Here is a 144,179-nt window from a genome sequence, read left to right on the forward strand (position 1 = left end):
GCAGGACGATTTCTGACTGTTCTCAGCATCATTGCCACCCCACGAGGCGAAATCTTCTTTGGAGCACCGGGCCGAGGTCTGTTGATTGTCATGTTATACTCTTTAAACTTTCTGATAATTGCACCAATAGTTGTTACTTTCACATCCAACACCTTACTAATCTTTTTGTAGCCCATTCCAGCTTTGTGAAGGTCAACAATTCTGACTCTGAGGTCCTGTGACAGCTCTTTGGTTTTACCCATGTTGGAGACTTGAAATCTGTGTGATCTGTCTGATTCTGTGGACAGGTGTTTTTCACACAAGTGATTAGTGAGAACAGGTGGCTTCAGGTCAGGTAACAAGTTGATTGGGAGTGTCTAACTGGTCTGTAAAAGCCAGAACTGCTAATGAATACTAAGGGATCAAATACTTATTTCACTCCATGAAATACAAATCAATTAATATATATTCCTTAGATTTATTTTCTGGATTTTCTTTTTAATATTCTGTCTCTCCATGTAAGAATACATCTACCATTAAAAGTATAGAATGATCATGTCTTTATTAGTGGGCCAACGAAGAAAATCAGCAAGGGATCAAATACTTCTTGGACTCACTGTATATTAATGTAGTTACTGCACTGTTACATTGCACATAATTCATTCTGTATATTACATTATATTAATGTAATTACTGCACTGCAGTCACTTTTTCTAGTACTTCTTATTATATAATTGGGTTATATTATGTATATTATAGCTGTATATATTAATATAGCTGTATTTATAGTCAGGTTTACTGTTTTCTATTTGCCACTTCTTGCTACTATTTTAAGTGTATATCTATCTATCTATCTATCTATCTATCTATCTATCTATCTACTCCCACCACTCAGCAATCACAATTCTAACTTCCTCAACACACTTGACACCTACTTCAGCCGGTTTGAGGAAAATAACTTTACCACAACAACAAAGGCCCCCCTCAGTCTGGGCAATGAAGTACTTCATCTCGACCATACTGACATCTGTCGGACCCTATAAAGGGTCAATTCGCAAAAAGCTGCAGGTTCTGACAATATACCAGGTTGTGTACCTAGGGGATGTGCTGACAAACTAACACACATCCACGCTGACATCAATAACACTTACCTATGTTATTTGAAGCATGTTTCACCATGCTTCAAACTCATCCTCAATACCACTACCAACAAAGTGGTATTGTACTTACTCCCATCATGATGAAGTGGTTTAAAAGGTTGCTCAAAAAACACATCACATCTGGACTCCCTGGCACTCCAATGCTGTGGAGTCAGTGAGAAGCGCAAAGTTTCTGGTCGCGCACATCACAGACGACCTGACATGGACTACACACACAAACTTTTTTGTCAAGAGAACACAGCAGCGTCTTTATTTCCTGAGACGAATGAGGAGAGCAAACCTCCCACCTCCAATCCTCAAAACTTTCTACAAAGGCACTATTGAGAGCATCCTGACCAGCAGCCTCCCAGTGGCTGCTTCACCGCCTCTCCAGAGAGTGATGAGGACGGCAGAGAGAATCATCAGCTCCTCACTTACATCCATTCAAGATCTGTCACGCTGCCTCAGAGCCCTTAGGATAGTCAGAGACCCAACCCACCATGCCCATGGACTGACTCCTGCCCTCTGGCAAACGCTACAGCTGTTAAGACTGCTTTTGCAAAGTGCGGACCACACTTGTTGAGGCAAGGAAGAAGAACTCGATAAATTTCAGCTGGAGTTCTGGGGGGCTTAGAGCGGATGGGACCCGAAGCCAGACACCCCCCTTGGCAGGTAGAGGTTGAATATAATTGGATTATCAGGAGGAGCAGGGGCGGTAGTGGGGTGCAAGTTTTTGTCACAAGAACGAGAAAGGAGAGGAATGGTAATGGAGGGGAGGAGTTTGGGCGTGGTCCTTCTCCCAAACTTTCAGTTATCACATAACTCCATTTTGCGGAGTGCAGACTACGCTAGCTTAGGCAAGTAAGGAGAAGTTGAGAAATGTTGGCTGGAGTTCTGGGGGGCTTCCAGCGGATGGGACCCAATGCCAGACCCCAAAAGTTTCAGCTTACGGTTGCTCTAGCCTGTGGTCGTTGAGAATCACTGATTGTAAAGAATGGCCTGAGAAATGATTTGTAACTGCTAAGAGAGAGGATGTGAGGTGAATGTGTAACAATTGATGGGATATGGCGGATCCTGCTTCTGTGACAAAAGTGGGTCTGTTGGTGGGGTGTTCTGGGAAGCTTTATGAAGGGTTCGTCTGGACTGGGTTGAGATTTAAGTTTAAATGTAAATAGGGGTAGATGGTAGCTGAGTAGTCACCGGAACAGAGTCTCTGTAGGTAGTGCAATAGAATGTCTGAAGTGACGGGTGGTCGTTGAGGTGGAAGATAAAGTTCTGACTTTTGAATAAAGAATGAAGTAAACTGGTTAAGAATTTGTGAAATTGATGGCATCTAAATACTCTTTCAAGGTGGGAATCGGATTAAATGTGAGCTGGCTGATGTAATGAAGACTGTAGTTATGAAGAGGTGTCACGGTTTGTCACAAGACAGAGGTGGACATACTCGCAGGATAATATTTTAATGCAAGACAAAAAAACAAACAAAACAAGCAAAGCTTACCAAATAAACATCCCATAAACAGGCCAAATCTACAAACCGTGAACTGATGTGGACGTGAATGCAACAACAGGAATATTTTCGCATGCACACACTACACACAATACTAGACAAGGGACACCTGAAACAAAGGGGTACTTATACAGACGCTAACAAGGGAACCACAAGGAACACCTGGGACTAACAAGGGGGTGCGGCCATAGAGGAGACACAGGTGGAATCACTAATAGACAGGCTTGGCTAGGGCAGACAAGACACAAACAGAGTCATGTGCTTGGGAGCACATGGCAAAACCAAACAAAGGCAGACATGACAACAGGGGCAGGCATGACAGGGGACCAGAACAGGGACCGACATCGGTACAATAATAAAGTTAGGCCCAGGACTGGCAAAAGGCTGAGGTGCAGTCTGAGGGGCCAGCCTGGGCACAGTTCTTGATACAGGCTGTGGTGCATGATCTGAAATGAATGAGACCATAGGCACAGACTCAGGGGCATACGGCCTAGGAGCCAGCACAGAGTCAGGGGCGCACTAGAGCAGACAACCTGGGAGCTGGGAACTGGAGCAGACGCTGCGGGCATCGCTGGCACTGGAGCAGACGACCTGGGAGCCGGCACTGGAGCAGATGCGGCAGGTGCCGCTGGCACTGGAGCAGATAACCTGGGAGCTGGCACTGGAGCAGACGTGGAGGGCATCGCTGGCACTAGAGCAGACTCGGCAGGCGCCGCTGGCACTGGAGCAGACGTGGAGGGCTTTGTCATTGCAGGGACCGATGCGGAAGGCGTCGTCATCACAGGGACCGACACGGAAGGCGCTGTCATCGCAGGAACGGGGGCGGCAGGCACCGCCTTTACAGGAACAGCTGGCACTCATTCCACAGAGGGAAACCTTCATATGAGGGAGAGACCCGGGAACCCCGCCGTCACCGTCTCCTCCGGCTTCGGGTGGAGGAAGGCTCCTTCTCCTTTCATACATACCCAACGGGGAGTCCCAGAAGGGGGGTCCCTCTCAGGGCACATCTGGCCCAAGGATTATCTGCTACGTCCATCTTCTTTGGTCTGGTCTTCTGTCATGGTTTGTCACGAGACAGAGGCGGACGTACTCGCAGGATAATTTTTTAATGCAAGACAAGAAAAACTGAAACAAAACAAGCAAGCATACACGCATGCACGCACAACCACACACAATACCAGACAAGGGACGACTGGCATGGCTTAGACAGGTGTGGCAGAGTCATGTGCTTGGGAGCACATGGCAAAACCAAACAAAGGCAGACATGACAACAGGGGCAAGCATCACAGAGGTTGTTCAAGGGGAAGGCAGTGTTGCAAAGTTAGAGACAGAGGAGCTGTTTGGAATGGATAGGAGGTTGAAGGTCCCATGGTCTTTTCACTTGAGAGGGAAATCCCAAGGTGCTGGAAGCTGTGAAATTCACCAAATTTTGCAAATACCTTCATCGTCCTCAAACGTTGCTATGTTGTTGTGAAGGTGTAAAAATACATAGTTTTATCGGCCCTGGTCAAGAGTTTTAAAAATCAATGAGCATTTTGTAATAATTGTAATAATAATAATAATTATTATTATCATTACCATTATCATAATAATATCAACATAATGGCACTTTTATTAAAGATTTATGCGTCCTGTGTCAGATTATATTCATAAAGTGCCAGCGCAAAACTGTATTTCCCAGCAACACTTGTTTTAGTACAGGCATTACAACTAAAATGCCTGAAATCCAATGAGTTTGTGTATTTGCCAGTAGCTGAAAGCTGTATATTTTCCTTCATAATGCCACTTTTATTAAACATCTATGTGTCCTGATTAAGATTATATTAAAAGAGTGGCTGTACAACTGTATTTCTCGGCCACACTAGTCTGAGGGTAGACACTGTCATCATATTGTGAGAAACTCACAGCTTTTTGGTGTGCCAGTGGTGCCAGTGGTAGAATGTTATATTTTCATTCATAATGTCAAATTTCTTAAAGCTTCGCATTGTGGTTAGGATGCCAGGGGGCTTCAAGTATGCCTACGATGTTAGCCATGGCCGTGTATATATATGAGTGTAGGAGGGAGTTAAATATCTCTAAGAATCAGAAAAAGTTGTTAATAAGCATTAATACAGTACATAAACATTTATTATTTATCAAGACTACAAAATTGCCTTATTAGCCTCTATGGCCAAATCAACTCCTTTCAGTTTTAGCCTGAGTAGCAAAAGCTGCCACTGTTGGACCCTCGAGCAAGGCCCTTTTCCCTCTCTGCTCCTCAGGTGCTGCAGTAGACTGCCCACCACTCTGGATGTGTGTGTGCTCACTGCCCCTAGTTCACTAGAGTGTGTGTTTACTGCTATGGATAGGTCAAATGCAGAGGACACATTTCACTGTACATAGTACAGTGACAAATTCCTGCACCTTTACCTTTTTGTTTTTATATACCATCATATTCCAAAGTTATTCTAGTTGGAAGGGCATTTGCTCTCTCAGAAGACATATACTCCCTACTTACTACTTAATCTTCCTTTTCCTGCCTGCCTTGTATTACAGCACTACTTGCTGCTATGTTTACTGTCAGGTCTTTGGACATATGCGACCTCCCTGTTAACTCAGTCGGGTTGTTTGCTTTTATTTGCTTCTTGCTGTTTACTTGTTAATCGGCATCTGCCAGCACGGTTGGTTTGCCATTCCCTATTGTGTCATTAGCAGATGCCTTTTGGTAATAAACTGAGATATTTGAGGTTATCACAGCGGCCCTGGCTGCGAGGTTCCATCTTCTTTGGCTGCTTTTCATTTCTTTTGCCAAGTAGGACAGTTATCTCAACGTGGAGAGCTGTAGCCTCAACTCATGCTGGGTGTATCACATAAGTGTTAAACATGTCATGTACTGTGAGTTGATTTATGCAGTGCCACATATACATGCCATGAGCCGATGGTGCATATGTGTGTAAAAATAGTTTGTGAATGCCCAAATAGGTTGATATGGTACACTGATGTCTTAATGTTTATATTTTCGGAGTGCTGTTGCAGACTGAACCAAACACATATTTTGAGTAACTGTATTGACCATCGACTATTCAAATTAATAGAAATACAAAGTATGTAATTATTGTATCAATCTTTTACTTAATAGAAAAGATTATTATTTTTGATGGTTGTGATATGATTTGTGATATTACCCTTAGAGATGATTGCTTTTTTGTTCTTTTCTGGATGGGCTATTTGTCAGTGGTTGTCACCACTGCCCTCTCATAACTATTTGCCATGTTGTTCCTTTGAAAAACTGTCAATAATAGTTACATATAGGTAAAATGCAGGTAAAGTTTTTTTCTCAGTTTTTATTATACTTTCTCAGTATTATACTAGATTACCTAATATATTTTCTGTTTAGCTTAGCAGACACATATACATAACACATACAAATATGTGCATATAATTTTTCCTGGGTCAAGTTATTGTTTATCACTTGACTTGACTTAATATATGATAACCTGCCAATTAGACAATTTCCTTTTTTTCTGCATTGGACAAAATGCTCAGTGGCCAGTATGAGAATCCGAATCAGATTCAGAACACATTGATTTATGTTCACACACACAAAGAATTTGTTCCAGCTGTTAATGTCTCTCTAGTGTTAACATATACAGCTACTTTATATATAATTTACAGACAATAAACAATACACAATATACAGAGAACAATAGTACAATAGTATACACAGTATACATAGACTACACAAGGACATTTCTATACAGCGTGCTTTACAGCGTTATTCACAGAATAGCAATATTGCAACACTATACAAATTAAATTTTGTGCAAGCACAGCAGTGTACACATGAAATGAGTAATGGTGCAGTAATGCAGTAACTGTAGGAAATAATAGTTTTTCAGTAGTATCTATGGCCTATAGCTGATGATGGCGATCAGCTGTAGATGGAAGGTGATGGCCTGAGTGTAAAAACTGTTCTTGTGTCTTACAGTCTTAGTGGACTGGAGGGCAGAGAATCACAGATGATTCGCTCAGCTGTCCTCACTGTTTGCTGAAGTCTGTTCCTGTCCTGCTTTGTGGCTGCTCCAAACCAGACAGCGATGGATGTACACAGGATGGATTTGATGACTGTAGTGTAGAACTGGCTCAACAGCTCCTGAGGCAGACCCACTGTGTGTACTGAAAATGTTTGTGAATGTGGATTTTCTTTGCGTACACATACTTTGCCCCTCTGATGGCCCGAGAGAGCAGGGCCCCTGCTATTTTGAGGCCCATCTTTTCCCCTGATTTGAAAGCCCCATCACGGGTCCTCAGCAGCATGCGCACCTCTTCAGTCATCCATGGCTTCTTGTTGGGGTGTATTGTGATGTGTTTGAAGACAGTAACATCATCAATGTACTTGCTGATGTATTAATGCTAATGTAGTCAAAAGAGTAAGCTCTTGGGGGCCAGGTTTTCACTTGCTTCAGGTCCAATTTGGCATGTTTGAATTACCATAGTGCTGTAGGAGGGTGAGGCTCAGTCCTTTATACGCCAGGAATGTTTTGTAATTGGAAACTCCAGCAGGAGTGAGCAGTGACTGGAAACTAGTGCTGCATTTTTGCACCATTCTGTGTTGATGTAAACAAACAGGCCCCCACCTCAAGTCTTACCACACTGTTCAGCGTCTCTGTCCTCATGGAAGCAGAGCAGGCAAGCTGAATGTCTGGAGTGGAAATTTGGATTAGTTTTTCCGTAAACACAAAAACCTGAGTGTTGTGTCTCTGAACTTACAGTGGGTAGCCCTCTGTGTTTGGAGATTCCATATGTTCTCCAGGGAGTAAAGATTAAAAAGAAAGATTGAGTGAACCAATGGCTGTCTGAAGTTAGCCGTTAGCCTGGCATGTACTAGAGTACATGCCAGGCTAACGGCTAACTTCAGACAGCCATTGGTCGTGCTTTCGCCACCTGGACACACTGCTTCGGTGTCCCTTTTAATTATTTATAAGTAATATTGACAAGAAGAATATAGGTCCCCCTTGTGAGTCTTCATTCCTCCCAAAGTTTCTTCCTCCAGCACTGAGGGAGTTTTTCCTTGCCACTGTTGCCTTTGACTAGCTATCTGGGGGGTTTAGGTTGGTATGTTTTGTTGATCTTTTGTCCTATTGTACTGATTTCTTTAAAGCTGCTTTGTGACACCAGTTGTAAAAAATGCCATAAAATAAATTTGATTTGATACATACCTGCACACATACATTCATGCATAAGTATGTGTTGTTGACACACACACACACACACAACTGTATGTCTGTATGCCATTGTGTGTACAAATGTTAAATGTTAACGCTAACTGATAATTCAGTTCCAGAGAGTATTCAGTAGGTTAACATAAAAGGGACCTTCCAATACTTCCTTGTATGCATTTAGTGAAAATTGTTACTTATTACTCTTATTATTTGTTTGTAGAAGAATATTTGTAGTAAATATTGAGATATGCTGGACAGTGGAAAGTGGTTTCTACTTCCAGGCAGTTGCTATGTGGTTACTACAGTGAAAATGTTAAGTGGTGGTGTGGCTAGGTAGTTGCTATGGTATCCCAGGTGGTTGCACTGCTATTGGTGAATGGTTACTAGGAGGTTGCTGTGGTGTTGCTAAGTAGAACAGCAGAAACAGTGCATCAACAGAGATGTTATTACTTAAAAGTAAACAACATCAAAAAAACATTGACTTTTCCCATTTACATAATATGGACAAATTCCAAAAGATGCTGCTGTATGCATGTATTAATAAAAAACTGTTGTGGCAAACAAAAAAAGAGGAAAAGTGGTCCACAAGCCAGGCAGACAGTTGCATCCAGCCACAAAAAGACTCACACCAGCATAGAGCAGACAGCAGGGGGCAGCTCAGTACATGGGAGAGAGAAGAAAGGGGTGAAAAAAGGTGGTTTCAAATGGGTTTAAAGAAACAGTAACTTGTAATAAATGGCTAAACAGAAACTTGCATAAGAGGTAAGTTTTAATCTACATTTATTTATTTATTTATTTTCTAATTTAAGAAACTGACAGTACGCAAGCATCTTGCTGTACACAAAGTTCACCCAGATACTGCTGGGTCAAATCATTACGAGATTTAAACAGCAGAAAGAGTATTTTATATTATTTAATTGAAATATATTATTTCAATTTAACAGTTAATCAGTGTAGGGATGTGGCAATTGTGGTTGAATTTTAAAGCTCTGAAAGCACTTTGAGCCTTGATGTTATAAATGCATGCAGCAGCATCTTTTGGAGTTTGTCCATATTAAGTAAATGGGAAACGTTGTTTTTGATGTTGTTTACTTTTAGGTAATAACACCTCTCTTTTATCTAAATGAAGCAAGAACATTGTGTCATCCATCTTCCTTTTAGATGTTTACTTATTTAATAGTCATCATTTAGCTGATATATAAAGTGTCTCATCAGCATAGCCATTTTTTGTGTTGTGCTGCTAGGTGGTTGTTATAATGTTATTTGTTGGTTGCTATTCCATGTGGTGTCTATAGTGTTCTTAGGTTGGTATTGAGGTGTTTTGTGTTTGCTCATTGGTTGCTCTAATATCACAAGTGGTTACTATGGCATTACTAGGTGCAACTAAGTTGCTAGGTGGTTATTATAGTGTTGCTAGATGGTCACTGTGGTATTTCTAGGTGGTTGACATGGCATCCCAGATGGTTGTTGTGGTGTTGAATATAGGCTGATTTTTATTTTATTTGGTTAGCCAGATAAAAGTTCTGCACAAATGGGATTATTTAACCTGATTGGTACATTTCCATTGCTATCTATTTTTGCTAATAATTGTTTTAGACCTGAGGAGCCCTCTCCCGTTCCTTTTTACATTGCATTGTAGGATAATAATGTCAAAATCAGACTTTAAAAACGACTTTGACACTTTTATTTATACTACACACATTATACTCAAAAGTAGTTAGCATTAGTAATTAGTATGCAATTGGGATGTTTCAGTTTTAGTTATACAGTTATAACTGACTGTTTTAAAATATATGTTTACAAATCATATGTAGAGCGATTTCAGCACCACCTTTAAAGACACAGGTTAATAATTGTGTAATTCTAAAAAGCTATAGCTATATTTTACTCAGTCATGTCTTAGTGCTGTTTTCACTGCTGTTTCGTTCTATTTCAGCATTCACAGTTCATATACAACTGACTGTCTTAAACTATGTATCAGCGACATGCAAGGGTTATAACAAAACAATTTCGATTAAAAAGTTTGGGTAATAAGAACGTTAATCGTGAGAACTCACTCTTACAGTACACATGTATTTGTTTACAAGCGGATGTTGACCGCTCCAACATGGCGGACGCGCAGACGTATTGCCTCAGACAGTGAACAGCAGGCAACGACGCATCTAGGTATATAGCTAGCTATATCTATGTTTTATAGCTCTGCAAGACAAAAGGTAAGCCTTTAGTATCATAGACCTCCAGGTCCCGTGTTATCGCGAATAACATCAAGGCTGTGGTGATAGCACACTACTTCTCGTGTTCCATTGCTGATGCATACAATAACAAGAAGAAATGAAAGAACAGTAAGTTGTTTTTTTATAAGCCAACATAAGTAGTTGAGCTAAAACTAAACATAAAAAACGTTCTTTCTGTTTTGAATAGTTCCCCCAATTAAAACAAGAGCGTCAACTCACAATTGTTTACTCTGTAAACGTAGTTCAGCATAGTTGCTTGGTTTCTGTTGTTAATACTTATCGGGTATGGTAGTTCTGCATGTTAGTGCCTCCTTTTGTCTTATCTGATAAGCTGAGTTTCACTTACCACCCACTTACTGTACTATGACTGATGGAATGCAGAGAGAAAGGGTGGAGCTAAAATGAAACACCTGCCTTTGTTTCAGGTAAGTATGAAGTAGAGAGAGAACAGAGAGGAAGCAGATGGGAACACTCAATTTCTGCCTTTTCAGGGCTCTTTTGGAGTACTCAGAGGTAAGAGGAAAATATGTTATTTCCAGTTTTTCAGCAATTGATTTTAGCTGTTTCACTTCAAATAGATGGGTATTTGAGACTTCGGTTTCATAACTACATACCCTACAAACTTCTTTTCAGGCAGGCAATGACTAATTTAGACTACTTACTTAAATGTAAGCAAATGAATAGTCTCTATTTGAGATTGATTTAGGCTCCTTAAACAATATCTGTGCTTCTTTTTTATCATGCCTGGTGGCATGATTTGTATACTGGAACAAGTGGCATATGTTTGTGAGGCATTTGTTGCAAAGGTTGACTGTGGCAGTGTTTATTCAGTGGTGAAAAGGTTGAGCAACAGTTACATATTCAGAGATGGATTAGTGATACTGATAAAAGAGTATAAATCAGTTAATTCTTTTCTTGAATATTTTTTAACAAAGCTGAATTTAGAGCCATGTATTTTTGTAACCATATCTTTTCCTGTTAGAGTCTTTGTTCTAGCAAAGAGTTTGCAGAAATAAGTGTGTAACACTGACCTCTCCTCATACACATGCAGGCTGTTCTTTGAAAGTGGCATTTGGCCATGGAGTATCATTGTATTAGCTGTCGAGTTTCCTTGGTTGTGCTGTATGCTATAGCTATCTATCAAAGTCAAACAGGTGAGCATTTTCTTCATTCTCTATCAAAGCTTCTGTGATCAACATTCTTAGCTTTGGGCTGTGGGCCGTGTCATTTGCTGATGTTACTTTTGAAAATCTGAGTGTGATCGTGTTATGCCTAATTTAGATCTGCATAATAATAAGCTCCACTGACCACTCACATCAAATTAGACTCAGAATATACTTTGTGGATTAGTACTGTATATATTAAATAACTAAAGTTTCCATTTTGCACGGGTATATGCTTATATTTATAGAATTAATTATAACTAACAGTATTAATCACAAATGGAAATAATTTGTCAAATAAAGTGCTTTCCCATGGTTTGTTTGCTAAATGGGATGGATGTCAAAACTCTTTAACACCCTTTTTCTAAACTTTCAGTGGGCCTACAAGTGACATCCACAGGGCCACAGACTATCAAAAAAGCGCAGGGAGAGGATGTGACACTGTCATGTACATACAGTGAGAGCCCATCTGACACAGGACAATTGGATGTGGAATGGTCCATTGTCAGTCCAGACATGACCCAAAAAGACAGACTGGTGAGCAATAATGAGCTTTGGCAAGGTGGGGCATTCAGCAGATGATGACTGAAGAACTTGATTTTGTGTTATGTACCTCTGATAGATTGCCTTAGGGGTTGGTAACTCGTAAAGAGCCATCTCACTGCAGGACCCCACCCACAGCCTAGCCTTAATTTGTACTTGTTTAATGGTCACAGTGAGTGACAGGTTGGACAGCTTTTTGTCAGTGTTTACCTACACACAGAAACAAAAACAGTAGTACAATCTGCAAATCACTTCATAGATTCTCATGTTTTGTAAGTCAATTTGCATATGTGTGATTTTATATTATATTTGAATGAATCTTTAATTAATAATTAAATAATTGATTATGAAAATGTGTTCTTATGAATAATATAAAGTGTTCAAGTTTGTTGTTGTTTCTAAACCACTGAAAAAACTGTATTATGATACCCTAGTTACTATGTACAAAGTCAGACTTTTCAGGACTTAGCTGAGAATTTAGAACCCTTCTCCTTCATAGGATGTTTAGGGTACATGTCATCTATGCTGGGTAGATAAACCTGTTTTTCAGATAATACTTGTTTTTTTTGTGTTACGCCCTGAATCTATAAGCAGAATCTCTGTCCCTGTTTGTCTGTCAGATCTTGTCCTACTCTGAGGGAACAGAGTATAAGCTAGTCAGTCCAGACCTGAAGAATCGTCTGAAGTTTGTGGGTGACCCCAGCCGAGGAGATGCCACCATCTCAATAACCTCACTGCGTGTTTCTGAAATGGCAACCTACCAGTGTAAAGTAAAGAAGCCACCTGGCGTCGACTCACGAAAAGTCACCTTAGTTGTGCTCGGTAAAGACATCTCTCTCATAGTTGGTCTGGCACACGTCATTTACAGTTTCTGTTTTTCTGGTTCTCCTCTTTCATAATTCCGTCGCCTCCTGCTCGTAAACTACCTGTGACATCTTGTGTTGTATTATTAGCCTAATACAACCACGCCCATCTGGCACAGAGCATTAATAAAAGCTGTACTGAATTATTGCTGGAAAACTAATTTGTATAAGCTTTAATTGTCTAGAACAAAATTTTGTGATCTCCAGTTCCGGGCAAAATCCAACACAAGCTAGTGGTTTTCCACCTCAAACACACCTAACATTGTTACACCTTTGAGGGTTGTCATATCATTAGACAAAATAAAAAAATAAATTAACAAAACAGAATTAACCTTTGCATTTACTTTACTAAGAACATTTTTCCAATAATAAAAGACATCAAATGAACAGACTTATTCCTCATGTTTTAGCGACTAAAACATTTTTTTGTTGTTAAACAAAAGGCTATATTAGCTGGAAGCAGCAAATCAAACAAGCAGCAAGTAGCTAAGATTCGACACCACCCTCCAGGACCAGATTTTACTTCTCTAGGTGTCTCATAAATCTACCTAAACTCTTGCTCTGTTTTTCAGCACGGCCCTCTGTGCCTAAATGCTGGGTGGAGAATGGGGAAGTGATAGGCAGTTCAGTGTCACTGCGCTGCAAGTCCTCTGAGGGCTCCATTCCTCTAAACTACAAGTGGACAAGAGAAAGTGGGAGTATGCCACCCACAGCAACCCAGAGTAAGCTGTAACTATGCTCAGACAGTTTTGCAGCAGTGCCACTTTTTTTTTTTTTTAACACAAATTTGTCCTTGAACCATGCCATGTACATTCGAAGAATCATTTAGGAAGCTTTATGTTTTTGTATTGCAAGTTTAACACCCCTCTGTTATACATGAACTCTACAAGCCTGTTTCGGTTCGGCTTAAATGACACAGGTTTTGCATGTTTTGTCAATAGCAACATCTGCATTCTAATGCAAACATAATCAGTATGCTTTTAGGATTTGTTATTAGTATGTTAATATTATGAGTTTTGCATTCTAAAAAAGTTTGCAATTCTAACAAATAGTAAAGTATATTTTATTTATATAGTGGACTATGCTAAAAGTAGTAAGTAAAACATGTTTATATTTTGTATTTTTTATATTTTGAGTACTTTGTACTCTTTGACACTCTCTAAATGACTGTGTTTAAAGATTCTCAGACAGGAGAGCTACTGATCAGTAACCACTCACAGAGCTACACGGGCAGCTACATGTGTGAAGTCAGCAATGAAGTAGGCAAAGAGCAATGCAAATACACCTTGAAAGCATACAACCGTAAGTCTGGGTGGGGCAAGAAAACTATGGGAGCTTGATTGTGTGAATAAGTTGTTGTGTTTGTGTGTGTTATTATGGTAAGTGTAATCCACAATACTAATATTACACAAAATATTATACAATATATAATTGTGTGCAGTATATTTTTGCTCCATTGTTCTAATATGGTTTTGAAATACAAATACAAAATGCAATTAAAAGTATTTTTTTCTAAATTAACCCTGCATTCTTTTTAAAAAACATTTGTACTTTTCATTCCAGCAATCAATAAGGCTGGAGTAATTGCAGGTGCTGTGATTGGTGCACTGTTGCTGTTGCTTCTTCTGCTGTTGTTGATATGGCTCCTGATCTGTTGTTGTCAAAAGCGCCGCTATGAAAAGGAAACAGCCAATGAGATCAAGTAAGAAATTTCTATTTGTTTAACTATATTTGTAAAAATTGCACTGGTTTGCATGTCACTGGTCACCAACATTTTCATTTATCATCTCCCTAGAGAAGTTTGTGCTTGGCTGTAGTACCTGCCACTGTCACTAAAGATTATTAAGGCCATTGACCAGTGTCATATCTGCCACATTGGATCATCCATTCTTTCACAAGAACCAAAGGGAAATTTAGTACCTTGTTCTTGGGCATGATATCAGTCCTATTTCCATAAATCAAGCTCTGGAAAAGCGGTAGAATGTCAGCATAACCTTTTGTGTAGCATGAATACAATTTAGAAGATAATGAATTGATGTCATTTGAGGCATACTTCCTTTACCCTACTAGGAAAGCATTTATTGGTAAGAGGCTTGGTTATTTCTGATGAAAAAAAATATACATGTACAAAAATGTCTTGTCATATTTTCAAAAACTTGATAAGATGACAACCCGAAAGATCCTTCTTAGCAAAAGTAGTGTTATGGGTCATGATAAATTAACCATCTACCAAGCAGTTTGCTTGTTCAAACAAGCACCACCCTATTTTTTTTTTATTTATTGCTTTTTTGTTTATTATTGATTTCCTTCTTCAAAAAGCACCACATAGATGAAACAAACAAAATAAAATTCTTTAACAATTCCCTCATTAGCAATCTTTTTTTACAGAGAGGACACTGCAGCTCCAGAAAGCCGCCCTGGTAGTAGGCACTCAAGCTTCCGCTCTGCAATGGGCTACCGCACACATCATGGGATCATTTACAGCTCTGTGAGAAATGGTCAGCCCAACAGGACCGAGTCAGGTCACAGCAGAATCTACCCTTCCCCCAGCCAGGTGCTCCCGCAAGCCAACTCGCCTTCCAGTGACTACAAGCCCCCGCTTAACTATGACAGCAGATATGGATACCCTGTTTAAGCATGGTAGATTTTGAATGTAGAATGGCACATGGACAGAATATCTCTGTAATATTAAGAACTAGGTTAGTCCTAGACCAAATAATAAAACCCTGCCCCAAAAGGCCACATTATGACATTATTTAAGTTATTTTGTGTTTGTGTGTATATGAGATATAGAGATATATAAGGTGTTATTCATCTGTGGTTCAGTGTTTATATAACTGTACTATGTAACTATAACTATTTTTGTAAGAATATTTTGTGTTATTGTAAACATATTATACAGGGAGTATATGACTTTAAGGAATAAAGTATTTGTAGCATTTTGTCCTTATCTGAAATTTCACTTTATAAATCTGTAAGCTGGTCATATCATATAGAAGGTTTAATATACTTATTACAGAATGTAATATTTGGGCAATTATGTGGGAAAACATAAAACAGACATTTATATTTTCAGAATACATTAAGAAATTTTGAAATTGCATTAAGAATTTCAGCACAAAGACATTACTCCTCCAAATATAAGCCAAATATGAATTAAAACTAAAACGTGGCGTGGCGCATAAGGTGTGCAATAGACTTAAATCTAGTTTCAGAAATAGATCAGGTAATGGGCACAGATAATGCCAACATTACCATCAACACAGACTGCTTTACAGATGCACATGACAAATATGTTTTATGCATTAAGACAGCAGGATGTGGATTTCCTTGATTACCAGGAAAACAAAATGCACAAAGTAGAAATGTTGGACAATGATCAACTGTTTAAGCACACAATAGCAGGGTTTTTACAACTGTAAAAGAAAGAATAGGAATAGAAAAAAATTATATCTAAGGTAGATATGATCCACATCATTAATAAGACATATGTTTAAACTAAACACGTTTAAACATGTTCTAACTACTAAATATGTTTTCAGGTTACCATATTGTTCAGTGGTTATTTATCTCTTAAAATTTTAAATCAGTCCAAGGCAATAATACAGGAAATGTGTACAGTAAGTAAAGTAGTGGTTCAACCTCAGATGACTTGCATTTCATTTGGATATATGCAAACAATTCACAGGTTGTTCAATAGGGGAAAAAAAACATACATATTGAATAACATGGAATAGATAAACAACTACTTACATGAGAAACCATTTTGAAAAAGCCAGCTATATTAATTGAAATCATTACTCTGACATACATGAGTTAAGAATGTAATTTTTCTGAGTTGTCATTTCAGAGATGCAATGTTTAGTTGTAATAAAAAAAATATTGAAAAAAATATTGATTGTTCATTCTGTCTCTATAAAATAAAGATATACCCTGTTAGGAAACCGCTTGTAAAATAAATACTTAGATACAAGTACCCATATTAAATACAAGATTGCCCATATATTCCACAGTGACCAACATATTAAACTCTTGGAATTCAGCAGATATTACATTACACTACAACCTGTTACTATAGGTAGACTTACTTTTTGCATGCCCTACCCAGGTCTTTTATTGTTAAATTCTAAGCTAACCTAATAAGGTCATGCACAGACATTTAGAAGAGCAGTGGCCCAGTCCAAACATTTGTTACCAAATATTTCAAAGTCTAAGGGTCTTATCCTAGGATGTAGAGTAAGAATAAATAACATCTTTAAATCCACTGCATTTTTAATTTTTCTTTCTAAATTTGCAAGCTCAAATCTCACAATTTTTATACATAAATCATACATATAAAATTATATAAATACAGTCACAATTTACATTCTATAGAAGTTATTAAAAAATGCATGCATAAGTGTGTAGAGCCCCAAGAAAAAAAATAAAAATAAAAACATTTAAATAACAACTGAATTTCCTCTACCACAAAATCTGAATGTGGTTAAATTGGTTTACTATGCAAATTTGCCTTATGGCCACAGTTTAAATGTGAGCTGTACATGTAAGACCAGTGCTAATGCTGATTGAATGTCTAAGCTTCATCATAAGATTTATAGATATTATTTACCTCTTTATTACGCTTTATGTTCCTCGGGGTACAAATGAGTGGAAGGACATGCTCTACTGCTCATTTTTTTCTCAAATATTGAAGAACTGGATGAATTAGCTTGCTTTGAGGAAATCAAACCAAGGTAATGTGACCTTTTTTTTTTATTACAGAGGCTTTCTCAGATTCCCTCAGTATATTAACATTAGTGTGTTTAAATATATTTAAGTCCTTACAAAGTCATGTTCTTTTTACAGACACATACGGTACAACAGAATCATCAATCATGCTGAGCCCTGGGCACAAGATAGGGATCTGGCTCATTACTGGTTTTCTTGCCATCCTTACTGTATTTTTCAATGTTTACATCTTATTGGTGAATCTGCGGAACTGCAGAAAAAAACATTTACATCTGTGTCCAGGTGACACGATAATGACTGGAATATCTCTGGCTAGCATCGGTCATCAAATCCTCTCCTACTTCTGGATGACCATGATTGAGATAGATATACAATGTATGTATGACATGACGGAATCCATTCTGCTTGTGTTAGTTGTCTCTCTTAAGTTCTCAATCATGTGGGCCACTGCATTCCTTACTTTCTTCTATAGCACCAAGCTTGTGATCAAACCTATTCACTGCTACACACGCATCCAGGAGGCTATCCTCAAGCATGTTCTAACTGTGGTGATTGTTATTTTCTTTTGTGGCTTCACCAACTGTCTGCCACTGCTGAAGGTCCTGACATATCAAAACAGCAGCGCAGGAAGTACAGACTGTGGCTCAATCACAGCAGAAGGGATTGTCGGCCTAGGTTACGTCATATATCTTGTAGTCATTGCAGACATTGTTCCAGGTATACTGATGATAAAATGCAGTATCTCCATTTCATACCACTTGGCCATTCATCTTCGTCACATGAAAGAAAGCACCAACGGCACTCATGCTCCCAAACTGGGCACTCAGATGCGGGTCATCAGGATGAACCTTACCTTAGTGGCAGTTTTCCTCTGCTTTCTATTTGTGGATCTTTACACTCAATCCAGAGTAATGTTGCAAAGTGAGAACACCATGGGTTTGACTATTCTTTTCTCCACAGTTTACACCACTGTCAGTGGATTTGTGCTTATCTATGGTAAAAAGAGCTTCTGGAAGGAGTTTATTCAGTGGTATAGCCTCTTTTTGGAGAAGTACCCTTGTTTGAACTGGTTGAAAATACCAGAGAGTAAGAACACAAAGCACAGTGTTCACAAGCACTGAGTTTAAGGTATATATGCTGTCCAATAACCCCAAGATTTAAATTAACAAGTAACAATTTCTCTCCTTTTTTCTTGCTCTCTTATGTGTAAATTTGGGCACCCCAAGGTAGTAAAGATTATTGTTGCTTTTTTATTTTAAGTATATGTATACATCCTCTACAGAGAATGCACTTCTGTACATGCTAATGCACAATTACTGTGCAGTTGCTTAATGTAATGCATCATGAAACATATGAAAATGTAACATTAAATCTACCATAACCTTTTTATATAGCTATATATATTATATATATAGCTATATATATATATTTCTTTAGAAGCAGAATTACTAAATCTCCGGCCAAGAGGACGAAGCAAAGTTTCTAGCACATGCACTCCAATCTCGAACTGAACAAAGCAGCAAGAGCTCAACAAACCAATTAATTACAACTTTTAGCTGAGTGCATCTATTTATTAGAATATCAGGTATACATTTTGTGTATAGAAATCTAACTTCATGCAGACGATCACTTACAGTAAATTAATAAACCAGAACTTTACATCTGACAAATTAGACCTCATAATTTACAATCATGGTTAGATAATCTCTTGTCTTTAAAAGCCCTTGTTGTCTCTGAAATTACCTCAAGTAAAACACTATCTGTTCTCATAATTTTGTATCCATTAGAAAAATAGGTACATTGTTCAGACATACAATATGCAAAAGCACATCCATAAATAACTGTGCCAAAAAATACCAATGTAGTTTTCAATGCCTTTAAAATATTTAATTGATCTGATCAAAACTACTCCATGGAACAAAAACAGCAAAAAAACAAAAAAAAACAAAAAAAAAAAACAACCAAACCAAACCTTTGAGTGTAGTCCTAATTTCCATAGCTAATCCAGTGTGTTGCTCAATAATCAGATACTTGAACTGAGGTAATGAGGGAAGTTTGTTTTAGTGTTTAATGTCCAATGTTAAATGTACATAATTCTCAGGCTCAGAAAGAGAAGTAAACTTGGACTGTATTTTACCTCATGATGTTCTATCATGTATCATTTTTATCTTGCAGTCTTGCACTGCTATATAAGGCCACTACAATCAAAGGATGGACAGCTTCTTTTTAACTTGTGTACCACAAAATTTTAAGATATTGGAGCTGGAAGTCTGGAATTTCTTTTGCTCTATTGTGATTAATGAATTGTTACTTGTGCATGTAAATGTGAGACAAGGGAAGCAAAATGTCATTACGCCAAATGTCATAAAAATGGTAAAATGTCTGGTAATCCTCTTTTATATATGTGCAAAAGTTACCACCTCACATTAGGTGTTATTGTTACAGTAAATATGCCTTTGCATTTTATGAATCTGGCGCACGCAAGCTTTTTTTCAGGTACACCAGAAGCTAAGAGTGGCAGGAGGTCGGCTAAGATCTGGAGGAGTAAAGACTTTCTTGGACTTTATGTTGTTATTTTTGGTCTGTCAATCTGTGAACTTATGTCATGTTTACAAGTGTACGACTCCTTTTAGTGCATATTTATTTTTTCAATTAGTCTTCATTGTTCCAGGCAATAAATTGGTGTATTTTTCTTTGGGCATTGTCTTTTTTGAAACATTAAAATATTTGTCTGGTTATGTTACAGTTACAAATGCACTTACCCAGTTACATTTGTCTTGGATGTCTTATATTAAAATTACAATTTTAATTAGGATTTGAGACATTTCAAAACATGGTCCTGTTTTCATGTGCCAGTAGAGCTTTTAAATATATGTTAGCAAATTAATACATTATTCATAAGGCACTTCTTTTGGTAAATGCTAAGGCTGAATCTAAAACCTATTCTGGAGGAATTCATGACTGGAGTTCCTTGGTACTTATTTCTGACATCAACATTATAATCATCAGTACCCTCACATTTTATCACACAGAACCTATTGTTTAAACTATTATAGAACGAGAATATCATTGCAAATGTCTTATACCCTAGCCACCCTTCCACTTGTAAAACAAGTGATTACACTTCAAACTGCATTAATACAGAAGAATGTAATCAATTAATTAAATTTGATTTGTACCTAGCTACATCGGAAACACAGATACTACAACCCATATTGCATTTACATTAACCAGGATAACTGAAAGAACAAGTGAAAAAACAAAAAACAAATCAGAACAGCAGAAACTTAATTAGAAGATTAATTTTGGTACATAGGAATGTGTGTATATTTTTCAAAACAATTTAACACAAGGCCAGTGTCTCTCTCAAGTCTCTCTCTCTCCCTCACAAACAGACACACAGAGACAAAGCTTCTGCACTAGCCTTTTCACTGTACACTAGTGCTAAAGTAAATGCACTGGTCTTTTCATTGTAGATTTTGTTCCTGGGCAGGAAACATAGACTTGCGAGTTTTGGGTGGTGGAGGCGGTGGCTTGTTGTCCACGTTCATTGGAAACTACAGATTAAAAATACAGATATCAGGGGACAACTTGAAAACGGTTTAATTCTGCTATGCAGTTTTAATATTACACAAATATAAAATGATGGCACAGTGTTTGAGGGAGGATGCCAGACTGAAACTTACAGCAGCTGAAATCGCAGCATGGTCACTCTCAGGCAGATGTTTTTTAGGGGGCATAGGTGGAGGTGTATTTGATGTCTCAGCAATGTTGATGCTACTGTCACTCAGGAGAGATGAGCAACCTAAAAATATAACCATTTTAAGCTAAACTTTTGTATACATCAAACAGTAAGCACACAATTCTGTGTGTGTGTAGTTTAACTCACTAGAGCTTCGAGGTGTGTGTGGAGAGGCGGGTAGAGGGCTAAGAGGGTTGTTTAAACTTAGACCGGCTGAATCTCCATTATACAGCGACAGTGCAAGCCTTCGATCTCCAATAGTGAGACTTTTAGGTCTCTGCTGTTTTTCTGCTGGCTTCTGATTATGTAAAACAAACACAGACACATATACATTATAGGCATTTAGCAATTTGAGTTTACACTTTAAATTCCACCTTAAAACTACAAAAAAAACAACATTTGTTACTTTCCAAAAAATTGCCATCTGTGAAATTTCCCTGTAAAGCTCAGAACGGATTTACTTTACATCTGCAGTCACATTGTCTGTCCATTAGATCAGTTTTAAATAGATCAAAGTACAACAGTCATTTTTGTATGTGCATTTTTTAGCTTAAACATTTACAGATTACTGATTACCTGTTAACAACTGTATTTGTAACCTAATCCAAATGATTATTATATTAAGTACCATAATCTGATGCTGTTGTATGCAGCAGGGAAGTGTAACAGGCTGCTAATTTAAAAAAATACGTTTCATCATGTCAGCAAGGATGTGTAAGATTTTGCTTAGTTAATAAGATACAGATTTACAACAGATTCAGTTACCGGAATTCTTACCTTTAAATAGGGAGCTATTAGCACTCAACAGCAGTATTTAATACATATGCATGTCTGCGTCTGGTCACAAAAATGAAAATTAACTCTGTGTACATCCAATGCTCACTTAATAAGACAAAAAACATTACATGTATCCCAATCAGAGAAAAAAACTGCCATCCAGCAGGAAGCTTAAGTGACCCTCCTACACTGCAGTCAGTCAGTGCATATCTGAAACATTGCAGATTTTCTAGATAAGTAACATGTAAGTAAATAAATCACTGAATTTTAGGATAGGTTAAAGAACTATTCACTTTTGTCCAATTTTGAAAGACTAGAAAATGCACACATATTAATGAGGTCTTTCACACAACACTGTCAAGTGTCAACTGTGATGTCAACTGTGATGCTTTGTATATTTTACAGCTTGTGTTTTTTGTTTATTTTGTGTTTGTATGACTGCATTGAAATCAGGCAGACCATTTAGAGCTCCATTGTCATTGTTGCAGACCAAACAAGTGCCATCAAGACTGTAGCTGAGCAGCTTATCTTGTTCATAGCAGAACATAAAAGCTTAAATGATGAGTAACACGCTGACTACAAAAATGAAAATGTGGTGGAGCCTTCAGATGCTGTGTTTACAACTTAATTAAAATTCAAAGAATTCAACTCAATTAAAAATGTCAAAATGTCTTATTTTGCCAGGGGTGTTTAAACTTTTGTATAAGACTGTGTATTACCTCCTTAAAAGTCTCTATTACAAACAACATTTCTTTTTTCATGCTGTCTATTTACTGGAAAAGACTAATCCTCTAAATGAATTCATTTAAAGTGATATTGGTAAGAAAGTATTTTGTGACAAAAATTGCCAACTTAAATTTGATGTTTGCATTAAAATAAAAATACTGCCTTAAAAAGGACATAAATTGCTTACAAATGACTTGACTCATTTTTAAAAGGTTCACCTTTTCACCCCTTAATTAAAGAAACATAGGTCAGACTGTGAATCTAAAGGAAAGCTGAGAAAATGAATTACAAACAGATATTAGAGAAAACATAGACATGCATTACATAGGCAAAGCTTACAAAATAATATCTAATTGTTTGAATGTTCCAGTGCAAACTACTGAGTCAACTGCAAGGGCATAGAGATAACAAGAATAGGACATTGGAGGAAAACCACAAAGAAGTAAACAATCACTTTGAATGAGTGGCTGTGACCGTGGCTGAGAACGGGATGAAGTGTGCACAGTCAATGATCCCAAGACATGTGTATACAACTGAACTGTATGGGAGGTAACTACTAGAAAAAAGCTGCATAAAAAAACAACCTGTGGTTTGCCAGACAGCTCAGGAGTTGCAAACGGTGTAAAGTTTATGATAAAAAGTTAACCTTTTTGACCAGAAATCAAAAACCTATATGTGGAGTAAGCCCAACACTGCCTATTTCTTAAAGGCACTCTCCAAGCAGGGAGGTACAGTGGTAGCATCATGTTGAGGGAATGCTTTTCGTCGGTAGGGACTGTGCATCTTGTTAAAGCTGAAGAACAAGTGCAAAAATAGAGAGAGAAGGCAAGGCAACTTGCTTTTGTGTGCTTATAAAAACTAAAGCATGGGAGACACTTAACCTTCAGCAGGACAATGATCCCAAACACGGAACCCAGATCTCACACTATTTGAAAACTGTGGTACAACCAGACTGAATAACATGGAGCAAATCTGCCAGAAACAACCCATAAAACATTCTCTGTGAAGCAGGTAGAAATTTGCCATTTAAGCTCTTGCAGAAATAGGTGGTTGAACCAAGTACTACTCTGAAGGAGTTGAAAGGGCATTTTTCAATCCCAACGACCCCCTGCCGCCTCCAACTCTAAATCCCTCCACACCTAATATACTGTATCTTTAATTAATTGCACACAATGTAATAAGGTATACAGCAGGGACCTCATTCATGTCTGCAAGCCTTTCCAGGAGAACTTGAGATTTGCTCATGCTCCATTCTTTCCTGTTCTTTTTGCTGATTCGATTATCCTCTTCAGAGCGAGACAAAAATGACCTTCTCTTATCACTTACACGAGTTAGCAGTGAACTGTGGACAAAGGGGGGGAAAAACAGGAGATTTCTCATAAGCAACCACTAATGAAAACAACAACAATAATGCATATGTATATGTATTAATAAATATATTTGTATTTATATTGACTTGTTCTTCCATTTCTGTCTATGTATATCTAATTGTAAATATTGTAAATATTAAAACTCAAATCATTTTGAATGTGGTTTAAAATGTTTAAACATAAACTGCAGGTTGTGCTGAATGTATAATAACAGAAAAATGAATCAACTCATATGACCAGTGACTAAGTGAGTTTATCAGAACAGTGTGTCAATTTAGTGTATGTTATTCCTTATATTCCTTCATTGATAAAAAAAAAAAAAAGTTTGTAAAACCTACACAACTAAGAATGCTGCTAAATATAATGTTTTGAAAGAAAGAAAACTAAAGGTGGTCATTCAAGACTTGTAAAAACTGTAAGAGCAAAGGAGACTTGAGAAGCATACTCTTGAGAAGCAGGTCTGGAAGAGTTTCCCTCAGAGGAGTCAAAGCCACTGGACAGGCCTGAGGAGGCATTGGACTGCATAGAGATGGTGGAAATGGTAGACATACGTCTCAGTGTAGAGGACATAATATAAGGCACCACAACTGATCCGATTCGACTTTTCTTCCTCTCTTTCAGGGAACACGGCTGGTGACAAACAGAAAGATGCACATGAACAAATAAAACCACCAAATATGTTATATATTCCATTTTTATGAATGTAACATACGTTCACCAATAATTTTATTAAAAAATATCTGTACACCTACTCATGCATACAATCTAATCAACCAATGATGTGGCAGCAAGATAATGCATTAAATCATGCAGACACAGACAGGTGGCTTCATGCATTTGCACTATTCAAATGAAGAAAAGAAGCAATTTCAATGATTTTGAGTATTTCTACAACTGCTGTTCCCCTGAGTCATCTCAAACTGATTTCGTCAACAATACAATCATCAGGCATTAATTCAACAGAACAACATTTGGATGTGGTAGAACAGGAGATCCACAGCATTCACAAATTGTACCTAAAAAAGGTGGAGCAAAATCGCGAAGGAATGTTTACTTTTCTAAGATATCTAATACATTTGAGTCAGGATTTTGGCATATTAAGTACAGAGACAGCAGTATTAAAGATAAAAAGTATCTTTTATTATTATTCAACCAAGCCTGTGTTTCCTAGATGCTACACTTAAATTAAGCAAAATTAGCCGCCACTTTAGACCACACTATCTTGCTAGACAGATGAGAAAAAATCGTTGAGATCACAGGATAGCCCTGTCTTGGTTCAGACCTTACCTGACCGATTGCCATCAATTTGTAAATGTAAATGGTGTCTATGACACATCTGTACATAGAAAAGTAAAATAAGGTGCCCCACAAGGTTATGTTCTCTACTATTTACTTACATACATATGTCTAAATGTTTGTAGATGTCACTTCTAATAAATCGCAAAGATCTCATTTCCACGGTTCTGGCCAGAATAGTCTTTTTTCAGGTCTTAGGCATAGTCTTAATATTTATTTCTAGGCTGAAAACCTATTTCTTAAATCAAGATTTGGGGTAATTAGTTTCCTGTTTAACAAAAAAGTGCATCTTTGGGGGTTCATGGACACATCAAAGAGATGTTGGAGTTGTTGTCCTGCACATTTACTCAGCTGTGTTGATGGTGGGGCAGAAAGGCAATAATGTCTCAGGGAAACATCATGTCCATGCTTCCTTCTGGCTTTCCATTATTAGCTAGGTTCTTAGAGCGAGACATTCTATAGTCAGTGTACACTCTATTTTACTGAATATATTGTGTCCAGTCACCTCAAACAAAATATATGTGATTTTTTCTGTTGAACTGAACTTACTGGAGAAGCTTGCGCGTCAATCATCCACAGAACAAGTCAGAAATCTTCACCAGCATGCTCTACTCTAACAAGACTTATCCCTGCATACAGGGCCTTGCAAAAGTATCCTTGAACTTTTCAATCGTTTGCCACATTTCAGGCTTCAAACATAAAGATATGAAATTGTAATTTTTTTGTGAAGAATCAACAAGTGGGACACAATCGTGAAGTGGAACTAAATTTATTGGATATTTTAAACTTTTTTTTTTAGAAATAAAAAAACTGAAAAGTGGAGTGTGCAATATTATTCGGCCCCTTTGCTTTCAGTGCAGCAAACTCACTTCAGAAGTTCAGTGAGGATCTCTGAATGATCCAATGTTGACCTAAATGACTGATGATGATAAATAGAATCCACCTGTGTGTAATCAAGTCTCCGTATAAATGCACCTGCTCTGTGATAGTCTTAGAGTTCTGTTTAAAGCGCAGAGAGCATCATTAAGACCAAGGAACACCAGGCAGGTCCGAGATACTGTTGTGGAGAAGTTAAGCCGGATTTGGATACAAAAAGATTTCCCAAGCTTTAAACATCTCAAGGAGCACTGTGCAAGCGATCATATTGAAATGGAAGGAGCATCAGACCACTGCAAATCTACCAAGACCCGGCCGTCCCTCTAAACTTTCAACTCAAACAAGGAGAAGACTGATCAGAGATGCAGCCAAGAGGCCCATGATCACTCTGGATGAACTGCAGAGATCTACAGCTGAGGTGGGAAACTCTGTCCATAGGACAACAATCAGTCGTCCACTGCACAAATTTGGCCTTTATGGAAGAGTGGCAAGAAGAAAGCCATTTCTCAAAGATATCCATAAAAAGTCTTTGTTTAAAGTTTGCCACAAGCCACCTGGGAGACACACCAAACATGTGGAAGAAGGTGCTCTGGTCAGATGAAACCAAAATCGACCATTTTGGCCACAATGCAAAACGTTATGTTTGGCGTAAAAGCAACACAGCTCATCACCCTGAACACACCATCCCCACTGTCAAACATAGTGGTGGCAGCATCATGGTTTGGGCCTGCTTTTCTTCAGTAGGGACAGGGAAGATGGTTAAAATTGATGGGAAGATTGATGGAGCCAAACACAGGACCATTCTGGAAGAAAACCTGTTGGAGTCTGCAAAAGACCGGAGACTGGGACAGAGATTTATCTTTCAACAACACAATGTTCCAAAACATAAAGCAAAATCTACAATGGAATGGTTTACAAATAAACGTATCCAGGTGTTAGAATGGCCAAGTCAAAGTCCAGACCTGAATCCAATCGAGAATCTGTGGAAAGAGCTGAAAACTGCTGTTTACAAACGCTCTCCATCCAACCTCACTGAGCTCGAGCTGTTTTGCAAGGAAGAATGGGCAAAAAATTTCAGTCTCTCGATGTGCAAAACTGTTAGAGACATACCCCAAGAGACTTGCAGCTTGTAATCGCAGCAAAAGGTGGCGCTACAAATTATTAATGTAAGGGGGCCGAATAATATTGTATGCCCCACTTTTCAGTTTTTTATTTCTAAAAAAAGTTAAAAATATCCAATGGTGTTCAGAGGTTAAATCTAAACACTTGTGTGAAATATTAATTAATTTTTTGCTATGTGGTGTCAACAACAGAAGGAAGTTTTGCCATGCAATGGCAATGTACTGTATTGAGTTGTGTCAGCCTCTCGGTATTGTGTCCTCCCCCCGGGGCAATTCCGATTTGTTGTGTTTCCGTTCTGGTTTGGATTCAGGGATTTGGTTCATATAGGTTCATGTATGTTCGGTTCAGTGTCTTGATTCATGTTCATGTGTTCAATTCAGGTTTATAACGTCTTGTTTAGTTAATGTATTGCACCTGAGGCTGGGGGTACTTAAGAGGCTTCGAGGCTCAGTTAGACGCCGAGAATTAAATGGTTTGGAACCTTGAGGTAACCCGAGAGGTTCCCGTCTCTAACCACGGTGTGTTTAGGCCAGCTTCGGCTCGACTTCCTCGTTAAAGTACTCAGCAAAGTTCGCTCACTATCTGCTAAGTTATACCCACGACTCTCACTCTAGCTACCACGCGGCAGTTCCAGGTCGGGTCGGCCTAGCCGTTCTTGCCAAGCAGCTGGTTCCCCAGCTAAACCCCCGGTCTCAGGTCTGTTTGTTTTCACCCTCTTGTTTGCCAAGTTCTAGGTTGTGTTGTTCACTGTGTTCACGTTTATGCCCTTCAGCTGCTGCATCTTTTCTCACTAGCCCCTTTTTGTGTGTTTCGTTTTGTTTCATAAATGACTTGCATTGGACCAATCTCTGCTAGTGTTCATTCCTCTGTGTCTGGCCTAACCCGCCATGACAAGTTGTATATTTTATACTTGTTATGTTCCAGTTTTATTTGTGCCAGAAGGTACAAATGTGCTTTCAACTATTTGTAAAAATAAGGACACAAATAAATGTATATGAATAAAGGAGTGTATAATTAGTCGACTGAAATGGAAATTAACAGAATTTCATAGACAGATTCTATGTAATTAGACCTAAAAGGCATTTGACAAATTGGTAAAGCTGCAGTTCAGAAATTCTAGAAAATATTTTATATCATAACCATCATAAACATTGAGTAGCATTACTATAACACAGTGTGCCGCCAGCCTAATTAATAACTTGGTTTAGGCAGAAGCAAAATAATCAAATACCAAATGCTGTGTTTACATTTACTCTGGCCTGGTAATAGTTATTAATTGGTGTTACCTATCCACAGACTTGAACTACAAGGTTCTCCTTTTAGTTGCAGTTCATTTTGCATATACAATTTCAGTTACGAATTATTGTACAGCTTAGGATGCAATGGGTTAAAAACATAACATAAATAAACCTGAATGAACTCTTTCCAACATTTTATGTTGTCATGAATTAATATCATGAAGAACTGAAACAAAAGGAGATTAGATACAGTATTACTTGTTCTTCATAAAGTGCTTGGTGAGTATACATTCCATGCTTAAAAATACGTTATACATTTAATTGTAAATTCATATTTTGGTTCCTTGTTAACTGTCCAAATATGACAGTTAAGAAACAGAATGTTAAGATAAAATATGTATCTTTGAAACTACACAAAAGCAATGGGAAGATGGCAACAAGTTAATAAAGTGGATTTAATCAAGGCTGTATAAGAAACACTGACCAGAGTGATAACTCCATATTGTCTCCCCACTTTCTCTCTCAGTTCCTGAAAGCAGCTGACAAGGCGATTATGAAGGGGCTTTAGTTGTTCTGTTGATTTCTCCCCATGGATCTGTATCCCCTCATCCAACAGTGGAATCTGAGAGAAAATAATTCCTAACATTCTACAACGCCAACATTTTTCAATCTCTAAAACTAAGAACTAAAAGTCCAAACCAATGACTGTAGAAAGCATGGACAGCACAACGTGAAGCCACCACAGGTCTAGCGCCTCTGCATGCTGGTTGCAATATAATTTGTAGCTCCAACCATGCCACAAAATAGTCAATTCTCCAAATCAGAACGGTCTTTCCATCACCCATGCCTAATTCCAACTGTTAGTTTTCCCTGTGCTAATACTGGCACGTTTTCCCTCAGAAATTGCTTTCTGCTATATTGTAAAAAGGAAGAGTAATGTCAAACTTACATAAACTCCACTTGCAAGGGAAATAATCTGCTCTGCTTCTGCGCTCTAGCTCAATAAAGGGACACGTGTGGGACAGGTCTACCAAATGAGTAGGCAAGTTTGGCTTAGTGTCTGGCCTCTATTGCACAGCCTTTGGTTGCAAAATATGGCGTATAAGATTTTGGTTTCATTTTTAGAGAATGGAAGGGAATAAAATGGTGTTCACTTTTTCTATGGTCATTGGTTCAAACAATTATATAATAAAGTTGTATGTACAATGTGAGAATGTTTAATTAATTTACAAAAATGTATTTTGCAAAGTAGTCAAAGTGGCACCTGTAGAGCAATCAGGTGCTTGAGGACTTCAATGCGTTCTAGATCCTCTGGGTGCTGCTTCATGTAAGCTTCAGTAAAGAATGCCTAAAAGACAACAACATTTTAATCAGTATTTCATATTAAATCAGCACCAAATCAGAGGGGATGCCTCAGAACTGGAACGCTAATCTTGGGACACATTAATTACTATACCAAAAAAGCTGTCAATATGTAAGCAGTAATATAATGTAAGGAGGGAATTCAAGAAGTGCAAGCTATTAACACAGTTTAAACAAACAAATCAAAACAGAACAAAACAGGTATTTTCTAAAGAACTGACTGAATTTAAATTAAAATACTGACAGACCTTTTCATAGTTTGCGAAACCACCCATGACAGCTGGGTCTACAATGCCACTGAGCATCATGGACAAAGGATGAACAGGAAGAGAGCGGTCATATGCCTGATGTTGGACCAGGTTACTGAGCTTCTCATTGGCCAGCTCCATAGTTTCTATGGCATTTTCCAATGGGCTGATCTCATCCTGATTTGTTTTACATAGATGTCACAAACATGAACACATCAGAAAGATATTAAAAGAAAAACAAAAACATACAGTAACTGCAACTTTGAAGGCAAAATTAAAAGGCATTAAAGGCATTATTTAAGACTTTAACATAATAGGAAGAAGACAAGCAGCTGCCAATCAATGATGCACATTCAAATAAGTCATGCTCTTGGCACTCACCACGGATATGGATTTTACTTCAAACCACTTGAGGATTCCTGGAAAGCAGTAAGCTGTTAAGTAGGTGGTCCTTTCAATCCACATCGTCTGTAAAGCAAATAAAGATTTATTTAAAAGCAGTAATTGGATCAGTGTTTGTTCTTGCTTGTGATACCCTGAAATCTGACACATTATGTCTTACATTACATTATGTTATAAAAATGCTTCTTGACAATGAATCTTATACCACTGGAACTTATACACTCTTTTAAATAGTGCCACAATTGATAGGAAAATTTGTAGGATGAGCCGCAGAGCTAAGTATGTGGGTTGCATCCATAATACTCCAAATTCTCCTTTCCAATGCCAAACAGCATTTAACAAACAGGAGCCTCAGTAGCGTGTGAAAGAACCATGAACAGCCACAACAGCCTGGCATCTCCCCCTGATGCTGGTCACCAGCCTGATCACACACTGCTGTGGGATGGCATACCAGCATTTGGTGCAAGTCAGCCAACATGGTTGTGTCGGTCACTCTGGCAAGAACAGTACAGTGGTGTCAAGCGTTGTCATCTTGGAGAATAGCGTTTGCTCCCAGAGATTGGATTGCCACTGATTGAAGAATTTTATTTCGATATCTCTCAGCACATGGGGTTACCAGAAGCTTAAAACAAGTGTCTATAGCAACAGCACAAAAAAAACGGTTTGGCACTGGTAGAGAAGATTTGGCAAATTTTCCATGGGCGCAACCCTCATACTCAACACTACTGCTCATCCCACAAATACATTTTCTTTACAAATGTGGCCCCATTTAAAAGGGAAATTAACAGGCTTTTCATTGGTATTAGATTGATTGGCAAGAATCATTGTTACAACAAATAATGATAATCTACCAAACTCAAATTTCCTTTTTGTGACATGTTTATTATTTATAAGACTCATTGCATTTAGTGGACATGTACACAAATGATTTGCCAACTCACAGCAAACTCATTGTCTGGATCTTTCTCGCCTTTCCTGAATGGTCTGGAGTACTGGAATTGATCAACCTCATTTGTTCTGTAGTAACTGTGAGGGCAAATAAATACAAAGTAAACATGGAGTACAATATATTCTAGATTTTTATAAATATTGGTATGTGGCATGTCATACTTAAGGATTTGTTCTGGAACACCCTTGTCCTTGAACTGCAAAGGCAAATTAAGGACAGGCTTGACAGTGAAGCTCTGAATATCTAAGATGCTCAAGTAAAGGAGCAACAGGTCAAAGAGGTCAAATTATTGAAGACTGACACATTTGTCTTTTAACATTTGATACTTCACAAAAAATGTCAGTCATTGTTATTTCTGATTAGAAGTCAACAGCAATATTTCAATGTGAAACCTGGATCCATAACTCACATGGACACACAATTGTGTGTTAACAGCTCAATATTTAAAAATAAAAAACCTTCAGTGTTGTTGGAGGATACGCTGGCCAGAGGAGTTGCAGACACAGTCATCGGGGGGCGATGTGCTGGTCATCCTGACTGCATTAGGGAACTGAGAGAGCAACTTCAGACTGAAGTCCTCCAGCCATTCATACTCTTTACCACGGTAGATGAACACTTTATTCTTTAGTAGACAAACCAGATACAGGGTGTCAGTCACGTTAAAAAGAATAAGTCAGCAACAAGTTAGAAAATATACACATTGCTAACATGATCACAGAGTAAAAAGAATTTTAAAATAAGTTTATTCCAGGTTTATATACACACAATATAACAATGCTTTACTCAGATACACATTTTTCACAGTAAATGTTTATAATATTTACATTAGTAATAATATTTGCTTTAAACATACATAAAGTGAATAAACAAATGATTATATTTATTTTACTATATATTAAACGGCATCAGGAATTACATTTCATAATATATATATATATATATATATATATATATATATATATATATATATATATATATATATATCTCCACTGTGAGAGACATAATCTAAAAAAAAAAATCCGGAAATCACAATGTATGATTTTTTAATAATTTATTTGTGTGTTACTGCTGCAAATAAGTATTTGAACACCTGTGAAAATCAATGTTAATATTTGGTACAGTAGCCTTTGTTTGCAATTACAGAGGTCAAACGTTTCCTGTAGTTTTTCACCAGGTTTGCACACACTGCAGCAGGGATTTTGAGAAACACTGAGTTTGAGTTCCCTCCAAAGATTTTCTATAGGGTTTAGGTCTGGAGACTGGCTAGGCCACTCCAGAACCTTGATATGCTTCTTACAGAGCCACTCCATGGTTATCGTGGATGTGTGCTTTGGGTCATTGTCATGTTGAAAGACCCAGCCACGACCCATCTTCAGTGCTCTAACTGAGGGAAGGAGGTTGTTCCCCAAAATCTCGCAATACATGGCCCCGGTCATCCTCTCCTTAATACAGTGCAGTTGTCCTGTCCCATGCTTCACAGTGGGAATGGTGTTTTTGGGATGGTACTCATCATTCTTCGTCCTCCAAACACGGTGAGTGGAATTAAGACCAAAAAGTTCTATTTTGGTCTCATCTGACCACAGAACTTTCTCCCATGACTCATCTGGATCATCCAAATGGTCATGGGTAAACTTAAGACGGGCCTGGACGTGTGCTGATTTAAGCAGGAGAACCTTCCGTGCCATGCATGACTTTAAACTATGACGTCTTAGTGTATTACCCACAGTAACCTTGGAAACAGTGGTGTCAGCTCTCTTCAGGTCATTGACCAGCTCCTCCCGTGTAGTTCTGGGCTGATTCCTCACCTTTCTTAGGATCATTGAGATGCCAGGTCTACAATTTTGTCTCTGGTGTCTTTGGCAGCTCTTTGGTCTTAGCCATGTTAGTAGTTGGAGTCTTACTGATTGTGTGGGGTGGACAGGTGTCTGTATACAGCTAACGACCTCAAACAGGTGCTTCTAATTTAGAATAATAAGTGGAGTGGAGGTGGACTTTTTAGAGGTGGACTAACAGGTCTTTGAGGGCCAGAATTTTTGCTGATTGGCATGTGTTCAAATAGATATTTGCGGCAGTAACACGCAAATAAATAATTTAAAAAATCATACATTGTGATTTCCGGATTTTTTTTTTTAGATTATGTCTCTCACAGTGGACATGCACCTAAGATGAAAATTTCAGACCCCTCCATGATTTCTAAGTGGGAGAACTTGCAAAGTCGCAGGGTGTTCAAATACTTATTTTCCTCACTGTATATATATATATATATATATATATATATATATATATATATATATATATATATATATATATATATATACAGTCATGCCCGAAAGTATTCATACCCCTGGCAAAGTTTGACTTAAATTTACTTTTATTTAACCAGAAATTATATTTTTGCCTGGAAATGACACAGGCATCTCCCAGGAGATAACACGATGATGTACAAGAGGCATCATTGTGGGAAAAAATATTTCTCAGCTTTTATACACATTTGAACAAAAAGTGGCATGTCCAAAATTATTCATACCCTTCTCAATAATTAATAGAAAAGCCTTTATTGGCTATTACAGCAATCAAACGCTTCCTGTAATTGCTGACCAGCTTTTTGCATGTCTCCACTGGTATTTTTGCCCATTCATCTTTAGTGATGAGCTCCAACTCTTTGAGGTTCGAGGGTCTCCTCGCCATCACCCTGATCTTTAGCTCCCTCCACAGATTCTCAATTGGATTCAAGTCAGGACTCTGGCTGGGCCACTGCAAAACATTAATGTTTTTGTCTGCTAACCATTTCTTCACCACTTTGGCTGTGTGTTTTGGGTCGTTGTCGTGCTGAAATGTCCACCGGTTCCCAAGGCCAAGTTTCTCTGCAGACTGCCTGATGTTGTTGTTGAGAATCTTGATGTATTGCTCTTTTTTCATGGTGCCATTTACTGCGATCAAGTTCCCTGGTCCACTGGCTGAAAAACACCCCCAAAACATTAGGTTCCCACCACCATGTTTGACAGTGGGGATGGTGTTCTTAGGGTTGAAGGCTTCTCCTTTTTCACGCCAAATGGTGCACACATCATTGTGGCCAAACAATTCAATTTTTGTTTCATCTGACCATAAAACAGAACACCAGAAGTCTTCTTCTTTGTCCAGATGAGCATTTGCAAAGGTCAAGCGGGCTTTTGTGTGCCTTTTCTGGAGAAGTGGTGTCCTCCTTGGCCTGCGTCCGTGGAACCCAGCAGTGTGCAGTGTCCGCTGAACTGTCTGCCTTGAGATGTCGCCACCAGCAGAGTCCAGATTCACCAGGATGGCCTTGGTGGTGATCCTTGGATTTTTCTTCACCTCTCTCACTATTCTCCTGGCCAGCACAGGTGTCACTTTTGGCTTCCGACCACATCTTCTGAGATTTTCCACAGTGCGGAACTTCTTGTATTTCTTAATAATACTTTGCACTGTAGCCACTGGAACTTGAAAACATTTTGATATGGCTTTATAGCCCTTTCCTGACTTGTGAGCGGCCACAATGCACAGCCGCAGGTCCTTAGTGAGCTCCTTTGTCTTAGCCATGACTGTCCACAAACCAACTGCAGAGAGCTGCTGTTTTTCTCCTGTTGAGTTGATTAAAACAGCTGTTCCCAATGAATCAGGGTAATTAGGATGCTTTAAAACAGCTTGGACTATTTGGAATGGTATAGAACTTTGGATTTTCCCATATACTGTGACAGTTTTCAAAGGGTATGAATAATTTTGGACATGCCACTTTTTGTTCAAATGTGTATAAAAGCTGAGAAATACTTTTTCCCACAATGATGCCTCATGTACATCATCGTGTTATCTCCTGGGAGATGCCTGTGTCGTTTCAAGGCAAAAATATAACTTCTGGTTAAATAAAAGTAAATTTAAGTCAAACTTTGCCAGGGGTATGAATACTTTCGGGCATGACTGTATATATATATATATATATATATATATATATATATATATATATATATATAAACACATAATATAACATAAAATTACTTTTGACTTCAAAAACCAATAGTAAATAATTGCTTTGTAATTACTTAGAAGCACTGCATAATCATAATTAACTAATTAAGATTTAATTTCTTGACGCGACCCCCCCCCCCCCCCCCCCAAAAAAAAAAATAACACAGCGTAGCAAAGTCTACAATCAAGAGACACCTTGAAAGTAAAAGTAAATAAAGTGGGTTTATCTTAAGCTGCAAACCAGATGCAACCTTGATGAAATAAGGCGGTCATTGAAAGCACCAAAATTATTAGTAATTATCAGTAGCCAGTAAAAAAAAGGGACTATGTAAATGTAGATTTTGCTACTCTCCACACTCGTTAATACCATATCCTGCTGTAATATTTTGATGTTAGTTTGCTATGATGCCTCTCAATGATGGTATGTACAATGGTATGTAAAGAGTCTCTCTGTTTGCCTAATTTCAGAAGTAATAACCATATCCAGTTTTTCCTCTGTGCTTAATATGACTGAAAAATGGTGGGCTTGCTTGTTCATGGTTTGAGCCATGTTATGTCATCCCAGTATTTTAATTAGAATTTCTCAGTCTGTACTTGAGCCACTTACCCTGAGAAAAGATGGAAAGCCTTGGCCATAGTAACCCACTGCAAAGTATTCAGGCTGAGGCCTCATAGCATGCATGATGTTCTCATAAAACTGTGCTTGCTGTTTCTGTGGATACATAAACAAGACAAAAACACAGTAATATGTATTTCTATATGCAGGTTTATCCTTTTATGTTTGTAATAACAGTAATTACATTGGAACATAATTACTCTAAATTCTTAAGCTCTAAATTAAAGTCTGAATAACAATGCAAATCAGGTAACAGATCTAGGCTGTAACTGTAACTGCTATGAATCTGTGTATTAAGAACTCAATGGACACAGCTGTGGAGTTCACCACAGCTACTGTAGCCTTTATTACATGTAGTGTTACCTTCCTCTCACAGCCTGTAGACTGCCATACGCATTTCCTGAACAGAGTATTTTCTGGATAACTCCCATCAAGCAAAGTAAACGGATGATGGCTTACTGCGTTTGCTGAACACATTTCTCTCTTCTTTGTTTCAACACTCTTTGTGTTTTGTTGCATGTCTAGGCTATTCTGGTATTTATTTACTCTAAGAATATGTACATAAAAAGGATATTTTGCAGCTTATACCTTGCAAACAAAGACATAACATAATATAATTGAGGTAACATAAAAAATAAAAAAAACATTTGGTTCTTGATTTTTGAAGTGAGTAGTATTACCATGGTGAGATCCAAAGAGCTCACCAGGTCTTTAAGAAAGAAGGTTGTAGATGTATAAGCATCATGGAAGGAATTTAAAAAGATTTCCTGATTTTATGTTTGTGCTCGTCCTGCAAATCTAGCGTCATTCATGCCTGCAAACTCCATCCACATCATACCTGTCTGCAGCTGCCCACTTTGACATAGACTACACATTGTGCAGATGTGCCCACATTTAAACTGGACATTTATTTCAGCGCCTACCGTCTTTGATTTCTCTATTGTTATAATCTGTCCTGCCATATCAAAGTGAGCCACTATTGGTTGACTTGCAAATAGAAAAATATGTCATGGTGGTTCTGTCAAAAAAAATCTGTCATCTGTGAAGTGCACTTCAGTCAATTAAATTAGTTTGCATCGGTCCAATGAAATTCGGACTTGAACACCAAAACAACTAATATATTAAAAATGTGTGCCATTAATTGGACCATTGCAATGTTGATACAATATCTATAAATGCCAACTCTATTAAACAGTAGGAAAATATGTGTGTGGCAATTAAGTTTATGCAAAGGTTTATGTTGGTGTAGTTTAAGTGAAGTGCTACTTATGCACAAAATTCTGGTAAAAAGCTTAATATAATTTATAAACAAAATAAAATGTAGAAAATAATAACACGCCACATTTTTTGGATTAATAAAATTAATAAAAGTAATAAATTATTAGTGCTGGCAGGAATACATTTTATAGTACGCACAAGAACCATGCAAACGTGAATGATAAGCATTAGATTGTTTCTTTTTTTTTTTTTTTTGTGGTACACTGTCGATTGAACAACACCTATTACCATACTGCACGCATTTTATGACCAGCCAACAGGCCTGAAAAACAATAGCAGCCAGCTAAATAATAGGCCCAATACACGATGATATTTATTTATTTATTTACATTTATTATATTGATGCTGTCCTATCTTTAATCAAATATATTCTTATTTTACATTAACTCCCATTCAAAGTTAAGAACATTTTTGCCTTTTCCTATAAAGTCACAATTTTGGAGATGTTTTCCAATGGACAGCGACAATATACTATATTAAATATATAGTACAAATAACAGACTCGCTCATTTAGCAGCAGCATCATAAAAACAGTTAATAAAGAACATAAAGTAACAACAATATGCAACTGCAAAAGAAAACCAAGCTGCTATAGGATAAATGGCGGCAATTAATCAGTCAGAAATAAGACTGATGTCATGTTGAGTGAGATATATGTTTTAAATTATGTTGTAGTAACAACATAATACATACATCAATAGAAATTCAATACAATGCAAGAATTTGCTTTGCAAGCACTGCAACAACCAATGTTACATGCTTGTGTTACTTACATACGTATATATGTACAGTAACTTACCAGGAGCTGACTGAGTTCCATAAAGTCAAACATCTGGTTCTCATGCATTTTGGCAAGCTGCTTACTCATCTTAATGGCCTTTTCCCACATCTATACATAAAAATGAAAATAAATAAATCAATTAATGTACAATAAGCAATAATTGTTGGAGCAATGATGTGTCTTTTGTTGCATAATATTCATTATCTTCCAATGAGTTGATGGTTAAAGCAATTATTAAGAAGTAATAATATTAGTGCTTTATAAGGTTCACAGTGAACTGTTGTAGCAAGTGTGTGTTAAGATCTCACTTTTCCCTTGTCTAGGCAACAAATAATGTCCTGGAAAAGTCTTTCTTTCAGCTCCTGTTGGGTGCATGCAGAAGCTCCTTCACGGGGGATCAGGTGGGGAGCACAGGGCTTATCTGACCACTGAAAAAGAAAAATTTGCAAGCAGCAGGAGGAGAGGGAGAGAGAGACAGATTGAGAGAGAATTTTTAAATACATACAATAGAAGTAAGAGCTGATAGCTTTTTTCTCTATTTTATTTACATCTTATACTTATATATATATAGCAACAAAAAAAAGTAATTAAACAATAAGATACATTATGCGATTAATCATAAAGCCAATATCATATAATGTGGCACTGCAGAAAGTACACTATATATATATATATATATATATATATAATAGCAATGCATAAGGAAGGGGGGGCAGACCTCTAGCAGTTCAGCATGCAGTAGCAGTGTGTAGGCAGCTTCAGTGTAGTTTTCACTGTCTAAGTGCAGGTCACGTAATTTATACAAGTATCTGAAGAGAGACGTCATAGCATGAGAATATTTTATATACTACTACTACTACTAAGGTAATTACCACCATTTCTTTTACACTTACCGGATATAGATGTCTTCCCTTTTTTTCTCTTTGTAAAAGTTCTGGAAACAAAAAATAATAATACCAAGAATAGAAATACATATGACTTGGCCATAACATAGTTTAACCAAGGAAAATTAACTAAGGTGACTTGTGTCTCACCAGCACATTGACAGTGCAGCTCATACGCAGTTCAGGGCTCTCATCATGGGTAATAGTGCGGTATGCAAGCAGGTTCTCCAGCAGAGTGCTCAACAGCAGTGCCAGCTCCTCACCAGACTGGGACAGGTACCTGTGACGCCTGCTGTGCTCCAACAGGCTGCGCGTACAAAGACATTTTGAATTGAGTGTTCTGTTGCTTATGAGGGGCTTAATCAGTACAGCCAATGAGATTCACTGCACAACAGTGACGTTCTTACTACAGACAAGAAATTATACCTAAATATAATTTATTGAGACTGGTTAGTATTTTTGTTATTTTAAATTGAGAACTGACTCTTGTTGTATTTAATTCAAATGGCGGCGGCTTATGATCAAATGGACATCAAAATTCATACACCTATATACACATAGATTTAAACTGTACACTGTTGGCATGTGCGCTGAAATAATTAATCTGATCAAAGATTCTGTAACAATGTAAGATTTTGCATGTTTCATTTGTTTCATTCTGATATCATGCTGTTTTTCAATTGTTGAGCAAAACCGCATTATACAGAGTAAAAGAGTTTTATAGGACATTTCCATTTCACTTCATAAAATATTTAGTGGCTTGCAAATCTCGACATGTGAGTCCTGGCAGAATGTTTGGGACCCCTGATCTTTTTAATTACTTTTTACAACAAACTTTTTTTACAGTCCAGATTTCATCATATTATGGAGAACATTCTAGTACGCACCTGGTAGTATGTGTGGGTATGACAGAAGCCATTATACAGTGCCCTCCATAATTATTGGCACCCCTGGTTAAAATGTGTTCTTTAGCTTCTAATAAATTGTGTTTTTTTCTAAATAATATAGAGCCACGATGGAAAGAAAGAGTAAAATCCAACCTTTAACTCAAGTGAATTTATTCAGTAGGAAAAAAATCCCACATTAAGAAATAATTGTTTAACATCAAATCATGTGTGCCACAATTATTGGCACCCCTGATGTTAATACTTTGTACAACCCCCTTTTGCCAACAAAACAGCACCTAATCTTCTCTTATAATGTTTCACAAGATGGGAGAATACAGATAGAGGGATCTTTGACCATTCCTCTTTGCACAATCTCTCTAAATCATCCAGTGACCTGGGTCCTCTCCTCTGCACTCTTCTCTTCAGCTCACCCCACAGGTTTTCAATGGGGTTGAGGTCTGGGGACTGAGATGGCCATGGGAGGAGCTTGATTCTGTGTGTGGTGAACCATTTCTGTGTAGATTTGGCCATATGTTTTGGGTCATTATCTTGCTGAAAGACCCAGTGACGACCCATCCACCAGATTTTGTTTTAAAATGTCCTGGTATTTCAAAGCATGCATGATGTCATGCACCCTAACAAGGTTCCCAGGGCCTTTGGAAGAGAAACAGGCCCACAGCATCACTGATCCTCCCCCATATTTCACAGTGGGCATGAGGTGCTTTTCTGCATACTCAGCTCTTGTGTTATGCCAGACCCACTTAGAGCATTTGTTGCCAAAAAGCTCTATCTTAGTTTCATCTGACCAAAGCACACGGTCCCAGTTGAAGTTCCAGTACTGCTTAGCAAACTCCAAACGTTTGCGTTTATGATTGTAAGTGAGAAAAGGTTTTTTCCGTGCATGCCTCCCAAACAGCTTGTTGGCATGCAGATAGTGCCTGATGGTTGTTTTGGAATTTTGTGACCCCAAGAAGCTACCCTTTGTTGTAATTCTGTAACAGTGAGCTTTGGAAACCTTTTTATTTCTCTTATCATCCTCCTCACTGTGCGTGGTGGCAGAATAAACTTGCGTCCTCGTCCAGGCTTGTTTACCACTGTTCCAGTTGTTTTAAACTTCTTAATAATTCCTCTGACAGTAGATATGGACAGGTGGAGGTCAGTGGTCTATTTTCTTGTAGCCATTGCCTGACTTGTGGAGGTCAACACACATCTGCCTTACTTGAATGGTATGTTCCTTTGTCTTTTCCATGTTGAAAAGAAATGGCCTCTGTGTCACGTCATATTTATACCCCAGGGAAACAGGAAGTTGTGAATTACTAATTAAATGTTCCTACATACTCTGATCAACTTCGTAAACTACTGTAGAATTGACAGAAATACTTTAATTACATTTATTTCCTAAGAAATGTTAGGGGTGCCAATAATTGTGGAACAGGTGATTTTATGAAGAATAATTATTTCTTAGTCAGGGATTTTTTTTCCCCTTAAAATTCACTTGAGTTAAGGTTGGATTTTACTCTTTTTTCCATCGTGGTCCTATATTATTTAGAAAAAAACTCAATTTATTAGAAGCTAAAGAACACATCTTAACCAGGGGTGCCAATAATTATGGAGGGCACTGTATGTTGGTTTGCATGTGTGACTGTGTGGTAAGTCCTTTATTACTGTTTATTTACGCTCCTTGAGCAAGACTTCTACCACTTCATTTGCTTATCTGATTTAAAAATGTCTCTGTTTAAAAAGCAGTCTCTCTGGATAAGAGTATCAGCCAAACGCCATAAATGTTTATGCACATCTGTTATGAGAGACACCACTGCGGTAAGAGAAGCCACTTTGTTTGCCACCTATGGTCAATCAGACATGGTTTGAGGCAGATTAAAACATTAGAAGCCAGTTTTAGTTTGGCTTTTTATTTACATTGGAAAATATGTACCAGACTTATATGACACTTTATTCTATTTAAAGCTACCATTTTGTTTATTAGCCCATCTATATTAGATTACATCTTATCGGCACATTTTTTGATACACATGCAGATTTAAAGAGGTTAAAGCAGTCATTGTTATTTATTTAATTAAGCTACAGTTTAATAAAATAGGCTATATATTGTAAACAACAGAAAGCCTACTTACATTTTCTCCAGTAGTATTTTGTACTGCTTGTCACCTTGACCTCCTTCAACCTCTTGGTCGAGCTTAGTAATCAGTTCATGTTCAAACTGCAATGCAACACATACACCATCCTTCACTCTTAAACACTAAAACCTAGACATTTTCTGTGATACATGACATATATGACAATCATTTTCTGTGTTTGCTCTCTGCAAATCATTAACAGATCCAGCGACATGGTGCTGCGGTTGCCACAATGCAGGCAACAAATGAGTAGTTTTACAGTTAGCTTCAAACAATGTCTATTTGCAATAAATTGCTGACTTTATATTGGATTAAGCATTTAATTTTCTGATTTGTCTCTTAAAAAATGACAGCTTTTAATAAAGCTTGACTCCTCAGTCAAATCAATACATGTGTATGTGAGGAACAAATATAAATTTCAAATATGCTGAAACTTGGTTCGGTTATGGTCAGTTAAGCTAGTTTGATGCATTTTCTCTGTTTGATGAGGGAGATTATTGTATTGTATGCTCAGAGAAGAACATTTCTGCAGCACTGAAAGTGAAAATGGAAGAAGTTTGGAACCACAAACAGTCTTCCTAGATTTGGCCACCCAGCCAAACTGACCAACCGGATGGAAAAGTTTTGGTCAGAGAATTCCAAGAATGGAAAGGAATACACAAATTCATCATTGCACCTGATGTCTCAGTCGTACTGGGGGGGGGGGGGGGTTGATTGTCAAAAGCATGTTGTAGAGAATGGATGCCTTTATACTGCTGTAATTTGGGTCTCAAACGCGTCTCAGACCACCTCTTGAAGTGGTTTGAGCTATCGGATTTGTATTCATTTTAAATGAGTATTTACACTTGGCTTGGCTATCCTGATACTCTTAGAAAATGAGAAGAAAAATCATCTGGTTTCACAAGTAAGATCTAACTAGTTGGCCACAATTCCCAATAGGAGGAGAATTAGGCACTGAGCATCACCTTATTAATAAATGACACCTGTTTCTTGAGTGCTCAGTAACTTACACTCTAAGATGGCCCAAAGATTTACATGGCCCAACCAGAGTATACACTTAAACCCAATAAAGTTCTAAACAATGGCTGTGCATCAATGTACTCAATCCAACTGAGCTGAGCTTCAACCATTCTAGGAGAAAGGGAGAAATTTCCAAAAGAAATCTGTGCCAAGATTTGATCTTTCCAAGAACACTTTAGGCAGTCATTGCTTTAAGCAGGTTCAAATTTAATCAAATTTAGGTACCCTTGGCCACAGGACCTTTTTTTGAGTAGTACAACATACAGTCTTAGTTACCAAACATAAAACAGTTTGGCATATCTAATGCAGAGTTTTTTTTACCTTTCATTACATACAAAATAAATTATATATTAATAGATGTGCAGAAGATTGGGCACAAAGTGTTGCAAAGGCTCAGATTTTTTTGGACAAGGTCTCAGACCTGTAATTAGCTAATTGTCACTGCCATACAAAAATCTTGTATCTCCAATTTTGCTGTTTTTCCACATTAAAGTTTTTTTCTTGTCCTATGAGGTTGCCAATGTGGAGATACAAGGTTTTCTTTTGAACAGCGAAGAAATCAGGCCTGAGGCATGTACTGTAATTAGGAACCACCAGCTAAATCAAATTTCCAAGCTTTATAAATTCTTGCTTGTCAGATCTTGTGCTAGCACTCCAAACTCTCCTCCTCTATACAACTGTCTAAATAAATGCAAGTAAAAGCAACAAAACCAAATGTTTTAAGAATGCTTAGAGCTAGAGAATGCTTCTAGAGAAACCAGATAGATTTTGGAAACATGTGCTGTGAACTGATCCATTCAAAACACAATCAGCAAGTGCTCTGTACTGATGAAGTCAGAACACAATCAGAAAAGCTATGAGAAAACAGGGAACTGCATTTCATCAAAATTTGGATTTAATGAAACAATTGTGTTCGATGTTTGGTTAGTTACAGATGCCAAAAGCCTGATTTTGCTTTATTGATCTGGATTGCTGTGTGGAGACTGGTGAGATTGTGTGTAACATAAAATAAAAAAAAACTTAAAAGGGTCTGAAAGCTTTATGTATTCACAGTACATGCTACACACATTACAATGAAAAAAGCTTATTGTCATGCTTTTGTCCACTCTTGCTCAGAATGCAAAACTCAAAGGAATGTATCTATACCCATGCTAGGAGCACTCGTATCTATGTTTTTGTTGTTATAGCTGAGCTTAACTGCACAGTAAAACATTATGAGTATGCTTCACATTTAGAATGGTGGCAAACTTCGATACAGTATTCACTTTAATGAAAAAATTCTGGAACTACAGGACATGTTTGCAGATTTCTGAAGAGATCGAAAGCTTCTAAAGCAGTGTTGTGTCAATTCAGCACGTTTAAAAAAAAAGTTAGTTAGTAATAATTTCATAATATTAGTCAGCAACAACCCTCCAAAGACTCCAAATTCTCACCCCTCTCATGCTTCATGAGAAAAGTATCACTGGATCACATAGTGAAATTCTTTCCCCTGTCATGCTTCATTAGAATGACAGGGGAAAGAATTTGGAGTCTTTGGAGTGTTGTTGCTGACTTTTTTTCACTATGTGATCCAGTGCCACAAAGTGATGTAATCTCTTTAGACTTGGCATATTTTCCATTTTAATTTAGCATAACCACACTAAATTCAGGGTACAGCATAAATTGTAGCCACAAATGTCAATTTTACAAACTTCTGTCTCTCAGGGTAAACTAGTGAACAGTGTTTCCACAGCATGTAAGAACACACCTCATGTTGCTAATAAGCTAACTGCTGATTGATGGGTGGAAGATAAATGGAAGAATCCATCAGATTAAAATAATCAACCCAATTATTACGCAAGACAACAACCGGTGCACTAAAAAATTGCATTGAAAAACTTTTGCATTTAGAAAATGTCCATAAAAGAATGTTATTTTTGGTAAACACTTTAAGTACTTTGTGTAAAAGTATTCTGGCATGTGTGCATTGTGTGCATTTACCAGCATCATTGTCAAATTAAAAGAGAATTGTAATGAAAAAAAATTACTGAATTGCTGATTCGCGTGGATGCATCTTAGGGTGGCAGACAATGGTTTCATTAAAATACATTATAATAGTGTTAAATGGAACAGTGAAAATTTTAAGGTATTTGTAAGACAAAAAAAGTTTTTTCACTTCAAAGCACCCTCACCTCTAATACCTTTTACTTTACCAGCATTTACTGCTCTCACAAGACTTACCATTTGAAAGGTGTGATTGGGGCTAAGGTGATATTCACACTGCATCATGTCAAAGAAGATTGGGATGATGGCTTTCCTTAGCTCTGGCTCAGGAACTAGTGTAGCCTTCAAGATGGGCCCCACCATTGCAGGAATAAACTTCATCTTATGGGGACCTGATGGTCACAGAGTCATAAATTTACAGAAAATACACAACTGATTCAAGAGGGCTCATAGTCCCAACTGATTAACTGACAAACAGTGACTATTAGAGCATGACATGTTTGACATTGCATGTAGTTGCACAGACATTATACGTTATGCACTATTAGGGTAAATGCAATAATTTCACAAGAATGCTTGCCACTTAAAACCTTAAGATGGAAGCCGTTGGATTTGCATGGAATTGTTGGAACTTTAGTGGGATTAGAAGTATTGCTATGGTAGCGGCAGTCTTTTTGCCCCAATGCTGGTTTAGTCTTATGTCATATGTCTTTGATTTTTTTCTTTCTGAAATGTCTTGTAGGGCAAATTTAATTCAATGATACAATTTATTTTTATAGCACTTTTTACAACTGACAATGTCACAAAGCAGCTTTACAGGAATCCAGTAATAGGACAGGAGCTCAACAAATAAACAAAACAAACCCCTGGTGAGCAAGTCAAAGGCGACAGTGACAATGAAAAAAACCCTGGGAGGAACCAAGACTGACCCTTCCTCCTCTGGCAAAATACTGCAATTAAATTAAATTAATGTGCTTCTGCGATCATCCCTGCAACATCTAATATATTCATTTTAAAAACATAGTGGTCTGGTAGGTTTTTGCAGGAGTTTTCCTATCCATGTCACATCTTTACCTATTTACATCACATGCACAGTATGAGCAACTGGGCAACTGCTGCACTGCTAATGGTGCAGATTTAAACAGAATGGCAATGTTACTGAGAGCTATTGGCAAACTCTGAATTTATCTGTTCATTCCTCTACTGTCAAGGCAAAGAAACAGAATTGAAACTAAAAAGAATTGGCAAGCCAAAAGAGAGCTAAAACCAGGATAATCAGTGGCTTGGTGATAGCTCTGTGACTTTTAAAAGTGATTTCATTTTTTTACATGATGAACTTGTAAAACAGGCAGTGAAGCTATCATTGCTGTGGACACGGGGCCAAAGTTATACATACAGGGTCAAATATATGCATAAAGCACACAAGATAAAATTATTAAATGTCCCTTAACAACTTGCACCTTTACTAGTTGGTTTAGGTGGTCATCAACAAGCCTCTGGCAAACCTTCATACAGGTACCTTTCTCTTGTCAATATGGGCAGCTGCAAACATTGGTCAGTTTGAAGGTGTACATTTTTAAACAGGGGCTTTTTTCTTGAACAGCAATCTTTCAGTTTATGGTGATGTAAAACTCACTTTTCATAGACAATGAGTTCAACAGATACCAAACTGGTGTATTACTGGGAAATAGCCACTGCAGAAAAATAATTATTTCAGACCTAGACTGTTATACAGGGACTGTGCACACTCCCTAACAAGTGGTGAACCATTTTTGGGAGGAACTTGTGCTTGCAAAATTTGGTTCCGTATTACACTTATAAAACGACGCCCATACCTATAAGCTACGCATACAGTGTATACTCCATAGCACTCCAAAGAACAAATCATACACAAACAGTTTTTACCGCCTTTTCACAGTGAAACACCCAGTCACAAGGGAGAGAAATGCTGCCTAAATTAATGTTGAATACATTCTTGTTTTGTGAATTTATCAAATAAATATTCTGTCTGAAATTAATTAGTATTTGTGTTAAAACCATTGACATGTCAAACTCATAATTAAATTTAATCTAAAAGTCTAAAAATATAATTATTTAATCTAATCAAATTAGATTGATATTATTAATATATTAAGTTTTTTATTATAATTTCTTTTTTCGTTTTACCAGTTTTGTACAAGTACAAGTCATTGAAAGTATGGTCTGGAAGTACCACCAAACCATGAACTTGTCAAGTTTTACATGGAATTGGGCTGCTGTTTAAAAAAAAAAATCCTTATTATGCACATTATCACACAGGTTTGTGGATGGTGGAGCAGATGTATGCCGGTGTTTTAGGGTGTGCCTGTGGCTGTGTTACCATCAGGCTCTCTCCTTTTAATTAGGCTGTTTTAGTTAGATCTGCCACACTCTGATACTGTTCAACATGTACAACTGCTGCTCCATTAATCCAAACAGAACTAACTCCATCTGTTTAACTTCTTTGAGCTAATGACTGCCCATTTATCTGGCCTGACTTAACGGAAGACCGGCTCCCGTCAGATCAGCTGTCCACCCACCAGACTGATTGTCGGGCTCCCCTGCCACCCGCGTCAGACCAGCTGCCCACCCTTCCGTCACATCTATCTAAAGACCATGTTGGGCTCTTACTTTCATTAGTTTTACCATCTAAGCAGAAGAACAGTCAATTATTAAGTAGTTCCAACTACAGGAGAATGGGCTCCCCTTGTGAGTCTTTTGGGAGTTTTTCCTTGCCATTGTCACCTTTGGCTTCTATTATTGATTCCTGTAAAGATGCTTTGTGACAATTCCAAGCTATAAAAATAAACTGGAAATGATTTGATTAATAAATTCACAGTTTTGTTTATTTTTTACATTCTTTAAGAGAACCCAGTTCAGAAATGTTTATTTGCTTAATTTAACATATTGCAAAAAATGATTGTGGCAAAAACTCCAATATATGCAGAAAACTTGTTTCCTGTACAGGATTTGTTTACTTTTGTTTATTTGCACACAGAAACAAAGAAGTCGTGTAATATGTTTAGGGGTGCCCAAAGGTTTGCTTAAGACTGCACAGACTAAATACATGTCCTTACCAAGATTGTACCACATATCTCGTAGTTTAAATCCAATGCTTTTTCTCATGTCCTCATATCTGCAAATTAATAAACAGAAGTGAAGTCAAATGAAGTCAGCATACACAGCATTAAGGGTAAACAGGCAGTAGCAATGAATGACAATAAATAAATAAATAAACTTGTTAAACCTCTGTTCACAGATGTCCTTAAAATTCAATAGTACATTTTTATGACTGTGCTGTGTAGTGAACTCACTTGTTAAGAACTTTATTGCGTTTCTCGGGTGAAAAGGCCTCCAGTTGCAGTGATTTGTGGGTAATAAATGACACAGTGAGGTAAAAGTAATTGTTCCAAAGCTATGCGGCAATTAGAGAAAAATAAGCTTTTTTAATAAGGTTGAAAGCATTTTACAAGAGAGATACAGTATATACAGTGGCATATAAAACGTTGGTCACCCTTGGTCAAAAATTCTGTTACAGTGAATAGTTAAGTGAGCAGAACAGCAACCATGGAGGTCAACCTGAGGTCTGAGTAAAAAACTTAGGAAACGGCTCATAGAATTGCTCGAAAGGCAAATCAAGGCTCCTGAATCATGCAACTGGCTAACTGAGGTAAACTTAACTGAAATCTACTGTGACAAAACTTTACAAAATATTACTCCTGCTCTTTCAGAGGGTGGCATGATACCACGTCTGATACAGAATTGCAGATACAATAAATGATTCGGCTTCTGCGACATGGTTTGGAGGTTTATTCTCAGAAAGTTGCAGGAAAGTTTACCTATCAATCATTGCATGTCAATTCAAGCTGACTAAATTTGTTCCATGTTTGTTAATGACATTACAGAACATGTCAAATAAAAAGTGAAAAATCAACTACTACCAATCCACATCCCATATTGTATTTGTAAAACCATGAAACAAACTGTAGCCAGTGGGCTTCAATTTCAATGCAGACACTCATTCCACAAAAGTGCAAGCAGTTAAGTTCAGCTTAAGATCATGTCAGTCTACTCCTACAAGCTTGTCTAGTTTACCTAGGACACAGCAGGAGCAGCAGTTTGTCCAGTTTTAGGGCATGTAAAGTATTATTAAATTATATATAATACATATAATAATGTACATAATTATAATATAATACATAATACATAATTATATAATTACATTTCAGGATAGATTCGTTCAGAAATACAAACTTTTTTCAGCACTATAGACAGAAGTATACCAAAAAGGTTTGTGGCTCGGATGCAATAATCCTAATACAAAAAAGAAGCAGCATTTATTGCTAAATAGTTTGACAAACTGCTAAATCTAGATTTTAATAATGTATGAGCATTTTAAATGCGTTCAAATGTTAAATATGTTAAATGCATTTAAATGTTCCCAGATGGAGTTCAGCAACTGGCAGTCATTGGGAAGATAAATGGGAAAACAAATACATTAAACACTAACCTGCAAATGGAAATGAGCAGGGTCCAAGAAGTACTGGTTGAGGACATCAGAGTACAGGTTTATGGCCCGCAGAAACACTTGCATTTGCAGAAGATTGATGATCATCCAATCAGAAGGGAATACATTTCCCATCAGGTCCTTGAACATTATAAATGTCTCCATCAGAAAGTCCTGGTAAGGAAATATATGTTGTGAGACAACATGCAGATGTTCATCCTAAATTTACAACAACAGGAAATACAGGACTGACATTAAGAGCTTTAGCCATCTGTCAGACTATTTTTTACCTGAAAAATATTTATTAATCTTGAAGGTACTGCTTAAACCACAGGGGTTACAGAACTATTTAAAGAGAAACAATTTTAAAAGCAGTCATGTAAATTTGAATGTATAATTGAATGCATATATTTAGGTCACACAATATGCTTCCACCACCACCAAGAATAATAATAATTATTAAAACAGCATCTAATTTGTCCAGTCCATTACAAAGCTCTCTCACCGGTCACATACATAAAATAAAATATATCTCATCACACACACCCCTTGCAAACACACACTACACTTGTACTTAAGTTAAGTACAAGTTAATGTAAGTATATATATATATACACACACATATATATATATATATATATATATATATATATATATACACACACATATACACACACACACACACACACACAGTGGGGGAAAAAAGTATTTAGTCAGTCACCAATTGTGCAAGTTCTCCCACTTAAAAAGATGAGAGAGGCCTGTAATTGACATCATAGGTAGACCTCAACTATGAGAGACAAAATGAGAAAATTTTTTTTTAGAAAATCACATAAGTAAGAAAATAAGTATTTGGTCAATAACAAAAGTTCATCTCAATACTTTGTTATATATCCTTTGTTTGCAATGACGAGGTCAAACGTTTTCTGTAAGTCTTCACAAGGTTGGCACACACCGTTGCTGGTATGTTGGCACATTCCTCCATGCAGATCTCCTCTAGAGCAGTGATGTTTTGGGCCTGTCGGCGGGCAACATGGACTTTCAACTCCCTCCAAAGGTTTTCTATGGGGATGAGATCTGGAGACTGGCTAGGCCACTCCAGGACCTTGAAATGCTTCTTACGAAGCCACTCCTTTGTTGCCCTGGCAGTGTGCTTGGGATCATTGTCATGCTGAAAGACCCAGCCACATTTCATCTTCAATGCCCTTGCTGATGTAAGGAGGTTTGCACTCAAAATCTCACAATACATGGCCCCATTCATTCTTTCATGTACACAGACCAGTCGTCCTAGTCCCTTTGCAGAGAAACAGCCCCAAAGCATGATGTTGCCACCCCCATGATTCACAGTTGGTATGGTGTTCTTTGGATGCAACTCAGCATTCACTCTCCTCCAAACACAACGAGTTGTGCTTGTACCAAACAGTTCTACTTTGGTTTCATCTGACCATAAGACATTCTCCCAATACTCTTCCGGAACATCCAAATGCTCTCTAGCAAACTTCAGATGCGCCCGGATATGTACTGGCTTAAGCAGGGGAACACGTCTGGCACTGCAAGATCTGAGTCCCTTGCGGCAAAGTGTGTTACTGACGGTAGACTTTGTAACGTTGGTCCCAGCTTTCTTTTCTTTCACTAGGTCCCCCCGGGGGGTTCTGGGATTTTTGCTCACCGTTCTTGTGATCATTTTGACCCCACGGGCTGAGATCTTGCGTGGAGCCCCTGATCGAGGGAGATTAGCAGTGATTAGCTTCCCATTTTCTGATTATTGCTCCCACAGTAGATTTCTTCACACCAAACTGCTTGCCTACTGCAGATTCAGTCTTCCAAGCCTGGTGCAGGTCTACAATTTTGTTTCTGGTGTCCTTCGACAGCTCTTTGGTCTTCACCATAGTGGAGTTTGGAGTGTGACTGTTTGAGGTTGTGGGCAGGTGTCTTTTATACTGTTAACAAGTTCAAACAGGTGCCATTAATACAGGTACAGATTTTTTTTTCTCATTTTGTCTCTCATAGTTGAGGTCTACCTATGATGTCAATTACAGGCGTCTCTCATTTTTTTAAGTGGGAGAACTTGCACAATTGGTGACTGACTAAATACTTTTTTCCCCCCACTGTGTGTGTGTGTATATATATATATATATATATATATATATATATATATATATATATATATATATATATATATAATCTGTACATATTTGTGCTAAATCTGTTTCTAAATAGGAGAAAGGGATCAGTTTCATTAATAAGTTTGACCTAACCTCACCCCTGTTCACCCTGCTGTTCACCCCACTGACTCATTTCGCAACACAGTTCTAACAGCATCATAAAGTTTGCAGATGATACAACTGTGCTGGGTCTCATCAGCAAAGGCGACGAGTCAGCATACAGAGAGGAGGTGCAGCAGCTGACAGACTGGTGTACAGTCAACAACCTTCCCTTGAATGTAGAAAAGACCAAGGAAATGGTTGTTCACTTCAGGAAAACAAGACACGACCACTCTCCGCTTAGCATCAACGGCTCCTCTGTGGAGATCGTTAAGTGCACCAAGTTTCTTGGTGTCCACTTAGCGGAGAACCTCATCTGGTCCCTGAACACCAGCTCTACAGCCAAGAAAGCCCAGCAGCGTCTCTACTTCCTCCGGAAGCTGAGAAAGGCCCGTTTCCCTCCACCCATCCTCACCCTCTTCTATAGAGGGACCATAGAGAGCATCCTGAGCAGCTGCATCACTGCCTGGTTTGGGACCTGCACAGCCGCTGACCGCAAGACCCTCGTATTGTGAGGACGGCTGAGAGGATCATCAGAGTCTCTCTCCCCTCCGTCATGGACATTAACACTGCCCGCTGCATCCGCAAAGCAACCAGCATTGTGGATGACTCCACCCACCCTTCACCCAGAATGTTCTCCCTCCTGCCATCAGGAAGAAGGTACCGCAGCATCCGGTCCAACAATAGCTTCTTCCCCCAAGCCATCAGACTTCTCAACTCCAAAGACTGAACTGATGTTTTTTTTTTCCTCTTCCATGCACACACATCCTCTCTCTCCCTCTCCCTCTCCCTCTCCCTCCCTCTCCCTCTCCCTCTCCAACTATTTACCCCAGACAATATGGGAAGCATTTTGCACAAATAACTTTACTACCTCACTGGACTCAATATTTATTGCACACTGCATAATTTGCACACTACCCCTAATTATTTATTATTCTCTGTCTGTACTGTGTTGTGTTGTCTGTCTGCACTTGTATTGTGTTGCACTTGTGTTCTGTATGCACTGTGTCTATGTTGCACCATGGTCCTGGAGGAATGTTGTTTCGTTTCACTGTGTACTCTGTATATAGTTGAAATGACAATAAAACCCACTTGATTTGACATGGTGTGTACTCATGATAGAAGTAAAGGGTGGTTCATGTGTTAGTGCTCTTGGAATCAAATCACATGTTAAAGGTTCCTTCACTCTTCTGTGTTTACAGGAAGAAGTCGCTGGTTATTTTTCCCAAACATGCATTTTTGTGTACCAAAACAGTAATTTGCACTGTGTCCTTTCAAACCGCGAATTCCACAAGAATGAATACAATTCTATAGCTCAGGTGATCACACCCATCAAGGAGACTGTTGGTGATCATTCCCAGGGTACAGCCCAGGGGCCAGTTTCCTAAAAAGTTCAGTTTGACAGTGTTTATTTAGTTACAACACCACAGTTATCTTTTGTTTTGTGTATCTCATATTTACCTTCTATATTAATCCCAAGTGTATGTACATCTATTGGCAGAAACCACAAGTTCACTGTCAGAGTTATATTGATGAATTACCTGTATAATATATAACTGATAGCACTATTTCTTCAGAAGAGATGCAGTTTCTGGTAAATTGACTGTTTTAAAAGGCATGACCCTATAACTTTCTTTCTGATGACACAACTATCAACTGTATTTAATAATCTTTATGTAGGTCCAATCCATATTACCTGTATTAGTATCATAGTTCTAATCATAATGTAGCCAGATTGCAGAGGGAATTAATATTCTGGCATTTCTTTCCTGCCTGGTTGCAGTAGTTTTGTTTCCTTTTGGTACTATTGACACTCATCATAAATACACAGTATTGTAATTCTCCAGAACTGAGAGGGGCAGCATAATACATCTACACATGTATTGATTGTTTAAAATACTTTGTTTTAGATTTTATTTTGTTTTGTTTTAAATAACAGTTACATATTTGTATTACTTTAAGAGAGAGGGAAAAACCCCTGTGGAGGTTTTGTGTAAATGCAGACATTTATTTATTTAATTGCATTGGTTTTTTGATGTGGTATCGAAATTAGTCTCAGAGAATCTGAGAATGTCACTGGTATTGGTACAGACTACCAGATTCCTGATATTGTGACATTGCTACTGGTTACTACAATCATTTTCTGCTATATCAATTTGAACAAATTGAGTAGATAAATCTTAAAATCACAGCTGAGTGAGGTCATTGTTTGCATTGCAAACAATGCAAACCAGCTAACACAGGTACTGACCGATAAACTCATGGGAGCTCATTACAAATAAATACTGAATTGTAAATACACTTAGCTATTGTTGTAGCAGCAAATATTTGCAAGTCAAATTGTAATTGTTTATAGATTTATAATTTCACTTTCAAAAATGCAATACCACACATTCGGGTGCTAACACCACACGTCCCCCAGACAATGAAGTTAAATGCATGCTCTGGCTAAACACCACCACTAGACCAAGAAGAATTTGTAGTGTACATGTGTAGCATGATTAGTTGATGAATCTCTCTGAAAAAGAGATTTTAGGAGGTGCTGTGTTCATGGCAGAGAATGGAAGGCAGATCCAAAAGGAGGGGGAAAAATCTATGTTGTCTTCACCAGAGATCATCAATTCTTGAATCTTGACTAATGCTCCTTTAATCTAAGTAATGATACACTTTGATTGTTATTTAATCATTTTGACCACTATGCCCTTCATTTGTCAAAAGGGGTATAGAGGGCATAAAGAATAAGATAAATGAAGATTGTAACATTTCATCTTATTCTTTATTCTTCTTATTCTTTAATTTTTTAACTTTTTAAGAAAAACTTTGTCAATTATTGTGGTTGTTATTAGCCAATCAGATTGAAGCATGCATTTGACAGGATCACCAATCAGGATGTAGATTAAAATAGATATATATCTATGCCTATGCATAATCTATTACCCAGCGAAGTTTTGAAAAGATTGGTCACAAGGGAGCACAACACGAAAACATCCAGCATATTCATATTGCCATATGAAACACCAAGTGACAAATGCACTTTTCTAACTAGTTCCATGAATCAGATTGTTGAAACTGGACTTGACCAGACTGAAGGCAAATAATTATCTAAAAGATGCTGACATTTGGACTATTTGTGGCACAAACACATTGATCAAAAAGGTGCAGGAATTGTTATAAATAATTAGTCTCTGACATGTTTTGTGTACTGTTGACCAAATAAGACATTTAGTCACAATGAAATTCTGAGGACATCTTCAAAGGATGTTAAAAGTTAGATCAGTCATTGAGAGGCTCTCCAATTAAATTGACACAAACATGAACAGCAAGTATGACGTTGATTGCCAAAGTTGAGCCAGATCGACCATCGGGAGGCTCTGCGCACAACTAAGTATTTTTTTTATACAATCTCAGGTCACGCATTTTCAAATCTAAATGAAATAAACAATTAAGTACTTTGCATATAATCACAAGCCTTGTGTATTATGTAACCTAAATGTAATGACACAAATTGAATTATACAGGGCACTACAGAAATGCTGCCACAGCATGGTTATTTAGAGCTCACTGGGCTATATTACTGATAGTGTTTGTGCTTTTGTCATAATAAAAATAAATAAATAAACTTGAATTATATTTGAATGAAACCTCATATCTGTTGCATTTTATAAAGGTAAAACACGCCACTAGTTAACTTATTGTCTTTAAAACAATCAGCATTATCATTTTCACCTTTTTTGTTTGTTTTATGGTAACCACCACACAACATTTAACACAACATGTCATCTTAAGCTGTTACCTTACATGAACGTATGCTTTTAGTGATCAATCACATTTCTAGACCCCATGAAAAGCCAGATTACTCAAACCACAATGGGTGGTCAGATGCGCATCTTAACCAGATTTAACATGTTAGTCGCATTTCTACTAACCACATCTGGATAACACATACTGTCAAAAGGTAAGTACTTTTCACTCACAGACAATTATTTTTAATAATTAGTCTGTTTGGACTAATTATTTTTAATAATTAGTCTGTTTGGACATTGAATATTGGTTTTGCCAGACCTCAACTCATGACTTTTTTCTAGATAGAAATGATATATTGTGATATTTATTATGTACAGTATATGGCACTGATACAAATTGATTGAATATAATTCTGAACATCATGATCATACATGATCCCTCATGGGACCCTGGAAAAAATGAGAGGACAAATAAAAGAAAATAAGAAGTTCTGACTGAAACCTGAAATTGATGTAAGCAGGCAGTATCTTACACAAATTCAGAGGTAAGCTGAAAGTCCTGAAATTTCTCTATATAATTTGGACATTATTTCTCATTAGATACAAACCACATCTTTGCGGTCCAGCATGTCCAGTACAGTACTCAGGAGCTGAACTTATTTTTAATAATTAGTCTGTTTGGACATTGAATATTGGTTTTGCCAGACCTCAACTCATGACTTTTTTCTAGATAGAAATGATATATTGTGATATTTATTATGTACAGTATATGGCACTGATACAAATTGATTGAATATAATTCTGAACATCAAGACAGTTCTCCAAATTAAGACATTTCTAATAAAGATAAAAAAAAAGGATTTCCAGAAACATGAATATGTGGGAAAGCCAATGTTCATGAATCTAATCTGTTTATGTGTATTTAATTTTTTAATTTTTAATCCACTATTTTAGCCATTTGCTAATTATTTCAATAGGAGCAGAGTCAAATCAGGAGTACATGTGACTAACTAAAAGGGTAGAAACCTTTCATAGTAGAAAAAGGTAAAACTTACAATGATGTCCTGTCTGGTTTTAAAGGTGCTAATGTAGTGGGTATAGTGTGTATCCTCCATTTGTTTCAAGATAGCAGTCATGCAAGCCAGGTAATGGCCCTATGCCCAGGGATAAAAAGAGAAGCAAAATAAATAAATAAATAAATAATAATATTTTACATATGTTTTATGCTCTACAAGACAGTAATACAACATATAAAATTAATGTCTAACAAGAAAGAAAATATCAAACTCAATCAGCAATAACAAGTTTACTTATTTTATACATCCTGCATTCAAGGTTCCTTACCATTAGAGGAGAGTCTCTGCTCATACTGATGACTGTGCGATTGACCCTCCGCAAGAGGCGCTCCATAATTAACCGTACATGATCCCTCATGGGACCCTGGAAAAAATGAGAGGACAAATAAAAGAAAATAAGAAGTTCTGACTGAAACCTGAAATTGATGTAAGCAGGCAGTATCTTACACAAATTCAGAGGTAAGCTGAAAGTCCTGAAATTTCTCTATATAATTTGGACATTATTTCTCATTAGATACAAACCACATCTTTGCGGTCCAGCATGTCCAGTACAGTACTCAGGAGCTGAACACAGGCCTCATGGTCAGGCTTACTGGAATGGTCATCCAGCTGGCCACTTAGCTGGTCAGTGAGCAGGGGCAAGAGTACATCACGGCAGTCTGGACAAAGAAATGCACTGTTCAGGTGATGCATTTAATATGCATTTAATATATATTTACTATGTACTTATTGCACATCACATTCTGCTTTGCTTCTACTACCACCATTTTGCCAAGTTTCATTTTGAGTGCAGCTTATGGGTTTCTCACCAGGCAGTTTAAATAGGTCACTCTCCACAATCTTCACCATACAGCCCAACTTCTGCCTCACCAGCTGAGAGTCTGGAATACTCGCAATAAACTTAGCCAGCAGAACGCTTCCAGACCATGACAGATGATAAAAAAAACATTTGATAACATTTGAAATGCATAATGAATTGTGACAGAAGTAATTGAACAACAATTGTAATTTGAGGGAACATCACATACAAACCTTTAAACAAAGGACAACATAGAGATTAACTACTTGAAGAAAAAAAAATAAAAAAACAATAAAAATGGTATGATAAATTCTACTAATGCCTAGCACAACAGTGACTACTGTCAGTGTGACCTTACCTGAGCTCCACTGGATCAAAAACTTGCTGGATGTCATTAATGATGGTTGGAAGGTATTTCAAAATTGCTCCCTGAAGAAAAAATGAAAAACGATGTAGGTGAACTACTAACTTAATACTAACTTTAGATCTTCAGTTGACCAAAATAATCTCATTGATAAAAAAGAACATAGCAGATGATATATACACAGCTGTTTTTTTAATATGTAACAAACTACTGTACTGTTAAAAAGCTGGTTTCCACAATACATAGCATCTGTGACTTATCAAAATAGTAAACATAAACCCTGAGTTACAAGAGAAACCTCCACCATACATCCGCTTGTATTTTGTGTTTTAATAAATAGAAAAAGGCCACATTTTTTCTATAGTACCACCTTTATCTTCACAGCCTCATCCAGGGGCCTGTTCATCAGGCTGTTGATGGACAGGAAGAGTGTACGAATAGAGTTGAAAAACTCCTCCCCATTCTCACTGCTTCCATAAAATCTAAAAAACATGACACAGCACAAATTCCCAAATGTCAGTGTTAGAAATATATTGGTTGTTATTTTAAGTCAAGAGGTCCTCTGCACAAACACATTAATACATATGTGAAGTCAAGTCAAGTCAAGTAAAATGTATTTGTATAGCGCTTTTTACAACTGTTGTCATCACAAAGCAGCTTTACATAATTAGCAATTAGTAAAAAACAGAGACAAAAAAGAAATAACGTAAGAAGACATGAAGAATCAAAGACCCCCAGGGAGAAAGCCAACAGCGATATATAAGAGTATATATGAATAAATTATATGTATATATGAATAATATTACTGTATATATGAATAAATGTATATGGTATGTATTTTATTTTATTTAAACGACTACATAACTATGGTCCTGCATAGAGAGAATAAGAAAATAATTAATAACCATGAATAAAGCAGATTCAGAATTAAGGCTGGCAGAAAGATTCAAGAAAACTAAATGAACAGAATACACACCAATATTAGCCCTTGTCTTGACATTACAACATGCAATGTAGTACTTTAGTATAACAAAAATGCTGGGCACTGTGAGATTAGACCCACCTGAGGTAAAGGACGCGAGACTGTACAATGAAACGGAAGAGGTACTTAAAGGACTTTAGGGCAGCATATAGCCTATCTGTGTGAGCTGGGTCCTCAGCATGACTAATGTGATAGTTCAACACTTTGGTCAATTTCCTGCAGAAAAAGCAGCAGAATAAAGCAGCAAAGAAAGAATCAGTAAAATTGTAATTGGTCACAATCATGCAAAAAAGAAAAAAAAAAACATAAATTTTAAAAGACATCTACATATAGATTTTCTTTCAAGTCCTGGTGGTCCATTCATACAAGCAAAACTAAGGGTGTAAGATGGATAACACTAACACACATTTTGGTACAAAGAACAAAATGACAAAACTGTATAGAAAAATAATAAAATGCAAATGTGAAGAAGAGTCTTATTTCAGTACATTCCTATCATTAAACTTCTGTTTCATTTGCCAGACTCTTTATCTGTTTCAGGCATGACAGTTGACGACATTAATTTAAATAATTATTATTGTTTTTCTATTTTCAAAAACCAAAAGAAGTCACAGTAAAATAATGTAATTTACACTGTCAATAAATTAAAATGGGTTATTTTTATTTTACTCAAGTAAAATTGAAACTGAGTCATGTTGGCTTTTTTTTTAACGAGAAAGCTAACTTTTCCCCAACATGAAAAGGAAGAAAATGTAAAAAGTGAAGAAAAGCTCTTACATGTAAGCTAGAGTGGCACTGAAGTGCTTGTTTATGTATGTCTCAAGTACCGGGTTGAAGTGCTGAAATTTTATGTCCCCAATCAGGGAAATTATGAACACCTGGTCAAAGAAGATGAGAATGTGAAGGTAAATTCATTTGATACTGCAGCATTCACCAGGAAAAGAAAGGATTACAAGCTTCTGTCAATCAATCCTTTGTTATGGCCAATACAGGTGCTTATTTCAGTAATTCCACTCAAAAAGTGAAACTTGTATATTATATACATTCATTACATTCAGACTGATATTTTTTCAATTGTTTATTTTCATTTTGATGGTTATAAACGACAACAACTTGATTTTTAATAGTCGGCCAAAAAAAAACACAAGGAATCCATGGTAGCGAAAACACATTTGTGCTCACCAAAGCATTGAAAACCAAAGAATCATAAGTATCCTTCTCTGAAGTCTCCATCATGATGTTAAAGAGGGCATCCAGTGTATCCTGAAGGAACTATAGGAAAAGGAACAAAATAATTGATATGATATCAGAAAACCAAGCTTTTGCACTTTTTTTTTACACCTATAATAGTATGGAAACCTACCTTAACAATCTCTCCTCCATCCACCTCCATCAGTCTCTGAAGATTTTTTTCCAATTTGTCTGGATTTGATCTCCAGTTGAGAAGGCCTAGAAGGTCCACTGAAAGACAGAAAGAGTAAAATAAATATAATATATATTTTTTCTTAACATTTTGGAAGCTTTTAAAAATGTTCAGACCATTCTGTGTGAGCTTGGTGGAACAAGTGAGCGTGCTGATCTGGAAACTGTCCTTGGTGACTGGAATAAGCGATGTATTCTGGAAAGGTTTCCCGCTTTGTGTTTCATACTCCTCCACCTCAGCCCAACAACCAGGCAGTGTCAGATAGGTCTTGGCATCTTCTGCTTTCTTTACATCCACCTTGAACACACAAAAAAAATAACATGAGTATGCTATGAAAAGAACAAAAAAAAATTTTTATGTTGATCTTAAAGAACAGAAAAAGTAGAAAAAACACAGGAAAACTTGAAAAGCTGGCGATTGCAGGTCTACCTTGTAGACGATGAGGTCATGTTTTCCATCTCGTAGAGTGGTACCATCTGACTTCATCAGCCGAACAAAAGCCATTCCAAATGGTTTTTCAGACTTGTCTCTCGCTAAAAGACAAAAAAACTTATTTATAAAAAAATTATATAAACATTTTATACACACACACACACACATGAATACACATAAAATCACATGAATGAATGAAATATACAAATATATAAATATATAAAAAAGTGAGAAACAAGTATTTAAACAATATCATACAGTAAGACTAGATCAACGAGTGTATTTGTATGGATGTAATCTTTCTATAAACTTTAAAACAGCCCACAATCTTGAGAGGATCGGTGTCTGAAAGTCATGCTGAGATGACAGCGGCACACATCTTCTATTGGGATGGCCACCTAAAACAAAAAGAAGTAAAGATATGAAATCACACAAAGCACATTTGCTTTTACATTAAAGTTACTCATAATCAACACTCTTTCCCTGACTTCACTAGGCAGTATGTACAGCGTGGTCAATGTTACTATTTCCATAATGTTGCCTATGTACACCCTCATAATGGATCTGAAATGACAATATAAAAATGTGATTAAAGTGTAGAATTATAATTAAGATGATTCAAAGTGATTAATTTGCAGCATATATTTGCAGAAATAATTTTGTAACAGTAGAATTTTATATATGGTCTAAAGACGCATATCAGAGACATAACAGAAATGTACAGGTGGCCAAATCAACAATTTAGTACACTCTGTAGCACAAAAAGAAGAAGCGCGCTGGCAAGCTCAGCAAGACGAAAAAATACAGAAGACAACTAGAGTGGATAATCACAGCCTTATTTTGGTGGGGTAAAGGGGGGGCAACACACACACACACACACAGACACACACACAGACACACACACGCACACGCACACGCACACGCACACGCAAGTAAAAAGAACATCATTAATAAAGGTGCATCATTGTAACTTGTACCAGTAACATAGATTAACTTGTATCAGGATGAAAGGAGGAGAAGAGTATGGAGAAGGAAAAGAAGGGCTCATGATTCAAAGCATATCCCATCTGCCAAACATAGTGGAGGAAGTGTTATGACATATATGGTTGTCAATGGAACTGGATCACTGGTGTTTATTGACGATGTGGCTACTGACAGTGCTACACTATCCTCAGAGTTTTACGCATTTGGTGAGGTCCATTGGTTCCAGACTTCAAAGGATTTTCATTTAAGTACATAAAAAAACTGTATAATTCTACAACACTTTTTTGGTTATTTATTGTTGATCCCCTTGAATTAAAACTAAACGTCTACACTTCAATCTAGGGCTGTAACCAATATCTGACATAACCAAAGATCTTTCAAGGTAATGGTATATTTTTGTAGATTTTTATTATTTTGGAAAGTTAAACACTGAACTTGAATAGAAATAAAACAAATGTTTAAGTTCAGTTTTACCACAATAACTCTTTAGTTTTTAAACTATTACTACTGAAAGTGTTTGGCTTTTTGTGTGTGGTTTTGCATGTGGAGAGAGCTTGCCTACTGTTGCTAGCAACACATTAGTACCAAGTGTTTGTGCTGTTTGTTATGTGTCTAAGTTATGCAGTGCTTAATTTAGCTTTGTGCGTTTTTGTTGCCAGTTTTTTAACAAAAAAAACGCAGACCTTTAGACAACTTTTAAACAGTCGACTGAATTGATCAATATACTGCCCACTACTACTTCAGTCACATCTTGACTGCTTCTATACATGAGGAGACATCTTACAAAAGTAAATGTCCAACAAAACAAAAACACAAAAAAAAACTACATTTCCCTTTGAGAAACAAAGCAAATCAAATTCTAAATGTCACTTGTGGTGCATTTATTTTGATTTACAGGGTTGCAAACAGAAAATTTAAACTGGAATGCCCCCACTAGTCAGATTTACTTGGAGAGTCAAGAGAACCTCACCAACTCAGAGTTTAAAATTAAGATGGCCAAACTGCAATAAAAACAGTAATATGCTGTTTATTACCACTTCTATCTATTTGTGTCGCATTAAAATCAGTCAGACACTGTCCAACTGTGGGCGTTTTTCCATGGTGTTTGGATGCGTATAATGTGTTATTATCAACATGTATTACTAACAATACTAACCATGTAGATTTAATAAATAATTTACCAAGTCTAACATTTGCATCATTATGTTCTGTATTCTGCTAATCCAACACGGTCATCAGGAGCTAAAAAGAAAAGTGTCTGAAAAATCAATAGTTTCCACTAAGGCCTCAGACATTAAACAAAAGCAAATCATATATCTGGTGCTATATGACCACTGACTGTACTACTGGAAAACAGAAAACAGCTATGGGACCCCAACCTTTACAGTCTCGTTCCAGCAAGGCTGCTTGACCTGGTAATAAATGACAGACTTGTATTCCGTGACCCCATCATAGCCAGCTCCAGGGAATATTGCTTTCTAATCAGACACAGAAAGAACACGGGTATGAATTCATCTTCCATATTCCAATTTCTGCAGGAAGTGGGTATAATTTGGCATGCAAACCTTGTACATTTTGTTAAGAAACATCTCTATGGCAGACACATTTGTAAGGGCAGACTAACAATGACAGATCAGAGGCGTATAATTAAATGGCTCTATCTGCACGTGGTGAGATTTAAAAGATTTCATGTTCAAAGTTGAAAAAACTTTTTTAATTTTCATTCTTAAGTAACTGCCTTGAATTACTTAGAGTTATATTTCCAGGATATCTGGAAATATTATTTTCTATAATGTACCAGTTACAGATAGAGCGCTCATCATGTTGAGAATCCTGTTGGCACTGCAATTGCAAACTGACATTTAACCAAGTTAAAAATAATTTATCCTGCTTTAATCCTAGTTTTCTACTATGTAGATATGTCGACTAACATGAATTAATCATATTAGCTCACTAAGTATAAAAGCCCATTTAACTGTTGGGTTGTGATTACCATGAACAGGCCTGCCCTGAACGCTGAACAGCCTAATTTTACTGAATGAATTTTGATTATTGTTTTCATTTTCACAAATTATACCACCTGGACTGCAGATAGAACTTTACAATGCCAACCTGAGTCATTTTCAGAAAGGAACCTTTAATATGTAAAACAAAAAGAATCATGACTGCAACTAGAAAATTACATAATTAATTACATACCTCCACAATTATTATTCAATTATAAAATGATTTTTTTTTTATTGCAGAGGCAATGAAAATTTAACTCAACTGAATTGAGAAAAATGTTTAAGAGCTTTTTGGCAAGTGAGTCTGGCATAGCACAAAAGAAAATAAGCAAAAAAAGCACCTCATGCCCACTGTAAGGTATGGGGGAGGATTAGTGATGCTGTGGGCCTGTTTCTCTTCCAAAGCCCCCTGGAACCTTGTTAGGGTGCATGGCATCATGAACTCATAATACAAGGATTATTAAATAAGGATAATTATGGAAAATTATGGCCTCTGCCCGAAAGCTGAAGATGGGTCATCACAAAATTACACTCCTCTCATGGTCATCTCAGTCCACAGACATCAACTCGATTGAAAACCTGTGGGGTGAGCTGAAGAGGAGAGTGCATAGGAGAGGACCCAGGATTCTGGACGATTTAGAAAGATTGTGCAAAGAGGAATGGTCGAAGGTCCCGCTCTCTGTATTCTCCCATTATGTGAAATGTTATAGGAGGAAATTAAGAGCTGTCTTGTTGGCAAAATGGGGTTGTACAAAGTACTAACATCAGGGTTGCCAATAATTGCATGTTCAGTAATTGAATGCTATATGCATTTCTCAATATGTAAGGTCAATAATTTATATTCCTTTTGATAACAGATCTAATATCATTTGGATCTTTTTGTAAGCCAGTTTCCTTGCTTTCAAAGCTGCCTGCATTATTTTTGATAGAATATTACCAATTGAATTAATCAACACATTTCATAAACACATTACAGAATACAGTATGTATTCCATTGCCTGGATAAATGTATTAGTACAAACAGCGGGTGAAGTAAGTATTAAACATGTCACCAATTTTGATGTTACTGACATATACTTATTTCACCTGCTGTATATCTAATTAAACATACATTTTGTAAAAGATTTTCTTCACAAGTCAGGCAAGTTGAACGTCGTTGATGTCATTATTCAAACAGTTTATTACTCCTTAGTACTTTCTGAACATCCCAACATCTTTGGGACTACTTACTAATTATATGTCGTTTGTTTACCTCTATTTGATTCCCTTCATCATCAAGCACACTCATCACAACTTCTACGTTTTTAGGCGTCTTCTTTTTGCCCCGATCAAATTCTCCCTGCAGCAGCGTCACATAGATGTCATTCCTCACATTTCCTGTGTAGAGACAAACACTGGCTACACATGTGTATCACTAGAGTGGCACAATATGTACATAAAATGGGACATGATAAAGTTGTAATGTAAGAAGTAGTAGTGTCTTAAAATGCTGTGTGGTCATACAAGATGTTGTATTCCCAAAGCTCAGTAAATTATACACACCATTTAGGTTTCATAAGCTTGTAATTAAGTATACTTAACTACAAACCTACTAGCATACTGCTAAATAAGACTCCTAACATGTATTTATCTAGCGTGAAAATGGTATCATGCACTTGAAAAAGGGGTCTACCAACCTGGGAGAATGATTTCAGGAAAGCCCATCTTCCTGACTATGGCTGTTGAACGATCCACAAAGTGAGGATAGTTTTTCTGAACCTGGGCAAGATCACCTGGGAGCAGCTTTAGAGTAACAAACAGACCTGAGGAAAAAGGCAGTGGACACAAAGTAAACTGACAAATGGAAGAAAGTATATACAGTGGGGAAAAAAAGTTTTTAGTCAGTCACCAATTGTGCAAGTTCTCCCACTTAAAAAGATGAAAGAGGCCTGTAATTGACATCATAGGTAGACCTCAACTATGAGAGACAAAATGAGAAAAAGAAATTCAGAAAATCACATTGTCTGATTTTTAAAGAATTTATTTGCAAATAATGGTGGAAAATAAGCATTTGGTCAATAACAAAAGTTCATCTCAATACTTTGTTATATATGCAACTCAGCATTCACTCTCCTCCAAACACAACAAGTTGTGTTTGTACCAAACAGTTCTACTTTGGTTTCATCTGACCATAAGACATTCTCCCAATACTCTTCCGGAACATCCAAATGGTCTCTAGCAAACTTCAGACCCGCCCGGATTTGTACCGGATTTGCAGGGGAACACGTCTGGCACTGCAAGATCTGAGTCCCTTGGGGCATAGTGTGTTACTGACGGTAGCCTTTGTAACGTTGGTCCCAGCTTTCTGCAGGTCATTCACTAGGTCCCCCCGTGTGGTTCTGGGATTTTTGCTCACCGTTCTTGTGATCATTTTGACCCCGTGGGCTGAGATCTTGCGTGGGGCCCCTGATCGGGAGATTAGCAGCGGTCTTGTAGGTCTTCTATTTTCTGATTATTGCTCCCACAGTAGATTTTTTCACACCAACCTGCTTGCCTATTGCAGATTCAGTCTTCCCAGCCTGGTGCAGGTCTACAATTTTGTTTCTGGTGTCCTTCGACAGCTCTTTGGACTTCACCATAGTGGAGTTTGAAGTGTGACTGTTTGAGGTTGTGGACAGGTGTCTTTTATACTGTTAACGAGTTCAAACAGGTGCCATTAATACAGGCAATGAGTGGAGGACAGAGAAGCCTCTTAAAGAAGAAGTTACAGGTCTGTGACAGCCAGAAATCTTGCTTGTTTGTAGGTGACCAAATTTTCCACCATTATTTGCAAAAAAATTCTTTAAAAATCAGACATGTGATTTTCAGAAATTTTTTTTCTCATTTTGTCTCTCATAGTTGAGGTCTACCTATGATGTCAATTACATTTTTTTAAGTGGGAGAACTTGCACAATTGGTGACTGACTAAATCCTTTTCCCCCCACTATATATATATATATATATATATATATATATATATATATATATATATATATATATATAGTGGGGCCAAAATGTATTTAGTCAGCAACTGATTGTGCAAGTTCTCTTAAAATCACATTGCAGGATTCTTAAAGAATTTATTTGTAAATTATGGTGGACAATACGCATTTGGTTATCCACACACAAGCAAGAGTTCTGGCTTTCACAGACCTGTAACAACGTCTTTAAGAAGCTCTTCTGTTTTCCACTTGTTACCTATATTAATGGCACTTGCTTGACCTTGCTATCTGTATAAAAGACACCTGTCCACAGCCTCAAACTGTCAGACTCCAAACTTAACCATGGCCAAGACCAAAGACCTGTCGAAGGACACCAGGAAGAAAATTGTAGACCTGCACCATGCAGAAGAGGATTGGGAGAATATTATGTGGTCAGATGAAACCAAAATAGAACTTTTTTGTAAAAACTCAACTTATCATGTTTGGAGGAAGAAGAATGCTGAGTTGCATCCCAAGAACATCATACCAACTGTGAAGCATGGGGGTGGAAACATCATGCTTTGGGGCTGTTTTTCTGCAAAGCTGACAGAACGACTGATCCGTGTTAAGGGAAGAATGAACGGGGCCATATATCATGAGATTTTAAGCCAAAACCTCCTTCCATCAGTGAGAGCATTGAAGAGGATACATGGCTGGACCTTCTAGCATGACAATGGAGTAGCTCTGTAAAAAGCATTTCAAGGTCCTGGAGTGGCCTAGCCAGTCTCCAGACCTCAAGCCCATAGAAAATTTGTGGAGGGAGTTGAAAGTCTGTGTTGCCCAGCAACAGCCCCAAAACATCACTGCTCTAGAGTAGATCTGCATGGAGGAATGGGCCAAAATACTAGCTACAGTGTGTGCAAACCTGGTAAAGAATTGTTTGACCTCTGTCATTGCCAACAAAGGTTATGTTACAAAGTATAGAGTTGAACTTGTTATTGGCCAAATACTTATTTTCCACCATAATTTACAAATAAATTCTTTACAAATCCTACAATGTGATTTCCTGATTTTTTTTTTCTTTTTAGTTGAAGTGTACCTATGATGAAAATTACAGACCTCTCTCATCTTTTTAAGTAGGAGAACTTCCACAATCAGTGGCTGACTAAATACTTTTTTGCCCCACTGTGTGTGTGTGGCAGAAAATTTGTGTTTGGTAGATTTTTTTTGTTGTTGTTGTAACAATGCTTCCTGGCAATAAATCTTAAACCGTTGGAAAGCCTGTTAATTTGTCACATTTGTAAGGAACATGCATTTGTGGGATGAGAAGTAGAGCCAATGTGGGTTGCGCCCATAAAAATTGCCAAATCTTTTCTGCCATTGCCAAACAACTTATTTCGCTGTTGCTATTGACACTTGTTTTGAGCTTCTTGTACCCCCAGTACCCCCAATTTGTGGCATTATTTGGAGTACCATCTCCAAATTGAAGGCCAAGTTCCATATAAACAGGGAATGTCAGAGACAGGTCACAAAGTGGGCGTCCCAAGAAGAAGACACCCCAAGAAGATCTTTTCCTCACCCTGTCAGCACTTAGGTACCATAGGCTTCTACAGGCTTGCAGTCAAGGTTTGCAGGACAATATGGTGAACGGCTCTCTGCCCAGACAATCTGGAAGAGACTGCACGCATACAATCTCCGGTCTCATCGGGCTGCCAGGAGACCTGCCATGGCTGTCCTTTACCCATTTGCACTGATGATGGAAACACGTGCACTGGAATCTGAACATGTGGAGGAACGTTATGTTCAGCGATAAGTCCAGGATCTGCCTACTCAGTTGGATTGTAGGGTCAAAGTGTGGAGACGACACGGAAAATGCTATAGTGATTGCTGCACCGACAGAGTGATATCTTTTGGTGGAGGCAGTATGATGGTGTGGGGCGGCATCTCCCTCACTGTAAAAACGAGGCTTGTCATTACTGGAGGCAATCTCAATGCAGAGAGATATGCAGAGAGATATTGACATAAAATTTTGCAACCAGTGGCTGGTTGAAGAATAGGATGCTATCCAGCATGAGGAGTGGTGACCAGCTGTCACCACTGTGTTTGGTAGAGGTACCAGGCTGTTGTGGCTGTGAATGGTTCTTCCATACGCTACTGAGGCTCCTGTTTGTTAAAGAAATGAATTGTTAAATTGCCAATATGTCTTGTTTCTTAAAACTTCAATCATTCAGTCCACCAAACACAAAAGGAGTCAATGAGAGAACAAGCTGTTTGGCATTGGTAGAGAGGATCCCACAAATGCATATTCCTTACAAATGTGGCACCAATTAAAAAGGGAAATTAACAGGCTTTCCAACGTTATAAGATTCATTGCCAAGAAGCATTGTAACAACAAATAAATAATCTACCATAATCTACATATTTCCTTACTTTTTGTGCTACGTTCTGTGTGTGTGTGTGTGTGTGTGTGTGTAATATTGGTGATGCATTCTCTTTCTTTCTTTTATGTCATAGGCCTTCATAAAAATCACAACCTGTCTGGAGTTACTGAAATAGTTTAACAAATGTCTTGTCTCTTTTAAATTGTCCACTTGTCTTTACCTTGTCCTTTGTGGTTGACCTCCCGAGTAGCAATGACTTTGTTGAAAACAGCTGTAAGAGGTTCGTTTTCTCCAATAACACGAGATGGTATAAGAGGGGACATGATCAATTGTCTTTGGCGAATGTATGTTTCCATGGCAATCCTAAAGAAAAAGTCAGGCAGAGAGAATTGCATTTCTAGTATTGGTAAGAGAAGGGAAATATTAATACTAATATTAAGCAAAGAACAATAAATTTTCACAAAACTGTACAATGTTTTTGGGAAATCACTGTCATCAGGGAGAACTTCATCGAACCTTGAATGACAGTGTGGCTAAAAGTAGACACTCACTGTTGAAAGGGAATGAAATGTTGTTTTTCATCATCATCTGCTTTCCCATGAGCAATGTCTGTGATATCCATCACTGTGAGTAGAACATTTTCATGAGATGACAACAATAACGGTAGATACACCATGATTTAGACAGCCATGTACTTATACCTGGGTATAAAAGAACAATAAATACTATTTACATCTGTTCAGAAATTTGCTATAAGCGGTCACCTGTACTTCTTAAGGTTGTAGTGGTGGCATTTACAAACAAAACTCTGCTGAATACTAAATTATTATCAATCATATACTTTTTTTTTTACTATTGAAGAAATATGCTGAATATTTTTCCTGATATGAGAATCCCATACATATCTCTTTACAATCTTGATACATACATACATGCATTTTAGTTTCTATCCTACTAATAACTATGTTCTTTATCAGCTTATGATTAGTAAAATTCTTGACAGTATCAAACTCTTGATAGTATCTGTTCAAAATGCACAGCAGCTCTCTGTATCAAGGACATAGAGTCTGTTGAGATTTTTCCCTAAATGTCTTATTTGAACAGAGAAAGCAAGAAAATTGCAAGAATCAGCGAGTAATATAATGGTAATGGTAAAGCATGAGGAACATATAAGCCTTTAGAGAACTAACCTCTAAACTGTTACAGTGAAGAAGTCCTCCGAATCTATGTGACTGAAAGCCACTGTATGTTTGTTTGCCAAACAAGCACATAACCCATATAAAAATTATTTTAAAAAGTGAAAAGTTAATGTATGACCTGCTACTCCAAAAGGCCTCCGCAGACCTCCAGTGTGCTTCTTGCCTTCTTTTAGTTCCATGCAGCCAACACGAATGATTTGACACACAAGGAACAGATGAGGCCTGATTAAATCGCTGCTGCTTAGGTCCTTCACAAAAGGAGAGGATGAAGAACTCAACTTATGACACTGATTTGTAACTGTGACCATAACAATGCATGATGTTGATATTGAAGTCAACTATTTTTTTTTTTTTTATTATAATAGCGATGTATATAGACATGGACAAATATTGGCATTCCCGCTCTTTTTTTTTCAGAAAATGCACAACTCCAAATAAATAAATAAATAAATATGGAGAGACAAAAGTGTTTTGTCTTGAACGTTTTGAGCTTTAAATTATTTGTGTACTTACATTTCTGGATGCTCTTTTGAGTATGTCTTTGGTCATACCTGGGAGACCCAACTTTATGGAGATTGATAGCGTGAACTGACACTGTTATACCTTGTCTCTCTGGGTCAGCTTGAAATTGTTGGGAAGCTGACTGCCTTTCATTAGCCGCCATCTGTACAATTCTTTTTTGCAATCTTCTATTAATTCTTCTCTTCTGCTTAGGTCCAGGGAGGTAAGCTACAGTGGACTGTAGATGTCTTTACGGCATTGTGTACAGTTGACACAAAAACATTAAGATCTCTAGACATGGACTTGGATATGTACCTTTGAGACTGTCCATACTTTTACACAATTTTGGTTCTCACATCCTGACAACTTCTTTAGTATTTACTTTTCTCAGTGTGGTACATTGACACAAAGATTGAGTTGTGTGAACATATCATTTCTATTTTGCCAGTACTTGTTACATGCCACAAACACAAATTAGAAAAGGATCACATAATTGAAATCCAATTCAATATTACAATTAATTCTCTTCTTTTAAATGGTCTAGCCTGGTATTGTGTGTGGAATAAAATCAGATTTAATGTTTTTCTCTGCTTTTTATGTTGTTCTAATTCAAATTAGAAATAAACATGTGAACATCAAATCCTTTTTAAAAGCAACAATGTTTAAGGAGAAGTGGTGCATGTTCTGAAAGAAGTGCATGGGTGACAATATTTCTGGTCATGATTGTAAATACACTGCAATCAAGATAGGGCTGATACGAATAGAAATCAACAATATATATTTCAATATTATTTTTCTACTATTTTTCTATGTCTTTTTTTAACAAAAACATATCAGAGAGAGCCTACCAAAGATTACAAAACATGCTTGTGAAATGAAATAAGTGACAGGGCAGTAAGAGGGCCAATGGTGTCTGAGACTACCAGCCATGGCTAACTTCAGTTTAATCAAAGAGGATCAAACCTACAATCCATGAGAGGGCTAATTCTTAGATGGCTGTGTCACCGCTATGAGCCAGTCACTGCATGAACTTGTCACAGCTGCACATATTTTAGGAGTGTATTTATAGCTGTGTTTTAGAAATAAGTAGTCACAAACTATCACAGCTACAATAACACTATTTTTTTGCCAATGGGAATTCATGGTAACGTTTTTTTTTTTTTAGGCGAATGGAGGTGTACTTCCCAACAAATGAAACTATTAAGAAAGATATCCCACGAGTAGCAGAAGTGTTACCGTGAAAAGTGCCAGCAGGTTGTTGAGTTTCTCAATCTCTTTAGGCATGCCTTTACTGTCCCACCGCACTAGGAAATTTTCACTGAGAAAGTTAAATAAAGCAAGAACTGTTACATATCCACCTGCAGTTCCAATCAAAATTATTCAACCCCCACTGCAATTCAGGATTATTAACAAAATATACTAATTACATTTACATTTAGAGCATTTAGCAGACGCTCTTATCCAGAGCGACTTACAAAAGTGCTTCACTATTTACTTAGGAACAACCTCATCTAGTCTGAATAGACTCAAAATTCAAAGATAAGTAAGTTTAGACAATACTAAACACAAGTCAATATGGAGACCATAGTACTAGTCCAACCATAGTACTAGTCCGACTACCTAGTCCAACGATGCCCAAGCTCTGACCCATACACATTCACATGACGTTTTGTCCTGATACTTGATTAAATGCATCTCACTCTGGACATGCTGCAGGTTTCCAGCGCCAAAGGAAGCAAAGTAACCCACTTTAATCCATTTTCAGCATTTCTAGGAACATTCAGTGTGATTCTTTTTATATCTTACCTTATTTGTACAAGGCAATAATCTTGCTGATGCAACTAATAAAGCCCTTGACTTGCCAACTGATTTGTAAATGCATGCTCTTATCCAGGGTGTTAAATAATTCTAAAACTGCAGTATTCAATAAAATTAAAAATATGTGTTGAATTTGGACACTTGAACACTTGTTATATTAGTTGTGCTGAGCCATTTAAATTGTTCTTGTTTGATTGGTTTATTGCAAACAGCTGAAAATTTGTAAATTTTGCTAATAAACTTAATTTGCAATGGGGGTTGAATAATTTTGATTGTAATTGTAAGATGTTATTCCAGAAGAAGTGCCTATGCAGACTACAACACATAGAATTAACAGGTCTATTTACCAAGATCTGTTGAAACATACAAACAGCCCCAAACACATGGCATAAAAGAAAATAAAAATCTTTTTTTTTTAAGTATTAGCAAACAAGGTCAATCCTTTCAATATCTTAATGATCCTTATTAAAAAGATCAACACTGTGGTACAAAAATTACACCTGCCATACTTATACTTTAATACAGTTTTAATGAAATTAGAGAAATAAAATCAAAGAATTTAAGAAAACCTAGAAATGTTCTTTCTTTTATAGCTTACAAACTGTTGACCTGATGGCTCTGACCTTATAAACTCTGACTGGTCCGGGTCATAAAGGGACATGAGCAGCTCAGCATCTTCACCAATGTTGCAGACAAAGTTCTTGAGGTTCATAAGGAGGCTGTAGGTGTGTGCAGTACTAAAGAGAGACTGGCGCCGCATGGCCAAGTTTTGAAGGCGTGTCTAGAGAGTTTTTAGGAACACAAAAATTGTGTTTAGATACAATTTAGTCTTTTAGAGACAGGAGTGCTGCTTGAGTAAAGCTTTACTTAGAAAATCAAATCAGATTTTTATTCAGATCTCTGAAATGCTGTTCATGCCTTAAAGGAGCATTAGTTAGTTCTGCCACTTTTTCTTACTAATTAAGAATTGTTAAATATGTGGAACATATTAAAAAACATTAGTATTTCAGAAATAGCATCAGCACAGGAGTATTATGTTCCAGAGAGCACTTGTTTAAAAACAGTGCAGCGTCCCAGACCTTGTCTGTATTTACACTATACGCATGTTGATGCATAGGAAAGGAGAAGGGTGAGGGAGAAGGAGAAAGAAAAATAGAAGGGCTGTGTTTTTTGATTTTTTTAGATAATTATTACATACAAAGAAGATGAAGTTGGACACAGAGTTAGTAATGATACAGGTATGGAAATGCTGTTAATCTATATAATGCACTGAACAGTTTGAGTCAAAGCCTCTATATAACAAATCGAGTAAATAAATGCTAACATCATGCTCCACAACCATAGGAATCTGGCCAAATGCCACTGTTTTACAAAAATTTATTTTATAGTATTTGCAAATCTTTCCTGTCTTCTTGTGTTCAACTGCTAGAGGTTGTGTTTCTTGAATCTCTCTTTAAGGTCAAAATAGCAAGCAAATTGCCTCTAATTACATCTAATGCCTGGTTCCCAGTACAGGTTTATATTACACAGACAAATTAGGAATGCCAATCTTCACTTTACAAAACATCTTTCCATCTTCAACAAAGTTTTAGTAATATGAGGTTTAACAATTTGTTTTTATATAAAGCCAAACAGTGTTTGTTAAGTATACAAAAATTAACCCACCTTTTCCTCCTGTATCCGCTCATCAATACTGTGGGAGGCAGACTCATGGGCTCTGAATAAACTGACTGTACTGGTACACTCTGGGTCTAACGTGTTTCCAGCTTCATCACGAACTACCAAATCTAGCCCAAGAATCCTGCAGAATTCAGCAGATTTTAATATCTGTACATATTACAAATACTGCAAATACAGTTACAATTAGCTCTGTGCATTATGGTAAGATCTGTAAAGTCAGAGGAAAGCTTATTTACATGACATGCTCTAAAAAAAGAAAAGTGGGTCACAAAAACAGAATTTTAAATCACGAATAGACCAACTCATACAGGTTTATTCTTCCCATGGGCAGTTCTTAAAAAGCATGTCTCATATGTTCTAAGACTGTGGCAATTATTAAAAGCAGTAATGTAAAGTGCCACTGGCTTGAGGAAATTCTCTATCTAGCAGGCATTTAAACCTTATTTTCCAAACAGGGCTGCTTAGACACAGTGAAAAGAGTACTATGATGCTGAATCCTTGAAGTATTTCACAGCCTGTCACAGACATTTCATTAATGAATGTGTGTTAACTTGTAGAAAAGGGGTATAATTTATAATAATAAATAAGCGGGGAGAGGGTGGGTTCACTCTTGACTAAACCAAGAACACGTTCATGATATAAACACAGATACGCTGAACACCACAAAAACAATTCACAACCATAGTCATTCCCTTCTAACCACTTATAAAGGTCAAGAAAAGAAAAGGCAGGTTACAGTTTTCTCACTATTCCCTTACGGACAAAGCATTTTTAGCACACTGTTTCGTTATTAAAACACTATTGTGCAAATTATCTTTGGGAGGATGCCATAACACCTGTTTCCATAATCGATTTTGGCTGTGACTTTCTTCTGGAGCTCCACAAGGTCATCTTTGGGAAGCGTTCCTGACACAATCTGTGAGCGATATTCTATTAGACTGTAGGCCATCTGCTGAACTGTCCGGAACAGTGTGGTCTTATTGTTCTGTTATGGAAACAGATGCGTGTCAAAATGATAGAGCAGCTTACAAAACACTGTGAATGGGTTATTCAATGGTCATGGTTAAATTGAGACCATGGTAAAAATGAGTTTCAGAATTGAGAAAAATGTAGAGGAAAAGAGCAGAATAAAGAGATATGGCAAGTATCCACATACCACATAAAGACTGTGCCATATTTGTGCCCATTCTCTTAGCGTAGCACTCAGCTCTTGCACCAGGGGCAAATCTGTAGGTATTACTGTCTCTTTTTTTCTATATAGCAAAAGAGAATTGATGTGTAAAGATTACATAAATGAAATATAAAAAAATATTAGAAAAGACTCAAAAGTACAAAAGTAATGGTTGGCACAGAGTGACAACAAAAAAGTGGTGTCCAAAGAATGGCAACTAAATAAGCAAAAGATTTATGCTTTGTTTAGAGCCTTACCCTGTCCCTTCAACTTTAGCCTCTTTCAAGTGGATATAGGTGGCTGGAAAAATGCCCTTTAAGATGAAACAGAACATTTAAGAACTAAACAGGTATACTTAAGTATTGATAAGTTTGCCTAATTTTGAACATCTTATATTTATCACAGAAATTATAGTTAACATGACACCTTTTGTGATTTCTGATGCAGAGTGTGTCCTCTGTACCACCCTAAGAAAGAGCATGCACGCGGTGCACGAGAGAGAGAGAGAGAGAGAGAGAGAGAGAGAGAGAGAGGGGTTACAGTGTTTGTGCCAAAATCATGTTGTCATTAGGCATGTTAAACAACTTTTAAAACTCAAATAGAAGTAATGAAAACACAATGAGAGATAATTTCCAATATAAAACTTCTGATGAGGAGGAAGAAAAACAGTCAATGAGTTTGACGACTGTGAGCCGCAGCCATTGAGCTTAAATAATTTGATTGAGATTTTCTCTCTGAAATTGATAAAATAACTCACAAAATACAGCCTTCAACAATGTTAAAAATGTTAAAACAAATGTTCAAATGACATACACATTAGTCAAAGTGCAATCCCAAAATAGAACTAGCATAAGAAACTAAGGTAGACCAAGATTTGTTAGTATACAGAAAAACAATGATGAAAACATAACATAAAACATAAATAATGAGAGATTCAGACTAAACATTCACATCAGATGCTACTTGTATAATGTGTTCAGTCTACGGTAGAAATCAAGAAATCACCATGTTTAGCATAGACATGAACAGATCTGTCAGGACATGTCACAACTAGACACCCACCTTCAAACATCTCTAATATGTGCACCGTGTCCCCCACCTGAAGGCGCAACTCATGCTCCCCCTTTGCATCATAGTTACAGATAGCTGTACGAAAACACCAAGATAGAAACAAGCAAAATGTGAATTAAAATTTAAAAAACACAATTTCTAAAAGAGCTTGAGAAAAATAAGAATTCAAAAATAAGATTATGTAACTAAGAATATGAGAGCAAACCAAAAAGAATGTGCCCACAGCTACATTCCACATTCTTATCAAGGTACAACATGCTCAGCAGTAAAATGCAGTAAAGAGAGGGGATTCTATATGAAAATATGATATTACACTACGATAAGTTGTTTTAAGCAAGGATATGGTCATTAACTCGTCATCAAGTACATGTGGCTGATTATTTTTTCTTATTACTAGTCTAAGCATGAACATGTGTGCCCAAAATACAGACACATAAAAATGTTATACAACTAAATGCATAGTCTAAATTCTTTGAAGACTTTTTACTTTGTACTAATTGTACAAAGGGCAGTTAGGAAACAAATAAGATAACCACTCTCAAGGCTACATTATATTTCTTATTTTTATATTTACTCAAACATGAATAATATCTGTTATAATATATTTGAGAACCGACTACATAATTTCTACATATTTCCTTTTCTCAAACCAGGAATAATTGAGGCTTTGTACAGACCTGTTTGATTCTGATCCCTACTGTTGGCAAGAGGCTTTCATTATAGGCCTTCAATAGCACAGTGCTTTGTGTACTGCACTTCTTAAGTCTGACTCACAGAGGAATGGCTGTTGCACTCCTCTTTAATACCACCAAACACCATTCCTCTGCTCACAAGTGTGTGTTATTTACTAGATCATAAAATAATGAAAATAAATTGAAGGTGACCAAATTACAACAATCTTTTCTTTACTACTTACTGAATCTGCTGTTTCTTAAGGGCCCTGAGCTTGTCAGAAACCAGGCTATATTGACAAGCTACAGCTTAATCATTTACACAGAAGGGGGACTAAATGACTACCTTATCGCTGTCCGCACCCATACAAATCTAGGTCTTGGAAAGGAGTGGCACATTAAGAAACAGCAGATTCAGACACCTCAGGCTAAGCTGTTCACATTCTAAAACACCCAATCGGAGAAAAATCCTCCTCTGGCAGACAGGTTGCTCATTCAGCGAAGTTGACAATATAAGTAGACTGTGGGTCATATGTCTGTCAGTCACTCATGCCAAAAACAACAACAAGGGTGATGTTAGGAACAAAACCAAAGGAAACAGTAAACTACAGCTCCCATGTCTACACAACAACCTTCAATTCACAAAAAAGACCAAATAAAATAAGTTTAATTGCGTCTAGGCCATCTGGTCAACAGAGATATGTGGTGACAACATATTGTCTCTATTTACACAGCACTGGAATGCAAACGTATACACGATTCCCTTGCATTATCTTAAAAATCTGAGCAAATTCACAACGCTCTTATATAGAACGCTTTCTCTCTGCACTCATTACACTACTCTACTAAGTTGGTACGTAATATGAAATCCGAAGAAGACACAACAGTCACAAAAGTTAAACATGAAGATTTTCTAATAATATCTCGTCCTCCAACAGGCTTTTATACTGATAACGGGCAAACATGCCGTTCGGTGGCGTAACACATTGTTCATAAACAGAACTTTTCGAACAAGGAGGTTTATCAAACATACTCGCACTACCCATAGTTGTTCTTGTATTAAGTTGAAGTTTAATGGGACATAGAGGCGTTAAATACCACCCTTTGTAGATATAGTTAAAATATAAATAATGCTGTTAAAAATTACAACAGCAGAGTAAAATAAATGAGATAAGTAACGTGTGGCTGAACTTTCTGGGCAGCAGTTCCGCAGGTTTCGCATGCGTAACTCCTATGCGAATCGGCGAGGGGTGTGTAAAGCACGAACATTCCTCAACACCACAACAGAATAACAGAATAACAGTTTAACCAACCCTTACCCACGCCATATTTCTCCCTTTTCGTCGGAATCCAGCGAGACATTATATAGGATTTAAATTAATAAATATATGCACCAAGAGCGGATCGCACGGTTTTCCCCGTGTGGACATCACAGTTCCGGTGTTATGCGAAGAACTGTTTGCTGGGAAAAATGTGTAAGCGTGCAGGCGCAGGCCCTGCCTACGTCCTTCGCGCTAACAGGCTGCAATCACAAACAGTCTGGACAGTAACGTCTTCCTCCAGGTTCAAATTATAGATTAAATGTAGTTAAATTATACATTAAATGTGTAGTTCGTCTAGTATATTAGTATATAGTATATTCGTCAATTGGTAAAGGCCTGTCTGCAATATAGTTTATCAGAAATATTTTTATATTAATTTTTCAAATAACCTTTTAACCACTCTCTTGACCACTCTCTTGAAGTTAAGATTATCTGAACAAGCACCTAGGCATGCAGACTGCTTCTACAAACATTTGTGACAGTGGAAGTGGAACGCTTGGGGTATGTCTCTATCAGTTTTGCACATCGAGAGACTGAAATTTTTGCCCATTCTTCCTTGCAAAACAGCTCGAGCTCAGTGAGGTTGGATGGAGAGTGTTTGTGAACAGCAGTTTCCAGCTCTTTCCACAGATTCTCGATTGGATTCAGGTCTGGACTTTGACTTGGCCATTCTAACACCTGGATACGTTTATTTGTGAACCATTCCATTGTAGATTTTGCTTTATATTTTGGATCATTGTCTTGTTGGAAGATAAATCTCTGTCTCAGTCTCAGGTCTTTTGCAGACTCCAACAGGTTTTCTTCCATCCATCTTCCCATCAATTTCAACCATCTTCCCTATCCCTGCTGAAAAAAAAGCAGGCCCAAACCATGATGCTGCCACCACCATGTTTGACAGTGTGGGGATGGTGTGTTCAGGGTGATGAGCTGTGTTGCTTTTACGCCAAACATGACGTTTTGCATTGTGGCCAAAAAGTTCAATTTTGGTTTCATCTGACCAGAGCACCTTCTTCCACATGTTTGGTGTGTCTCCCAGGTGGCTTGTGGCAAACTTTAAACAAGACTTTTTATGGATATCTTTGAGAAATGGCTTTCTTCTTGCCACTCTTCCATAAAGGCCAGATTTGTGCAGTGTACGACTGATTGTCTCCCACCTCAGCCGTAGATCTCTGTAGTTCATCCAGAGTGATCATGGGCCTCTTGGCTGCACCTCTGATCAGTCTTCTCCTTGTTTGAGCTGAAAGTTTAGAGGGACGGCCAGGTCTTGGTAGATTTGCCGTGGTCTGATACTCCTTCCATTTCAATGTGAATGCTTACACTGTGTTCCTTGAGATGTGTAAAGCTTGGGAAATATTTTTGTATCCAAATCCGACTTTAAACTTCTCCACAACAGTATCTCGGACCTGCCTGGTGTGTTCCTTGGGCTTCATGATCTGCGCTTTAAACTGAACTCTAAGACTTCACAGACCTGGTGTGTACACTGATGTGGTAGTGGTGTGTTAGTGTGTGTTGTGCTGGTTCAAGTAGATCAGACACAAAAAAGCTGTTGGAGGTTTTAAACACTATGTTCAACTCACTGTTCATCTATAAGATGCATCAACTTTGTTGGTCCACATTGTAGATGTAAAAGAGAGACAAAAGCTGTACAGCTGCACAGTTTGTGTTGATCATCTTCTAATTCTTCATCAGGACACTGTTGGCTGGATAGTTTTGGTTGGACCACTGTTTTCAGTCTAGTAGTGACACTAAGGTGTTTAAAAACATCAGCAGCTCTGCTGTGTCTGATCTACTCATACCGATGCAACACACACTAACACACCACCACCACATCAATGTCACTGCAGTGCTGAGAATGATCCACCACCCAAATAATACCTGCTCTGTGGTGGTCCTGTGAGGGTCCTGTCCTTGTGTGACTGAGTGGTTTCATGTTTTGATGTTGCCTTTTGCCAGTTATTGACTCCATCATTCACTAATGCATAGTTCCTGAGATTATTACCAGACACCCTACAGGCAACGCAGAAACCAGTTTTCTTGAAATGCTCTTTTTTGTGTGCCAAACTGATCATGTAGATACTGAGACAGCTTTAACTGTTTAGGGCCAGTATCTTTATCCCCTAAATCTGAAACAATGTCTTCAGACTCTGCTGCTTTGGCTTGGTGGCTGGTATGCTGCTCTGTCTTTTCATTGCTCTCTCTTGTCTGTTCTCTCTCATCTCCTTGACACTCTCCCTGTTCCTTTCTTTCTCCTTCTATATGAAAATATCTCACCTGGTTCTTGCTCTCTATCCTGCTCTCTCCGCCCCCCCAATTCCTCCCTCTTATTCTCATTTGAGTCATTTCTAGCTTGTCAGAAACACATGAACATTAAACAACAAAGAGTTTTTTACTATAATCTTTAGGGGTGCTGGAACTCAATTTAGGGGAGCTTAAGTGGATATTATTGAATATTTTAGCTGTAATGTACGGTGGCTGAGAAGGGCAAAACAAATTAACATTTTACAAAACAAAATGACAAACTAGACACTTTTACCAGCACCAAATTTGTTGTCATTTGTAGTAATGAGGCTCCAGCACTAGTCAATTATGCTACAGTCCTAGCAAAAGCAGCAGTTTTTACCCCAACATCGCCAGGGACACTATTGTAAATGTAAAAGTTTCTTATTAAAACAGGGGGCAGCCAAACAATTTTGACCTCTTGCTTACCTAAGAATGAACTAAATCACACAGGGCAGGTTATGTTGAAATCAAGGGTCAAGCCTACTTACTGACTGGTGTTATGCAAAGCTCATTTTAGGCAAGGATGTGCCTGTACTTACAGACCTGCTAAGAGAGAAGCAGAACGAGGCAGGGATTATGGTCACTACTAGGTTCAAAAGAGCAGAACAGGATTCAACACTTTATTTTACACTTTATTTGGAATGCTGAGCAAGGTTAAATAAAAAAAGTGAAGCCAATTTTTCCCAAGGGATAATATTCTGTACATAATCCTCTAGGTCTATGGTGCAACATGGCACAGAAATAACACAGTACAGATACATAAAGTGCAAACATGTAATCAAAACAATACAATAAATACTACAGACATTGGACACAATAAACAGACAGGACAGTGTAACGCTGACACAGCACTCAGTACTGAATGTGTGCTGTGGGGGTAAGGTGCAGAGTTATTTAATGTGCTATGACATATATGTAATCAGCTTATAACATATGTGAACACAGCAGTTACTGAGGTACAAGAGAACAGTTCTTTTGTGGTACATTATTTAGCAGTCCTTATGTGCAGAGGACAGAAGCATTGAAGTTAGGAGATTCAGAGTCTTAGGCAGGACATATGGGAAATGCAAAACATTAAGTCACATTTCTAGTAAATTTTATTGGCCAGGGTGTCAACTTACAGCGCAAACTAATAAAATTAGACAAAACACTCCTTTAAAAACCTACCTATAGTCTAGGAACTATGCAGCAGCCGCTCAGGCAACCGATACATTCTTGTAAACACTAAGACCAAAGTTTGGGGGAGGTGGAATTCCAGAAAGTGGGTTAACTGACCATTCCAGATATGTTAACTCGTCGTTTACAAAAACTCCAGATTTTGTGTTCCAGAAACCGAGATCAAAGAGAGTCAGTGTCAGTAATTAAAGAAACATAACCAAAACCTCAGGGATACACCCACGTTACTTATGCAAACATGGCGTCTCCTTTCTTCAAGGACCCAGTTAACATCGAAGCTCAAATTATTCGCCGAGTTCTTCGTCAGGAACGTGTGATTAGACAACGATTAGACATCCTGTCGTTCCCTGATGAACATTATCCACAAACATTATCGCTTTCAAGGCAGTCAGTTATCTACACAAACAAAATTCTTCAGCCGCACATGTCAAATATCACACATCACCCACATTTCTCAAGTTCTCCTTCCTTGCCTCAGCCAAGCAACGTGGTTCGCACTTCGCAAATGCAGGTTTGTCTTTAACAATAAATAAAACAGAGAAGGAGCAAACAGTTGGGAAGCAGTCGATAAATACTTCACTACTAGTAGTAGCTAGCAGTGTCTTGTAAGGTCCACAGACTTTCTGTTCAGCCTATTAATCAAATTCCCCTAAAACTAGTTAATCAGACAAAATGCCTATTCCTATTCTTTCAGTATGGCCTTTGTGCAAAATAAAGCTACAATTCACTCACCTTTTGTCATTTCTCACTCCAGATCCAAGCTGACTTCAGCTGAAGACAAGAGACTTCATCACCTCTTCACTGCCAAAATCTATGGACGCACAACAGTTTGCATACCACCAGAACCACTCTACCACCATCACACATCTGCTCCACACAACACTGACTCTGGACACTAGAATGGGTCATTGTGTGAAAATGCTATTTGTTGACTACAGCCCAGCTTTTAACAATATCCCATCCAAACTCACCACAAATATCTTGGACTTCATGCATCCCTGTGTCACTGAATCTCCAACTTCTTGAAAGACTACAAGCAGTGCAGGTAGGCAAACATGTCTCACCCACCCTCACCCTCAGAACCAGCCCTCTTGGTGGGGAGAATTGGGTTTGGGAACAGCACCAAGCAGGACAGACTTTCCAGAGGGTGGTGTGTTCAGCTAAGTGCATCATTCGGACTGAGCTCCCTGACCTGCAGACTATCTACAGCAAGTGGTGCTGGACCAAGGCCAGGACGGTCGTAAATGACCTCAGCCATTCAAGCAACAAACTGTTCTCTCTGTTGCAGTCAAAGAAATTCAAATTATATGCTCAAGCCTTTGTCTTGTTGTCACATTTATACATTTATGTACAGGGTGGGCCATTTATATGGATACACCTAAATAAAATGGGAATGGTTGGTGATATTAACCTCCTGTTTGAGGCACATTAGTATATGGGAGGGGGAAAACTTTTCAAGATGGGTGGTGACCATGGTGGCCATTTTGAAGTCGGCCATTTTGGATCCAACTTTCAATGGAAGAGGGTCATGTGACACATCAAACTTATTGAGAATTTCACAAGAAAAACAATGGTGTGCTTGATTTTAACTTTATTCTTTCATGAGTTATTTACAAGCTTCTCTTTGTTTACAGCCATTGACATGTCGCAGAGGTTAACATGTGAGGAGAGAAATTGTGTTGATGTCTGGTGAATGCAGTACCCGGGTTATTGCAGCAGATTTCAATGCAAAACACCCTACGAGACCACCCATCTCCCATGCTACAGTTAGCAAACTGCTTGCCAAGTTTCATGAAACTGGTTCAGTGTTGGATTTGCCAAAATGTGGACGCATGAAAACTGTCACTAATGAAGAAACATCAGTGGCTGTCCTAGCTTCATTCAGCAAGAGCCCACAGCGTAGTACTCGCCGCATGTCACTGGAGAGTGGCATCAGTCGAACATACCTTTGGTGGATATTAGCTATTCACAAATGGCACCCTTACAAACTCCAGCTACTGCATCATCTCAACGAGGATGACCCAGATCTGCGCACTGAATTTGCAGAATGGGCAAAACAAAAATTGTAACAGGACCCTCAGTTTACACAGAACATTTTGTTCAGTGATGAGGCAAACTTGTATGTGAATGGTGAAGCTAACAAACAAAACTACCGCTATTGGTCTGACACTAACCCACATTGGATAGATCCCTCCAAGACTGTTGGAACACAAAAAAATTATTGTATGGTGTGGTATATGGGGTACAAAGATAGTGGGGCCATTCTTCATCAATGCAAACCTCAAGGCCACCGGATATTTGAAATTGCTACATGATGATGTGTTTCCCTCTTTATGCACTGAAGCTGGCATGTTCCCTGAGTTTTTCCAGCAAGATGGTGCACCACCACACTATGGGTGTCAGGTCCGAGCATTCCTAGATGAACAGTTTCCTGGAAAGTGGATTGGTCGTCGTGTGCCAGTTGAATGGCCCCCAAGGTCTCCCGATCTGACCCCCTTAGTGGCAGTGGTGGTTCAGTGGTTAGAGCGCTGGGCTATCGATAACAGGGTTGTGTGTTCGATTCCCGGGCTTGGCAAGCTGCCACTGTTGGGCCCTTGAGCAAGGCCCTTTACCCTCTCTGCTCCCCGGACGCTGGAGTTGGCTGCCCACCGCTCTGGGTGTGTGTGTACTTACTGCCCCTAGTTCACTAGCGTGTGTTCACTACCACAGATGGGTTAAATGCGGAGGACACATTTTGCTGTACACTGTACAGTGACAAATATGTGTACCCTATACCCTTTTTTTAGACTTTTATCTTTGGGGTCATCTGAAGGCAATTGTCTATGCTGTGAAGATTCACCTGTGTGTGCAGCACCTGAAACTACAGGTACTGGAAGCCTGTGCTAGCATTTCTTGTGTTGCTATCAATGTGTAAAGAGTGGGAGAAGAGGGTTGCATTGACAATCCAACACATTTTATAAGTGGTCAGAAACTTGTAAATAACTAATGAATGAATAAAGTTACATTAAAACTCTCAATAAGTTTGATGTGTCACATGACCCTCTTCCCAAAAACTAAAGTTGGATCCAAAATGGCCGAATTCAATGTGCCACAAACAGGAAGTTAATATCACCAACCATTCCCATTTTATTTAGGTGTATCCATATAAATGGCCCACCCTGTATATGTATATACATATGAAACCAGAGGTTTACATACACTATATAAAAAGACAAATAGGCATTTACCTCACTGTCTGACATGAATTAAAAATACACTTTACCATTTAAGGGCAATTAGGATTACCAAGATAATTTCTATTTGCTACAAGCCAGAATAATGAGAGAGGGAATTTTTAAGGCAATTTTTATTACTCTCTTCAAAGTCAAAAGTTTAAATACACTAAGATTGCTATGCCTTTAAACAATTTGGGACAGTCGTATGATGATGTCATGTCTTTGAGAGCTTCTGGTTTATTTGCAACATCTGAGTTAATTAGACACCTGTGTATTTTAAGGTGCTTCTTTGTGTAACATCATGGTTACATAATCTTATCTTGCCAAATGAGCAGATCCTTTATTCTGTTTTTGATATTTCCCTTCTTTTACTCAAATTTACTTATATCCCATTGAGTATGATACCGTTTTGGACAAAAGACATTGACTTTGACATACATGTTTTGCTAACCATTGAAGAATACGTCTTCTAAAAATCTGAATCAGCAGCCAAGGCCAGGAGGGTAGAGGGATGGGATACTCCTTTTATGAAAGTTACTTATCTTTCTTAGACTGAACTCTTTATCAGTTTTCTAATGGTTTCTTTTACATTACATTACATTTTGTAGAAGTCTCCTAAGGGGTCCTTTTTCCCCCTCCAGTGGTCAAAAAGGGATAGTGAGGATGCTGACATTACTTTGTAATCATAATGTCCATGTTCTGTTATTAAACAAATAAACAACTGGTCTCAAGTGATGGACTTCTAGTGCCACACCAAAATCACAATGAGACTAAGGCCTCTGCTCATACCGATCTCTCCTTCTTAGGTTCTCAATTGAAGTAACTGCTGCAAAATCAAAATTTTACAAAGAGAAACTGGAAGCTTCTGATCCACACAGACTCTTTACCATTGTCTCCCCAGAAGATTTAGTCAGTTTTTTTGAGCAGAAGGTAAACAAGATCCACCAATTATTTCCCTCTGTCACCACTCCTCCCACCAGACACTATACTCCTTCTCTTAATTCTCTGTCTTGTTTCTCTCCTTTTCAATTGATGTCCTACAGCTTCTTATATTTAATAATCAAATTCAGCTGCCTGCTAAACACTATTCTATGCATGCTGTTCCAGACAACTGCTCCAAACCTCTTTCCTTTCATCACTCTCATCATAAACAACTCACTGTCATCAGGTCATACACCACCTGCCTTCAAAACTGCCAGAGTGATTCCCATCTTAAAGAAACCAACTCTAGACAGCTTGGACATCAACATCTACAGAATAGTGTCTCTTCTTTCTTTCCTCTCAAAAGTATATTAACATTCTATCTACAATTCTCTCTCTCGCACTCTCTCTCTTTCTACAAAGACTGCTCTCATTGCAGTAACAGAGAAGCTCTATGCTGAATTTATGCTAAACTGTCATTATCCTTGATTCTTCTTGACCGGTCTGCAGCCTTTGAAATGGTTTGAAAGACCTCTGGTCCATTCCACCAGTCTTGGAATCGCCAGCTCCACATGTTTATATCCTTTTGTATATATACAACTACGGTTGGTGCAGCATACTGTACAACAGCAACTCTAGCATGAAGGCTGCTGCTTTCTGTTACACGATCATCTCTATGATGAAGTCCCACAGAAACCCATCGATTTTGAGCTGCGTTCCAAAGCCTATGCTGCAACCGAGGCAGAGCGGATCCTCAATAGGCCTGTCATATTATAGGACTTTTTCATGTAGCTGTTTTTTTCCCCAGACATGGGGAGCTTGTGAGATATGGTAAGAACAGACGTTTAGGTGGGTGTTTTCAACCATAGACGTAGGTTTTCAAGTCTGTAATAAGAGGTCTTGGACCGTATGGACTGAATTAATTTATCAGGAGACAGCTGTAAAGAAACAAACATAGATAGTAAACAGCTGTGGCCATCTGCTCCACCGGCGTTAGCCAGCACTAGTCTAGATCACTTTAGCTAAATTAAAGCTGAGGTTAGCCAACCTTAGCTGAAGCTCAGTTCTTACCTGTAACCGGGAAAAAATGAGCCAGTTCAATATTTACTGTCGTTTTACTCCGGCTCTGGTCATTGAGATTTTTAGGTTGTGTAGCTAACATCTAGCTAATGATTCACGTCCAGAACGCTTGCTCGCTTTCATGGCTGCAGCACGCTGTGTTCCATTGCTATTGTGTTCTGTACCTCACAACCCAGTTTGTGTGTGAATATGACTGGGGAGTGGGGCAATGGACAGGATAAGAAACTAGAGCACAACCACATTCCTGTGCCACACCTGACAATTCAATGACGAAAATACAGGCTGAAGCACTGCTGTCAGAAAATGCTAGTGCTTAAACTTGTGTTTTTTAAATATCTGATGACACATCCTAATAATTTTAAGAGTTAGTACAGATGCACCAGTTATGCACCAACATTGCTTTAAAAGTGATGAGGGGAAAGAGCACGCACTCAGCATGGCAGCATTAATGGCTAATGACTAATTCAATACAAATATCCTTTAATCCTTTAATATCTTGTTGTTCACTATTTTTGTACACCTTGTTCAGTTAAAAAAATTCTCCCTCCACATAATAGAATAAAAGAAGTTATTAATTAAGTATCACCTTCTTTATAACTGACATTTTGTCATACATTGTTTATAAGATGATTGTCTCCACAAACAAGTTGCCTGTCTTGCAGTTGAAACTGCATTCTTAAGGCTGTTTTCTCTTAGCCATTAAACAGACCTCATCAGCAGCCAGGTCTGCATCCAATTGATAAGTGCTAGCCTGACCCAGGCCAGCAAATTTAGCTGGAGCACAGCATCTTTTTGCTAAAAAGCTAAAAGCTCAGCAGCCAAGCTTTAAATCTTGCCAAAGCAATGCAGAACTCCCCTGACTAAACTGCTGATGAAGGTAAAACAGATCTATAGGTTTGTCCTGTCTAATATGCTGTCTAATAAGCTATCTAATATAAATATTAAATATGAATATTGAAATTCAATCAGCAATAATTTTAAGGTCTGTCCTTTTATGAAATTAAACTCATCTTACACCTGTATACAGTATACAATTTCTGTGTTCAGTATTAATGATTAACTTTCCAGTTGCCTGTTATACATTAAATACTGAACTGTCACATTCAAGTCGCTAAAATTATTAAAATTCTTGAGTATTGAAATGTAGAATGATATACTGTTTAAAGATAATATGACAAAATAATCCAACACATAAATTTTTTTTTAAATAAGGCAAATTAATCCTTAACACATTTCTAAATCTTAATGTCTGCCCCTAGCACAAAAGCCTGCAGAGTCTAAATTAGCTTTCCTTTACAGCAGTCTGATTAGCTTGTGTATATGTGAGTATGTGGCTATTCATCACTCTCTGTCACTGAAGCAATCAGATGAATAATGGCACCCTGGAGCCAGGCTGAAGTGATGCAATGCAGTGGTGCACTGACATGCGTCACTGATGGGCCCACCTCCTCTCATCTTTATGCACTGCTGCATCTTGAGAGCAGAGAGTCACTTCAAAAAGAATGTAAAAGGAATATGAAAATATTAAGCAAAATGTATTTGGTTATCATACAATAATTGAACAAACTTTAAATTCCAGGGGAGTTATAAGTGTTAGTGTTAAATCTAAACATTGTAATATATATGCATACTATCTTGACACATACACAGTACACTAAATAGACTATATGAAAAATACTGGGACATCACCACACGGTGGCATCCTATTACAGTACCACGCTGAATTCAGTGAGCTCTTTAGAATGAACCATTCTTTCACATTCTGATTTTACTAAAATCACCCAACACCAAACGAGTCAATGGCAAAATAAGCGGTTTGGCATTGGCAGAAAGGTTTTGGCACATTTTCATGGGCACAATCCACATACTCAGCTGTGCTGCTCATCCCACAAATGTTCCTTACAAATCTGGCGCTATTTAAAAGGGAACTTAACAGGCTTTCCAATGGTATAAGATTTATTGCCAAGAAGCATTGTTAATAAAAAGATACACATTTTCTTACTTTTGTGCTAAGTTTAGTTTACTATTATGCCAAGCATAGAGTTAAGACTGTGGTTGGAAATTGATAGAAATAGATACACTTATCATAGACATGAATGTCATGGCAGTATTGGGCTTTCAATTATTTCTTTGAACTGTTCTGTGGTAGAATAAGTGTACTACATATATCTTTAATAGGATGTAACATGCATCTCTGTGCGGGTTTTAATAAAAATACTGATTTTAAATTTGGAAAATTCCATAGATTACTTTATATAGTGGATCCTATTTAAGGTATTGTTATTAAATCCCCTGTGCAGCCCATGACATGCTTTGTCTTAGAATTATTTAAAAACAAACTTCTTTTCAGTTCAATGAAGGTGAAAACATTTGTCCTTCTTGTCTCTCTTATTATATACAGGAATAAGGCAGCATGACAACTTTCAACTTGATTGGCCCTATGGACACAAAAAGAGTGCCTCTCTATTGACATTAACGTGCCAAAGTTGACATGCCTAAGAATGTCGTCAGTAATAGTTCTTTGAAGTTTCAGCAAAATTGGACAAAACATTCATGAGTTAGAACTGTTTAAGTAAATTGTCTGCCTAATCAATTTACATAGGATGGCAATTTTATATAGAATGTTCAATGTTTGTGATCATTATTAATCTTTAGTCTCCTGCAAAAAGTTTGACACCATGTCAGGCCTGCGTTGTATGGTTCTACCCTGGGGCGATCCCATGACTTCGCCCCCATGCCCAAATAAAGAACCGGGGATTCCGGAAGTTTCTTGTTAAGCCGAAGAACACCTGGCACTGGGGCTTCATAAGCCGAGGCGTTTCAGTCTCTCGTTGCAGTGAATTAGCTCTGTTACAACATCTGTACCACACCGTTCTAAAGTCTGCTTAAAGTAGAAGTACAGTGATCTAGATATTTCATGTCTTACGTTCGCCTAGACTAAGTTGTCAAGTTCTGTTTGTTGGTTTTCATGCTATGACCCTTAGATTGCTGTACTTACATTGTTTTTTCCTGTGTTCTCACTGCCATGCCTGACCCGGCATGACTAATCACGGCCCAAACCCAAACAGTTGGGATGGATGCCCTGAACCAGGCTGTGCGCACCCATGGCCAGTTCTTGGGGCAGCAGCAGCAAACACTTCAAAGCGTATCAGATACTGTTGGCCACCTGGAACAGCAACAGGCGGGCCAGCAGCATCAGGTGGCCCAACTAGTGGGTGGCCTCCATTTCCGGCTTGACTGCAGACTTCGCCCCCGAAGACTGTAGGCTCAAGTCCGAGTAGAGCGTGCAAAGTTACTCTCCCTGTGCTGTGGTGTGTGTCCCAACTGTGGACTTGGTTGCAAGTTCGATCACGTTCCCTGTCACAGTGTCTACTCAGAACCAGTCACGTGTCGTTACAGCCCTGCTGAACTGCTGAGCGGAGGGTAGTTTCATCAGTACAGAACTGGTGGAGCAGCTGGTGATCACCACCCGTCTGCTGTTTTGACTCCTCTGGTTCACTTTCTTCGGCCCATGGGGCCTTGGCCCATCACACACGTCACGGATCCAGTTCAGCTCACGACAAGCTGGCTTCACTCCGAGGAGGGGGTCTTCTTGGTTCTTTTAGTCACCGACCACACAGTCATCCTCTGTGTTCCCTAGCTTGCCAAGCATAACCCCCATATATCCTGGCCCGACAGGGAGATAGTATCTAGTTCCCCTATTGTTTATCTCATTGTTTAGGTTCTGGTGGCACTTCTTGGTGGCATTTTGGACAACATTTTGGTGTACTTGGCTGATCTGCCCACTGAAGTACAGCACGTCCGACAAGTCCTGACCACCCTCAGGGCTAACCAGCTGTATGCCAAGTTGGAGAAGTGCGCTTTCTATTTAATGCAGGTCAGTTTCCTTGGGTACATTATTAGTAAGGAAGGGGTACAAATGGATCAGGCCAAGGTCCAGGCCATACTAGATTGGCCCACTCCTTCCACTGTAAAAGGAGGTGAAGAGGTTCAAGAGTTTTGCTAACTTCTACAGACGATTTATCAGGGACTTCAGCACACTAGCAGCGCCCATTACCTCCCTCCTAAAAGGGGCACCCAAGAAAATTACATGGACCCCACAGGCAGAGGGGTCCTTCCAAGCGCTCAAACATGCGTTCATGTCAGCGCTGCTGTTAAAACACCCGGACCCCCTACGGGCGTTTATAGTGGAGATGGATGCCTCCAGTACCAGGGTAGGTGCTGTTCTCTCCCAACGACACAGAAGGGAACACAGGCTCCACCCCGTGGAATTTTACTCTAAGAAATGAACAGTGGCCAGGCGTAACTAGCATTGAGGGTGTGGCAACATTGGCTCGAGGGCGCTGCTCACCCCTTCTTGGTGGTCACAAACCACAAAAACCTTGTCAGTTAAGTTAGTGAAAAACATGCTCAACTAGGTCAGGTGACTTAGCCATTTAAGAACATTAAATTTCTTTGACATAAGATGCTCTTGGGTTGCTTTTGTTGTATGTTTAGGGTCATTTCTTATACCTGTACTGTGCCATTCTATCAGTTTTGCAGTATATGAGCAGAAAGTATAGCTCTATATACATTTAAATTCATTGTTCTAGTTGGTGTGGTGCAACAGATAACACTACCTGCCAGTGAGCTATTACACCCTGTGCCAGGGTGCTGTATTGCTGTAATGCTGTATTATATGAAACTGAGGTTGTACAAAAGTATTTGATGCAAGGGTGCCAATACTTGTGTCACTGGTGGAAAAAAAATCTTGAGAGACTTGAGTTTTCTCAGAATAAATTCATTTCAACTGAAGATGGGATTTTGTTTTTTTTCATAGTGAGATTAGCTAATTCACCAAAAGATGAGGCTCTTATTATACATTTGATTTATTTTTATATGTATATAATTGTGAAGGGGATTGAAGGATCTAAAAATAATCTCTAAAATCTGGAAAGAGGAAAAGAATGGAGGCAACAAGAACAGAGGGGTTTAGATGACTACTTAAAGGATTAGGAGAACTACTACTACAAGTGAATCAATGTGTTCACATGTGAATAAAAGAGAAACTGGTCTATTTTTGTACTCCTGCATTAACAGGTTAAAGGTGATGGGAGAGCTTTTATTTCATTAAGGTGTGGGAATTAGCCTATGAAAATTACAGGTATTCTGTTTCTGCTTCTTTCACTTTCAGTTATCTCTTGACTTCCCGACTGTAAGAGGAGCCCAGAGGCAAGAAATGCTTTAATGGGTTTGGTCACAATCCCATTTGACCCTCTTTCCTCTCAAAGTGTTCTGTTCGGTCTCTCTTTCCCACTCAGAACAATCTACAGGACCCTAACCAGTCTGGCTTCAAAGCAGCACACTCTACTGAAACCTCTTCGCAGCTTTTGACACAGTGGACAACTAGATCTATCCTTGCCAGCCTTGAAATGACCAACTCTGCTTGGCGATGGTTTGCGTCGTACCTGGAGGGACGCTCATACCAGCTAAAATGAAAGGGGGACACGTCCGCTCCTTTCACGTCCTCCACTGGCATTCCACAAGGTTCGGTGCTTGGTCCTCTTCTTTTCTTGCTCTACACTGGCTCTCTTGGTAAAATAATATCCTCCCATTGATGCTGATGACACACAACCCATCCTTTCTTTCCCACATGCTGACACACAGGTTTCTACCCGCATCTCAGCATGTCTCGCAGATGTATCTTCTTGGATGGCAGTTCACCACCTCAAACTCCCCTCCAGCAAGACAGAGCTGCTGTACATCCCAGGAACTGCTGGACTTCACAATGATCTTGCCATCTCCTTTGAGAACTCACTGGTCACTCCATCTAAAGAAGCTCAAAGTCTTGATGTAGCCATGGATGATAACTTATCACTCTCAAGTCATGTTGCAAAACTTGGACATGCAGATTACCCTTACTCTCTAGAGAGGCCACCCAGATGCTTAAATTTTTAGTTTTTATTTAAAAAATAGCCTTTATTTTAAACTAGCTAAGATTTTTCTTGAGTAAACAGTGGAGCACTTTTGTAAGTCCCTCTGGATAAGAGTCTGCTAAATGCCATAAATGACTCTTTTCCACTGTTAACAAATGGCCTTCCATTCAAGCAGTCCCATGTGCTACTGAAAAAATTTACTGCTTTTCTCGTTTAAGACAAAACTATGTCTACCTAGCTCTATTATGATTTCAGTATAATACCCTCTTCTGACTACTCTGCCTCTCTCCAAAGCCTAGTTATTATTTTAGTTTGTCTTGGTTAATAATTGTCAAAAAGGCTTTTATGGTCATTTCAGCTCTGTACAAGTACACAGTGAAATGAAATTACGAAATGAAATTACATTTTTTCCAGAACAAGGGTGCAACATGGTGTCATGACTGGCTAGTTCGTGATTAGGCAGGATGACCACTCGCAGGGATGGTACGATGCAAGAGTATTTATTGAACACAAAAGGGGATAACACATTAGAGAAAAGCAGCAAAGTACAGGGCCAAAAGAAACAACCAAACACAAACGTGACAAATGTTTTTGCACACCTGAGGTTGGTGGAACTCTGGGAGCTAGGCTACCTAGGGTAGAAATAACGTGGAGGGATTACAAAACCAACAGGCAGTGCCTGGGAGGGGAAAATGAGAAACTAGGATGGTGCTCGTCAGGCGCTAGCGAAACTAAAGGACGTAGACTAGGAAGCTGAGAGATCAGCTACAGAACCAAACGGCAGAACGCTGAACAGACCTGATACCGGCTCGCTCCAGAACCGTGACCTTAAACCTCAAGGAAGCCTCTCAGACGAACTCAAAGGTTTATCGAACCTAGAACTAAATCACCAACACACTAGATTCCCTACGTGTGTTGGCTACTGTGTATACCTCCATCAGAACGTATATTGAATTCTCGGCGAGGGGTAGCTAGCGCTAGCCCCTTGATCACCACCACCTCAGGTGTAACGTGTTAACCAAGACAAAGAACCTAAATCGAACACACATGACGATAACCAGAACGTGAAGTGGAACATGAATGTCAAAATAAGAGTCTTTGACACTTGACATGACGTGAACGTCAAACTAAAAGTCTGTGACGTTGGCTTTCAGTTAAATTCCGTATTGATTATACAATTCTGCTATTAACATACAAAGCTCTACATGGTTGCGCTCCTGAGTACCTGCAAGATCAGGTTTTGTGGACAGTGGAGCAGATGCATGCCTGTGTTAGGTTCACCCCCTGGCTATGTTACCTACAGGCTCTCTCCTTTTAATTAAGCTATTATAGTCAAATCTGACGTAGTCGTCGGCTACATGTTCAACATTCACTGTATTCTATAAATCCAAAAAGAACTACTTCTAATCTAATCCCTTTTACCGTCTCTGAGTTCATGACTGCCCATTTACCTGGTTTGACCAATGGAAGACAATTAGGCTCCCCTTCACCTGTATCAGACCTGCTGCCCACCCTCCTGCCACTGCTATTTGACCAACGAGTGGACTAAATATGTGGACTTAAATATTTGCTACAGTCATTACTATTACCACCATTAACCATCATTACTTTATTATTTTTACTCCACTTATTATCTCTACTATGATTATATTAGTCACATTATATTATGATTATATCAGAACATCTGAGCAAAAACAGTCTTGGTGGTACAGTGACTTTTTAATAAATACAAGTAGTTTTGACCAGAGGAGTATGGGTCCCCCTTGTGAGTCTTTGTTCCTCTCAAAATTTCTTCCTCCAGCTCTAAGGGCTTGCTTGCTATTACTGATTCCTGAAAAGCTGCTTTGTAAAAACGGCAGTTGTAAAAAGACACTGACATATAGGCACAGGAACTTGGAGAGTCAAATTCCACAGCAGAACCAGTCAGAATCTCTATTTCAGAGGGGCAACAGAGGCAGGATCTGACAGAGGAAGAAGCTGTGAGTGTAAAGAACCTTTTAAACCTTAAAACAGAATACATTTTATACCCTCCCAACCCTGATTACTGCACCAGAGATTTAGCCTGTGTTTCACTGTATTTTTGTTCTGTTTATTAACCTACATGCTGAGGTGAGTCAAATGCTCATCGACTACAAGCTGCAGTAAAGCACAAGCATGCAGTGTCCTCACTGTGCCAAGACTGGCTATTAAATTAGATATTGCCCTGCACTGTGTGACTTTACTATGGGTTTAGCCAAGCGCCTCTCTCTGCTGCAGAGGCTGGCAGAAGGCTGTGTTTTAAGACAATTCTGCAGGCCTCAATTTACATCAGGGTTGGGGGGAGCAGTGAGTCTGCAGAAAAAAAACTGAGATGTCAGCCAGGACTTCAGCCCAAAAGGCAAAATGCTGACATATGAGAGAAGATGCTGACATGCTGAAGTAGCCATGTTATGTTAATATATGTTCTTGCCCAACACTTGCCCAACAGTAAAGCAAATTCCATCTTACTTGTCCTTTTCATCTTAGATATAAACGGTATAACATTACTTTATCAAGCAGTATATCTTCACAAGTAGCGAGTCAACTATGGTCAGCATGCAGTGCAATGGTAAAGCATTATTACATTAAGAACCACACAATGATTTTAACAACTTGTCCTATCAGCCTACAATTCAGCTGTAGACATGTGTATACAATGCTGTGTAAGCAATATGTGTACAGCTCATAGTCTATTTCTACACTGCAGCAGATAATAAAATATGACATTTTATGGTAAAACATGAAGACAATCAAAAACAAAACCTTATGTGGGAATGTAAACCAGCAATGTCAAAGTCTCAGCTTATGATAATTCATGGTCACTGTAAGCACATACATTTTTATACTGACCAAAGGTTCTCTGCATGTTCTAGAGAGGGTGTGGCTAAAAAAAAAACTGTAAATAATGGAGGATGGTTTAAGTGGATTGAACTCCAACCACATTATGTCCATATAAAAGTGATTTTATAATGGTAAGTGTTATTTCTTAAGAACATCTCAAGTACCTCCTTTAAATTTAGCTGTAACATGGCAGAATCCCAAATATCAAAAATGTTATATATAAAAAAGTTGCCTATTTATTTGTATATTCCTATTTCACTCAGGAGCATCTAAACCTTACACTAAACAAAAACCTCACAGAATTAAAGTTTTGCATCGTACATTGTACATTGTATCGTTATCTAGCCAATAAACGTCATGCTCATAAATAAATGCTCTATAGGACAGTGAGTCTCAGAGGTTTTATTGTGTTTAGCCAATATTGACATATCAGAAATGTTTATGATATTTAAGACGTTCTCCCTGAATTGATGAATACTGCAGTAATCTTTTTTTGCAGAACAGAAACGCAAACATTTTGCATGGCAGAAATAAAAACAACCAACAGGAAAATATGTTTTAAAACTGTTTTCAGAAACACACAACAGTGAAAGGTTTTTTTAATCTTACTGGTTTATGTGTATGTATACAGACTACACTATATATTTTTGCACTATAGGTATGACATTGGCCATACTATGGTCTATATCTAAAATGGTCCTGTACTTGTATATGCAAACTCAAAAATGTTATGGTATGCATGCAGTGTGTGATTACAATTAGATGTCTGGGTTCTGGCTATTTCTCGACTTCCCTCAATCAAATCGATATTCTGTAGGAAGGGGAGTGGCGCAGGTTGCTCTTGTATCGTTAACAAAGTATGCCTGCGTATAAATACAACCAAGTCGCCCGCACCACTCCCTCAGCATTCAGCAGAGCCGCAAAGGACACCCTCACATTCTACACAGTGGACATGATAGAGGGTCCCTGCCGCAGACCAGTGCTGGAAACGCGCACGTTCCGCTCTTCTCCATCATCCACCACGATGAGATCGCACCCGTGGTCCAAAACCAAGCCGGTTATTTCGGTTTCATTCAAGAGAGCAACAAACGTACCTATAAGCAGGGCTTACAACTATAGCGCGCTCTCGCCTCCGGACAGTTTGGAGTTCGGCTCCGCGCTGAACGGAGAGCATGCGCGTAGCAACGAAAAAGAACAACTTCAAGGGCTCAACGACCGCTTCGCGAGTTACATCGACAAGGTGCGCTATCTGGAAGAGCAGAATAGACAGCTTGAAGCGGAGATCCAAGCTCTACGGCAGCAAAAACTGTCGCAGTCGCACCTGAGCGATGCATACGAGCAAGAAATAAACGATCTCCGCTCCACGTTGGAGCAGCTGAGCAGGGAGAAGGCGCAAATTCTCTTGGACGTGGACCACGTCGACGAAGATATCCAGCGGCTAAGGGAACGCTATGAGGACGAGGTACGCTTAAGTGAGCAAATGGATGCGGCCGTCCGCAGCATGAAAAAAGATAAGGAAAGTTCAGTTGTGACGAAGATGGAGCTGGAGAAAAAAATCCAAACGCTCTTCGACGAGATGGACTTCTTGCGCGACAACCACGAAGAGGAAGTCAACGAGCTACTGGCTCAGCTGCAAGCCGCGCAGGTCCCGGTGGAGAAAAGAGACTTCCAGAAGACCGACATCACCTCCGCGCTCAGAGAGATCCGCGCGCAGCTGGGCGGCCTCTCCTCAAAGAATCTCCAGCAGGCCGAAGACGTCTTCAAATGCCGCTACTCCATGCTGACAGAGGCGGCCGAGCAGAACAAGGACGCGATTAAGTCCGTACGGGACGAGATCGCTGATTATCGCCGTCAGCTGCAAGCAAAGAATGCCGAACTGGAGGCACTCCGCAGTACAAAAGACTCACTAGAGAGACAACTCAATCACATTGAGGACCGCCACAACAACGACATTAGCAGTTATCAGGTTACTACATTGACTGCCCCACACTGCACACGCATTCTAAACACTTTTTTGTAGAATATGCGTTCAAAAGGTTTAGTATTTATACTACAAAAATGTCACAAATATATAGGCTATATGAGAATGCAGTTTAATGATTTTGTATTATTCCTGAATATTTACTGTTATTTCTCTTTACTTTTAACCAGTCTACAGGTTAAGCAAAAATGTTTTGTGTAGTACCAAGAACATTTAATCATAGAGAATTAAAATGGGTGTTTGAACTGTCATTCTGTATCTAACCATTCCCTTTACTAAAGAATCCTTAAAAGGTATGTATGAAGTATGTACGTGTACGTTATGAAAATGCATATATGCAAATGGTAAACTTGAGTTCTGAATGTGCAAGCGCTATATTGAATCCATGCATAAAAAGTAACATTTGAATTCAAACTACTGCACTGCAGTAATGTGTGTAATCAGATTTAGTATGACTCTGTATCCATCTGTTGTGGACCCTGTGGAGTCGATGCGGAGTGCTATTCAATGCAATATTTCTTGTATTATCAGGAGATGGTCCACCAGCTGGAAAATGATCTGAAGGGGACAAAGTGGGAGATGACTCGCCATCTCCAAGAATATCAGGACCTGCTAAATGTTAAGATGGCTCTAGATGCTGAAATTGCAGCCTACAGGTATATCACAATCTGTGTTTAAATATTTGACACAGTAAACTAAATTTTACTAAACATTTCATTTAGTTACACTATGTATGCTGCACATTGTATGAGCCTCTGTGATTAATTGTTTGTTGGATTTCTCTGCAGGAAACTTCTAGAGGGAGAGGAGACTCGATTTAAAACATTCTCTGGAAGCATCCCAAGTGCTGCATTTAGCTACAGCCATGCTCAGGCCCTAAAAGTTCAGCACAAGGTTGTGGAAATCATTGAGGAAATCAAAGGGGAAAGTGACATAGATGATGACTTGGCAGATGTAGCAAAGGAGCTTGCTGCTGAAGACGAAGGACCTGGAGATGATTATAAAGCAGTCAAGGAAGAGATTATATCCAGTGAAAAAAAACTTGGTGCAGAGCAAGGAGAAGGCAAAGACAAAGAAGGGGGTGAAGGCAAAGAAGAGGGTGACAAGGTAGAAGAGGTAGAAGCAGAAGAGGAAAAAAAGCAAGAGGCTTCTCTGCTCAGTGGAGAAGAAGGCATGGAAAAAGAAAAGATAGGGGAAACAGAAGATGAAAGAGATGGTGAAGGTGAAGAAGAGGGAGAGGAGGCAGAAGTGATTGGTTTCCTCAAACTTAGTAGTGCTGAAGTTGACACAACAGGAAGTGAGCCAGATAAAGAAGGCAAAGGAGAGGAAGTGAGCAATGACAAAGCAGAAAGAGAGGGACAGAAGGAGGATGAAGAAAAACAGGGTAATGGAAACAAGGGAGGGGAAGAGGATGAAGAGCAGTCCAAAGGTAATGAGGAAGGAAAAGATGATGTTCAGACAGGAGCAAATGAGAATGAGGATGAGGATCAGTCAGAGGAAGAAGGAGAGAAGACGAGTGAGGGAGAAAAGAGTACAAAGGAGTCAGGCAAGGATGATGATGAGAGTGATGCAGAGGGGGAAGAGACAGAAAAGAAACAGAAAAATCCCTCATTAGGAGACAGAGAAAGGGAGGAGGAAAATGGGAGCCATAATTGTCCTGCCATTGACGAACCCAGCCCCAGAAGAGAAGTTGTTCTCACCAGAACTGCAGAAACCATCACCAATAGAAGCAAAGAGATTACCAAATCAGCTACCAAAAAAGAGAGTAAGGCAGAAAAAGAATCTCAGGATAAAAAGAAAGAAGCTAAAAAAGTAGAAAAAGTGACTAAATGAAACTAAAAGGAAATGACATAAAACTGTGTTCTGGCTGATTCCACAAATAGCAAAGACCATTAAAGCAGACAAATACAATTCAAAATATGAAAGAACCAGTTACAACTAGTTAAATCTCTTTGCATGTGTGATGTATGAAGGATTTGCATGTGATTAAAAACTGTTAACACCGTTGACTGTTAATTACAGTGAAAGATGTTTTTTCTGTTGTTTGGTGCTATTATATTAAATGGCATCTGCAGGTATTGTTAAGTAAAAAATATTGAAACCTCATGGTATGTTCCTGAAAACATTTTGACTTCATGTTTCAGCTGACTTTATTTCTGAAACAAGCAAAACAATTGTCATGGCAACATCATACAATAATACTGTATGAGAAATTACTTAAATTCGTTCAAATTAGGGTGCTGAAATCTAACAACCACTCAAAGTCAATAAAAAAGTTCAATCTTTACAGTAGTGTGTGTGTGTGCTTTCAAATATATAAAATAATGGATTTTCTTTTCCCTGTTTTCATAATGCAATCATTTATAGTATTTAGAGTTTCACCTTTACCCCATTTGTAGTCAAAACAGTTGACACAGGTACACAGCGTACAATCCCAGCTAAAATGTCCATGTTGGGCTCTTATGGGTAGTCCAACTGGGAACCTGTTCTCAAGTTCCATGTTGGCCTTACATATGGATGCTCACCAGGGTCAGTGATTGAGCCATAGGGGGTTAAGCATTGGCCTCAGATGGATTGTACACTGCATGTGAGACCCATGTGAGATTAAGTTGGGCTGTAACAATGGGGCCCATTTAGAAAGCCCGACTGGATACGTACACTCAGAGCCCATGCCCACCTGGAACCCACCTAGCCCACGTTCCATCCATGTGAGCCTCACATGAGCGTGTTGGCTGAGATGATATACAATGTGGGGAAAAAAGGAAAAACAAATTTGCCAGAGTATCCTTCAGAGTAGCCAGACTTAGCCAATAAAAAGGTTTATGTCAAAAAGTATAGCGCAATACTACAGGAAACGATGAACAACCTGCACCTCATACTTAAGGTTACACACAGGGCCCAGCACCATCCCTTTCACCGAAAATCTATTCACCCACTACACTGCAAGCTCTTCACAAGGATCATTAAGTAGGCACTTCCCTTCGTCAGCATTTTGCTGCCTATGACACCTCCAGAACCCTCAACAGTAAGACCTGGCATCCCAATAATGACAGGACATCTAAGATTAAGATCTAAGTCAGAAGAGGAATCAGTTATAAAAATTTGCATTTGTCCATGATGTCATCATTTCACCACAGCAAATGTTTGATGTTGGGTAAAATAAAATCTACAGGTTTGTCAGTTAAGGCGTATGTTGCTGTCACTGCCCTGCATAAAAAGGTTACCACATATTTAAACCTTAAAATTTAAATGCTTTACTGTTCATGTAAAGTTCTAGTCTCTACCTACACAACTTTAGTGTTAGCCTTTATCTTTTTTCTTCCAAGATTATGACACAAAACAACCAATCACATTTTCTTAATGTGTATAAAAATATTTTACTGACACTCATGGGGCTGTAGTACAAGATTGTTTTACTTCATAACATTAAAGGATGCATCATAAACCATACCCAAAAAGCATGGAAAAGTAAATCTAACATTCCTTATGTATATATATATGTCAATATTCTTTTACTAATTTACGAAGAATGGCAAATAGTAATATCACAGTTTTTCTTCTGTACATGGGAAAATACAAAGGCACTGCACAGCTATTTAAATGTTTTGCTGTGTAACAAATATTCAGCTACTACATGACAATTTAGATAAACAGTTCCAGTACTAAAATAGTGATACAATAAACAACAACTTACATCATGACATTTTTTACAGGTGTGAATAGCCATCACAGCTGTGCATTAACAAAACACTGCAGATCTCGCATTCAGCATGCGTCACCCCCCCACCCCCCACCAAAGAAAACCCAACCACATACCTCAATATATTTCTGAGAAAAAAATATTTTCTTTATCTGACCAAACTGCACACTGAATTGGCTAAAATGTTATTCTACACTCACCAAATAATTTATTAGGTACTACTCATTTACGCAATCATATGATCAGCCAACCGTGTAATATATAAATGCATATAGGATGACAGCTTCAGGTAATGTTCACATCAACCACCAGAATTTGGTCAATTTCACATGGAATAATTTTCGGTGTCAAATAGGCTGGTTTGGATCTGGGATTCTGATGCACAACAGTCTCTAGAATCTAATGAAAAGAGAAGTAGGGAAGTAACAGTACACAAACTTCACACACACAAAAGTCAGTTTGTTTCCCGAGGTAGTTAATAAAGCCTGTGGGGTGTTAAGCAGTAACGTATAAACGTTAGCATGTTCAATGCGTTTTACCACGCACACACAAAAATGCCACATGGTCCTCGTCCAATACACTCTGACATCATGGAGTTGAAATAAGAAATTTTAAGGCAAAATACCAGTGAAATATTTGTTCATTTTCAATAGTTTCAAATCCAAAGGTGAGAACAACCACCAGCAGCACCGTGAGGGAGAGAGAGACCAGAGAGAGAAGGAGGGGAGGAAGGACAAACAAGTTACCAGAGAGAAAAAGGAGGAATGGGAGGGGGGCATAGCAATACTCCTACAACCACTACCATACAATACCATGCAAATCCAATGGCATTACACTTTAAGATCTCCGGGTGGCACACACTTGTGAAATTAACACATTTACACTAACAGTGAATACAGTGTTTTCTCTGTACACCGAACTGTGTACATCACCTTTTTGAGGATGGGCAATGGATAACAGCCATACTGGTTTGAGCTGATGGAAAGGCCATGGTAAATCAAATAACAGTGTTCGACTGTGGTGAGCAGAACAGCGTCTTAAAATGCACAACATATCACACCTTGAGAGGTAAGGATTATAACAACAGAAGACCATGTGATTCATTCGTATTACTACATTACATGCAGAGGCTTTCAATGTTGCGGCTTGTTTGTGTTTGATTTTTGTGTAATGTGTTTACTTTAGACATGCCCATCTTGTGGGTACACCTAAAGTCTGCAGACACCCACATGGACAAAGAAAAAGCCTGGATGAAAGCTCTATGATCAGATGAGAAAAATATTTAATTGTTTGGCCACAATGACCAGATGTATGTTCTGTCAGGCATGAACAGCAACACCAATCACAGGCCTCCCCAATTATCTTAATCAATAAAACCAAACTCTTGTTGGCACCAAAATCTAAATGCAAACTTGAGGCTGCATTAAGAACAACATTAATTTACAAATAATAAATTACTTGGTGAGTGTATAAAATAAGAAATGTCCAGTAAAACAACAATGCTGGAATAATAAAAAAAAAGCCAACCATTCTAAAGGAAGCCTAATTTACTATTACTTTTCTTCCTCAAACCCTGAGGCTAAATTCTATTTGGTAGTTACTCAGAGGAGGAGACAGTGTTAAGAACTGCTTCACTAACGAATGCTACACAAGGGCTTAAAGCTGTCCCACCCAGGTCTGTGCATTAGAGTGCGCTCTGGCATCAGACAGTCTTTTAGTCTGTCTGGTAGAGGCAAGGCCTTTACCTTGTTTTCCAGAGGCCAGGGATGCAGACACTGGCGGATAAAGGCCTGGCAGAGATGGCGCAGTGAAAGTGGCTGGGCATCATGTTCTCTAAGCCGGTTTTGAAACTCCAGCAGAACCTGGGGAATTAGCTTCTGCTCTTGCACAGAAGGCAGAGAATATGTAGATAAAGGGGGGAAGTTTGGAGAGCACATCTGAGCAATCTCTAGTAGCACTTCAGCCTTCGCCAGCAGGTCAGTCACCTTATCAGCATCTACAGGTTCTTGGAGAGCTTCTTTCAGCCGAATGAAAATCAGGTTGTGACCGTTCCAGCAAGACGTGCCATGTCTAGAGCAACAAAATGAGGCACCACGCTGGAGGAGGAGAAGAGCCAGAGGGAAAAGGAGGTCGAAGTTCTCTAAGCTGGTATAAGTTAAAGAAGGTTCCCACTCCTCTCCATCACCAGTGCTTAGACAACAACTAGGATCAGCACCATGGTCTAAGAGGAGGGCTGCAACTTGAGTGCAGAAGCGTCCAATAATTGTTGCATCTTCTACGCTCCCATCCAGGGACTCTTTTACTAGAAAGACAAGTGAGGACAATGGCGTCTCCCCATCATGAGTGGTGGCATTCACATCAGCACCTAGAGAGATTACATCTTAAAATGCAAGTTATAACTATGGAAACCATTCCAGGATCTTTATGCAAATGAAACAATAAGTTGGTGTATTCACATTCGTATGACTATATTACATGCCGCTGCTTTGAGTGTTGTGGCTTGTTTGTGTTAGATTTTTGTGTGTTGTGTTTACTTTAGACATGTCTATCTTGAAGGTACACCAAGTCTGCAGACGACCACATGGACAAAGAAAAAGCCTGGATGAAAGCTCTATGATCAGTTGAGAAAAAGATTGTTTGGCCAAAATGACCAGATGTATGTTTGGAGGAGCAAAGGTAAGTCATTCAACCCCAAAAAACCATACCAACTGTTAAGCATGGTGGTGGTGGCGGCATCATGCTCTGAGGACTAGAAAGTGGATGAAATAATGATGGAGGACTACCTTAGAATTCTTTAGCATTTAGTAATAACTATTAGCTTGACTAAGACTGCACAATATTGGAAAAATAGAAAAATATATATTGCAATATTTTGTTGTTCTGCAATATACTGAGATACCAAAAAAAGTGAAATTTGGCATATATAATTGGTAGATATGTTATGGAAAGTGAGAACAATAATTTTTCCTTTGTATCAAACAAGTTGTAGCATAAGCGACGCGACTATTGAGAATGTGCACACTGCAATGGTAGAAGGCTGAAACATGGACAAAACTGGGTGTTCAAACAGGACAAATGACCCAAACACACACTGAAGGTTGTTGTGAAATGGGGAACAAAACAGACTAATAAGTTTTTGGAAATTGCCTACACAAAATCATGACCTCAACCCCATAAAATATTGTGGACTGGAGTAACATTACAAACAGTGTAATTAGATGAAGAGCAGCAGATGCTGAATAAAAAAAAAATCACTGTTTGTGATTCCATATATTTTATAATAAATATCTTCAAACTTTAAATATTGTGATGCAGTATGTTTACCATATCGCCCAGCCCTATTTGAAAGTCTATTTAAAGCTTCAAATGTCTGCTTGTAACCTAGCAAGCTACTACATAAGTCAACCCAGATAGCCAGCCATTTTAGAAGTTTTCCAGTTAAGTACCTCTCTCTAGCAGCAGTTGAATGTTGCATGTGTTGTTAACTGTTAGTCCATCACTGCTGGCAAAAGCGTGGAGCAAAGCAGTCTTACCTGTAAAAAAAAACAAAAAAAACAGACAGAACACAGAAATGTTTTCATGTGAAGAAAAGGTCAGGCGACATTTATTACGACTTAAAATGTAACAAAATTATAATCAGGTGCAGAACATAAGCAGATGATAACCAAAACATTGTTAGAGAGGATTTAAGAGGAGGCTGTCTTAGCCTAAACATCTGAGGATGTGAGATCTAAGACGTTAATGTGACACTAATGTGATTTTTTTCAGGGTTATGTGGAAGGCAAATATGATCTTTTAAAACCAGTTTTGAACCAGTGGTCCTACATTACAAACATACATATCTTATTTGTTGGCATGCAACATGAAGGTGAATGGTCAGATTGAATTTCATTGGTCTTTTTGCCTGAAGGCATGCGCTTGTCATCAGTCAGCACCAGTGTTGTGCTGAACTCCCCGCCAGAATTCGATTCCCCTCCTCGTCTATGCATCATGTAGTAGTATGGGCACAACAGATTATGCTTACGATTTCTGTTGTTTCTATTCATACATATATCGTTGTATTATGACTAATGTGTTTACTGAGTTGGGTTATATACATCCATATCATTATGCCGACCAAACCAGTAAAAGCAAGAACTGTAAAATCACACTAAGGGTTAGACATTTAACCAATAAGAGCTTAAATCTTTAATTCTCTTAGCCAGCCTCTTGCTATCCTTTGGGGGGATCTGGGGATCTACATGTAGCTCAGTTGATAACAAAGAACATGCATGACATCTAGAACAATGGACCAGGACTTGTGCTTTCGGCAGATGAATCAAGTTCTTTTTTTCACTTTTTGCACACCTCCCATGAAAACTTGTGCTTTTCCTGATGGTAGGTGCATGTACTCTGACATCAACTGTGGCAAGAGGTCTAGTGATGATATTTTAGGATTGTTGGAGACTTCTTTACACATCTTGCTGGCTGAACTTGCTTTGATGGCCAGACCTGGCCATGTTGGCAGTTGTATCACTCGTACCTTATTTTGTGGACAGTGGCTATTTTTAAATTTTTTACTTAAAAACATCTGAAGGCCTCAGAGAGCTCTTTGGTGATACCACTTACTTCAACAACGAAGAGCAAACCAAATGTCAGAGGTTTAAATAATACCCTTCTGTGATCATCTCATTATTTACAGCTAATGGGGTGCATCTGATTCTAATTTTTAGCAATAATACAATATAATAATAAATGTGGGCGTGCCCTATTTTTCTCTCACAGACAAATGGAATTTATACTAATTACACTTCATATTTTTTAAAAAACATTTCTACAGTTCTATGTATTATTTAGATTAACTTCATCTCTCAATACTTTTAAAGCCCTATTGACTTCTAAAACAAATGAATGTATAATGAATTATAGTTAACAAAGTGTATTTAAGTTCACCTATGCAATACCACTGCAGTGGCTGACTATTAACATTTTGCAGTTAGATAGTTTTCTGGCAAATACATTACCATTTTTGTCTTTTGCACCAATATCAGCTCCAAGATCCAAAAGCATGTGGAGACAGGAGAGTCTATCTGCTTCCTCACTGGCAAGATCCAGAGGGCTACTCTCATGAATCTACACATAAACACACATGAACACAGATAAAAGGATGACACTTATGTCAGAAGAGGGTGTAAAATACTTTTTAATAAGCTATAATACACTCACCCTATCCCTTTTGTCAATTTCTGCCCCATGTCCAACCAGCAGTTTTACCATGTGTGGTTTGTTCCTAAGCACTGCAATGTGCAAGGGGCTGTAATAAGACACTGGGTCTGTCAAAAAGGAATCAGAACAAAGTTAAGGAACAATCTCCCAATGGGATATGAACTAGGGCCATCAACACAATCTCATTTAGCCCAGGAGTGTTTCTGACAAAATGAAAAGATTAAAAAAGGTAGGATATTTACCCTCAAAGCTTAGGTCAGCTCCATAGCGTAAGAGAACTTGGGCAGCACTGACTTTTCCAAGTTCTGACATTTTAAACAGAGAGTAGCTTATTCCCTCCATGAATACCGGCGATTGGGATTCTTTTTCAAGTAGCTCAATAAGAGAATTACAGATATCATTGCAGTCTGGCCTGTACGGGGTAAAAAGCAAACAAACTGTAATATGTTGTGTGGTGAGCATGCTGTGTTAGCTAATTCAACAGTAACCTAATGTAAGTTGACATATAGATAAATATACATATACACAAAAACATATACACAAAAAGTAAGGACATTTGTGGTTGGTAGATTATTTCTTTGTTGTAACAATGCTTCTTGACAATAAATCCTTACACCATTGGAAAGCCTGTTAATTTCCTTTTTAAATGGTGCCACATTTGTAAGGTACATGCATTTGTGGGATGAGCAGCAGAGTATGCTGTGAAATGAAAAATTAGCCAAATCCTCTTTGCCAATGCCAAACAGCTTGTTCTGCCATTGACATTGGTGTTTGGTGGACTGGATGACTGAAGTTTGAAGAGACAATTGGCAATTTAACAATTTATTAATTTAACAAACAGAAGCATTGTTACAACAAATAAATAATCTACCAAACACATATTTCCTTACTTTTTGTGCCAAGTTTAAACATACACACACACATAAATATATAAGATGCGTACAAACTATCGATGTTCTTAAGAACATATAGCTAGCTATGCTCACCTGTCAGGGTTAGTTTCCCCTTCCAGCCCTACAATGCACAAAACTGCATCCACAAGTGGTTGGTATTCGTAAACTATCCTCCTGAAACCGTGTAAGAAAGGCATGCTCTTTCCTCTATTGTGTATTTACTCTGAAATATTGTTAAGAATTGCGTTACTACGGTCGTTTGTGTGTTTTTTCAAGTTCTACAGTCCGCTGGGTGTTTAAATCAAGATTGATAGAAAACGATAGATTGACTGGCTATGAAAAAACAACTTGCTAGATCACTATATTAAATTAGCTAGCTAGTTCGATTTGTTGTAGCTTTTACCAAGCATTGTAGTCGATAAAAAAAAAGACAGGCGTCTTTAAAGCAGGCCGTAAATAATTTAGACGGGTTATAACTAGCTATCTAGCTAGCTAGCTAAATGCTTAAAGCGTAGCTAAGTAACACTAAATATATAAATACACATAATACATTTTTTAAATTCTGTAGAGCCAGAAATAGCTAGTGCTAGCTAACTCTTCCCACATTTCTTCTCAAGGTTCTTCCTCTCTATAGTTAGCGGTGTCTTGTGCGGTGAAAGCGCACACTGCCACCTACCGTGTTTCACTGTGGTTAAGCCAGCAGCCCTTCGTCAAAACATGGTTAAACCAGCCGCACATCATATTGGTGTGCGCGGCTACTAGTGACTTAGTGGTAAGAGTTACAGCACGATCAAAAAGCCTTTAGATTTAAAGTTAAATTATTATGAAACAATCGTTTCTAATAAGGAGTCAACTCAACCAACAAATACAGTTTAATGTTGATCATACTAGCTATATACATTCGAATTATGGATGTAATGTACTGCACAGTTTCTAAATAAAGGGCATCCAAAATTCCCATCATTGTCTATTGTATTTTTTTACAGTACACAACCAACATATATCAAATTAATGTTTATCATAATATGCCTGCACTGCAGTTTTTAAATAATGGCATATAAAATGACTGACAACTGTATTTTGATTATAAGTGAAATTAATCACATTATAAAATGGTAATTTCTAATAAGTTAGAAAATCACAAAACCAAAAGAAATTAGTTCAGTATGTTTCATAGTATGTACATATGAAATATGTAGTGATTGCACTCTACGGTATTTGAGTAAATGGCATCCAAAACCCCCATACTTGTAGTATGTTCCACATATTACACCACATTCCAAATTATTATGCATATTGGATTGCAGTGTTATATTGATTTTAGATTTTAGTTTTTCAATGAAACCCATGGACGTTATTGTGTCTCAGGGCTCTTTGGATCAATGAAAGCAATCTCAGACACCTGTGATAATTAGTTTGCCAGATGAGCCCAATTAAAGGAAAACTACTTAAGACATTATACATCGCTAAGCAGACTACAGGTTTTGAGCAATATGGAAAATGATCTCTTTGCTGCCGAAAAGCATCAAATACCTTGGACAACATAAGATATTTTATGAAAACCTAGGCATGATAATTGTACTGTTAAGAGATTTGTGGCTGATTGTCACAGACATGTTTGTGCAGATAAAGGCATAATGAGGTAGGTTTCTGCAAGACAAATTTATAAGATTAAGAGAGCATTGGTTAAAATGCAATTACAAAGCAGTAGAACAGGTATTTGTCTTCCGTAGCAAAATCTTCATGCATAACAATGCACCAGCTCATTGGCTGCAGAGGGCATAAAAAGAGAGCAACCCCCATCCCCTGTCCTCAACCCTATTGAAAACCTTATTTCTGTTTCTAGTAGTATAAGAAACTGTAAAATTTAATAGACAATATTAACTGTTAATTTAGGACAACACAATAAAAAGACTCCTGCTGTCATTGTACAGAGAGGATTAATGCTATATCATAATTTAGTTATGGTCAGTCAGTCTTTCTGGAAATTCTTAATGTCACACATCTGCCAACTGCCTCTTCTCCGGACTAGATCTCACAGGTTTCTCATGTGACTGCAAGCTCCTATCAACATTCAGTATTGTGATTCTAGCAACACTTGGCCAAATGCCCAAACAAAATTCTTTCAAAATAAAAGTCCTCCTAAACCTGAATAAAAATATTTTTTCTATGACTATCTGAATTGAAAAGTATAAACTAGTTTAAGACACAAAGAGTGTTTGCAACAATCTAAAAGCGTATTAAAATTAACTAAAATTATTAACTATACATAATACCAGATAATAGGGAGAAATCATTCTATACTTAGTGTTGCTGAGAAATACAGTTTTGCGCTGGAAACTTTATTAACATAATTTAAATCAGGACACGTAAATCTTTAATAAATAGTTTATTTTTTTCTTTATGAATATAATCTGACACAGGACACATAAATCTGTAATAAAAGTGGTACTATGAAGGAGAATATACAGCTTTCAGCCACTGGCACCATGTTTTGTACTAGGTGAATACACAAAAGCAGTGAATTTCAGACATGGATTTGGATTTGATGTCTGAACTCAATTATTTAGGTCTTTGAATAACTAAAACCACATTTTGCATTAGGGTAACAATAAATGTTACCGAATAATTAAACAAGATTTTGGACAATTAATCTGCTTTTAGTATATTTTAGTAGTCTGGATTGAGTATTTATTATTTTTGCAATTTGGCAGGCATATGTACTGTCATGGTAAGCTGCTTCTGGAGCTCACCTTACATATTTCAGTCCCTGTTTTGTTCTCAAAAACAAAGACAAAAACAAACAAACAAAGTTTTGTTCTCCTCTTATTTAGTCATTAACATTCCAGTCGCACTTAAACTGCAATTTACCATATACCAGTGGCCTTATTGTAATCAATGCTGACTGCTTTATATTAAGTCAGTGCCACAAATGTCTCTGTAAATTTAATAAAAACCTGAATTGATTCTTAAGTTGACAACAACAACAATAATAATAATAATAATAATAATAATTACAAAATGCTCATTGATTTCTAAAAATCTTAAACAGAGCAGATGAAACTACATATTTTTACACCATACACAGTGTCTCTCTGGATAACTGCATGGTAGGGGGGTGCTTATTGTGGTCTCCAGTGAAACCATATAATTGTGCATGCCTATACTACTGATCTGACCCAACTATTCTGGGTTCTACAGTAATCACAAAAACACTAACAAAATGTTTAATTTTCTCTCATGTGAACTCGTGATAATGTTAATATCTTGCAGCAATTTAGTTCAAAGTCTTTTGACAGCATCTCCAACAGTGTCAGTTTCCTAACTTCATCTTTCATCTTTTACAGTTATGAGTGTAGTCTACACCGTTGAGCTGTGCCTTCAAAATGCCAATCAGAACAATATCGACACCATGTCCCAGACAAGATCAGGGACCTTATTCTGGACTATTACAACTGTTTCAGAGAGTCACATCTGGAACAACAACATTTGCGGTTCATCGATTGGACAAGGGCATTATCAAGGGATGTACAATTTCAGTGATTTTGTTTGTGATGGCTATATGCTGATGAAGTCAGCGGAGGTGGAGTGTAGAGGTCCGCTCACCAGGTCAGGTGTGTGACAGCCCCCCATTAAAGCCTATATGGAAAATCTGACAGTGACCACAACATCAGTACCAGGTTGCAGATGGATCCTTTAAGGCCTGGAATGTCTCATCATGTGGGCCTGGATGGACTTTATGCCGGCTAAGTCACAATCCCTGGTACTGAAGAGGGGGAAGCAACTGGCAGAGAGCTGAGATGTTGGCTAACAGCAGTGGACAAGTCGGGGCTGCCAGGCAATTTCAAGGTCTGGATGTACCAGCATAGCATTCTACTACATCTACTCTGGCCAGCAAACCACGACCTTGCTACAGGGGGGAAAAAAGTGTCACTTAGACCAGGAGGAGGTCTGAGTGGGAGTGGAGGATGTTCGCTCTAGTAGATGGTGGGGATGCGACAACAGGCGACATGGATGAAATGGGAGCAGGACCAGAAGATCACATGGTCAGGGCTCTGGAGGATACAATTTCTGATTCAGTCAGTCTAAGGTGTCCTTCCCAGTCCATCCAACCTCTTCTGCTGGAGCCTCGAAGAAACACAGACGTGTCCACTGTGCCAGAGAAAAGGATCGCTGGAACACATCTTGAGCTCCTGCCCCAAAGCCCTGGGAGAAGGGCGCTATCGTTGGCACCATGACCAGGTGCTGAGGGTCATAGCAGATGTCATCAGCACGGGCATCTCCTTTAGCAGTCAGCAACAACCAACAAAGCATTCCATTATTTGATAAAGCCTGGGAGAAGGAAAAACGACAGGGAGGCTTCTGGCAACAGCAAGGGACTGGCAGCTGAAGGTGGACCTAGACAGGCAGCTCTAATTTCCTACCATGCTCAGGCCAGATATGGTACTGATGTCTGAAACAACAAAACAAGTGGGCCTAATGAAGCTAACGCTAAAGCTCGGGTGCAGGAGGCTTTTGAGAGGAAGAGGGCTAAGTATGAGGAGATGGTAAGCGTGTACTGAAGCAGGGGGTGGAAGACCTGGTGTGATCCTATCGAAGTCGGTGCAGAGGCTTTGCAGGCCAGGCACTCTACAGGGCTCTCAAGAGGTTGGGGATCAGAGGGCTGCACAGCAAAAAAGCCATTGGGAAGATCTCTCATGCTGCAGAGAAAGCATTGAGATGGCTGTGGATCAAGCGGGGAATCCGTGGACTTAATCTACTTAGACACAAGCCGCCTCACCCCTGCTTGGGTCGCCAGCGAGGGTGTATGATGTTAAAAGACCCGAAACACCTAATTACCCCAGTTAACCTCACTGTTTTCACCTAGTATAAAACTGTATATATATCAAGTATAAAGCTGTATATTATTTTTCTTCATAATGCCACTTTTATTAAAGATTTATGTGTCCTGTGTCAAATTATATTTATAAAGAACCAGCGCAAAACTATATTTCTCAGCAATTCTAGTTTTAGTACAGGCATTACGGCCATAATGCCTGAAATCAATGGATTTTGTGTTTTCGCCTCGTATAAAACATGGTGCCAGTGGCTGAAAGCTCTATATTTTCTTTCATAATTCTTAAACGCTTCTGTGTGCCAATTAAGATAATATTTTTAAAAAGTGACCGTAAAACTGTTTCTCAGCCACTAGTCTCATAATAGATACTGTTGCCATATAGTCAGAAACACACAAATTAATTTCCTATTCTACAAGAATGTATGGTGCCAGTGGTTGAATGATTTATTTACATAATGTCACATTTCTTAAAGCTTCACATTGTGATTAGGATGCCAGGGGACTTCAAATAGGGTCTAAGATGTTGGCCATTGCAGTGTATATGTCTGAGGGTAGGAGGGAGTTAAATATCTCAAAAAAATTGGAAAATGTGTTAATGAACATTAATACATAAACATTTATTATTTACTAAGACCACGGAATAGCCTTAATAGTCTATATGGCCAAAACATCTCCTTTCTGTTTCAGCCTGAGTGTCTCTCAAGTAAAATAATATAAAACAAAAGTGTTACTTTTACCATCTTTCACATTAGGTTTTTATTTTCATGCCAATTATAAGAAATACATGAATAAAATAAAAACGTCACCAGTTTGACCAATGGCTGCATGTAGACGGAGGTACCAGTAGTGGCAGTAAAAAGGCGGGAATTAAGCAACGTGACTAAAGTGCTTTCATTTTCCAACATTATTATGCTCAAATTTAAAATACAGAGTTTTCAGTAAAATTAGCGAATCAACAATAGTTATAAGAAAACTAAGGTAAGGGTAAAAATAAAAAGCCACTACAGGCAACGAGTTTAACCTGGCGTTTTCCTCATCCTGCCGCTATAATAATTTTTGACAGAATTCTTTCTGTTGGAAGATAAGATTTTACAAGCTGCCTTTTATTTTGACGGAGAAGTAAACGCAGGTGAAATAAGGTAATAACGTCATTACAGCTCCGTAAAATGAGCAGTTGCTGGAAAGTCGTGACTTTCCAGCAATTGCTCATTTTACGGAGCTGTAATGACGTTATTACCTTATTTCACCTGCGTTTACGACACAAACTAACCTGGCCATAGAATATTTGCCAATATTAATTATTAATTATTTATTTTATCAGATTTACCAAGGGGTTGGGTTGCTTTATATTAGTCATTACATAGCCCAAGTGTTCCAAAAGCAGTCCAGCTTACCGCAGGATCTATTACATGTTCCTGTCCACTGTGAATGCCACTGCCAGAACCGTGATTCATGATATGATTGGGCCAGCCCTATGTCAGTAAAGAAAATAACAAATGTACCGCAGACCAGCGTGTTTCAAGAGCCGGTGCTTAGGAAACAAACTCTTGCGCTGACATTGTTTTGCCGAATGTACTACGCAAGAAAGACCCACGCGAAAGGGATTGGTGTTCAACAATGTGATTGGACCAGCCCACTGTCAATCTCGCCGCTGATCTACTTGGTTTTATGGGCCGGTCAGACCAAAAAAGGGTCGGCACTGTCGGTCCACCGGGAAAATGCCCGGTATGCCAGATGGCCAGTCCGTCTCTGCCACCGTCTGACCGAAACTTTTTGGCTTAGCCCTGGAGCCCTAGAATAATGAGATGAGTGGCGTTGCACCTTTGAACTGATGCCGCCCTGGATATTGCTTTTGCAAAGACAGAATAGACAGTTCTGTGTGATGTTCCTTGGAAATGGATAAAGATGCATATGTGCGTGGAACAGTGGCTCAGTGGGGCAGTGGTGGCTCAGCGGTTAGAGCGCCGGGATATTGATAACAGGGTTGTGGGTTCGATTCCCGGGCTCAGCAAGCTGCCACTGTTGGGCCCTTGAGCAAGGCCCTTTACCCTCTCTGCTCCCCGGGCGCTGGAGTTGGCTGCCCACCGCTCTGGGTGTGTGTGTGTGTACTCACTGCCCCTAACACGTGTGTGAGTGTGTGTTCACTACCAGATGGGTTAAATGCGGAGGACACATTTCGCTGTACAGTCTACACTGTACGGTGACAAATACGTGCACCTTTACCTTAACATGTGCCTTCTTCAGTGCTGGACAATGATCCATGCTGTCTTCTCTATTTTTCAAAATTGTCTTCAAAAAGACAGGTATCCCACTCTGTATCTTGGGTTGAAAACTCTCAAAGTTTTAATAGTGACACAGTGTTTTTAAAAAAACCCAGTGAATCATACAAATTGTTTACTGTTGACAGGGTGCCTCGACATGTGAATGGCTTTTGATTCTCATGGAAATGGTAGGTTAAGGCATCAAACGTAACGATGCATTCATTACTGCTGTTCGATTAAAGGCTATCTTCTGCAGCGTGTGTTTAACGCAGAACAACGGCCTCAGCTTTATAATCAAACACCATAATTCATATAAAAATCCTGCTCAACAAAGCGCCAGGCATCACTGCCATAACCATTCTTTCGATGTTTGTTTTGCTGCCCTCCTTAGGCCAAAGATTGCTAGTGCAGGTGATGGGCTGTTTCCAAAAACATAAACGCACATTCGGTAATCTACCACCTCTTTGCTAAGATCTGTTTTCTCTGAACCACAAGAACTCTAAGAAGTCACTGTAATTGTTGCACAAAACAATAGAACAATAGAACATTTATATGCTGTTACTGCACTGGTTATTTTCTGAATCTGGGGAGCACTCAAATGAGACTGTTGTTAAGGTCTGGTACAGAAGGCGAAACCACATTCAGTGAGATTTTGTCGTATTGTTTACTGGAATCGAAGACCACAAGTCTGCGTCGTTGACTCCTGTTCCATGATCTGGATGAAGGTTAGCTCCTCAATGGAATGGGCAAGCGGATTGTCATAATCTGTTGTACAGACGTTTTTCCCATATTATCTTTTATCTTTTTATTGTATTTGATTCTCACATGGAATAAGGTTAGTTGGTCTTTCATTGCCGAGGATGCAGATCTTCAGGGCATTTGCTATGTTTGCTTTATGAGCGCCCCCTATGCATTCTTTACCTGTTTTGACCCGCCCAGTCCAGCCTTTGCACATATGATGCATTGTGAGGGCCATTGTGTTTGAGAGGTTTTGCCGTAAGGTGGGATCTCTGTTTTGGGTGGTGGTGGTGATACACAGCTTCGGGACACAGCTTGGCATCAGGATCTCTGATCATGTTGTTGGGTATTTCACCTACACTCAGTGTAGGTAATGCAATGTTTGTTTTTCCATCTATACTTTCTGCTGTAAATTCCATTCTCTTTTGCCAGCTGTTCCCACCATTCATGTGCAGGTTTTAAGTGTGTATGACATCAAATACAAAAATAAACTAGCCAAAGACATATTGCTTTGGTTATCTAAAATCGCATAAAGTTTAGCAGCTCCAGCTAGCTTTATGTGGATTTTTAAGTATTTTTGAAGTAAGGATTAATATTCTGCCGTAGAAGCCATCCTCCTTTCATCTTCTTTTTCTTTTTTTTATGTTTGCCTTTAGAATATGCTGGAATTTATTTAAGTCTATTCTTCCCTCTCCTAGTAAAATGTTCAGTTTTGCCACTGGCTGCAACGCAAGCCCAAAGTATGATCAGTTCCACAGTCAGTTTGAATTGTCTTTCCAGCAATCTTACAGGCAGTTCTATTAAAGTTTCCCTGGTCTTCCAGACATCAATTTGACCTCCGCTGTACCGGTAACTGACATTTCTTAATTACAATTGAAACTGCTTAGCTACATGGAAACTGCTTAGCTTTCTTTTGGGAGTGACTTTTGGGAAACTTACCCGAAGGCTCAACTCTCTTCGAGGTGTCTAATCTTTTGCACGTTGCTCCTTTTTTGCAAATTGAACAAAACAAAAAAATGCTTCTTCTTTACCTTAATTTATTTTGGAGATCAATCTTCTACTCACTTAACTATTCACATTAAAAGAAAACAACCAAGGTACTTTAAAGTTTACATGCCACTCTATCCCAAGTTGGTTTTTGCATTTAGAATGTACCTTTGCAAGATTTTGTTTTTAATTAAGATTTTTCTACTAAACTGATTTTGTTTTGTGGTTCAAAAAACATTTGTAGACATCTGTAGGTTATAGTCATGGGCAAAAATATTTACGCCTCTACACATCTTTCAGAAAATACACCACATCTCCCACATTACTGATGCAATTACAAATGCTGTGGTACGATGTAAATATTTTTTTTTTCTCTTTTTACTTTTGACCATTCTCAACACCCCAGCAGCAATGAGAATAGCTAAATAAGTTTAAATAAAATCAGTCAGATTTTTAATATGTCATGTTTGTCATGTTTGTTTATCAAGTAGTATACTTGTATTTATTATGCAACGCTATCTTTGTTGTGTTAAGTCAGTTTGTTCGCTTAGTATATGTTTGGTATATATTTTTATTAAACACTAGTCATAAGTGTGTGTGGCAGACAATCTGAAAAACATTGTGCCATCATTCTGCAACATTTATCTTGTCCAACCATATCTAAAACATAGTATATTAAACGTTTCTTAAGTGACTTTTTCTCCCAGAAGTGCAGTGGAATAATTTGGTAAGTACCCTCGATTTTACTCCCTCTCTCTCTCTCTTGCTCTCATCACCCATCACATGCTCTTGATTGACTGAGCAGTCCTCAGTTCCATCTTAACCGCACACTGTACCTAATATATTCACTTTTAGTTAGTGTTGAGTTCCAGTGTTTTCCACTCATCTAAACTGGATTTACCCCAATAGTCGAGGTAAGATCACTTTTTTTAATGTGCTATGCACAAAATGATTACAGACAAATGGACTCCTACCACTGAATACTGTCATTTACAGTGTAAAAGAAAACTTGCAATGAAGCTGTTTTTAAATGTTCTTGTTGCTGCTTAATTTCCCTTTTAAAAGCCCTTTTATTTGATTTTGCCTCATACACAGGAGAACATGCATATAATGTCTGTAAATTGTTTTATTAGGTAATATTCTACTTTAAAGAAAGACATTTTTATTTTGGATTTTTCCCTTGATAAACAACTATCCTGTCTGCATTAGCTTTGCGACCTACCTTTGTAACGCGTCATGCTTCTAGTAGAAGTTTCTAAATCAGGTTTTACAGTTCATATGACTACTGAAACAACCACTCACAGCTGAACTGAACTCATCACATGTATGACATTTGGAATTAGTTGGTTCTTGAGGTATGTTTGTAACAGAGGTCTTGTAGATTCTGATGTAAATCATACAGATTGATATACAATGGTTATACAATTCCCTAAAAGTGAGAAAACTGGAATATATATACACCGGTTTTTATTTAAACTCTTACTACATGCGTTCACTGCAAGTAAGACAAAAGGAGACATACTTAGTATGTCGTTTTTAGTATCAAAGTAAGTGACTAAACTGGCAGTTTAATTAAGCGGTTAGCTCCATTTTACATTTGACATTGAGATAGAAAAGACAGGCAGATGCAACTTGGTGAGAAAACAATTTATCAAGACTGTTTTTCATACCTAATAGAAACTTAAATTAAAAGCATTGTATTAAGGGTTTAGTTTAGTTTGTTGCTTTTCAGTTTCAAAACCATGCAGCTTTTAAGCACGGAAACATTAAAAACCTGTTAAACCAAGTTAATGAACCTGTAATTGGAATGAAATCCATAGTTAGCATGTGCATGTTAATTTTGTCACCTACTCTGTGCTTAAGTAGTTTATTTGTTCATGTATGTTGTTCTTAACTTGCTTGGTTGTTTAATGCCTTAGACCTCGTCATTTCATTTTTACATTTAAGTAAATCTGCATGAATGAGTCAGATTTGCAGCATGAGTTGAGGACGACAACTGGTCATCCATGACTACACCAAAGCTTTGTTCTTCTGTAGATTGAATTTAAAGTGATCAGCTGCCATCCAAGACGAGACGTCAGTGAGACATGCTTAGATGCAGGTAGAAATCTGTGCGTCAGAAGGTAGGGGAAAAAAGGATGAGTGCAGTTTCATATTTACCACTGAAGACCTATTGTTGATAGGTCGATATGTTGATATTTTTAACAGTTTTATTAATTGATGAACATGACTGGTGCAGATTCTTTAAACGTAATTACTGATATGTAATGTTCAATATAGAATTCCTTGGACCATTAAGTCAGTATTGATGTTTTTTGCTGAATATGGAGTAAAAATATGGACTGCAGCATAAATTTGTTGGCATTTTAGATATATATATATTTTTTTTTTAATTGGAGCATTTTTATGTGAATAAACAAATTGAACAACATTTAATTATATTGGCTTTACACTCCATGATTATTTCACTTTCTTGGTTAATCTTTGTTTGTGCTGGAGTTTCATTTCATATATTCACAGATTTAGTGAAGATGAATAAGTAACTTTTGCTAACCAAACTGTATTATTTGTTTTTATGGTCTAATGCACTACTGCTGTGACTCGGAGGTCACAAGTTAAAATCCCAAGTCATGCTGTTTATCAGTGGACGGAGACAAAGAGAGCACAATTGGCCAATTGGCTCTCTCAGGGTGGGTAAATGGTGTTCTCTTTCCTCTCTTGGCGTCTGTGCAGTACAGTGGAGCTGGGGGCCTGGTGCTTTCCTCTGAGCGTGTTGGCTGGCAAATCCACTATACGAAAACACACATCCATTCCCTTACAAACTTTAAGTACTTGTGTTATTCTCTGATAAAACAACACAGAGTTAGTTTAAAAGGTTAATACGGTGTCTGGCAAAGCTCAACACACTGCAAAAGAAAAATGAGTTGCAAACTCAGAAAACATGTCTTTTAAAATACACATGGACTCCATTTAAGAAAGTGCAGCACATTCACTGATGCAGTGCAGGTTTTATTTAGGACAATCACACCCGATTGTCATCCCATTGATTGAGACACCCATTGATTTGTTTCATTTGTTTGAGTTGGTTCTCCTTACTTACTTCTAGGACTTTTAGGATAATAAAGTTTAAGGTCAAATGTAATGGGTTCACAAACTTTCAAGCACACAAGGTCCCTTTCAGTGTCCTCCAAAAACAACACTTGTGTTGTGACTGGAATTGCAGTGGTTCTGAAGTTGCATTTGTTTTGTCCGTTTGCATCATGTCTGTGCATTTCATAAATGTAGAGCATTTGTTGACATTTTGATGAAAGTTCCCTCATATATTCTAAACTCATCAGCAGTCTGTTCTGAGAATCTGGGATTTTCTCATTGCAGGGCTAAGGTGGACTCTTGTGAGTAGCTGCTTCCCTGCAGTTATGGACGTTGTGGTACAGCTTTATACCTCCTCTCCAGCAAGCTTACCATGCTGAGTGATGCCTCCAACGTGATGTACATGCTCCTGGAGCTACTAATTGCTCTGCTCTCCATCATGGGCAATGTACTTGTTTGCTGGGCAGTGTGTCTTAACACCAACCTCCAGAGCATCACCAATTTTTTTGTAGTCTCCTTGGCTATAGCAGACATAGCTGTAGGTGTTTTGGCAATACCATTCTCTGTTGTGATCAGCACAGGTTTCTGTGCCAATTTCTATGGTTGCCTGTTTATTGCCTGTTTTGTGTTAGTGTTGACACAAAGCTCCATTTTCAGCCAACTGGCAATAGCCATTGATCGCTACATTGCCATCAAGATTCCACTTAGGTAAGTGGATAGAATAGGTGTAAATCAACATATTGTTTCAGATCATGTTTTGTAACCCCTCTACAATGTCTTTAAGGATTTCTTTTTTAATTTATATAGAAAATCTGTTTCAATGGAATATCACTGAGGCTCTTATTCCTGATATTAGTGGTATTTATAATAATAAACAAAATAAGAGCAAATTTTATATTAGACACCAATTATAATTGCTCATAACTATCATTTATCACTAATGACAGGTTGTAAATATAAAGTAATATAAAATTCCATCTCATAAAGATGAATGCATTCTGGTAACTCATGCAGTCATTATCTCTAGCCCTTGAGTAGCTTCATACACTGTACATAGGAGGATGTCTGTGTTTACCATACTGTCTGTCCGTCTGACTGGCAATCCCGAAGGGCAATACAGGGCCAGGATTATTTTCTTTCTACATCACTTATTGAACTTTCACATCTGCAGAAAGTAAAAGAAACAGGCCAAAAAACTCAGCTGTTCTCCCACACTGACCAAACATTACTGAAAATAGATTCCAACTCATTGAGTTGACATTTCAAGTTGCATTTTTCCAATTTTTTTCTCCTGTAAGCATGGTTCAATTAAGTTCTATGGCTGTCTACAACTGTTATTATTAAGTGGTTTAAAGGAGATTACAGCCTTTAGTAGTATGTTTAACATCCATGAAAATGCAACCTATTGTAATTATATAATGATTCATGTTTATAAAAACACACAAGTCTCACATTCTCTGGCTGTCTCTCTTTCTTTTTCAGGTACAACAGCTTAGTGACTGGGAAGCGTGCCAAAGGCATCATTGCAGTCTGTTGGGTTCTGTCTGTAATAATTGGTCTGACACCTATTCTGGGCTGGCACGAGATCCATAGAGTGGAGCTCTTTAACAGCAGCTGTCCTGCAGGCATGATGGAGTGTCTTTTTGAGAAGGTGGTTGTCATGGATTACATGGTCTATTTTAACTTCTTTGCCTGTGTATTAGTGCCTTTGCTTTTTATGCTGGCTATTTACTTGTGCATCTTTATGGTGGCACGCCACCAGCTTAAATGCATTAAGATGAAATCCATGCCGTGTGAGCTCAAGTCACGCTCCACCCTACAAAAGGAGATCCAGGCAGCTAAGTCACTGGCCATCATTGTTGGACTGTTTGCAGTCTGCTGGCTGCCACTGCATATTATCAACTGTTTTACTCTGTTTTGTTCACAGTGTGACCGGCCAGCTGTGTGGATTATGTACTTGGCTATTATCCTCTCTCATGCTAATTCTGTGGTAAACCCATTCATTTATGCTTACCGCATCCGAGAATTCCGGCATACCTTTCGAAAGATTGTTTACTTTTATATATTAGGTCGACAAGATCCTCTGTTAAGCAGATTAACTTCAGTCCATACCATCATGACAGATTCATTTAGTGTGAAGATCAACAGTATTACTAACAATATTACTAACAACTGTTAATGTAACAAAAATCAATTCCAGTCAGTATTTCAACTGTATACCTGTCAAGTGCCAGCCAACTTGCAATGGGTATCAAACTGCATTATTCATTTCCCAAGAGTTCCCTTGCCAGGCCCTTTTACTACAAAGCTGGAGGAAAGAGAAGGGAGGAATGTGGTATCATTGTTGATCTTTTTTACTTATTTTATGTTATTTAAATAGCAGTGTCAATCATTTATTGTTTATTCTTGTAGGTTTCATTAAGGTACCCTTGATTGTGAACACTGAATGGGCAAGTCATGACCAAATTTATCTTAACCTTAATAGGGGACAAAATGTCAAAATACAATAAGCATGAACGTCTAAAGCATAAACTGGCTACACTGGAAGAGCCAACAAATGTTTTTGTTGTTGTTTTTTTTTGTTTGTTTTTTTGTTATTCATGGCAAAATGATTAACCTAATTTACTATTGGAGATCATTTTTCATTTTATGTTTATTTATTTGTTTCTTTGCCATCAAAAAGCTTATATTTTAATGATTTTTTTCATTGCCTGGGCACACTCTTAAAAGAAATTAATATTGGTCAATTGTATGTAGAATGTCATTGTCACAGAATGTTTAAAATCAGATGTGACATTTACTAAATAAAGTTAATTAAACTAAATAAGTAAACACAATGCAAGTTTAACTTATAAATGAAGATGATTGAATACATGTAGATCCAACATTTTAAAGTCCTTCATCATTTGAATAATCATCCTTATTCAAAGACAATGTAGCTCCACCACTACCACTAATCCAAGGCATGGCTAAGAACATATGGCAAGAAGAAGTATTTATTTATTGTCTTGAAACAATCATCTTTATCATAGGCCTTCAGTAGTACAAACGCTGAAGGAAACTTCATAATGAACCTCAACTTCATTATGGCTATCTTCCAGTAATGGGAAAAATAATGATGCTATCCCCAAAGAATATGCCTCTTGAGGTTTTGTGCTCTGTCACACACTGTGGGGTCCTGTGACTATTTTCCATTATTTTTCATATGTCCCGAATGATTTCAAGTTACAGTGTCAGGAGATGGTGAGAGCTTCTTGTCCAACTATACATTTGCCTTTTAGGGTTGAGGGCTATGCCAGTCCAGTATTATGTCATTAAAAAGACTAATATAAGGTCTACAGGAGATTCCAGTCATCTTGTCATATCTGGAGTCTGTTCATGCCTTGTAAAAAAAACTCATGATCCAAACAACGTATTTAAAACATAATTTAAAGTTATTTTTAGACCCATGGAATTTATATTGCATCTGCATCAAGACAATGTGTAATGGGTTTACTATTTATGCATACATAATCATTTGACTGTGGTGGAAAAACCGTGACAGAAATGAAAAGCTGAGTCTCTGAGTCAGGATCAAAGTGAGTAACAAATTTATTGGAGTAAGACAATGCAATGCATAAAATCTTCCTCTCAGCAAAACTTCAGATTTCTTTATACCCTCAGCCCCAACCTGGTTATACTACAATGTAGTTAGAAGCAAAATCATCACTGTATAACATATTTACTCTTTTGCAACTGTTAGCAGTGTTCGGGCACATTCTGTCCCCAGTGCACCCTCCTCACACCGGCCTTGACTGGTGTCGGCCAGCATATCTATGCAGCCTGGGGTGAAAGAGGAAGAGAGGAACAGGATGTGTCAGCACACCGCTATCTGCTACATATAAGTTGGCTGCCTGTACAGAGAGTTCGAAAACTAACAGTTCTAGTTACACAAGCATACTGTAATCATCAGGTCATCACTGATTAAAATAAATTAATAATGCCCTCTTACTGATTAGGAATTACTTTAATAAACAAATTCCATCACAAGACATATATACTTTACCTCAAATCTATGTATCAAATATCCCACATATTTTAAGCCATACAAAGGACAATACAAATCTTAAAGAATAAATAATTAAAACGTAGATTATTTTCCCTAGTACTACAACTGCTAATGATAATATACAGTACAACAGGGTCTCTATTTTGGTAAGTGTGTGGTGTGTGGTGTGGGGTGTGGTGTTCACTCTCTATCTCATGAATGACAAAAGCTTGCCTGTGAGAAACCATATGTTAAAATGTGGTAAATGTGGTGTGAGACTGACTAATGTCCAGCAAATTTTGATACCCTATACAGAAACTAAAAATGATCACTCGTTTGCAGGTTGCTTAACTAACCAGATAAAGCAATGTATCTAGAAATTGGATACCATTTTCCTTTAAAACAAATTCTCAGATAAAGAATAAATTAACTTTTTGACCTACAAGACCTACAATCACACAGGAGATAAAGTAGCACAAATCAGTTCACACTAAAACTGACGCTTATATGTAAAATAACAATTTTGTGGGAATATTTTTATCTAAACCACCCAATCACTCAATAAATGTTCAAAACAAGAAATGATGCAGAAATACCTCCAGCTCTAAAGTCAAAGATAGGCAGGTTTAAAACTTAATGTAAACAAAGTTTTGAAGGAGATTTAAAGACTAAATCACTAATATATAATGTGTCAATTTGAGACAGCCAGTGTTTCCCAAGGCAGTCTAAATAAGTCTGATTCTGCTTGCAGTTTATATATCTTTCTTATCTGGACTTCTGGACAAAGGCTACTTCAACATATATTTTGTTGTCCAATGTGGTTGATTCAATTCCGCTTGTATCGAGGTGATGTACTTCTATTTCCACCTAGATAAAAAAAAAAAAAAAAAAAAAAAAATATATATATATATATATATATATATATATATATATACAGTCATGCCCGAAAGTATTCATACCCCTGTCAAAGTTTGACTTAAATTTACTTTTATTTAACCAGAAATTATATTTTTGCCTGGAAATGACACAGGCATCTCCCAGGAGATAACACGATGATGTACAAGAGGCATCATTGTGGGAAAAAATATTTCTCAGCTTTTATACACATTTGAACAAAAAGTGGCATGTCCAAAATTATTCATACCCTTCTCAATAATTAATAGAAAAGCCTTTATTGGCTATTACAGCAATCAAACGCTTCCTGTAATTGCTGACCAGCTTTTTGCATGTCTCCACTGGTATTTTTGCCCATTCATCTTTAGTGATGAGCTCCAACTCTTTGAGGTTCGAGGGTCTCCTTGCCATCACCCTGATCTTTAGCTCCCTCCACAGATTCTCAATTGGATTCAAGTCAGGACTCTGGCTGGGCCACTGCAAAACATTAATGTTTTTGTCTGCTAACCATTTCTTCACCACTTTGGCTGTGTGTTTTGGGTCGTTGTCGTGCTGAAATGTCCACCGGTTCCCAAGGCCAAGTTTCTCTGCAGACTGCCTGATGTTGTTGTTGAGAATCTTGATGTATTGCTCTTTTTTCATGGTGCCATTTACTGCAATCAAGTTCCCTGGTCCATTGGCTGAAAAACACCCCCAAAACATTAGGTTCCCACCACCATGTTTGACAGTGGGGATGGTGTTCTTAGGGTTGAAGGCTTCTCCTTTTTTACGCCAAATGGTGCACACATCATTGTGGCCAAACAATTCAATTTTTGTTTCATCTGACCATAAAACAGAACACCAGAAGTCTTCTTCTTTGTCCAGATGAGCATTTGCAAAGGTCAAGCGGGCTTTTGTGTGCCTTTTCTGGAGAAGTGGTGTCCTCCTTGGCCTGCGTCCGTGGAACCCAGCAGTGTGCAGTGTCCGTTGAACTGTCTGCCTTGAGATGTCGCCACCAGCAGAGTCCAGATTCACCAGGATGGCCTTGGTGGTGATCCTTGGATTTTTCTTCACCTCTCTCACTATTCTCCTGGCCAGCACAGGTGTCACTTTTGGCTTCCGACCACATCTTCTGAGATTTTCCACAGTGCGGAACTTCTTGTATTTTTTAATAATACTTTGCACTGTTGCCACTGGAACTTGAAAACATTTTGATATGGCTTTATAGCCCTTTCCTGACTTGTGAGCGGCCACAATGCACAGCCGCAGGTCCTTAGTGAGCTCCTGTTTTTCTCCTGTTGAGTTGATTAAAACAGCTGTTCCCAGTGAATCAGGGTAATTAGGATGCTTTAAAACAGCTTGGACTATTTGGAATGGTATAGAACTTTGGATTTTCCCATATACTGTGACAGTTTTCAAAGGGTATGAATAATTTTGGACATGCCACTTTTTGTTCAAATGTGTATAAAAGCTGAGAAATACTTTTTCCCACAATGATGCCTCTTGTACATCATCGTGTTATCTCCTGGGAGATGCCTGTGTCGTTTCAAGGCAAAAATATAACTTCTGGTTAAATAAAAGTAAATTTAGGTCAAACTTTGCCAGGGGTATGAATACTTTCGGGCATGACTGTATATATATATATATATATATATATATATATATATATATATATATATGCTGACATACAGTGGATATAAAAAGTCTACACACCCCTGTTCAAATGCCAGGTTTATGTGATGTAAAAAAAATGACAGCAAGACAAATAATTTCACAACTTTTTCCACCTTTAATGTGACCTATAACCTGTACAATGCAATTGAAAAACAAACAGAAACCTTTCAGGTAGGTGAAGTAAAAATAATGTGGTTACATAAGTGTGCATAAGTTTTATAACTGGGGGTGTGGCTGTGTTCAGATTTAAGCAATTACATTCAAACCCATGTTTAATTGGAGTCAGCACACACCTGTCACCAATGAAAGTGCCTCTGATCAACCCCAAATAAAGTTCAGCTGTTCTAGTAGGCTTGTCCTGACATTTTTGTAGTCATATCTTCCAGCACAAGCCATGGTTCGCAAAGAGCTGCCAGCGCATCAGAGGGATCCCATAATTCAAAGATATCAGTAAGGTAAAGGCTACAAAAGCATTTCCAAGTCATTAAATATACCATGGAACACAGTGAAGACTGTCATCATCAAGTGGAGAAAACATGCACAACAGTGACATTACCTAGAACAGGACATCCGTCCAAATTTGATGATAAGACAAGAAGAAAACTGGTCATGGAGGCTGCCAAGAGGCCAACAGCAACACTAGGAGCTGCAAGAATTTCTGGCAAGGACTGGCTGTGCAGTACATGTGACAACAATCTCCCATTTTCTTTCTCCCAACGGAAGCCTTATCTTTCAAAGAAAAACATCCAAGCCTGGCTTAATTTGGACATCTGGAATCTCCCAAACGCATGTGGGAAAATGTGTTATGGTCTGATGAAACCAAGGTTGAACTTTTTGGACATAATTCCAAAAGGTATATTTGGTGCAAAAATAACACTGCTCATCACCAAAAGAACACCATAACTACAGTGAAGCATGGTGGTGGCAGCATCATTCTTCGGGGCTGTTTTTCCTCAGCTGGAACTGGGGCCTTAGTCAGGGTAGATGGAATTATGAACAGTTCCAAATACCAGTCAGTGTTGGCACAAAACCTCCAGCCTTCTGTTCAGGAACTTCATCTTTCAGCACAACAATGACCCAAAGCACACATCTAAATCAACAAACGAATGGCTTCACCGGAATAAGATTAAGGCTTTGGAAGGGCCCAGCCAAAGTCCAGACCTGAATCCCATTGAACATCTGTGGGGTGATCTGAAGAGGGCTGTGCACAGGAGATGTCCTCGCAATCTGTCAGATTTGGAGCAGTTTTGCAAAGAAGAGTGGGCAAATATTGCCACATTAAGATGTGCCACGCTGATAGGCTCCTCCCCAAAAGGACTGAGTGCTGTAATAAAAGTCAAAGGTACTGCAACAAAGTATTAGTTTAAGGGTGTGCATATTTATGCAACCAGGTTATTTTAAGTTTTTATTTTATATTTTTCCACTGTAAAGGTTTTTCAACTCTGCCTGTCCTATCCTAAGGCCTAGTTGCTCATATACTTTTTTAATGCTTTTATACAAATCTTTCCATCATTTCCCCTATTATAACTTTGTTATGATCAACACATTATGCTCTTCTTGATTGGCAAAAGTATTGTTATTACACATGAATAACATAGGCAGATGAGTATCGGAATAGCATAGTACAAGTGGATAACATAGGTAGATGAGTATATGGCTTACTACAAAGGACTTTATTGTCAAACCATTCCATATGCCAGTTCCTTAATACAATGTGATTACATTTAAACATGTCTACATTTTGCTCAAGCTTACACATCTTCATCCTCTAATCTCCAGAAGAGCTTCCTTCATAGCTTTTCTAATTTCATGTCTAACATGCAAATATTGAAACATGGAATAATCATGAGTTGACTTAGACAAAAATTATTTATACAATGGCTATATCAAAAACAACAACAAAAAAAATGAATAAAAGGTTATGTTCTTGAAAACAAAAAAATAATATATAATTTCCCCCTAGGCACCCCATACTTATAGACTGGAGCAAATTATAAACCAAACCCAATCAATAACCAGACACACTGTCATGCAAGGAGAGGCCGCAATGAAACATACATTGATTGTAATAAATCGATTATCACTCCACAGACCCCTTATATGAAAGGGCCATTGGACTGCCAATGCTAAAATCGCTCCTCAGAGCAGACAGTTCACCCTAGTCAGATAACGATTATAACAATGATACGTCCCAAGACCAGCAAGCCAGATTCACTTTTAAGAAGGGATCAAAGTCGGAATGAATTTGGTAAACATCTTCATAAACATATTTTAACGCAAACAATGGATGATTGGGTTGTATCAGGTGAACAAATTTATTTGAGCGAGTGTCATACATCCATGAGCCTGTATTCGAGTGAGAGGTAGATCTACACTGTGTGCAGAATTATTAGGCAAATGAGTATTTTGATCACATCATCCTTTTTATACATGTTGTCCTACTCCAAGCTCTATAGGCTTTGAAAGCCAACTTCCAATCAAGTAAATCAGGTGATGTGCATCTCTGTAATAAGAAGGGGTGTGGTCTAATGACATCAACACCCTATATAAGGTGTGCTTAATTATTAGGCAACTTCCTTTCCTTTGGCAAAATGGGTCAGAAGAGAGATTTGACGGACTCTGAAAAGTAAAAAATTGTGAGATGTCTTGCAGAGGGATGCAGCAGTCTTGAAATTGCCAAACTTTTGAAGCGTGATCACTGAACAATCAAGTGCTTCATGGCAAATAGCCAACAGGGTCGCAAGAAACGTGTTGAAAAAAAAAAGGCACAAAATAACTGCCCATGGATTGAGGAAAATCAAGCGTGAAGCTGTCAAGATGCCATTTGCCAGCAGTTTTCCATATTTCAGAGCTGCAATGTTACTGGAGTATCAAAAAGCACAAGGTGTGCGATACTCAGGGACATGGCCAAGGTAAGGAAGGCTGAAAAACGACCACCTTTGAACAAGAAACATAAGATAAAACGTCAAGACTGGGCCAAGAAATATCTTAAGACTGATTTTTCTAAGGTTTTATGGACTGATGAAATGCGAGTGACTCTTGATGGGCCAGATGGATGGGCCCGAGGCTGGATCAGAGTAAAGGGCATAGAGCTCCACTCCGACTCAGGTGGGGTACTGGTATGGGCTGGTATCATCAAAGATGAACTTGTGGGACCTTTTTGGGTTGAGGATGGAGTGAAGCTCAACTCCCAGACCTACTGCCAGTTTCTGGAAGACACCCTTAAGCAGTGGTACAGAAAGTAGTCGGTATTGTTCCAGAAAAACATGATTTTAATGCAAGACAATGTTCCATCACATGCATCCAAATACTCCATAGCGTGGCTGGCCAGTAATGGTCTAAAAGAAGAAATAATTATGACATGGCCCCCTTGTTGACCTGATCTGAACCCCATAGAGAACCTGTGGTCCCTCATAAAATGTGAGATCTACAGGGAGGGATTTAAATAAGTTGACAGTCATCCTGGTCAGTGGAGGATCGATTTCACCCTCTAGCAGTCTGTAGCTTTGTTGTCCCCAATGTCTGCTGCTTGACCTTGTTGTAATTAACTGCTGTTTTAGAATTTTGAAGGATGGAAGCAACATGGTGTTTACTGTATATCTCTGCAAGTAAAGCCAATTTTGTTTTTATTTTAATTACTTCTGAGCTATTTCTATCAAATTTTGCCATGTAGATGGATAGTCATGACTAAAGCAGTGTTTTTATACTTTTCTTTGTTAAATAAGATTTAGTTCAGGTTATCACCTAATCAGAAGAAGAACCACATTAAGTAAGATGAGGCATACTTGTGATGGAATTCAACTGACACTGGAATGAAATGACTGTCATACATGCAGATATGCTGATTTTAGAAAACTTTGCAGGGGTCTCTTAATTTTTCCAGAGCTGTATATTTAAATCAGAGCTTAACCTACTTATACTTATCCTAAGATAGCAGCTAATCAGTGTATGTCTTTTGTTTGGTTTACTGTTTGTTTTATTATTAAATTAATATTATTAATAATAATATTAATAATTAGTTTAAAATTAATAAATTAGTTTATTAAAAAGATAAGTTTCAAGCTGTTTGATAGACAAGCGTTTTTGCATTATGTGTTTTATTTGATTTTTGAATTAAATTAAATAAATTAAAGAATGTTTCATTCTCGATGTTGGAACAACATGGGCTTATTTTAAACTCCTTCCTTTCATCTCCTTTATCATAAACAGCTCATAAACGGCTAAGCGGTTAGAGCGCCGGGCTATCGATAACAGGGTTGTGGGTTCGATTCCCGGCAAGCTGCCACTGTTGGGCCCTTGAGCAAGGCCCTTTACCCTCTCTGCTCCCCGGGCGCTGGAGTTGGCTGTGTGTACTCACTGCCCTTAGTTCTTAGTGCCCTTTCATCTGCCTTCAAGTCTGCCAGAGTTGTGCCTATCCTAAAGAAGCCAACTCTGGACAGCTTGGACATTGGCAACTACAGACCCATTTCTCTTCTCTCCTTCCTCTCAAAGATTCTCGAACATTCTGTCTCTCTTTCTCACTCTAAACAATCTACAGGACCCTAACCAGTCTGGCTTCAAAGCTACATACTCTACTGAAACTGCTCTCATTGCAGTTACAGAGAAGCTCCATGCAGCTAAAGCTGCCAAACTGTAATTGGTTCTGATCCTTCTTGACCTCTCCGCAGCTTTTGACACAGTGGACCACAAGATCCTCCTGTCTATCCTTGCCAGCCTTGGAATTACCGGCTCTGCATGGCGATGGTTTGCATTGTACCTGCAGGGACACTCATACCAGGTAACATGGCAAGGGGACACGTCCGCTCCTTGTAGTCTCTCCACTGGTGTTCCACAAGGCTCGGTTCTTGGTCCTACTAGCTCTCTTGGTAAAGTGATATCCTCTCATGGATTCTCTTACCACTGTTACGCCGATGACACTCAACTCAGCTCACCACCTCAAACTTAACTCCAGCAAGACGGAGCTGCTGTACATCCCGGGAACTGCTGAACCTAAAAACGATCTCGCCATCTCCTTTGAGAACTCACTGGTCACTCCTTCTACAGAAGCCTGAAGCCTTGGTGTAGTCATGGATGATCAGTTATCGTTATCAAGTCATGTTGCAAACGTAACTCGGTCATGCAGATTTCTCCTGTACAACATCCAGAGAATTCAACCCTTCCTCTTTAGAGAGGCCGTCCGGGTGCTTGTTCAGTCTCTCGTCACTTCCAGACTTGACTATTGCAACTCACTTCTGGCTGGTCTCCCTCTGCGCACCATCAGGCCCCTGCAAGTATGGCTTGGCTGGACAACTAGTAATAATATTCTTTCAGTATTGGACAGTATTTAAAAATTACTTGAGTATTTGGCCCCCTGTTGTTTACCATTTATATTAATAACCTTGGCAACAATATTTCCAATGCCAATATGCACTTTTATGCTCATGAACCTATTTTCTAGTTGTGCCCATCACTAGCAGATGCCCCACAAATGTACAGGAAGCATTTGTGATTATTCAGTGCAATCTTTAATGTTAATTCTTAATGATCAAAAAATAAAATCTATGGTATTCTCTAAAATGTTTACACATGAACTACTTGCATCTCAAAGTTATACACTGTCTGGTAAACCAATAGAATTAATTTCCTCTTATGAATATTTGGGTATTATGTTAGATGAAAATCTTCCTTTAAATTGCATGTCGAACACATGCACAAGTTATAAGTGGGATTTTATTTTAGATTTTGGGGATATCTCATACAGACATGCCCCAAAGACAGCACTGGATTCTGTTTATCATTCTGCATTGAGATGTATAACACATGCTAGTTATTTAACTCATCACTGTAAACTCTATGAAATTTTCTGTCTGACTTGAAGTACACTGGGTTATTTTTGTGTATAAAGCAATCATTGGTCAGTCTTATATTTGTCTGAATTCATATCAACAAATAAGTCTTTCTATAATATTACGTTCTAAAAACTGACTGAATGATTTTAGACTTTCTTTGACTGAATTATCTTAATGATCACTACTTTTTATATTTATGTTTGCTCTTGTTAAAGTGTATTTGAATGTATGTGTATCTATTCTTATTCAAGATGTAGTTTCTGTGTTTATGTGCTGCTATCTTGGCCAGGGCTCACTTGTAAAAGAGATTTTAATCTTAGTGTGACTAAACAGTTCAATGAAACCACTGCAAAGTTTTGTCATTGTTACATTTTGTGAAAACTGTAAAGTGTAATAGTGTAAATCTGCAAACTAAATTGTACTTTTTTTAAGTAAACTGGTAAAAAAGACATTGTGTATATATATTTATATGTAATATTATGCAAGTAAAATATACTAAAGTATACTAAAGTAAAATACTCCCTGTTTACTCAAAACTGACTATGGCTGTTTTCACACCTGCACTTTTTAGTCTTGTTAAATTGGACTATGGTTCACTCTTGTGACAGTTTAGACAAGTGTGAATACAGTAATCAGTTCATTTGTACTCCACAGGTTTGCCCAGATAATTACAACAGCTCTGAACAGATGTCATCTATGCCAATGTTCTATGTTAACTTGCACAGAAATACGCACTAGTCCAAAACACAGAACCTTCTTCCTGTATCTCTTTTCTTGTTCCCGCCCCAGACAGGTCTGGCCAATCAGCAGAAAGAATATTCTCACATGGTTTGTTGTGACACATTTGGGTAAGCTGGGAATTTTTTCTTGTGTGAAAACAAACCAAACCAATGAGAATACGCTGCAAGTTTGCAAATCAAGCTATAAGTGCAAACTATAGAGCAAACTAACAATAGATATGAAAGCACCCCAAGGTAAGGTTACCTTTTTATGTCCATGTTAATCTTTTTTTAGGCAATTTTAATATTTGTGGATAAATTGTTATCAGCATGTTGTGAATTAACTGTGCCTATTGTGAGTGGCCTACAACTGACCCAGAGACCCGATTAACCAAACCATTTAGTGATCTGAGTCAATGTAGATTTAGATAAGGAACTACAGTAAAGAAAAGAAAATCCAAATAAAATAAAAGTAAAAAAAAAGACATTCAATGCCCCCCTCCGGATGCACCTAATGTCTGTTCATTAAGGTGATCTTTATTATTTATATATTATTTTCAAGATGTTTCTATTTCCCTATTCCAACTATTATTCCTACATTCAATTAATTTTGCCATTATATTAATACAGGCTTGTGCAGTATAGGAAGGATATACAATAGTGCAAGGTCCAGGGCGGAGCCAGACATTTTAAACACCCGGGCTTAGCCTAAATGTCCATAACCATACTGGTAATATTGTTCACAACTATTCACAGTAATTTCTACACTCACTCTGTTGTCCCACTTATGTGTAATTAAACATAAATATTATAACTAAGCTTTTACAGAATGCAGAATCTTAATGCATCCACATCTGTCGGTGCGGCATGCTGTACAAACTTCTGCATTTACCTCAGAGCAGAGAGATGGGCTTGCAATCTTTAAGCTCCACAGATTTCCCAAGTAGGAGCTAGTGGCTAGAAGACAAAACTTAGCTCATTCTAAAAAAGAGAACGTGAAATTGTCCATTTTCATTAATGGTCCATTTTCTTTTTGTGTACAAGGGCTTAGTTAAAGGAACACCCATACATTTGCTGGCCCTACCTGGACAAGAATAGCATGTATGTGAGAATGCTGTTTGTGGACTACAGTTCAGCATTTAACACCATTTTCAGGCTTGACATCTGGGCCTGAACAGCTCTCTGGACAGCTGGATATCGAACTTCTTGATGGGACGACAGCAGGTGGTAAGGATGGGCAGCATCACGTCCTCCTCACTGACACTCAAATCAAATTAAATTTAATTGTAAAGAACTTTTTACAACTGATGTTGTCACAAAGAAGCCTTACAGAATCAGTAATCAGTAAAAAGGCAAGAAATCAACAACATAAGAAGACATGAAAACCTAAGACCCCCGGTGAGCAAGCCACAGGCGATAGTGGAAAGGAAGAACACCCTCAAAGCTGGAGGAAGAAACCCTGGGAGTAACCAAGACTCACGATGGGGACCCATCCTCCTCTGGTCAGAACCATTTCTAAATTAATGATAAAAGTCACTGAACCATCAAGACTGGTGTACTGGTCAGGTGTGCAACAGAATCTTAATGTCTATTATAATAATGGTGTATTATAACTTTGTATAATCATAGCAGTAATGGTAAAAGTAATGAGAGTAATCACAGTTAATGTTGGTAATATTTGTAGTGGCAGATTCCATGCAGATTTTATCACGGCCATTAGGCAGGTAGCAGTGGCAGGTGGGTGTGCAGCTGGCCTTGCACAGATGGTGGGGGAGCCTGGTGGTTGGACTGGTAAAGGGGACCCAGTGGTCAGTCTTCTAACAGGTTGGGCCGGATGAGCAGGCACACCTATTTACTTGGAGAAGGTAAAGAGACAGAGATAGTTCTGAATTAATTTATATAGAGCAGAAAATGTAAATAATATAAACAATCAGACAATATCAAACCTGTACATTTGCTTTAAACAAACTGCTCTAAACTCAGTGCATATTGTAAATATAGAGAATCTATAGTGGATACAATGTGTGTATAGTATACAGCGGGTATAATAAGTATTAACCACGTCACCAATTTTTTAAGTAAGTATATTTCTAAAGGTAGAACTGACATGAAATTCTCACCGAATTCTCACAAAGAAATCAAACCATAAATGTCCATAAATTATGTTTTGTGTAACAATGAGAAATGACAAAAGAAAAAAGTATTGAACACACTGAAATGAACATACTGAAATGTATTTAATACTTCGTACAAAAGACTTGTTGGTGATGACAGCTTAAAGATGCCTCCTATATGGAGAAACTAGTCGCATGCATTGCTTAGGTGTTATTTTGGCCCATTCCTTCACACAAACACTCTTCAAATTCTGAAAGTTCTGTTGGCTCCTTCTATTAACTTTTTAGCTTTAGTTCCTTCCATAGACTTTCAATTGGATTCAGGTCAGGCTGGGCCATTCTACAGCATTTCTTCTTTCTCTCATTTTTCATATTATGAAAATAGCTTCTTTTAGTCTGCTAGAGTCTTTTTTCTATATTTTTATAGCAGTTATAAGATTGCATATAACAAAATACACATTGATGTCAAAGAAGTAACATATTTCCATTTCCAAAAAACTGTAAAAAAAAAAAAAAAAGTACAGTACCAAAAATAAGATGCACGTAAAGTGAGTAAAGTAGTAGTACAATATACAGTACAGTACAGCATTATTGTCTAATAATGTAATAAGAAATTCTAACAATAATATATGTACTATAACTGTAGTATAATATATTAATTAAAATAGGGAGCACTGAAAAATATAATACTTGTAGTAGTATAATAATATAACTTATAGTAGCTCTCAATGTAATGTTATAATGGCATAAACAACCAAAAACATTTGTTCAGTCTTACATGAGAAACGAAATTCCCTGAGATCTGTTATGTTATGCACAGCCCCAAGCTGGACTCTAATTCTTTTCCAGTCTCGTGAGAAATATGAGCAGTTGCCTGGACCAACAGGGTGACGTTGACTCATGGTCCAGTGGCCAATAAGGCGTCTATGTTTTATATGTCTGTGTCCGGTTCAACACTTGCTCAAGTGAAAATCAGACTGCAGGATTTTACACGGAAGAAAGAGTAGTTTTGAGCACGTGAACGTCCTTTGCCGCTAAAGGAACACCTCATCCTAGGGCTTTTAAGTTCGACCGTTAACATCTGAAATACCTCTCATAATGTCTGAAGGTTTATTCGAATCTGTCGAAAAGACACTGGAAGCTAATTTACCCGAGGCGGAACTTAAAGAAGTTAAACGAATTTTATATGGAAAAGAACTCAGGTAAGCGCAAGATTAAGTGTAGATTTGTTCACTTTAAATTGCTTAAACTGAGGTCACGTAGGGCTTTAAATTCTACAAAACAGTAATGACGCGTTTGTTATAGCGTGTTTGTAATTTACTTTTAACGTTTAACCAATTGCGCAATAATGTCAGATATTTCAAATAACGTCTTATGTTAGTATTCGTCGAATGTGTTTATTTCACACATATGTGGATTACAGTAGTAAAGTTTGTCTTATTTGTACTGTTAAGTATATCTATGTTAACTTCTGTGACTGCTAAAAGTACAAGAAAAACTTTACTACTTCGCTCTGGGTTAGAAACGCGTAAATGATTGATCACAGACTTTGACCAAACAAACGAACCTCAGACGCCGCTTGGATGTTGGAATAAACGCTGGCGCAACTTTTTATTTATTTTCTAATATTGCAGCAGCGTTTATTTCAACATTCAAACGAGCCCAGAGTGTGAGTGGCGTTCGTTTGTTTGGTCAAAGTCTGTTATCAAGCATTAAATGTATACATCAACAATTTACGCAGTCTGTCATTTTAATTACTTAAACTTTAGGCTTATTGTGGACTGAAAGCACACCTTCTAACTTTCTACATCGTCTAAGTTTAATTATGTAAGATAACTAAGTGTCAATATTTGAATGTCAAACATTTAATAAGAGTTTACATAACATAATGTGGGATTCTGAAATTGTGCATAACCTGCAGGCTAGGCAGCACAAACATGACACTGTCCTTTTGTAGCTTATTTATATAAACTGTATAATTAGGTTAAAGACTGATAAATGGGATAATGGGCAAAGTAGGATACTTAAGCTTGATTATCCATATTTTCATGTGTATATACATAGAACTTTACTACCAAAACATAGTAATAAATTTGACCATCTGAGTTCATGTTTTGGTAGTAAAGTTCTGTGTTTGCCTGTAATTTCTTATGGGCTGGTAATTTCCATTTCTATACCAGGATTATAAAATCAATAGTAGGTAAGCAGACAAACATCCCTGTATGAGGCAGATCATGTTATGTCAGGTTATGAAAAGTAAAAAAACAGTTTGTAAATGTTGCATTTGTAAAAGTGGGGTGAGATGGAAAAGTTTCATCTTAAAATGTTTTCATTATTTATATATATTATTGGGCTTTTCAGAAGGGTTCAGGGTTTTACTGAAATAAATTATTTATTTTGCTTCTCCAAAACCTTAGTGCAAGATGGACAGTTTTATGTTAAATTTCTTCCACAGACACCCAGATATTAGTCGGAAATATAATTTCCATGCCTAGTACAAGCAAAATAAATATTGAATTTTTAAAATAAGGATTTCATTAAAACAATGTAAGATGCACATATTTATATGGGCAGCTTACATTAGGCAACCAGATATTGGTCGAAAACATAATTTTCAGGACCTTATATAAATAAATCCAGCTTTTAAGCCTCCAAGCTCAAAACCATTATTATGCAATGTGTGTCAAGCATTGTTCTGCATTTAGTCGAAGTATTAAACCAGTTTGTTCATGGTGAATTAGATCTGGTAAGAATGTGTCCATTCTTTTGGTCATAATTGATATATAAAAGATCTATGTTTAATATAGATATAATTCCATATGGTCTTATTTCTCACATATTACCATAAACTCCACTTCCCACAGACTCTCATGTCATCGTCACAACCTCAGTCATCCAAACACTGACCAGTCACAAAATCAATGTCTAACTGTCTTAACTTCTAACTGTCCCATTTGTTTGTAAAAAATACTTAATTGTTTATCTTGCATGTTGCTGTGTATTTATAACTTTTCCTATTGCATACCAAGTGTTGTGTATTTTTTTATATACATTTTTGATATTCACAGTTTTGACCTGGCCTGGCTTCTTCCTTTATGAATAAACCCTTTTTGTTTTATATTCATAAATGTGTCTGGTTAGTCTCAGGAACATTAGAGAATACTTTGCCCATATGCAGACAGTAGATTATTAGGAGCTGCAGACAGCCGTGAACAGCCAAGGCCAAATGTTAGGTCAACATTATCAACAATCTGACTTGTTTACTCAGTCCATTGGAGTGGAAAAATGTGAGCTACAGGAACAATCATAGCGTCAGGAAAATCTCAGCTCCACTCTATACCTCTACTCAGCTCCACTCTATACCTCTACTTCTTAAGCGCCTATTTCAGTTGTAACCCCTTAGTCAGGCATTTTTACTGTTCGTAAGCCTGATAAATATTATGGCACACCCAATAGGTTTTTTTGTTTGTTTGTTTGTTTTTTGTTGATGTTTCTTTTGCAAATTCCTTTGTATAATTTTTTTTCTAATCTGGCTAAGCACCTGATTGAGCTACTGCTGTGTGGCCACATGTCCAGTCTGACAGACAAATATTTTATCAGAGTTTACGGCCATGTTTGGATCTCTGGCGTTCTCTAGGCATTCTCTAACAGATATGATTCTACGGTTGCGCAGTGAGGTACTTATATAAGGTGACGAAACAGTTCAGAGTTTGCAATGTGGAGCTTTTTTACAGTGGACCATAAAAACCCAATATCTGTTCATAGCATTGTCCTGTCAGTTCATAGCATGTTTTACAGACAGCACAACACTATACAATAGCTATTACATATCAATAGACAAAAAGCAGCAGCTATCAGTTCAGAGTATGTACCAATATACAATATACACACAGTGCGCTACCACAGCCTCGCTGCCAAAAGTATTTAGTCAGTCACCAATTGTGCAAGTTCTCCCACTTAAAAAGATGAGAGAGGCCTGTAATTGACATCATAGGTAGACCTCAACTATAAGAGACAAAATGAGAAAAAAAATTCAGAAAATCACATTGTCTGATTTTTAAAGAATTTATTTGCAAATAATGGTGGAAAATAAGTATTTGGTCAATAACAAAGTTCATCTCAATACTTTGTTATGTTACTTTGTTGGCAATGACAGAGGTCAAACATTTTCTGTAAGTCTTCACAAGGTTGGCACACACCGTTGGTATGCTGGTATGTTTGCCCATTCCTCCATACAGATCTCCTCTAGAGCAGTGATGTTTTGGGGCTGTCGGCGGGCAACACAGACTTTCAACTCCCTCCAAAGGTTTTCTATGGGGTTGAGATCTGGAGACTGGCTAGGCCACTCCAGGACCTTGAAATGCTTCTTACGAAGCCACTCCTTTGTTGCCCTGGCAGTGTGCTTGGGATCATTGTCATGCTGAAAGACCCAGCCACGTTTCATCTTCAATGCCCTTGCTGATGGAAGGAGGTTTGCACTCAAAATCTCACAATACATGGCCCCATTCATTCTTTCATGTACACGGACCAGTCGTCCTAGTCTCTTTGCAGAGAAACAGCCCCAAAGCATGATGTTGCCACCCCCATGCTTCACAGTTGGTATGGTGTTCTTTGGATGCAACTCAGCATTCACTCTCCTCCAAACAGTTCTACTTTGGTTTCATCTGACCATAAGACATTCTCCCAATACTCATCCAGAACATCCAAATGCTCTCTAGCAAACTTCAGACACGCCCGGATATGTACTGGCTTAAGCAGGGTAACACGTCTGGCACTGCAAGATCTGAGTCCCTGGCAGCGTAGTGTGTTACTGACGGTAGCCTTTGTAACGTTGGTCCCAGCTTTCTGCAGGTCATTCAATAGGTCCCCCCCGTGTGGTTCTGGGATTTTTGCTCACCGTTCTTGTGATCATTTTGACCCCACGGGCTGAGATTTTGCGTGGAGCCCCTGATCGAGGGAGATTAGCAGTGGTCTTGTAGGTCTGCCTGGTGCAGGTCTACAATTTTGTTTCTGGTGTCCTTCGACAGCTCTTTGGTCTTCACCATAGTGGAGTTTGGAGTGTGACTGTTTGAGGTTGTGGGCAGGTGTCTTTTATACTGTTAACGAGTTCAAACAGGTGCCATTAATACAGGTAATGAGTGGAGGACAGAGAAGCCTCTTAAAGAAGAAGTTACAGGTCTGTGACAGCCAGAAATCTTGCTTGTTTGTAGGTGACCAAATACTTATTTTCCACCATTATTTGCAAATAAATTCTTTAAAAATCAAACAGTGATTTTCAGAATTTATTTTCTCATTTTGTCTCTCATAGTTAAGGTCTACCTATGATGTCAATTACAGGCGTCTCTCATTTTTTAAGTGGGAGAACTTGCACAATTGGTGACTAACTAAATCCTTTTTTTCCCCACTGTACCTAATGCTAGAATCTCTCAATTCTAGTGCTTGTCTATGTCGTAATGTCAAACAAAAGCTGCTGATCGCTAAACTGCGGTTCTGTTGGTCTCATTGTGCCTACTGATCTGTATAAACTCTCTATTAGATGACTGAAGGAGCTGTGTTTGCACTAGCAACCTCACATATAACTGGCCTGTCTCAGTGGTATAGTCTAATACTATAGGCAGTCTCATGTAAAAATGGTAAACAAGATTTCAATCTCAGTTTATTTTAATACAGAAATTTACTTAGAGTGTAATTGAATTTCAGGAAGTTGAAACTGCCCCAGAGTGCAGTAAATGCGGCACTGGAAAGGGACTTCGACCTGCAGGGGTATGTGTTTGAAGCAGTACCAGAGCAGCTCAGAGCACCTAGGATTGTTCGTGTGGGACTTATCCAGAACAAGATAGTTCTTCCAACTGATGCTCCTGTGCTCGAACAGGTAAGAAACATCTAACCCACACAAATCAGTATTGATGTGATCCAATATAACGGATATGACCTCTACTCTAAACTCATGCAGGGCACCTTTTTTCTTATTTTAAGTGCTATTCAGTCATGCAGATTCCATAGACTGTTGGGTGACGTATGTTTCCTTCTCATAGATTACTGCTTTGCACAAGAGAGTGGGTGAGATTGTGGATGTTGCTGCTGCATGTGGAGTCAATATAGTCTGCTTCCAGGAAGCCTGGAGTGAGTTACTATATATACATTGATTTCAGTCTAATGATGTGATAAGAGATCATCTTTGCTTGTATTATTGTTCATCATGTTTGGGACAAAGACACATTTTTCTTTGATATGCCACTCTGATTCACAATTTAAATGGTCAAATCAAACCAATGAGACATGATTAAAGTACACATTGCAGAATTTAATTCATGGGTGATTGCATACATTTACACAGCTCCCTTCATTTCAGAGCTCCACAATGTTTGGGACCTTTGGATTCACAGGTGTTTATGATTTCTGTGTCCCATTGCTTTATTAGTGCATATGATACTTGTCTTAAGGCTTGCTTCTAAGCTTTTAATCACATTTGAAGTTGTGATTGTTCAACTTGAGTCAGAGAAGTTATTATATGGCTAAAACAAAAAAATATTAGATACATTGGTCACTGGGATTACAAAAATCAACTGTGGTGGATAATTGTTAAGAAGAATGAATGCACTGGTAAGCTCATAAATCACAAAGGAATTGGTAGGCCAAGAAAAAACCACTGACATTGGCAGAAATGTCTGTCAGACAGATCAGAAACAGCCTTCAGGAGGTGAATGTGTATGTGTTTGACACTATTGCTCGCAGAAGACTTAACAGAAAAAGAATGGCCAAATTACAGTTTCCAAAAAATATATTACTCGAAAATAAACTAGAACAGCCTGCAGGTTTTCATGGTATTTCACTGTAATTTTATTTATTTATTTTTATTTGACTTATATAGATTCATAGCTTATTCTTTTGTCAAGAGTGCATAAAACAAACTTTTTAACTTAACCTTTTTATTTATATATTTAACATTCAACATTCATAGCATGTTCAGAAAGTATTTGGCACTCTGTCTCAGTTTGCATGGTTGTGATTAAGTGTCTCATAGGTTGATAACCTCTCCCAAACATCTTATAGGACTTATAACACCTCAGTTCATCAGCTGAAGTGAGAGGGTTTACTTTTATTAGGCAGATGCAAAAACTGCTCAGAGGTCCTCTGTGTGCTAGCCTACAGTCACTTTTTGCTGTTTGCAATGCATCAGTTATGCAATGCTAAATTTGGTTCTGTGCCTTTTTGTTTTAGTAATGGTATTATTTTATATATGAAATGAACAAATGTTAAACCATGCACAAAGTTCTCAAAGTAAACATGGGAAGTTCTTGCTATTTAAAATAAATTGAGCGTGCATTCCATATGCTGAAAAGAAAACTTAAGGGAACAAGACCCAAAAACAAACTGAAGATGTCTGCATTAGAGGCTTGGCAAAGTATTGCCAGAGAAGATACTTGGTAATGCACATGGAAATGTCTAAGAGTCGCAGACCACAAGAAGTCATTGTATATAAGCTACAACAAAGCAAAAGTGCTAAACATTACCTTTTTCAACTTCCCATCCTTGCTATGTCCCAAACAATATGGTTCCCCAAAATGAGGGGGACTGTGTAAATAGTGTTGTAATTTCAACATGGTGAAGCTGAAATGTATCTAAATTAAAGTCTGGAATGTGTACTTTAATTACGTCTGATTGGTTTGATTTGAAATATTAAATTTCAAAGCAAAAAGACATATCAAGGGAAAAAATGTGTTTTGTCCTAAACTTTGTCCTAAACTTTTACACTCTTTTTTTGCAGGAATGTACTAGAAATCCATTAATATTAGTTTAGTATTAGTTCAAACATGTAAGGATCACATGTATGTAACCTTTGGTTCAAATGATTGTTTTAAGCAGTGTAACAATGCATTCTGGTGTGCATTAGGGCTGTGTACAATGGATGAGGACAATGTGTCAGCTTTGTTGGACAACTGCAGAAATACCTTAAACATGCAAATTTTTACATACTACAGGCTAGGTTAGCGTTACACATTTCTGGGATTTAACTGAACCATGACTTCTGTACCATTTTTACTTAATTACAGTTTTCAAAATATAGGTGATACAAAGAAGCAATGCCATTGACGGGTTTCTGTGCAACGTCATTACAGAGATGCACATGCACCCAGGCACAGAAAGCAAAAGAAAGCAGCACTATTCATACTAGAGAGCAACAATGACAAGGAGTTATTGTGCAATAAACGGCACCATCCACAGAGGAAAAGGATGGAAAGTTTAAAAATTCAAGTGGATTACAACTCTTTTTTTTTTTTTTTTTTACAAACAATTTAGTACTTTTGTACCTAGTAATATTTGCCAAGAGAAAACACATCCATACAAAAACTTTTGGTGCCATTAATAATTCTTGTAAAAGAGATGTCTGAGTGTAAAGAAGCTTTACTTCAAGTGAAGAACGCTTTGTAGTCTAAAAAGAAAATCATTATTAATAATGAATGAATTAATAATTCATTATTTTTACTAGTGTTTTTTCTATACTATGATGGATGAGGGTGAAATTCTGACTAAAATGTTTTTTAATGAACTTGACAAAATAAGACACAATGGATTTTATGCCACTGCCCCTTTTTTAAAATAAAGAGCATATATTTTGGTTTCCAAACTCCCCATTGTTGAAATGCCATTGACGATTCTATGAAGCCAAGGGTGGTCTGGCAAAACAAGCCAGTCACTAGGCTGTTATGTGGTCACTAGGGTGAAACTGTTTTTGTTAATTGGTTGTAATGGAATTGCTTAGTGGTTTCTTCTGAACAATGATGGATTTTTTGAAGCATGTTGAAACAATGGCCAGCATCATTTACAAAACTACCTGTAAATCCTGGAGTGAGCTACTGTGCAGGTTTTGAGAACTCGACCGCAGACAACATTTGGTCACACCGCCTTTCTGGTATTCACTCCTTTGAATACTTTCCTCACATCTCTCTCCATGATGACAAGGGGACTTCTGACAAGCTGTGCACGTGACACAAGCCGTACCACTTACATCCTTGAAGCGAGCATAAAAAGTGTTAAGCTTGTTTGCCTCAGATTTTCAACATCAATGAAAATATGTGCATAGACCTCAGTAGAGTAGTGTCGCAAGATGGCTCAATGCTTCATATTTACCTTTGTAAGGTTTTCATTCATGTATGCCTCTACTCCAGGAAAGATTAAATTAAATGGGTAGATGAGGGGATGTGGCAAGAGTAAAAAGAGTCATGAACAGTAATGGAAATGTTTGTGTGTGCATTTACATATAACCGGTATGGCTTATGTCCATCCCCAGCAATGCCTTTTGCCTTCTGCACAAGAGAAAGGGAGCCATGGACAGAATTTGCTGAGTCTGCTGAAATGGGGTTCACCACTCACTTCTGCAAGGAGGTAAAAATTCAAAAATTACAAACAAAATTCTAATTTAA

At 38.1% G+C, this 144,179-nt stretch overlaps 7 protein-coding genes across 13 annotated transcripts in view; 5 read left to right on the plus strand and 2 right to left on the minus strand.

The window, feature by feature from the left end:
* Window positions 1-9,942: 9,942 nt before the first annotated feature.
* On the plus strand, window positions 9,943-16,434 carry vsig8b (V-set and immunoglobulin domain containing 8b). 3 transcript variants are annotated; one of them, XM_072681012.1, is made up of 9 exons: window positions 9,943-10,171; window positions 10,489-10,576; window positions 11,115-11,217; window positions 11,603-11,763; window positions 12,390-12,591; window positions 13,205-13,354; window positions 13,812-13,934; window positions 14,196-14,334; window positions 15,021-16,434. In XM_072681012.1, the coding sequence occupies exons 3-9, from the start codon at window positions 11,142-11,144 to the stop codon at window positions 15,265-15,267; spliced, it is 1,098 nt and encodes a 365-aa protein (XP_072537113.1). In that variant the 5' UTR covers window positions 9,943-10,171; window positions 10,489-10,576; window positions 11,115-11,141; the 3' UTR covers window positions 15,268-16,434. The 3 variants fall into 3 exon arrangements, with proteins under 3 accessions (XP_072537113.1, XP_072537112.1, XP_072537114.1); XM_072681011.1 differs by having other exon boundaries at window positions 10,489-11,217; XM_072681013.1 differs by having other exon boundaries at window positions 9,974-9,995; window positions 10,489-11,217.
* Window positions 16,435-17,506: 1,072 nt separating this feature from the next.
* Window positions 17,507-18,481, plus strand: tas2r202 (taste receptor, type 2, member 202). The gene has a single exon (XM_072682609.1). It carries the CDS (start codon window positions 17,507-17,509, stop codon window positions 18,479-18,481), a length of 975 nt encoding a protein of 324 aa, XP_072538710.1.
* Window positions 18,482-18,910: 429 nt separating this feature from the next.
* On the minus strand, window positions 18,911-78,511 carry dock5 (dedicator of cytokinesis 5). Of its 4 annotated transcripts, XM_072682032.1 has the most exons (51): window positions 78,379-78,511; window positions 76,380-76,463; window positions 75,744-75,784; window positions 75,575-75,630; window positions 75,303-75,399; window positions 74,983-75,131; window positions 74,132-74,267; window positions 73,090-73,247; window positions 71,885-71,966; window positions 70,266-70,395; window positions 69,500-69,572; window positions 69,169-69,311; window positions 65,305-65,430; window positions 64,881-65,005; window positions 63,002-63,100; window positions 60,964-61,036; window positions 60,636-60,739; window positions 60,323-60,503; window positions 60,147-60,244; window positions 59,966-60,055; window positions 59,561-59,661; window positions 58,865-58,999; window positions 58,172-58,283; window positions 57,796-57,866; window positions 57,448-57,554; window positions 57,161-57,297; window positions 56,907-57,002; window positions 56,618-56,716; window positions 49,559-49,729; window positions 48,363-48,463; window positions 48,126-48,184; window positions 45,268-45,422; window positions 42,025-42,110; window positions 39,156-39,312; window positions 39,015-39,055; window positions 38,840-38,930; window positions 38,430-38,549; window positions 38,140-38,229; window positions 36,054-36,158; window positions 31,949-32,090; window positions 31,630-31,711; window positions 31,461-31,545; window positions 30,499-30,585; window positions 30,118-30,294; window positions 29,772-29,855; window positions 28,992-29,129; window positions 24,421-24,605; window positions 23,803-23,947; window positions 21,250-21,400; window positions 21,047-21,165; window positions 18,911-20,917 (listed from the first exon to the last, which is right to left on the minus strand). In XM_072682032.1, exons 1-51 carry the CDS (start codon window positions 78,419-78,421, stop codon window positions 20,828-20,830), a joined length of 5,607 nt encoding a protein of 1,868 aa, XP_072538133.1. In that variant the 5' UTR covers window positions 78,422-78,511; the 3' UTR covers window positions 18,911-20,827. The 4 variants fall into 4 exon arrangements, with proteins under 4 accessions (XP_072538133.1, XP_072538135.1, XP_072538136.1 ...); XM_072682034.1 differs by lacking the exon at window positions 58,865-58,999; XM_072682035.1 differs by lacking the exons at window positions 18,911-20,917; window positions 21,047-21,165; window positions 21,250-21,400; ... (4 more) ...; window positions 30,118-30,294; window positions 30,499-30,585 and having other exon boundaries at window positions 31,496-31,545; window positions 31,630-31,664; window positions 31,927-32,090.
* Window positions 78,512-96,673: 18,162 nt separating this feature from the next.
* Window positions 96,674-100,067, plus strand: nefmb (neurofilament medium chain b). The gene is made up of 3 exons (XM_072682037.1): window positions 96,674-97,793; window positions 98,340-98,464; window positions 98,597-100,067. The coding sequence occupies exons 1-3, from the start codon at window positions 96,687-96,689 to the stop codon at window positions 99,639-99,641; spliced, it is 2,277 nt and encodes a 758-aa protein (XP_072538138.1). The 5' UTR covers window positions 96,674-96,686; the 3' UTR covers window positions 99,642-100,067.
* A 1,093-nt stretch (window positions 100,068-101,160) lies between these two features.
* On the minus strand, window positions 101,161-108,234 carry asb6 (ankyrin repeat and SOCS box containing 6). The gene is made up of 6 exons (XM_072682038.1): window positions 107,700-108,234; window positions 106,956-107,125; window positions 106,714-106,820; window positions 106,512-106,620; window positions 104,955-105,041; window positions 101,161-103,873 (listed from the first exon to the last, which is right to left on the minus strand). Exons 1-6 carry the CDS (start codon window positions 107,801-107,803, stop codon window positions 103,143-103,145), a joined length of 1,308 nt encoding a protein of 435 aa, XP_072538139.1. The 5' UTR covers window positions 107,804-108,234; the 3' UTR covers window positions 101,161-103,142.
* Window positions 108,235-119,892: 11,658 nt separating this feature from the next.
* Window positions 119,893-121,698, plus strand: adora2aa (adenosine A2a receptor a). Its single transcript, XM_072682610.1, has 2 exons — window positions 119,893-120,227; window positions 121,002-121,698. The coding sequence occupies exons 1-2, from the start codon at window positions 119,893-119,895 to the stop codon at window positions 121,696-121,698; spliced, it is 1,032 nt and encodes a 343-aa protein (XP_072538711.1).
* A 14,028-nt stretch (window positions 121,699-135,726) lies between these two features.
* Window positions 135,727-144,179, plus strand: part of upb1 (ureidopropionase, beta) — a 15,168-nt gene continuing 6,715 nt past the window's right edge. For both annotated transcript variants that reach the window (XM_072682039.1, XM_072682040.1), the window contains exons 1-4: window positions 135,727-135,956; window positions 140,455-140,626; window positions 140,790-140,877; window positions 144,047-144,141. In XM_072682039.1, the coding sequence (XP_072538140.1) occupies window positions 135,853-135,956; window positions 140,455-140,626; window positions 140,790-140,877; window positions 144,047-144,141 (459 nt within the window). In that variant the 5' untranslated portion in view covers window positions 135,727-135,852. The remainder of the gene's footprint in view (window positions 135,957-140,454; window positions 140,627-140,789; window positions 140,878-144,046; window positions 144,142-144,179) is intronic.

Source organism: Salminus brasiliensis, chromosome 6 (genome assembly GCF_030463535.1).
Source record: "Salminus brasiliensis chromosome 6, fSalBra1.hap2, whole genome shotgun sequence".
In the NCBI taxonomy this organism is placed as follows: Eukaryota; Metazoa; Chordata; class Actinopteri; order Characiformes; family Bryconidae; genus Salminus; species Salminus brasiliensis.

Excerpts from the sequence above, each read along its gene's own strand:
- adora2aa (XM_072682610.1), top strand. The coding sequence starts at position 119,893 with ATGCTGAGTGATGCCTCCAACGTGATGTACATGCTCCTGGAGCTACTA. Across the intron at positions 120,228-121,001 it reads GCCATCAAGATTCCACTTAG|GTACAACAGCTTAGTGACTG; the intron begins GTAAGTGGATAG and ends TTTCTTTTTCAG.
- dock5 (XM_072682032.1), bottom strand. The coding sequence starts at position 78,421 with ATGTCTCGCTGGATTCCGACGAAAAGGGAGAAATATGGCGTGG. Across the intron at positions 75,400-75,574 it reads GCTAAAGTTGAAGGGACAGG|AAAAAAAGAGACAGTAATAC; the intron begins GTAAGGCTCTAA and ends TTTGCTATATAG. Across the intron at positions 60,504-60,635 it reads ATGACCTCATCGTCTACAAG|GTGGATGTAAAGAAAGCAGA; the intron begins GTAGACCTGCAA and ends TGTGTGTTCAAG.
- nefmb (XM_072682037.1), top strand. The coding sequence starts at position 96,687 with ATGCCTGCGTATAAATACAACCAAGTCGCCCGCACCACTCCCTCAGCA. Across the intron at positions 97,794-98,339 it reads ACGACATTAGCAGTTATCAG|GAGATGGTCCACCAGCTGGA; the intron begins GTTACTACATTG and ends TTGTATTATCAG. Across the intron at positions 98,465-98,596 it reads GCTGAAATTGCAGCCTACAG|GAAACTTCTAGAGGGAGAGG; the intron begins GTATATCACAAT and ends ATTTCTCTGCAG.
- asb6 (XM_072682038.1), bottom strand. The coding sequence starts at position 107,803 with ATGCCTTTCTTACACGGTTTCAGGAGGATAGTTTACGAATACCAACCA. Across the intron at positions 106,621-106,713 it reads AAATTGACAAAAGGGATAGG|ATTCATGAGAGTAGCCCTCT; the intron begins GTGAGTGTATTA and ends GTTTATGTGTAG. Across the intron at positions 105,042-106,511 it reads TGGTGCAAAAGACAAAAATG|GTAAGACTGCTTTGCTCCAC; the intron begins GTAATGTATTTG and ends TTTTTTTTACAG.
- vsig8b (XM_072681011.1), top strand. The coding sequence starts at position 11,142 with ATGGAGTATCATTGTATTAGCTGTCGAGTTTCCTTGGTTGTGCTGTAT. Across the intron at positions 12,592-13,204 it reads AGTCACCTTAGTTGTGCTCG|CACGGCCCTCTGTGCCTAAA; the intron begins GTAAAGACATCT and ends TCTGTTTTTCAG. Across the intron at positions 13,355-13,811 it reads GCCACCCACAGCAACCCAGA|ATTCTCAGACAGGAGAGCTA; the intron begins GTAAGCTGTAAC and ends CTGTGTTTAAAG.
- tas2r202 (XM_072682609.1), top strand. The coding sequence starts at position 17,507 with ATGCTGAGCCCTGGGCACAAGATAGGGATCTGGCTCATTACTGGTTTT.